At 38.6% G+C, this 144,179-nt stretch overlaps 2 protein-coding genes across 3 annotated transcripts in view; both read left to right on the top strand.

Moving 5' to 3' along the window:
• Nucleotides 1-39,162: 39,162 nt before the first annotated feature.
• On the top strand, nucleotides 39,163-112,052 carry ubxn2a (UBX domain protein 2A). Of its 2 annotated transcripts, XM_039748369.1 has the most exons (8): nucleotides 39,163-39,253; nucleotides 43,012-43,086; nucleotides 56,893-56,946; nucleotides 59,731-59,845; nucleotides 77,187-77,296; nucleotides 77,945-78,082; nucleotides 109,251-109,412; nucleotides 110,487-112,052. In XM_039748369.1, exons 3-8 carry the CDS (start codon nucleotides 56,912-56,914, stop codon nucleotides 110,674-110,676), a joined length of 750 nt encoding a protein of 249 aa, XP_039604303.1. In that variant the 5' UTR covers nucleotides 39,163-39,253; nucleotides 43,012-43,086; nucleotides 56,893-56,911; the 3' UTR covers nucleotides 110,677-112,052. The 2 variants fall into 2 exon arrangements, with proteins under 2 accessions (XP_039604303.1, XP_039604302.1); XM_039748368.1 differs by lacking the exon at nucleotides 43,012-43,086.
• A 24,991-nt stretch (nucleotides 112,053-137,043) lies between these two features.
• Nucleotides 137,044-144,179, top strand: part of mfsd2b (major facilitator superfamily domain containing 2B) — a 105,355-nt gene continuing 98,219 nt past the window's right edge. The window contains exon 1 of the mRNA XM_039748367.1: nucleotides 137,044-137,173. Coding sequence (XP_039604301.1) covers nucleotides 137,087-137,173 — 87 coding nt within the window. The 5' untranslated portion in view covers nucleotides 137,044-137,086. The remainder of the gene's footprint in view (nucleotides 137,174-144,179) is intronic.

The raw sequence follows: 144,179 nt of genomic DNA, 5'->3' as shown, positions 1-144,179 counted from the left end.
AGAGAAACTCGAAAGCTCAAGTTCACAAAGTCACAGAGTGCTCGAAATAAAAAAGAAGTTGTCACATATCAAAGTCGCTGTGAAAAAGCGAGTCGTAGCCCACTGTCTGAGTGTCATATGAAAGCCTATTAGGGTACAGAGGAAAAAAAAGGCATTAAGTGTGAAAAAAGCACGAAATGTCAACTTTAATGTTGAACTTTCCACTTTAATCATGTAGTTTATTTTGTCATTAAATTAGAACATCATAAACTTCATTTTAAAATCATTTAATTTACTAGTTTCTCAAATCCCATCGTAACTAAAGTAGCATGTTAAATGCTTTGTTTTGTGTTTGATCTTCTGTGTGTGTGAATCACTATGTGATTCTTAAACGGGTTTTCTCTTCGTCCGTCAGGACACAGAATCCATTACATTCATGAAATTATAACTCTCTGAATAATTAAAATACTGAGAAGTATACGCGATATCATTTTCATGATGATAGGAGTTAAAGCATGTTATTAAACATGGGAACATGGTGGTGCAGTGATTGTTCATGTCTCGATGGAAGATGCTTGCTGCGCCGTGCGTGACCTGCAATGAAATGCTTTATTACAGAAGTACTGTATATTTCAAACATACTAACCTCCAATTTCTGTCCTGCCTTTTCTTCCTCCAAATACCCAATCGCCACGCAATCAGCTCTGTAATGGATGTTAAGCCATCTGTAAGCTTAGTTCCTTTTAAGGAACATTGAAATATCTTCATAGTACATGTTTAATTATTCTATCCATCTATCCTTCCAGTGTTGCGCCAGTCCCAGTAAGAATACAGCGCGAGGCAGGAACAAACTGTGAACGGAGTACCAGCGGCTTGCTATAGTGCTGCAACACCATGTCCTCACATGTTTATTTATTAACAATATAGATTATTTAAATGAAGTCAAAGTTTTATCTGTATAATATAATAAACATATTTTGCTGCATTTCATCTTAAAAATGATATTGTCATTATATGTAAATAGGCACTTTATAAAGTGGCTCAGGTTGTGCAATATTATAACTGTATCGCACGTTTACAGTGAGGTAATTGTACTTATAAGTAGAAACATTTCTACAATGAGCACTTGATGAACTGATTGAGTGTGTTTATAGTTCTTGGAATGAAACTGTGAACCGTGAGGTCGAAACAGGAAAGGCTCTGAAGTGTTGGTCGGATGAGAACAGTTCAAATAGTGAATGGCTGAGGCAGCGTGTGCTTGATGCTGTATACCGATAATTCTCTTTCCGATCAACTGCTGCTGTGATTCCCCACTCAGATACAGTGATATAAATACTCCAAGTGGTGCAGTGAGAGTAATATGGAAAAAGATGATCCGCTGTGGCAATCCCTAACTGGAGCAGCTGAAAGAAGAAGAAGGTGCAGTGAGAGTAACAACGCTAAAGCAGCTATTGTATTTAGTATAGTTTGACCTTTCTGTGAGCAATTATATTGCTACAGGTTAATTACAATCAGATGCATTAAACTAATAAACAATATGCGGTTAATTTCAGTGTATTTATAAAGCCACATCAGGGATGTGAATCTGAAAAAGACAGGAACAGTGGCACTGCTTTGATGCTGGGTGCCGCCAATCTGCAAAACCGAGCACAGAACTTGCGCACGACAGGGTATGAGCTACCGTGGAAATGTGCATGGCTTTATGCCAAGTTTAGGTTTTATACATCACAATTTGAATTTGGAAATGTTCTTACGCAACATTTCTGTGCGTACGCACTGTTTATAAATAAGGCCCCTGGTCTGCACTCTGCTCACGAGGTTCAGCAGCTTGGATCGAGGAGGAGCGACAAAATACAGCCAGCTTGGTGCCAAGGCATTTCTCACAACCCACCTGAACAGATTTCATAGGAATAATGAGGAGAACACAAAGCTGTAAGGCTCTGGCGTGGATGGGGGTTACAAGTTCTGGTTTAAGAAGTTCACCATTTGCATAGAAATGGATGGACAGTACACACAGCCCATAAGACACACCGGGTTTAGTCTTCTTAGCATTATTTTTATCCCAGAAAAAAAATAAAAGAGTCAACAGCTTTGAAGTTTGCAAAAAACAACATTTATTACTATCACCCAATTTCATACAAATGCATTCAAATTACTCTACAAGATGTTACAAGAATTAAAGAAAAACATTAAAATTCGATAAGCATAACAATGCATAAATAGTAAAGAACAAATAAATAATGCACACTTACAAAGACATTTAACAGAAAATGAGTCCTTAAATTTAGAATTGTTTAAAATTCTAAATGATGGCTCGATGACAAGTTCAAATAGCCAGAGTGGACAGAAAAAAAGTTCATAATAAGAATAAAGTTAAGGTGGAAGGAAGAAAGAAAATGTGCAGGGGTTCAAGTAGGCACAAATGGCCACCTAGCTCTAACTAGCAATTCTATCGAATAGCAATCTTCTCAAGTTGCTCCTTATTGGTTTTTAGGTTTCATCTTCAAGGATTCAATGCAGGGGGACTTTTGGCAGGTTGGGGTATCTGCTTTCATTCAGTCATTAGAGGTGGCTGCACAGGACTTTCATCAAGTGGCACAAACCACCACGACAGAAGAACTGGAAAAGAAAACAGAAAACATCAATATAATAATGATCTAGTGTTATCCTGGCATTTCTTGATTTGTAAAGTGTTCCAGATTGTTGATGTAAAACAGCAAAAGGTGTCCTCACCACTTTTTATACTTGGCTCTTGGAATAAATCAGCAGACAACTATTGGAAGATCTAAGGGTACAAGTGAGAATGCAGGGGGGCAGGCACGCCAAAGTATGAGGAGGATCAAACATTTTTTAAGACTTTATATATTGTAAAAGAAAGAGACATTGAACATAAAGGTTTGGGGTTTCTGGCCCCATATACTGTAAAACAGTAGAAAATATGAAAAAATTGTCATCAATGGTCAGTACATAAATGCAGTACACAGTCGACAGTTCAAACATGGCGGAGGAGGAACATTTATGGAGGAGGAGCTGGAAGTAGAGAGGTATGCTGGGTAGGAGCCGAGATGGATAGTGGGATTGCTGACATCATAAGGAGTAGACAGAGGAAGGGCGGAAGTAGCGAAGTGCGGGTACTGATGCAGGCAGATTTATGGCGGCGGTGCGTCTTTCTTTCTGCAGGAAACAAACAGAGAAAGGTTAGTACCCCACCATTCCCTTCCGGCATATGATTTTACGATATCATTTAGGTCCGTCCGCAGCCCCCCACTCGCACGTACGTGACAATATCATTAGTTGTATTTTAAAGTCAGTTATAAAAGACATGGATAACCAATGAAATGATGCTAACTCTGGTAAGTGGTGCACAGATTTTTCTTCTCTGGCTAAGATTCTTGCTGCTACCTTCTGAATTTACTGCATTGTCAATTTCTGTCTATTAGGTAGAATAGTTAGGAGTACATTACTGTAATCTAGCCGACTAAGAAAAAAGCTTAAATTAATTTAAGTATCTTACAAGGTTCTTAGAGGTCTAACTTTTGCAATGTTCCTTAACTAGATAATTTATAATAATAGATGTTAATCTGGTTAATATGCGATTTAAAGTTTAGGTCAAAGTCCATGATTACACCTAAATATTTCGCTTGCACCTTGACTTTTCACTCTATGGGATCAAGTTTATTTCTAACACCCTCATTATTACCATTTTTAAAAGCTACTAAGATTTCTGTATATTTAGTTTGAGGAAATACTCATCCATTCAGAAACACCAGACTGACATTAAGCGAGCTAGCATCAGGGTTATGTGCTACAGAGAAGTAAACCTGTGGGTCATCTGTATAGCTGTGGCAACTCACCTCATGTTTTGAGAATATTTGCACTAAAGGAAGCATTAAGATTAGAAGCTCATCCTTTGACTAAGATGATTTAGAAGAATTTTGGGGTCTGTGGTGACAAATACTTTGCTCAGGTAGAAGAACAGATCCATGGTCTCCATCCTCAATAACCTGCAGGTCATTTATGATTTTAAGCAATGCAGTTTCTCTACTATGACTTGCTCTAAAAATCTGACTGAAACTTGTTTTGTGTTTCAAACTTATTATGTTTGTTCAAATAGTCTTTTAATTGTAAAGTCTATCATAATTAGTTCTTATGGATAACCAGTTCAAGGACAGATCAATGAAAGATGCATTATAGACCTCTGAAATGTTAACAGTAAATACAAGAGACTATGTCACTCCTTGAAAAACTAAGCCAAGATCCTCGAAGGACACAAAACAAGAGTGGGCATCTTTAGCTTAAATGGCTTGAGAAAGCACTCACTACAGCACTGCTTTTATCTTGGCAAACAGAACGAACAACATTTGTAGGGACTTCTTCACTTAACATTGCTTCACAGTCACTACTCGGCTACATTTCACTCAATGTAAGAGAGTTTTCCTGACACTTAAGATTATTAATGTAACAAGTCTAAGTGGTTAACGCTTTAATATTTAGTAAAGCCATATTTAAAGGGCTCAGAAGAGCACAGCATATATAGGAGTGTTAATTGCTCAAAGTCATTCACGCTTATCCTGCTTTTCCACAGACCTTTTAGACAGACTGTGGTGCGTTACTATAGCACTGACAGAGGGTGCATCCATAGGTCAAATCCTAACGGAGGTTTATACTCTAGCTATGTAGACTATTTAAATCAGCATCACTGTCATCATCACTCTTAACACAGAATGAATGACTAGTTAGAACATTAGTATAGTCTGGACAAGAACAGACCATTCAGCCACCAAAGCTCATCAGTCCTATACACATAATCCTTCCAAAAAGTTAAAGCACTGAAGCAATGCAAAGACGGTTGAGAAGCCATGGGCTGGCATTAGTATACCAGACAACGACAAGAATATCAATTAGACAGTGGACATGAATCCCTCACCATATACAGTTTTTAATGTGTATATTGGTTACATGTAAATTAATATAAAAATGTTTGTTTAGACAATTCAAATTTAGCCAAACTGGTAGCTGAACTAACATATACTACTTCTATGGGTTTTAAAGAGACAAAACTGACTATTTACCTTAGCTTTATTGTCTGAGAGTACCTGGGTGCTTGGCCTGTGCAAATGTAGTCCATCTCTTCGGGAAAAAAACAGTGTTGCTCCAGGAACAAAGTGAAAATTGTCAATGTAGGAAAGGCTAAACTCAACAAAGAAACTCTCCAACCAGACATTGAAGGAAAATCAGCAACTAAAAGCCTCAACTGAGCATCAACAATTTATGATGCTTGGATAACACATTTAATAGAAATAAGGTAATATCTAACCTAAGGGTCTGGAGAGGCCAATCCCAGGTACCCTCATGAGTGATGTGAAGCAACGATCCGAAGTTCTCTTTCTGCACCTCTGACCTGAAACTGTGAATGTTTGTTCCCACATGGAACCCACAGAACCAACATCTTTTTTTTTTTTTTTTTAAAGAGCTTTCTGTCCTTGTGCAGCATAAATCACCAGAACATGTGCCCCAGAAAAGTAGTATACAAGTGTTCTGGGAAGAACTGCACAATCCAGGTTTCATATATGGAGTACCCCAAAATAATAGCACTTTGGCAGGCAGATGGCCCACATTTGAAAGCAACACTGTTCTTGTGCTGATGTTGCAATTCTTCTCTGGGCACTTGAGGTGGAAGTCCCCTTTTTTATTTGATGGTCACACACTCCACCCCGAGCGGGAACACAAGTATAACAGATACTTGCTTGCTTCAAGAGCTGCTAGGGTATGGACAAAGCTGGCAGTCAATTGCTGGAAGGAGAAGCCAGCTCAGGATGCCCCACTACATCAAAATTCCTATAGCCAATGTGAAGCTTTAGTGTATGTTTCTCCAAAACCTTTACTTCATCAATGTTTAGATGCTCACAACTGCTGTTCTCCATTAAATCTGTGGGATCTTGGGGGTAGGGGGGGTTGGGGACGACACAATAAGCCAACACACATGAAAAAGAAACATTTAAATCCCGAAACATCGTCATAAACACTGTACGAAAAGCATGTCAAAAGTCCAATGGTGTACTGAAGCAGATTACATTTAGTATTGGTGCTTCGGGTGATGTTTTGAAATAGTCTCCAATGCACAGACACTGATGGAGTAGATGTCAAAAGATATTTTTATAATATTTGGTCTCTTGCTTGCACATGAGGGTAGAATATCAGAGGCTGATCCACTTGATCAGCACACTCCTAGTATAGTTTCCTCACTTCCTCAGACACCAACATGGACAGTTGCCGCATGTGAACAGCACTTAGGAGACAGAGGTCTTTCTTGGCCACCCCCCATCCCACCCCGATTGTCATGCACCATGCCATAGCTTTACACATTCACAGGACTAGACTCCAGCATCTCACTGCAGTTTGGTGGTATACTACCAAATGCTCAGTTTCCTTTGAAGTGAAACCTCAAGCAGATTAAAAGAGGTAGAGAAAGAGCTCATTATACAGTAACCTTACTCAAACAACCCAACCTCACCAGAAACAGCACAGACAAGTTAGCAAAGCAGTCTTGACTGTACTGATTGTTCCAATATTGGAAGCAATATTTTACCCACTAGATGGCAGCAAAATAGTCCAGAGAGAGTTATTCAGGCCTACCACAGTAAAGCAAATCATTACACATCTCCCCGTGCTTGACTTTGGCTTAACCATATTCACACAGAATTACAAGTGTGATCCACACTCTGCGTTACCACCAGTGAGGTTGATAAATGATATCATACACATTGTGGTAAATAGGGGGCGCTCTCACTCCCTTGAACCCCTGTCCACGACTCCAGACACCAGATAAAAGTCCAAATGTTGACTTTATTCTTCAGCCACAGTGTACAAAACATCCTCTCCTCCACAATACTCATACAAATCACAATACTAACTCACAAATACACTAAACCAATCCTCCAGCTCCCAGACGCGTTGCCACCCTTCCACCCAGCTCAGCTCGCCGTCTGGGAACTCCCACAGTCCTTTTATATCTCTTGACCTGGAAGTGTTCCCAATCCCCAGTCCATGTGATTCTCAATCACTTCCACCACAGACAACAAAAACAGACCTATCAGCTGTCTGCCTATATAATACAAAATACTTAATATATGCACAAGAAAGTAAATCAAAACACACAAACATAATGATAAACAAAATGGACCACAAAAAAAAAGCATTTGTCAGCGTCCGGCATGTGGCTAACACAAATATTACTGTAAAAGCCAATGTTAGGAATGAGAATGTTCAAATTCACCCAAGTGTTTGTGCAATTTAAATTGAATTCAACTGCACATATACATTATGATAGTGATATAATTGCCTACTCCATATGCAAACACATAATAGAATAACATTCTTTTAGTATGGAAATGTAGAAGAACAATTAGCCAGTAAGAACCGCACCCCTCTGCTAGAACCAAGAACTGTGAGCTTAGCAGATTACAACTCCAGCAAAAGCATGCAGATTTGTGACCATACGGACAGACGTCTGGACCTACTGCATGTCCAGCAAGTGTAGGATAGGAGTTTAAAGAAATCTAACAATACCACAGGGATTAAAAAGAAATGGAAATGTATACAAGATCTTCTTTGTAATATTAATTATTGTTTATTGTTTACTCTTTACTTTAGTGTGAACAGTTTTTACTTTGAATTGTACTAATACTTTTAAAAATGAAGATACTCTGACTGTGCAATTGCTTGTACACACATCACACTTATTGCTTGAATCGCTCTGTGCTGTAAGTTGAAGCTGCAGATTTCTAGAAACCTTGGACAAATGAGGGTACAATTAGACTTTATTATGGGGTCTCTTATGTACAAACATGAACAGGATGCTTCATACCACCACTCCATGGGATATACCAAATACATGACACACATACAGACTCAATGACGATAAGACGAGGTGTCATCCAGAAAGACTCCCTTATGACTTATGTGGTTCTGTCACCAGACCTAGTTAAGTGTAACATTACACAAAAGCATCAAATACCAAAAAAACACCAACATGCAGCCTGCACAATCCCAGCCATCAACACACACAGCATACCAGTCCTTGTTTACTCTTTCAGAGTCCTACATTGGTCACAAACAGACATACAACAGCACCAGGAAAATACCAACAGCGGCCCACCAAAGCAGCCACAGAACTGAGGTGGGGAGGTGGTCTCAGATATCACTAATTTACACAAAATAGATTAATAATTTAAGAGACTTCTTTCCCCACAAAACAGTAGGCAAATACTACACACAGCACAAGTTTCAACAGACACAAGCTCCACACCACAGTCAACATCGGAGGACAGACAGAACTACATCACTTGCCAGACATCCTCAAATATTCAGACCGATGTGGATATGCTATGGCATCCAACGGCTAGCTAATATGCAGCAGGATGTTTGGAGAGACAGAAGGGTTTATGCTGGCCTTACAAGATCATGTGATAATGATGAGAAACTAGAGGAAATTTCTTCTTAAGTATGCTCACAAACCAAAAGAAATCAACTACAATATACCTTTAAAATAAGTACTGTAATTAAGAGAAGCTGGGTTGTCTCATAGTAAAAGGATCCTCTTAAATACAAAAAAAAAACTACTTATTTAAAATAAAATATCTCCGATATTTCTCATTAATAAACCCTGACAATTACAACCAAATCACCACTTCCACAATGGAACAAAAGAAACATCAGCTGTGAATTTAATGCACACAGAACAGCCATTCCAATGGACACTCTAGAAGTCCTAAAAGCCACATTAAGGAGGTTTGAGGGCTCTTGGGCTACATTCGTTTTTGGGGAGCCACCTACCCAAAACACTGAGTGCTCCACACATCAATGTCTTAGAATCACACCAAGTAAAGTCAATGATGACGACCATATACAGTAGACTTAGCGTTACATTTAATGACAGAAATCTAATAATAAATAAAGTACTTTGTCTCCAAAATGAGAAGATCTCTGCTCCATCAAAGTGGAGATCTTCATTAGCCATTGCAGCAAAGATGGCTGTTACAAACCAAGGTTTGATGAGCCCACTACAGACCCAACTGTAAATGCCTACAAAAACACGGGAATGGCAAACACTGTATAGGAACACAAGGCTTGCTTTACTCAATTGCAGCATTGTACCAGCTGGGATAAACTCCAACATTACCTCTAACCCAAACACCCCAACCGCCCCAAAAACCTGGTCTGGATTAAGCAGGTGAGAGAAATGACAAAGTCCTCGACCAGTTCACGGTTTTGAAAGCTTGTCACTCTTAGTGGACATCAGAGTCAAGTAATTCAGTCTGTCATGGAGGTCGGAGAGCATAATTCACCAGCTTGAGCTTGGAGGACAATTACTCAGCACTGCATTTGTGACAGACAACACTATGAAAAGCCTGAAAATATCGTCTATGTTTGGGAAGATGTCCTGAACGTTTGTTTTTTTCTCTCTAATGTTAAGAGGTTATTACTGAATTAACTTTCCCGCCCAGAGCAAGACCATTGTCAAAAAATTAAAAACAGAAAGAACTCCAAAAGATAAAATACAATTACTGCCTGTTCTAAACCCGTATCACAAGGAGTGCTATGGGGGAAATAAGCAAAAAGCCGTGTTAATAAAGTGAAATACACAGCACTCAACTTAGATACTAGGGAGACTACTGAACAGTGACATTAAAATATGGATCTTTTATATATAAATTATATTAAAAACACACACACACAACCCCAATAGCACAGCAGTACACTATGAACCAGGGGTCCCCAAATCCGGTTCTGGAGGGCCCCAGGGGCTGCAGGTTTTAATTCTAACACTACCTGTTTTTGCTGCTAAATAACTTGTTTTGAATAAATTTTAATTGACTTTTTTGGGTTTTTTTTTAAGATTTGTTCCCTGAATTTCTTCATCATTCCTCTGAATTGCTTAATTTCTTTCCTTAAATGGCACCCAAACAGAAATGAAATGTAAAGTCAATGAGCCAGCAGAAGACCAACTAATTCAGGGTCTGAAACTCCAACCAGTTGCTTAATTAGGAGCCAATTTTTGTTGTTAACTGAACCTGTTCTTTAAGTTCGTGGCTTGTTGCTGCTTCCATTGTGCAATGGCATACACTTCAGAAATTGTTGATTTTCTCTTTTCTAAAAGCACCGTTAAAATATTTTGGGGACCACACCAGCTGAGACCCTCATCTTTCTTTATTTCCTGATATTGTATGAACAACAATATTGGTCATGTTTTGTTTCATTTTGTATCTCATTATTGTTTGGCTAAAAATTAAGGGAAAACAAACAATTAAGGGGGCTGAGTCTTCAACTGCAAGTCAAATTAAAATCAAAAAGGTAAAATTAGGAACAAAAACAGGTCACTAATTAAGAAAAGGATTAGAATGAAGACCTGCAGGCACTGGGGCCCTTCAGGACCGGAGTTGGGGACCCCAGCTAGTATGAACCTTTCATCTCTCTGGCTTCTATCACTATGGCCAGACTACAGGGACCGATCACCGTTATTGTTACAATTAGTATTCTTTATTCCCCTCCCCAATACGTTTGAACTTAAAGGAATCTACAAATAACCCACCTGGAGCAACAGGGGAGCTACGCCAGACTTCTCTTTGTGGACTTCAGCTTGGCATTTAACACCATCTTTCCACAACGACTGGTGTCCAAACTGGCAGATCTGGGACTTCCATCACTCACCTGCACTTGGATACTGGACTTCCTGTCTGGTCACTCCCAGAGGGTCAGGCTGGGTCCCCACACCTCCACTGCTCTCAGCCTCAACACCGGGATGCCGCAGGGTTGTGTGCTCAGCCCATTTCTCTACACCCTCTACACATATGACTGTGTTGCCACTCACCATTGCAACAACATCATAAAGTTTGCGGATGATACGACGGTGGTCAGACTCATCTCGGGCAAGGAGGGTGAGCAGGCATACAGAGACAAGGTGGAGTGGCTGTCAGAGTGGTGCAGAGTCAATAACCTGCTCCTCAACACCACAGAAACGAAGGAGCTTGTTATTGACTTTAGAAAAAACAAAACTGACATCCAGCCACTCATCATTGGCGGGGCCTGTGTGGAGAGGGTACGGGTGTTCAGGTTTCTGGGTATTGAGCTGGAGGATGACCTAAAATGGAGCGCCAACACCAAGGGGCTGCTGAAGAAGGCGCAGCAGAGACCGTATTTTCTGAGAATCCTCAGAAAGAACCATCTCCCCAAAAATCTGCTCCTTGCCTTTGATCACTGTTCCATCGAGATTTTGCTTATATATGGACTCTACAGGGTCACCAGGACAGTGGAGAGAACAATTGTAATTGTAATTGTAATTGTAATTGTTGTACCCTCCCCACTCTGGAACAAATCTACAACTCCCGATGCCGCAAAAAAGCAATAGACATTTCACAAGATTCTTCACATCCCGGCCATTGCCTCTTCCAGCTTTTGCCATCGGGCAAGAGATACAGAGCAATGAAAACCAGGACAAACTGCCTTAAAAACTGCTTTTATCCAAAAGCAATCATGGCCCTGAACTCAGAATAAAACTGCTCCATATCATTCTCCCAATGGGCAATACAGACCTTAAGTTAACCAGTGCAATTTGTACATTTTGTAAAGTAGTTTTATTACTATTCGGTTTGTTATTATTTTCTCTCTTGTTGTCTTTTTAACTCTTATGCCTCACACTGAGTTGACTGCACCTTCAATTTTGTTGTTTCTTTGTAAAAGTGACAATGACAATGAAGATCTATCTAAAATAACCATTATAAGGAAACATGAAAAAAGTTGAAATTTACCACCTTGGCACAATGACATATTTGTTTGTGGTTTTGGGGAGGTTGTTGGCCATTGCTTTAAACAATCTATCCCAGAATACTACCCAGAAATAATCCACACGTATCACACTAGCATCACAACCCATCAGGAGCAAAGGAGTAAAAAAAGAATGTGTGCCTATGTTGACTGAATGCTGAATTTTCAGGAAATAAAATTTTGCCACAAAACCCACCAGGATTGCTTCAGGGCCAGCTTAACAGTATTATAGGCCCAAGGGGCAAAACAGTGCACTGGGGCCCATAACTACACAACAACAACATTTATTTATATAGTACATTTTCATACAAATGATATAGCTCAAAGTGCAACAACCACTCAGCAAGTCACAACAGAGTAGTATGGTGCCCTTATGCTTGTGGGCCACCCCCCAGGCAACTGCCCAGCATTCCTATGCATTAAGATGACCCTGGTTTGCTGCACAAACTGCTTTTGGGGGCTCCCTACTGACCAGGTTCCCATGCTACTACCCCAGTAAGCCCATGTTAAACGACAAGCGTAAGGCTACCCCACGTTTTAGTCAACCCACTCCACCCCCAAATAAAACCAAACATGCCCTGTTTAGTGAAAGTGTGGACTCCCTCCGTGGAATCTTGCGGTCTGTCCTTACAAGTTCTCCTTCATTACTGACACGCTGGCTACGAATTTGTCGCTTTACAACGCCAGTACCAATTATCTATAAATCCATCCTGTCAGCATATCCAACAATTTTGAATCCATAAGAGAGCGATTTCAAGCCTGTCCGTTCCCTGTGCTCCACAGTTCTATGAAGTCCGCTCCCAAAAGAGAAGCTGAGGCTGTCATTTGTCAGACTTTTGATGCCAGAGTTCGCCTTTCATCTCACTTGCCTCCCTCATTTGTGTCTTCTGATGTTGAATTCTGCTGTAAAAGTCAGATTTAAAAGCTCAACTCGTCATTATTTGTAAGGCTAAAATAATAGATTATGAGAAGGAGAAGCAGAGCCGGGTAACGCGGCCGTCCTAAAACACAGAAAAGACACAACCACATTCAAGGGTCTCATTTCCGCCATTAATTAGAGATCAAAGAGCGCAGATAACGGAGCCCGCTGGTCAATTCGGCCGCGTCACGTCACATCGCTCTTTGTCTCGGGGATGTTTTCTTTCCGCATGATTAGCACTTCTGATCCCCTGCTTTCACCTTTATATTTATGCTTTTCTGTTTCTTTCCAAATGCTTCACTAACAGAAGTTACGACTACTCACTGGCGTCAAAGAGCCCTGTTAGACGGTGACCTGCCCATGTCATGGATAATTAAGAGCGCATCAAGTCAAACAAACTGTAGAATATTGTAACTCTGAACTTTTGTGGATTCCGTAGTAATAAGGAATTATGGGTATTGGGGAGCTATTAGGATTCAGTAGGTAATAATAATAAGGTGTACTCTGAAACGTTCTTCGTAAAATGACCTCTTAAAGTGTATCACTTTTAACCTGTTTCCGTTTTTTTCCTTTTACTGATACAATATTATTGCCTATAGATATAACACAAACTGCAACTGAAAACATGAAGTGCGGCACTTTAAAACTAAAAGATGCAGTTAGGGCCTGAGGCTTCATGTATAAACGGTGCGTACGCACAGAAATGTTGCGTAAGAACGTTTCCACGTTCAAATCGCGATGTATAAAACCTACACTTGGCGTAAAGCCATGCACATTTCACATGGTACCTCATACCTTGTCATACGCAAGTTCACTGCTCCGTTTTGCAGTAGCAGTGCTACTGTTCCTCTGTGGTTATCCTTTCCTTTCCTGATGCGGTTTTATAAATAAACTGAAATTAATAGCCTATTGTTTATTAGTGTAATGCATCTGATTGTAATTAACCTGTAACAATATAATGGTCCAGGGAATAGCCATAGTATTCCAAATGCTAATGTTACTCTCATTGCAGCTTCTTTTTCTTCTTCTTCTTCATCTTTCAGCTGCTCCCATTAGGAGTTGCCACAGCGGATCATCTTTTTCCATATTACTCTCACTGCACCACTCGGAGTATTTATATCACTGTATCTGAGTGTGAATCACAGCAGCAGCTGATCGGAAAGAGAATTATCGGTATACAGCTTCAAGTACACGCTACCTCAGCCACGGCAAAACGTTTCAAAGCCTTTCCTGTACGGACCTCACGGTTCAGAAACAGTTTCATCCCAAGAACTATAAACACACTCAATCAGTTCATCAAGTGCTCATTGTAGAAATGTTTCTACTTATAAGTATAATCACCCCACTGTAAACTTGCACTACAGTTATTATATTACACAACCTGCTCCACTTTATAAAGCGCGTATTTACATATGATGACAATATCATTTTTAAGATTGAATGCAGCAAAATATGTTGATTATATTATACAGATAAAACTTTACCTTCATTTAAATAATGTATATTCTTCACTGGGACTGGCGTGAAGGATAGAATAATTAAACATGAACTACGAAGATATTTCAATGTTTTGAAGAATCGGCGCTCTAAGCTTACAGATGGCTTAATGTATATTAAAGAGCTGATTGTGTGGCGATCAGTTACTTGGAGAAAGAAAAGCAAGGACTGCAGGGGCGGCCACGCCAATATATATTGAATATAAAACAGAAAGACAAAATAACGACATTTAAATAACATTTTGGAATCAAAAATAATGCCTAGATTGTGAGCTGATTCAGTAAAACTAATGGTGATTCCAACCAAGTTAAATAATGACAAAATATTGTTGCAATCAGCATTATCAGCATCTCTGTTTTATTTTTGTTCTGTTTAAAGACAAGTAGTTCACTTCCATCCACTCTTTTAATTCACTAACACATCTAATTAAAGACAGCATCAGAGAAAATTTATTTGGTCTAAATGAAAGGTATAATTGGGTGTCATCTGCATATGATTGAAAACTAACATTATGTTTTCTAATGATAGATCCCAGTGGAGGCAATGAAAAGTGAAAACAGTAAAAAGCCCAGTACTGAGCTTTGTGGAGCACCATATTGAACTTCTATGTATAATGATGGACTACTGTCAGTGCATTTCTCTACTGGAATCAGTTTGATAAATAAGAACTAAACCAGACAAGGACATTAATTGTAAGCCCAATTTCATTTTCCAGCCTGTGCAATAAAATAGAATGGTCAGTTGTGTCAAATGCGCGCTTAAGTCTAACAACATAATTACAGAGGAATTTCCTACATCAGAGGATAGCAGAATGTCGTTTACAACATGTGTTAGTGCCATTTCTGTAATATGACTGGTGCAGAACCCATACTGGAATTTCTCAAATAAATTGTAATGCGTAAGTGTGGGACTAAAGCTGACTGTCAGCTACTGCAGGCACGGGAAGAACAGGCAAATTCCTTAGTGTGAAGCAGCTGCGCAACCACTGCGCCAGTGTGGTGTCTTGTCAGCCCGGTTGACACATTTTAAAAAGATGATATCAGAATTAGGAAACTTAATATCAATTTTTAAAATATCTTGTCATTATCAAATTTAAAAAAACATACAATATCAGAAACTTGAATTTTGCTATCAATAAAGACGATTCAATTATGAAAAGGCTTCCCATATGCGAATCCCGTTGTCCAAACCAGCGGCAGATGACAGGCAGCTTTCTAAACCCTATGAGGTAGTCTTAACAGCCTATCAGGTTCTAGTACTGGAGGCGTAGTCCTGCCCTCTCTTCGCCCATTGGTTACAGTCACACTATGTGAGAAGCATCCACTTGCAGAGCCACAGCACCATACATTACCGCAGTTGTAGCCCCGCAATTACAGACCCAGAAGTGACATCTCTGTCATTTCTGGACTGACTTCATAAACTTACTTTTGAAAGGTTTCGGCAGGTCTCAGCAAAGCCCGGAAAGTAAAGTCGGGTCAAGGACCCGTTCAGAAATTAAGCGATAAAAATGAGAAGAAAAAAAGTACATCAGACCAAATAATATCATTGTGAAGTTCAGAGGGTTTCTGCCATCACGTCGTGTCATAAATCAAACTAAACAATATGGATTGTATCTGTGAAATATTAATTTTAACATTTACGTTGTGTTCGGGTCTGTGGGAATCATTTAACATGTCAGCAAAACTAAAATCATCAAGATCTGTGTTAACTAAAAATAGTTTTTCGTTTACATTCATGAAACGAAATATACAGCATAATTACAATGTTTACACCACGTTAGAGTTTAGTAGAATGTTAATAATAAAAGTGATTACTTTTTTTAAAATGTACTAGGTATGTGTGCAGTATTGTACTAAACCAATTTAGAATAAACATTTAAGCCAATCTAATATTTTTAAACATGTATGTGAAGAAAACGGCAATACATATTCTACATTGAATTATGCTATATATTTATTGCATTATATAGAACTGCTCTAGTTTTGGTCACTTATTATTATAAATGATGGGTCATCAAAAAAAAAAAATATAACATTGGCTACAAATAATATCTCACTAAATAAAGATAAATACAGGGAATACAAAACATTCAAATAGAATAAAAGACAATAATTTAGACTAAAATACAACATAAAAATCTTGAACAAATAGCATAAATTGTGATAAAAATGCAAACCCAGAGTAACTGGACAGATAAAGGGGGTAAACTGAAAGAAGGGGCAGAATGTCAGGTCTGTTTAATGTCTTCTTAAACAAATGAGTTAAAAACAAATTGAGTCAGCTGATGTCATTAATTTAGGGAGTTCAGTCCACAGTCAGGGCGCTATATAGAGCTGAAGGCCCTGCTGTCACTGACAGAGTGCAGGTTAGTGAGGGGCACAGAATAAGAGGACCTTAGTGGGCAGGTGAAGAACAGAATTTGATATTCAATCCTGTAAGACACAGGGAGCAGTGAAGGTGCAGCAGGATGGCCGTGATGTGCTCGCTGTTGCCAGTCTGTGTCAGGACTCTTACAGTTGAGTTTTGAATCAGCTGGAGCTGTGATATAAGATTATATTATTATAAAATTAAGATAACGTAATTATTATATTATAAATTAAGGCATGAGGGTTGCCTGGACATGACATAAGCTACATAGGGTCTGACAGTGGGTCCAAGGATTTCATCCTGATACTTAATGGCAGTCAAGGTGCAGTTGTCTGGCCTGTAGAGGTCTGTGCGTCCATCCATGGATATGCCTCCCCAGTCTGACCATCACTGACCCACCACCAAACCGGTCATGCTGAACGATGTTACAGGTAACATAATGTTCTCCGCAGCTTCTCCAGACCCTTTCACATCTGTCACATGTGCTCAGGATGAACCTGCTCTCATTTGTGAAAAGCACAGGGCACCAGTGGTGGACCTTCCAATCCTGGTATTCTATGGCAAATGCCAGTTGAGCTCCATGGTGCCCACTAGAGGATGTCGGGCTCTTGGGCCACCCTCATGAAGTCTGTTTCTGATTGTTTGCTCAGAGACATTCATATAAGTGGCCTGCCTGCTGGAGATCATTTTGTATGCTCTGGCAGTGTCCATCCTGTTCCTTCGGTCCTGCTGATGAGTTAAGGACCTTCTACTAGGGGCCCTGTTCAGTTTTTCTAGAGTAACTGCCTGTCTCCTGGAATCTCCTCAGTGTCCTTGAGACTGTGCTGGGAGACACAGCAAACCTTCTGGCATGGCACATATTGATGTGTCTGCCATCCTGGAGAAGTTGGACTACCTGTGCCAGCTCTGTAGGGTCCAGGTATGGCCTCATGCTACTAGTAGTGACACTGACCATAGCCAAATGCAAAACGAGTGACAAAACAGATGAGGAGGGAAAAATGTCCGTGGCCTTCCTCCACCTGTTAAACCATTCATTCCTGTTTTGGGGGTCATCTCACTGTTGTGCCTCTAGTGCACCAAAGCAGCTGAAACTGATGAACAAGCCTCTCTGCTACTTAACTGACCAGATCAATAGTTCACAAGTTTCACTGACTTGATGCTGTACTTGGATTAAAAAGGGTTCCTTTAATTTTTTTCAGCAGTATATTTTAATGTAATATTGTGGTTTTATAAGTCACTACATAAATTACTGAAATACACTCAGTGATAGTTTTAGATAGCCCCACACTTCAGTCCTTCACAAATGCAGTAGTTTACAAACATCGCATTTTAATTTTTCTTAGAGATGCATGAAAAATCATTGTTTTAAATCTCAACTTATGATTACATTTTTGCTATGTATGTATTACTAGCAGAATACCCGCGCTTCGCAGCGGAGAAGTAGTGTGTTAAAGAAGGTACGAAAAAGAAAAGGAAAAATTTTAAAAATAACGTAACATGGTTGTTAATGTAACTGTTTTGTCATTGATATGAGTGTTGTTCTCATATCTATCTATCTATCTATCTATCTATCTATCTATCTATTATTATATATAATATATATATATATATCTATTGTTCTCATATCTATCTATCTATATCTATATATATATATATATATATATATATATATATATATATATATATATATATATATATATATATATATATATATATATATATATATATATATATATATATATATATCTATCTATATATATATATACCCGCGCTTGGCAGCGGAGAAGTAGTGTGTTAAAGAAGGAAAGAGAAAAAAGGAAACATTTTGAAAATAACGTAACATGATTGTCAATGTAATTGTTTTGTCACTGTTATGAGTGTCGCTGTGATATATATATATAGCAAAATACCCAGCGCTCGCAGCGATGTCATGTGTTAAAGAAGTTATGAAAAGAAAAGGAAACATTTTAATAATAATGTAACATGATTGTCAAAGTAATTGTTTTGTGTATTTGGCGGCAGCGTCACAAAGTTGTTTTCGGTAGCTGCATCAGAAAATGTACCACGATGTCTGACACGCCTCCTTTTTACTGTTTTCTCACAGCTTGGATTGCTGCTGTCATATATATACACACACACACACACATACATACATACTGTACATATATATACACATACATATCTTCATATCTACATATACACACATATATATATATATATATATATATATATATATATATATATATATATATACACATACCTATCTACATCATATATACACACACATACATACATACACACACACAAATTATATATATGTGTGTATATATGTATGTGTGTGTGTGTGTGTATATATATATACACATACATATACTTGTGTGTATGTTTGTATGTGTCTATATGTGTGTGTATAGGTTTGGTCACTGAGTGCAAGGGAAAAATAATAAATTATAGTCTATAAGTTATTAAACAGTAAAATATTAACGTTTTAAGAAGTACAGGTACATTGAAATTACATTTTCTATGTGAACGCTCAAATTTGTGCCTCTGGTAATGTGCCTTACCGGCATTTAAAGAAAATTAGTTTTGTGTCCTCTGCAGTGTTAAGAGAGAAAGGCTTTGGTTTGGGATAAAAGGAAAAAGGTGTAAAGAAAGGAAAGTTGCCTTTTTCTTTTATATAGTATAGAGAGATGTGTTCGCTGACGTTATGATCGCCTTTTGGGGACAGTCGCGGTGGGGCTTGTGTAGACTGGTGAGACGTCCCGCCATTAATCGGCTGTGATGGCACTGTCAGTCCTCCACTCCTGTGCGTGTCTTCATAATCCGAGCTGAGGACCTCATAATCGATATCGTGCAAAAGAAAGTGTGAATCGCCTTAATATTATTTTGCCGTGGTGTAGAAAAGGGGTCCGTGTTTGCACTTGTCTGGGCTATAGCGCAGGGGGAGGATGAAAAAAATTAAAAGTGCTCACTTTGACTTAAGGCAGAAGCGCAGTCAGCGTCTCAAAGGCCGGCACAGCTATGCACGCGCGCTGGCTGCTCGACTTTTGCTGGGCAGGAGACCCCAGTTTTGCAGACACGTTCATGATATCAAAAGTCTCAGCTCTTTGGAGGTCATTCATATATATATATAGCAAAATACCCGCTACCAGAGGAGAGTAGTGTGTTAAAGAAGTAATGAAAAAGAAATGTAAACATTTTAATAATAATGTAACATGATTGACATTGTCATGAGTGTTGCTGTCATATATATGCCTGCCTAAATAAGTCACCCTCGCTTTGCTCTTACTTTTTACCGTTCATTTAATCATGGCTAGTGGCGGAAAAATTATAAAATGGAAGGAGGATGGCTTTACCAAAACAATTATTGATGGCGAATCGATTATTCATAAAGCTTGAATTGGTGATCTGTTTTTCTGTGTTAACCTCATATTTTTCATACTTCTTCTCAAACTAAGGTGGTGCGAGGGTAAAATGAATCGGGATGCGCTGATCAATGTAATCGTGTACCAGGAAATCATGCATTGACAAAAGCTCCCTTTGCTTGTAATGCAAAGTGTGATTAAATGCATTATTTTTTAACACGTTATGGAGCACATGCATTGAAGCTTCTCAGCTGTGCTTGTGCTAAGAAAAGGAAAGATTTTAAAAATAACGTAACACGATTGTCAATGTGACCTTTTGTAAGTAGTGCCTGGAGGATTCAGTGTGGAGAAACTCAAGAGACAGCGTGTGTATTAACTTGTGGATTTTTCTGTGAGTATTTGGTGGCAGTCTGACGAAGTTGCTTCGGAAGACGGCGTTAGCTGAGCTCAGCTCAGAGCAAATTAGATGAATGGGAGGGGAGATGATGACGTGACTCCCCCACCCGCCTTAACTGTCAATCCCCCACAAACACAGTCTCTCGGAATTTGCATAAGCACACCCCTTCACCTACAATTTTAACTTAGTTACAAAGTGATCAAAACTCGTTTATATCCTCGTCCTCTCATTAAACTTGTATCCCGCATTACCTGTGGGCATGTGAAACGCCAGCAGTAGCCTGTCTATGAACTTAATTTAAAGTTTAGGTTTACACCTTGCTTTCTTTCCGAGGTAGCAGCACTCATGAATATGGTAGTATATGTCACTCGCTTGCTTCTTATTGTTTCGCTGCCTTCTCAATTATATAATGCATGTTTTCTTAAGCGCTTTTTGGAGGTCTTCCTGGTTTTCTACGCACTGCGTTGACAGTCAGTTCACGTGATTACGTGGGAGGCATGATGATGTCACACGAAACTCCGCCCCCCCACGTCTTTCCAGCTCAACTCTATTACAGTTAATGGAGAAAAATACCTTCCAGTTATGACCATTAGGCGTAGAATTTTGAAATGAAACCTGCCCAACTTTTGTAAGTAAGCTGTAAGGAATGAGCCTGCCAAATTTCAGCCTTCTACCTACACGGGAAGTTGGAGAATTAGTGATGAGTCAGTGAGTGAGTGAGTGAGTGAGTGAGTGAGTGAGTGAGTGAGGGCTTTGCCTTTTATTAGTATAGATTGAGGGACTTTTTTTTTTTTTAATCCGATGGTCACTTAATTTTAACAAGCAATGTAAATAACCTGTTTACTCTTCACCCTCAGATCACATTCTATTTGTTTATCAAGCAGAACTGAATATTTTAATTTTCTACACAATACTGTAATAACTGTACCATTCAACAGGCTAAAATGACACAGTGAGACACACAAACACGCTCATTATGCATACACACGACGGGTGCCGCCATTGGTTCCCCTGTGGCTTGGACTGTTCAATCTACACAATGGCTGGACATGCTGGGGTCTTTGGCACTTGTCGTCCCAGTAGCACGTGAGGTGTCACCAATGGTTTACCTGCTCCTCTCCTTCTCCCTGTTCCAGTCTCAGTTCAAGGTTGTCGAGATGACAAAAGTATTTTTTTCTGAGATGTTCAGTATGTTGAAAAAATTGCCTGTGGCTAGCATCCAGCGTAATGTTTTGTCTAAATTCTCCACTCTTCTTTTTGTAGCATTATAATCCATTATCATTTCTAGCCATGGAATCTCCTATCCCTGTGCATGTCACATTGTGCACCAAGGATGTGTCATTTGTTTAGACAAACTTTAAGGTCTTCACTGACCTATTCTGTGTGGCCAAGAGTTGAGATCGGAGCTCTGGCTTATTTTTCCTTATTGTGCTAAGCATTGTTACCTTCCTCTTGAGAAGCTACTGTCCCAGTTTGTGTAAAAGTAAGTTATTACATATGGCATTGTGGCCATGCAGCTTATGTCATGTCCAGGGCAACCCTCATGCCTTAATTTCTCACAGGACTTCCTCCATCTGACTTCCCTTTGTTAATGAAATTACATCCTCTGCTCTTCTGTATCTCTGTGCTTCCCCTTGAGCAAGTTATTCATAGCTTTGTACTGGTTTATCATTTTTATGCAGATGATGCTTAGATCTATTTCAGTGTTAAAAGTGACACTTCATTACAGCTTTCTCTACTCGCAACTTGCCTCAGTGAAATTAAATTAAAATTAAAACTTCAACAGAGAAAAACTCTTTAAAATTTAATTGCAACATAACTGAACTCCTGCAAAGTGGCACTAAAGTGTAACTTAAGAAAACAAGCTCCTCTTCAACCATTCTGGGTGATGATCTCAGATGAACTGCAAAGAATCTCAGTGTCACTTTGATTCCTCCTTTTCTTATTTCACCCATGTAAGCCACATTAAGAAACATTCTTACTTCTGTAACTGCAGGTCTACAACTGCGGATCTAGAACTGCGGTGACGTATGGTGATGTGGCTCTGCAAGTGGATGATATTGGACTATGTGGAAAATTAGTGAAAAATTGGCTCACCTGTGCGGGGGGCGTCGCCTTTGGCCTTTCACGCTGACAGGTCAGACAAAATGCTAGGAATTCTTCATTGTTTTTGCTATGAACTTTAGTGGTTTTACAAAATTATTAAAGTTTAGTTGAGGAGAGGTGGCTGGGACCTTCTTACATTCCTAATTTTTAAAACTAAGCCAGAAGCAAGAAGAATTCGGGTCACGTCAGCAACGCGAAACAGGTAATTGTTGTTGTTATTATTATTATTTGGATTATTTTGTATTATTACAGAAAGTGAGTCAGATGGAATTCTGCATTATCTCTTGTGCTACTGTGGGTGTTGAAGCTAAGAGAAGACGCTTATCCGAATGAGCCATCAGCACGATAGATCAGGTGACAGGTGACAGCCCACGCAGAGCTGCAACTGAGTATAAAAATGTAAAACTGGGACAAGTGGACAAATGTCGAGACTTCTGACTGGCACGCATTGTTTCATTTACTTGGAAGTGTATGATGTGCAAGACAGGCATGCCATTTAGTTTTGAAGTGAGGCATCTGCCTACCATTGTGTTAGTAAGGAAGGCTTCTTTTTGGTAATGAAGCCAAAGTCTTAAATTCTGATTTATAATCGTGATGACGCTGTCCAGAAGAGAGGTGTGTGTCAGTGGATAGGTCGAGCTGGTAGATCTTGAATTGTTTTTTTGAAGTGATCTTTCCAGATTCCAGTAACCAGTATGAGACACTTAAGGTGGGCTTCTACCCATAATTCCCAATTTGGCATACGAGGGCAGAGGCCAAGGTCACTTACTGACTTAAAACTGCAGTACATTTATTGTTATAAGGTAGTAATCCAATCGACATGCGACATATCTTACCTGTACCTGTAAACCTCTTACCTGTAAACGACAAATTTCTTACAGAATCCTTAAAAATATCTGTCCCTCTATCCTTTCTGGATATCCTTTCTTATCCATTTCTGATCTTTTACTGTCTGCACCTATTCCTTCAACACTAAATAGTCTTGTTGACCACTATAACTCAGCCCTTCATTCAGCATTAGATAAAACAGCTCCTTTAAAACATAAGGAGGTTTCCTTTAAGTGTTCAGCTCCTTGGTATAATTCAGAATTGTGATCTATGAAAGCAGCTGGCCGACGCCTTGAGAGAATGTCATGTAAGACTGGCCTCACCGTGCACATCCAGGCTTTCTCTGACCACCAAAGAGCTTACAGAGAAACACTAACTGCTGCTTAGAACACCCATTATGGCAGAATAATAGAAAGTGGCAACGATAACCCAAGGATTTTGTTTTCTGTAGTTAATAAACTAAATGAACTCGCATCTGGACCAACTACCTCTTCTACTGAAGTATGTGAGGAATTTGTCCACTTTTTCTGTAACAAAATTAAACACCTAAATAATTCAACTAACATAAATACATCATCTGTTTATATCTCTCCCTGTCTTTCCACTCCATCCAGCTTCTTCTCTAAGTTCTCACCAGTCATATCTGCATTTGTTAATAACGTGCTTTGTAAGAAGAGGCCGACTACTTGTGTACTGGACCCCATCCCCAGCACAGTACTTAAATCCTGCCTTCATGCCATAATCCTGCAACAACAATAATAAACTCATCCCTTGACACTGGCTCAGCAAAGTAGCTGAGCGTGTTATCCGACAGTCGACATTAGGACAATCTGTCAGTGTATCTTTGATCAATCAGTTTGTTCGGGCTGAGATTGGTTCAGATGTGTTTTTTCTCAAGGAGCACATTGAAGAAACACAGTTTGAAACTGACAACCATCCTTTCATGCTTATGTTTTTAGTTGTGTCTGTCTTACACAAACTAAGGCTGAACCATATTGCCAGACTGAATACTCTCAAATTACAGGATCTGAGTGAGTGAGAGGGAGTGTAAGTCTGGATGAGATCAGCAAGGTAGGGGGGAGCAAGACTGTGGAGAGCTTTAAATGTTAAGAGCAGTATTTTGGATTGTATTCAGTAGTGAACAGGGAGCCAGTGAAGTTGAGATAGAATAGGTGTAATATGTTCAGTAGATTTAGAACAGCAGATTATTATCCTGGCAGCAGAATTTTGAAGAAGTTGTAAGTGATGGATACGTTTTTGTGGGATGCCAGATAGATAGCATTACAATAATCTATACGTGAGGTGACTAGGGCATTAACATTACTTCAGTACTGTGTTGCATAAGAACAGGACAAGTCTAGAAATGTTTCGGAAATGGAAGAAGGCAGTACGAGAAATGTTACTTATATGGGAGGAATTATCCTCTTTAATAAAACCCCTGTGTGTGTCCAGGTGTCCGTGTGTGTGTGTCTTCTGGTGAAGTGTGCATGCGCGGGGCCATACGGCACATGTTCAGTCTCTCCCTGTGCAGAGAGAGAAACAAACACACACACACAGGTGCGCACGAGACAGACACACACACACAGTTGCACGAGACAGACGCACACACACAGGCGCGCGTGAGACACACACACACACACACAGGCACGCGCGAGACAGACACACACACAGGAAACCCCCTGTGTGCGTTCAGGTGTCAGTGTGTCTTCTGGTGAAGTGCGCATGCGTGGGGCCACACGGCACATGTTCAGTCTCTTCCTGTGCATTCCCTGTGCAGAGAGAGTGAGAGTGTCAGACACACACACAGGCGCGTGCAAGACAGACACACACACAGACTGACACACAGGCGCACGCGAGACAGACACACACACACACACAGGCATGCGCGAGAGAGACACACACACACAGGCGCGTGCGAGAGAGACAGACAGACACACACACACAGGCGAAAGACACACACACACACAGACACAAAGGCGCGTGCTTAAGAGAGGCACACACACACGCAGGCCAGAGAGACACACACACACACGGGCGTGCGCGTGCATTGTAGCAATGTTACTTTTCTTGGTTGTTTATTAAAATAAGGAAATTTTTAAAATGTTCATTTTTTCCCTGTGCTTAAAACTCATTAAAATAAAGTGCTTTTAGCGAGTGGGTCGTAAGGCTATAGCGCAAACTCTTGCAGTGTTAGTTTTCTCTGTTGTTCAAGGTTTTCTTAGTGTTATTCAATGCTTGTACATTTAGTTTACTATTACGCTGTGCATTCAATGGTATTATTAACTATATTTGTGCTTAAAAACTTACAAAAATAAAAAAATATATATTTACATACAGTTCATACACTGTAAAAAATGTCCATAAATTTAACGGTAAAACACCGTAAATGGTGAAAGTAAAATACCGTTTCTGAAAAAAATGAAAATTGCCTTATATTCAACTGAATATCTGTATATCTTAAACAGTACATTTCGTTATTTTTTGCAGGAAAATTCTGTACAATCGACATGTTTCTACCTTCAAAATATGCAGCATACCGTATACTGATATATTACGGTTATTTACCTTCAGTTGGAAATGATTGGTCACAGCGCATGCTTGTACATGACATGCACAGTTTAGAAGTCGAATGTTCTAGATTTTTTTTTTCAAATCTTTCGGTGAGTGTGCTTTGTTTGGATGGTAACGTTTGATACGATTAGTTATTTTATTAAGTAGAAAACGTGGTTATTTATTAAGTTAGACATCAGGGCATGTTTTATTTTTATGCTTTGCCTTTTCTAATTCACTTGTGTTCAGTCCAGTCCTTATGTCCAATTAAAGATTGTAAAGGTGTTTTTACTGTTAAATCATCATTTAGTGCACACATGTCTAGAAAGCACAGACGTTGCTCAGTTGGTCATGTCAGTGATGCATATAAACCTTTGCAGTCTCAAGTGCCATGCAGTAGCATAACTGAAGCTGACTCAACAGGATTTTTTGCAAGTGCAAGCGAGCTACATTTAGAAGACACAGTAATGGAGGTATCAGAAAATTTTACAGATTTGTATCTTAGAAACTTATGTCTATTTTACAGGAAACTTCAAGGGCAGTTTATTTTACCAGTATCAACAATGCAGAATATTGTGGAAGAGATGCAGAACATACACGAGTTAGGAGAGACCTATAGACTATGTAAATTAAATTCATTGCTTAATGCTGACCTTTCATTATCAGGTGAAGTTGTTACAAAAATTTTAGATACAGTAAAACAAAGTGACTTATTCATATTCTGCCATTCAGGGTCTATGAGAACATCACATTCGAGAACACAGTCATTTAAGAAACTGTTTAACTACATAGAACCTAAGAAAGTGTATCTACGAAGAGACGAGAACAGAAACGAGAGATTTGCATATTATGTTCCAGTGAAAGAAACACTGAAATCTTTGCTAGATTCAGAGCTCTGGAATGAAACAGTATCTCAGAAAGACCCTTCCACAGATGTCCTTTGTGATATCAGTGATGGTAAGATATTTAAATCCAACAGGTTTTTCCAGGATTATCCTTCATGTGTAAAATTAATCTTGTATCAAGACGCATTTGAAGTGGTGAATACATTGGGGTCTGCAAGAAAGAAGCATAAAGTTCTAGCCATGTATCTCTCTCTTGTTAATTTACCTCCTCATTTTCGATCCAGTGTAGATAACATAAAGCTTTTGTTGCTATGTAGAGAGAAGGACTTTAAAGATTTTGGCCATGGTAAGGTTTTTTCTGACTTGGTGTTCGATTTGAGAGACTTAGAAGAAAATGGCATTGCTGTTTCTGAAGATGCAGTTATTAATGGGACTGTGTATTGTATTGTTGGGGATAATCTGGGCTCTCATTGTTTAGGGGGTTTACTGAGAATTTCAGTCAGTCAGAGTACTTTTGTAGATACTGTTTAATTACCCGAACTGAATTTCATGATGACCCCAATGTAACTGGGCCACAGAGAACCATCGAGAGTCATAATTCTGCCACTGATTTATTGCAAGATGAGAAATCTGAAGTTCAAGGGGTAAAATTCAAATCAGTCTTCAATTCTTTAAAGTGTCAGCCTGGTCTGACACCCTGTCTTGGTCATGACTTTTTTGAAGGCATCCTCTCTTATGATATCTGTTTGTACTTGAGGTACTTTATAAAGAAGAAAAAATGGTTTACATACTTAGTTTTGAACAGACGCATTTCTCAGTTTGAATATAGCGGTTCTGATGCCCTCACAAAGCCATGTGAAGTTAGTTCACAAGGTTACAGGCTTACGGGTCAAGCCATTCAGAACTGGGTTTTTCTAAGGCTCTTGCCAGTTTTAATTGGTGATTTATTTGCTGAGCCTCAAGACAATGTCTGGCAGGTGACACTTCAGCTTAAGGATATAGTCGATCTCATTTCTGCTCCTAAAATCTCAGTATCTCAGATTGCATACTTAGATGTTTTGATTCAGGAGTATGTGGAATCCAGAAAAATGTTGTTTCCAGATATTAAATTGAAGCCAAAACATCATTATCTGAGACACTACCCTGGATTGATTTTGAAATTTGGGCCTCTTATTAGATTGTGGACAATGCGATTTGAAAGTAAGCACAGTTATTTTAAAAGAAGCGCTCGACATTTGAAAAACTTTAAAAATCTGTGTCTTACACTCTCTGAGAGGCATGAAATATTTCAGGCCTATCTTTCTGTTGGATCCTTGTTTCCCCCAGTTTTGGAAGTAAAAGATTCCTCTCCATTTTACTCTGAGGTTTATGCTGAATCTGTAAAAAGTGCAGTTAGACCATTTGGATTTACAAAGTCAAATACAAAGGTTTCAGTAAATATGCAGTTTAAAGGAATGGTTTACAAGAAGGGTCAGTTTATAATCATTAGGAATGATGATGTTTTGGAGTTTGGTGAACTTGTGGTCATTTTTGTCAAAAATGACTCTGATGTTTATCTTTTGACAAAGGTATTTGTGGCTGAATTCCTGCCAAAGCTCCATTTGTATACTGTGAGAAGTCTGGGTCAAATGAGGCGTTGCTTGAATATTGATGATTTGATTGACTACTATCCATTACAATGTTACATGATGAGTGGCTGCAAGGTGATCCCATTGAATCACGGCATACTGTCATAAACCAAATTTTTGAGGCATTTGTGGTGTATTGCTACATTACGGAACACCACTTTACTGTTAAGTTTATTAGCCAGGTGAGAAGCCTTAAAGGGATTATTCAGCCCAAAATGAATGTATGCCATTATGTTCTTACAGCTGTAACATCTGCTTTTCTTTCTTAGAAAAAGTAAAGGGCAAGTTTATTTATTTATTTGTTTTTTCAGTCTTAAAGAAAAGAACCAGTCACAGCAGAAGGGGATGAAAATAATGGCAAATGTTTCATTTTGGGTTGAACTATACTTTAAATTATTAGCTGAATGACAGTTAAACCCAGAAGTTAATAAGGTTCCATACCAGCTTATACGTGTTACTTGCTTGATTTAAATGTTGCTCATTAAAGACAGTTTTAGCTTTTAATGGTTGGATTTTGGGTAGCTTCCTCTTTCTACCCCTTCAGGAATGCACCCAGGGGCAGTCAAAAGCAAAAATCCTCGAATAAAAAAAAACAGTTGTGTTCATAAAAGTAGAGTGATAGTCTAAGAAATGTATTTACAAATATAATCATCAAGAGTAGGCAGAAATTCTGGGTGGCAGTTTGTGTATATGTGTTTGCACCAGTGACCAGCAAAGATCCCGCTTTTTACTGAAGTGCGGTGAATCATGCATTTCATAAATTCTTTGTGACTGTCTCATCTTTTGTCATGAAAGATATGACAAAATACTGCACTATCAAATCTTTCTTTACCTCTCTTCAGTAGCTACTATGGAGCCAGTTCCAAACAGCTTACAATGTGCTATAACTGAAGTGTTACCAGACCTACCAGTTTCCCTTAGGAATTCACTTGAGGACACCTTGAATTCCCTTGGGGGTCAAAGGTCCTAGTGACCTCTATTATGTCCAGGAAACTGACCTTCTGACTTTACTGAAGCCTGTCCAAGCAAGGAAATTAGTGAACTCTTGGGCACAGAAAAGTAAGTATGTGTAACTCTACTAATGTAAATAATTACCTTGAAATTAGCCTATTCCGAAAGAGTCAATACTAGGTTTTAGTAACCATTTAGTTGGTTATAGTAAGTGGTGTGAACGGAGGGCTAAGACTGATAATAATGTGTTATATGTTATAAAATGCAGGTGGTCGATGTTTATGTCATTTAATGACCTCTACTTTTGTTTTATTTGTTTGCCAATAGAGCAAAGCAGTGAAGCATCTGCAGGTCAGACAGTCTTTTCCTCGCCAGGTACATCCACCAGTTCCTCTCCTTGTCCTAGGCCTGGCTTTTCTGTTGGTAACCCAAATTGGACCGACAGTTTGAAAATACCATGGCTAAAGCTACCTGAAGCTTTGGTCCAGGATTTAGAAAGAGGAAAAAGACCAACTCCAAGATTACGACGGGAAATTATAAGGATTGTAGTTAAGGAGATGATGAAGGTGTGTCCATCTCCAAGCAAAAACAGCACAACTGATATTGCAAAGGCAATGGTTGCAAAATATCCAAATTCCCTGCAGGACATAATTGAGGGTGATATTATCGGCACTGGATACCATTCCTTGGTAAAACAACTTCAGGTTCGAATTGAGAATGTGAAGAGACCAACTGTTCCAATAATGAAGAGGCGGGATCCTCCCTCTGATGAATGTGATACAGATGAAGTTCCTCCTGAAGCCAGAGCTAAAGTTCAAGACACATATGGGTGTATCCAGTGGGAACTGCAATACATGCCACTAACTGAAACAGCAGAAAGTCAAACAGTGACACAGCAAAAAATGAAGAGAATGCATGAGGAACTAAATTTGAATGCAAAAGAAATACAAACAGATATACGTTCAACATACTATTCACAGAGAAAGGACATTAACAGGGGCACTGCTGTGGTTAAACTCTTTGAGGACTGGCCATTGTTGTTTTAGGAAGTTGGCATGGCTGTTCACTTTGAGAAACTTACGGGTATTCCATTGAAGGATACCTTTCTCAGCTGTGTTGATAAAAAAGGAAGAAGACTCCTAGACTTCCTGAAAGACGTTAGTATGAAGAACCAACAAGTTCAACAGGCTTTCATACAGGTGCAGATTTCCAGAGGACAGAATGGTGGTGTCTCAGAAGACATCAAAGACATGTTGCTGCTTCTGCTTGCATATTTTGGTGAACCTGAGGATAAAATGTTTCATTTAACAGAAGAAACATGCCTTGCTAAAGTCACAGCGGAGCAGCTTCCTGTTACACCATGCATTATTGTTGGTGGTGCGTTACAATTTTATTTTTTGCAGTTGAGGCTGTGTCTCTTTTGTGGGATGGAATTTACTATTTTACACTTAGTAAAAAGCAACTACAAAAAGACAGTATTGTAGTTTAGCTGGACAATTTAACCAAATGTATCACGTTTGTCCAATAATAATGTCTTATCTCTTCTCTTATTGGATAAAGAGACCTTTTTAATTGTTATCCATTTTATTTTTCTATTACATGGGTAAACTGTATTTGAAGATTTGTATCAACATATATATTATTTTTGTGTATTTTTTTTTTTTTACATAGGAACTTCCTGTTATGCCGCCAAGATATTTATGCTGAACATAGATCAACACATTGTAAACGACTGCATTACCACCTTCGTCGCTGCCCTTTGTATGATGTTTGGAAGCTTCTACTGTTTTAACATTCATTATCCAGTGGATTTGGCATCAACACTTGAGTTCCTGCAAAGGTAAATTTTAAACATCTTTGCTAAAAACATAAAATACTAAAAGATTGAAAAGATGTGATCTGTGAAATTTTATAACCCCAGTTCTAAGCTGAAGTAAGGTTGTTTGAATTGGATTTTGTGCCACACCTAACCTAGTTTTTTATTGTCTTACAAGGTGCTTCTTTGGTATTAATCCTGAGAAAGGGACCAAAGTGGAGTCAAAAAAGAAAAAACGTCATTCTGTGAACCCCAGAGCACATTAATTTCTGACCTTGCAATTTTGGAAGGAAATAGGTGTAAGTACAATGTATTACTGCCCCCTTTTAAAGACTGTTGGGTGAAAACTGGGGCTTATTCACAAATGTGTGAATGTGTACAAATTATTTTGTACATACACAAAAGCAAATACTAGGAAAATCTGGATATTTATAATTAACCTGGATAACAGAATTAAAATCATACACATAGCATCTCAATAGATGGGGCATACTGTAGGAAACATTTCAGACATACACACTCACACCCCATTGTATCAAATTGAGTTTAGTTGTTACCAGGATTATTTATGAGATCTAAATATTTACTTGAACTTTTCTGTTAAGTGCTGCATATACTGTACCTTAAAAGCAAGTTATTTCCGTCATATTAACACAAATAGATATTTATAACTGTGTTACATTCAAGCTTTTTTTGTGTGTGAGGTCCTATATGTGTATAAGAGTGTAAAATAGAGATTTGGGTGAATTCAAACAAAAGGAGCTCTTAAGATTATTAGTGAACACGTATTGTTATTAAAAATGTGTTGGCTTCAAATGAATATCATTAATTAATATAATCTAGGTGCAGTTGTCTTCTGGAAAACTATCTTAAATTATCTGTATACTGTTAAATTATAACACTTTTTTTTGTTTGTTTGTTTACATTAGGTGCCTTATCATCTTGGTCAATGACATCACTGCCCAGTTCCAGTTGCGAGAGACTGCCACACATTGAAAGTGCCTTAAAGACCAGACATGGTGTAACTGACTGAAACTGACATGTTGACATATTTGTTATTTTTTCACATTTTTTGTCAGAGAAGCACTTCAAACTCTTTGTGTAATTTCACATTTAAAGAACATTGTAATTGTCATTTAAATTAATGTTTCAGTTCAGAAAATGTAAACATTGTTTTTTTTTAAATAGTTATTGTTTTTTTTTATTATTCAGTAAACCACAAAGCCTGTTAAGTGATATGAGAGTGAAAAAAGTTAGATGGGAGAAAAAAATTTGAGGGGACAAAATCAAAATGACCACACTTTTGTGTTTTCATACAAAAGTACTTCCAGTGTAATATGGTTAGCACGAAGATTAAAGATATTACAAGAATATATGCGTTGAACCCATATGACTGAAACACATCACATGAACACAGCCGCAGCATCTACTGTAAGAAGGACTGAGAATGTGCCAATAACACAGGTATACCTTATACCAGTCTTAAGCTGGGCTGGGTTTGGTGACTTACAATTACAGATATTTTGTAAACCATCTTTTGCTGTAAAATGTGCAAATCAATAAAATATTACTGTAATTCATAAAGCATTGTACTGTTTTTGTTAATAAAAGAATTATGTAGCTGTTCTTTTTTAAAAGAACATACAGCTCAATTGAGATTATATTGTAATTTGCAAGACCTAACTCAGAACTTTATTAGACAAACTAATAATTTTGCAAATTGATCATTTATTACTATATTATATTACAATATAATGTAACACAATCTAATATATATTATTACTATATTATATTTATATTACTAAAATTCATAAAGAATTACTGTTATCTTTACAAGAAAGTGATGTTAATATTGCATGCTTTTGCAATACAATATATAGCTCAGAACAGATTATACCGTAATTTGTAATGCAAGACTGATTATTTTAACATGAACATTTTGTTAAAATTTCATTTTTTCATCATAAAATTTACGGTCCACATGAATCTGTACCGTTATGCAAAAAACATTTCAAATGTAATTTTTATGGTAAATTCCTGGTGACTGCAGCTGCCAGTTTTTTACCGTAAAATTTACAGTTTTTTTTTTACAGTGTACGGTCTGGAACGGATTAATTGTATTTACATACAATCCTATGGGGGAAATTACTTCGGTTCACAACCAAATCGGGTTACAACCAGAGTTTTGGAACGAATTATGGTCGTGAACCGAGGTTCCATTGTATTACTGTCAGACAAAATTACAGGCATTTTACGGAAATACAAACCGGTATTACTGAGAGAGAAAATTAAAGGCACACAATACAGTGACGCATATTACAGCCACATACAAGGTCCCTTGCCATTTAATATAGACTGTTCCTACTAATGTTTATGCACTACTGTTCTAGCGCTCGTTATTGTAACGGGCTTAATGTCTAGTTTAATAATAATAATTATTGTTATTATTTAATAATTGCCATTATTAGTGTATAAATGGATATAAATAATTAAATTTAAACTGTTCGCCAAAATCTGTTGTATGTGAACGATACTGGTTTAAATGTTATTGTTTTTTCATCAGAAAACCGTTCTTTCCGTCTGCTTCTAAATTCTATTGGATATTGGACTAATGGGCGTTTCTGCTCCGCTTCTTTTTGCTGTGAGTAAAACGCAGACTGCGCCACCTCCCACATGCTCTTAAGCAAGGGAATAAAACAACAATTTGATTTGAACAAATGTTTGAATCGGGCTTGATATTCGTTTTACAAAAACATATTATAATGAGAAAGTAAAAAAGAAGGAGCTGACTGAAAAGTAGTGAGCTGGATGTTCTGTTTTGATAATTAATCATTTTGAAGAGAGCAATAAATTTGACAAACGAGAGAACACTCAGTCCATCAAGCGCGTTTGTTTAGCTAATAGCTTGTTTTCCAGTATTTATCTTTATTTAGTGTTTTATGTTGATATAATTTTATATCTAATATTGTGTATTCCCTTGTTTTTTCTAAATTCGCGTGAACGCTATTTCAACATGGGAAAGACGCTATATAATTAAAATGTATTATTATAATTATTATAGTTTTTATTTATCTCACTTTAAAAATGCATAATGCTCAGTTTTCTTATTATGACTGACTATTAAAAGTAACTTTTGGTTTCTGTTTTTTGCAGGTCATATTTTCTTCTGATGATGCTAAGAGGGGGATTCGAACCCACTGCTTGTATTATCTTGGTTGGTGGGTCTGAAGTTGTTTATCCTAAAGAGCACTTTTAACATCATCTAACTCATCTCTCCGTCCACACGTCAAATCAATGAGATAGTATTTCTGTTCGTCATTTTTCTCCTCGATTCGGGGCGCCCCTTCGGTCTCGATCGCAGGGCCGACTTGGTCTTGGACCGTTTGCTTGTTTCGCTATGCCACCACTGGGTCCCTTAGACTGGGCTTGAGCTCAGGCCCATCTTCGGTCTGTTTGAACCGCGTGACCGGTTCAGGTCGCTCTCTTACCTCGATGTCGCACTGTAGCGGCGTACAGCGTAATCGCGTAGCCAACCCCTTCTAAAGAGACCATTTTCTATGTTATCTATATTAATACCCCTTTACTCGGGTTGGGATTCGAACTCGCACAACTCGTGCACGGGGGGTTATATCAGTGGTCTACCCGGTATAAATAAAGGGGTCCTTTCCTACATACACCTGGACTGACCCGTCTTGTAGCGGATGAGTTAAATTAGCACGTTTATCGGGGGGAGCTAATGTAAACTGTCAGTTAAGAAATAATTTGAAGTAAATCCTATAAGGCGGGTATGGGAGCTTGAACCCGTGGCTTTCTTTTCGGAAAGAGCGCATATCCTCCTGAGCTACTCGCCCACCCATTAGTAACCTCGACGTCTCCCAAGTGATGTGCGACACCGGACGACTAAAAAGGCGCTCAGCAGGCGACGCGGGGACGAAATCCGCTCGTTACTATCTGTTCATGTAAACCGAATAGCAACAGCAGACCGAGGTAAACATTTTTCAAATCCTAGCAGTTTGTTTTTTAAATGGGTCTGTACAAGTCACCTTGGATAAAGGGGTCAGTCAAATAATAACTAATAATACGCCCATTGTGGTGTTGTGCTTACAGAATCCCACTTTGATAATCCATCCATCCCAATGGTTGTATGAGCGCACTAATACGGTGGGACCCCCAGCGAGTGAATTCAACTGCCTGTGCTGCAACTAAGGAGCCAATTGTGTCTCTCCTTGTGTGGAGAGTTCAGCAAATATTAATAATTTAGCTCATGCACTTTAACGGTGAAGTCAATAAGAATGAGCTGATTGAAGAACAGTAGCCTGGCGCCAGGTTAATCCATTGTTCATCTTTGTTTCTTACATTTATGTTTATTTAGTGTTTCATGTAGATGTTGTTTTGTATCCCATTTTATATATTTCCTGTTGTTTATTTTGTAAAGAACTCAGAGCATAGGAAAGACACTATGTAAATAAAATGTATTATTATTACATTTGTGTAATTATTAGCATTTGCTTCCCTTTTGAAATGCAAAATAGTCCATCCATCCGTTATCCAGCCTGCTATATCCTAACTACAGGGTAAAGGGGGGTCTGCTGGAAACAATCCCAGCCAACACAGAGCGCAAGGCAGGAAACAAACCCCAGGCAGGGCGCCAGCCCACTGCAGTGCGAACTAGTCAGTTTTCTTTATTATTATTGTTATTATTATTAAAAGTAAGCAAATGGTGACTGTTCTTTCTTCCAATAAAGGACGCAAAGCAGCTTTTCTTTTGATGAGGGTAAGAGGAGAAATTTGAGCCCACCGCTTCCTGGAGTTGTAACACTTTTAAGAACCAATCTGTCTGTTGACGCTGCAAATAAAAGAGAGAGTAATGCTTACCATCATTGTTCTGGACCCCCTTCGACTTGAGCTCCATTGCAGGTCCAGCTCATTGTTGGGAGTCGTTCTGTCAAAGCCTTAACCCCTACGCCAGCATACCCGAGCTAAACCCACTTAAAGACTTCGCGCGGCTGATAGTCAGCTGAATTCGGATCCTCTTTTAGATTATGCTGTCTGGACTGTCCGTCTTCTTTTAACAGGCCCACGGACCCCCCAGGACCATCTTCTAACAGGCCCGTTCAGTGTTCCGACAAAAACGTTCTCACTCCTTGTGACATGTTATTGTTGATTTATTATTTTTTATGAGATCTTGGATGTGTGATTTATTTTCTATTTAATGATGAGGGTCGAGTATATCACGTGCTGTAAAGCGGATCCTACATTCTAATGGGGTACTTTCGCAGACTTTTAAATTTTTCCTTTAAGGTCCCCCATCCTGCCCTGTGATGGTTCTGTTCCCAATACTTGCTGCAATCGGCACCAGCTCCTCAGGCCAGTATAAAGCAGGTGTAAATGATGGATGGATGGTCCCCGTTCGTCTCTTAGGTTCCCACATTTTCGCTGAGTCTTTTATCGCAGTACTTTGAATTGGCAAAGATGTTATGGCTGGAGACACCAGCAAGAATGTAGCCAGTCAGACTTTTTTTTTTTTTTTTTGAGCTATCCTTTGGAAGCAGTAAGATCACCGCACACATAAACTCTTCTTTTACATTTATTTTTGATATCTCCCAATGTAGACTGTACTTAATATCCATTGTGAAGCTTTACAAGTGTACTTTTTCAGGGACGTCATGTTTTGCTTATTTTTATCAGATACCTTTGAAGTCCCTACTTGAACTGTGTTAATAACAATAATAGCAGAAATAAAGATTATATATTTTTTTTATACATTGCATTTATATAACCATTCCATGTACATAAAATACTGAACATCTCTTACAGGTACGCCAAGTCAATGAGAGGGACATACAGTAGGCTTTGACCACAGGCGCATCTTCAAAAAACAAACACAATGAAAACAGTATTTATGTACTGAGATGTTGTATATCAGCCACAAGAGGGCAGCAAGATGGCAATTTTGCCTTTTGTCGTTTATAATCATCATTTATCATTACTCTCGTTTCTTTCTTAGTTTCTGTCTTTTTATTTCATATAACACCTTTCATAGATGACAATATTGTATACTACTTAATGAAGGTCTAGTCGTTCTTTTTTCTTTTTCTTTCATATAGCGTCTTTTATATTGGACACTTTTATGATGCTCAAAAAACCTTCAATATTTCATTTGTTCATATAGCTCCTTTCACACTGGGTACTTTTATATAGCGCTTAATCACTGTTCCAACATTCTTCATTAGTTTCTTCTTTTCAGTATATTTCCTGTTAGTGTGGACACTAATGTATGGCATTTGTATCACATGCAGTTATTCTATATATATATATATATATATAACTGAGGGAGATTGTAATAGGCCCACTGCACATCACCCTTAAGGTAAGGAGTAAGTATGTGGGCCCACTCCGTCCCTGGCCTGTGGTTTCGTCAGGCCGTTCTCTCAAATTTGAGAAGATACGAATCAATGTCTTCTGACTCAATCAGGGGTACTAACGGGATGGGGGGAGGCTGGACAGCCTCCGACTGTACCACCTCTTTTACCGCAAGCCGTTCTGTGACGTCGGCGAGCTTGCTTCGGTTTTCCGCCACCTCAAGCTTCAGGGGCTGGAGCTCCGTCATCATGGTACTCAGTACCGTATTCAGGTCCTGTTCTTCACTTATTTTCTGAACAGTAATTCCTGCTGGCTACACCAATCTGTGAAAAAGAGACTAGAGAGACAGATTAAGGGTTGGGGAACCGTCCCCATATACTGTAGATAAACCAACTTATTTGATTTTTTGTACAGCACAGCAAGAGTGAGCATATACATTCGCTATTGATACTGGAAAGGTGTCTGGTTTTATGGCGGATGCACCAGAAATTGGTGCAGAGATGAGATAACATGAATGGGATGCGACGGAGGTGATGTCATCAGAGGACGACCGGGTTGAAGTCATCATGTGGGGACGGCTGGAATGTGGAAGTTCGTCCTAGTATGTGATCGTGTTTTAGCGGTGTTTCATGTATCGGGATTCATCTAGTCTTCGGTCTTTCTGATGGAAAAAAAGAGAGAAGCATCAGTACACCGTCTTATATCCCCATCCTGTAAATTTTCACTTTCTGGCTGCCTCCTAATCGGGCGTGTGTGACAATAAATATATGTGTATGTACCATAGATATATGTGTGTGTATATAATAAATGCACTCACTGAATAACTTATTAGGAACACTATACTAATACTGGGTAGGGCCTGCTTTTGTTCTCAAAACAGCCTTGATTCTTTGTGGCATGTATTTCAAAAAATGTCAAAAACATTCATTTGAGATTTTGGTCCATTTTGACATGATTGCATCATACAGTTTCAGTAGTTTTGTCAGCTGCACATTCATGCTGCTGATTTTCTATTCTACCACATCCTAAAGGTATTCTAGTGGATTTAGATCTGAGGACTGGGCAGGCTGAATAACTACACAGGAGGCATCTTGAAGCTGTTATTACCAACAAAGGCTTTTCTACTGAGTATTAAATACATTTCAGTAAGCACATTCAATACTTGTTCCCTATGTCATTTCACATTACTACCCCTAACTTAATTTATGGACTTACTTTTTTTTTTTTTTACATGTGTGGATTACTTGGGTTGTTACAGACATCTGCTGAAAATTTCATGTCAATAACCCCATTAGATATATACCAAGAAAAACGTTGAAGCGTTCTATAATTTTCCCCGCTCTAATATATATAATGTATGTGGCGCCTTTCCCACACTCCTATACTCAAATATTCGATGGGACTTTGAGCAAGGATTTTCAGGACATAAAAATTAAGCTTCCTTAGAAAAACGTTATCTGTTAAGAAGTTGGACAGCAACAAGCTACATTTACCCGCTAGACAGAGTACTTGATGACTTTGTGTTAAAGAAATGTCCATCTGATAGATCAAACTCATCTTCCCGAGAACGTTGGATAAGTTGTAAAATACATAACCATTATCGAGAGAGTGGAAGGTGCAGTGGAGAACACGCGCTGCCAGAGTGACACAAAGCCCTCGCGGTCCCCACTTGTCTGTGTTTGTCTGACGCCGCGAGCCCGGCTGCTGACGTCATCAGTGCGGCACCGGGATGCTTACAAAGGGGAGGCTGCTCGGCTGGTTGAGCGAGTCCTACTGGAAACTTCCTTCGGATTCGGTTTTGTATTGAAGTGATAAAAAGGTGCAAATGTGAAGCCGGACTCGGGGCACGTTGTGGTTTTGTGTTATGGTGTTTTGTGACTGCGTTTCTTAGACCGTCACGTTTTGCTGCTTTCTGTTATGCTTGCATGGGGCATGTTTGGGAGGGGGAGGAGAGGACAAGGGCAACCCGGCTTTTTGCTTTGGTTGTTAAAGAAAAAATAACATTGGAAAAGCTTCGTATTACAACTCTGCTCCGGAAATAGCATGTCATGAGTTGCGCTTAATTGTGCAAGTTTTGTCTTAGTGTATTATGTTCATATTTGAAACGGCATGATTGCTTTTTAGTGTGTTTCTATTGTGTTTGCTTATCCTGCATTATTCAGTATGTCCTGATTTGTATGGTGTGCATTACGGATTCTTTTCTTAATTATACTGGTATAAGTATGACGCAGTGCCGCTCAAATAACACACCATTGGCATTTTAAATAACAATGCATATTGTCTGAATATGTTGATTTTATATATGCGCTTGCATTTTTTAAAGACTTGGCTCCCTCTTTCTCTTTTTATATCCATCCAAAGTGTAGCAGAGAAACACAAAGAGACTGTCAATATCAGAATTCCCCAAACAGCATGGCTTCATGTTACTTCTATATTTAGGGTGCAGTTTTCTTGTGGTATGAGAAGCGAGACGAAGCAGAGCGTAACTGAAGTAGCATTGGGTGGCTGGCTGGCAACGGTCTTTTATTTAAAGGAATAGCGCGATAATGCAGTTAGTCTGGTTTTTATGCTCATTTTGTCATTGTGTCGGATCTGTGCAAGCGTTCAGACTCTAAAGAATCAAAAAGCCTCCTATTTTACACACTATTTTATTCTACTTATGCAAAAGCCTGATGTCAATCAAGGCTTAGACAGACGTATCAATTTCAAACCAGTTTAATGTCGTATTTGTTTGCTGTCCACGCATTATAATTTCCATCCATCCATTATCCAACCCACTATATCCTAACTACAGGGTCATGGGGGTCTGACATGGGAGACATTTCTTATATGGTTTAATTTCTTTTTGAAGAACTTCATTTCAATATTTTTTTGACCCAGTACAGCTTAGTACTTATTGTCAGCAAGTTATTGGTTAAGGAAAAAATATAAAATGATATAGGCTTCTAAATCATAAAAAGTGAAACAAATAAAATCAAGGCAAGAATGTGTTTTCCATCAACAGCAGTAAATGGCAGCTAATTAAGAAAGTAACTGTACTGAAAATCTGCAATCATTTAAGAATTTTGGACTTCCTGATGTATAAGCTGATATTAAAATCAAAACTTAAGTCAGACAAGAACATAGTTTGGGACACCAGATATGGATGGATGTGAAATGTGAGTGAGAGAAGCATTTTTGTCAGTGCTGCTACCTCCATCCATCCATCCATTCATTATCCAACCTGCTATACCCTAACTACAGGGTCACGGGGGTCTGCTGGAGCCAATCCCAGCCAACACAGGGTGCAAGGCAGGAAACAAACCCCAGGCAGGGCGCCAACCCACTGCTGACTGCACACACACACACACACCAAGCACACATTAGGGACAATTTAGAATTGCCATTGCACCTAACCAGCATGCCTTTGGACTGTGGGAGGAAACCGGAGCACCCTGAGGAAACCCACGCAGACACAGGGAGAACATCCAAACTCCACGCAGGGAGGACCCGGGAAGTTAACCCGGGTCTTCTAACTGCAAGGCAGCAGCACTACCCACTGCTCCAATGTGCCGCCATATTGTACATGTACGGCTTATTCATTTTGCAGGTTCTGAATTGTTTGGTACATTTTTTCATTGGTTATTCTGTATACCTGCTCTAAATCTGTTCTTGCTGCATGATCACTGGAGTAAATCTTAGGATACTGAGACTTAACTAGGTTAATTGAACAAAAAATTTTGTCCTGGACTATAAAATATTGTGTTGGACACAAGTAAACATGGGTTTCAGACTGGAAGCATTCAGGTTTTTGCTGCATTCACTTTCATAACTTTAAAAAAATTACTGCTGTTAGGGGTATGTATTAGTTTACAAGTGGGCTGGGGCACGGTACAGTTGGCCTGGCATGGAGCAATCATACTAGTCAGAATAAATGAGATTTTAGGGGTTTATTTGCAGACAAATGTGCTCAGGCATGGAACAAATTGCTAGTGTGAGAACACCCTTTATTATATGCCCCGCCAGTACACTAACTCTGACATGGGAGACATATTTAATATGGTTTCATTTTTTTTTTGAAGAACTTCATTTCAATATTTTTTTGACCCAGTACAGCTTAGTACTTATTGTCAGCAAGTTATTGGTTAAGGAAAAATATAAAACGATATAGGCTTCTAAATCATAAAAAGTGAAACAAATGAAATCAAGGCAAGAATGTGTTTTCCATCAACAGCATTAAATGGCAGCTAATTAAGAAAGTAACTGTACTGAAAATCTGCAATCATTTAAGAATTAAGAACTTAAGACTTAAGTCAGACAAGAACATAGTTTGGGACACCAGATATGGATGGATGTGAAATGTGAGTGAGAGAAGCATTTTTGTCAGTGCTGCTACCTCCATCCATCCATCCATTCATTATCCAACCTGCTATATCCTAACTACAGGGTCACGGGGGTCTGCTGGAGCTCATCCCAGCCAACACAGGGCGCAAGGCAGGAAACAAACCATGGACAGGGCGCCAGCCCACCGCAGGCTGCTACCTCCTAGCCATTGAATTCAGGGTTTGATTCATAACCTGGTCACTGCTTGTGTTGAGTTAGCACCTTTTCCCTGTGTCTATGACCTAGGTACAGTCTTCCCTAGGTTTTTGTTTTCCTTCCACATTGCAAATCTAGATCAATCATTTGTGTTTTTGTGTATGAGTGTACCCTGCGATGGGCTACAGCCACCGCCAGGGTTTGTTCCTCCTGATAACTGAAAGCAAAAGAAAAACATTTATTAATATTTCACCTTTATGATTGTTCATAATGAGTTAAACTTTCAAAAAAATCTTTCATTTTGTCTGTTAGTTGTTTTTTCAATATTTTATAATGTGATATAGATATGAAGCAGTAGCATGGTATGTTTCTGTGCTAATAAAAGCCATTCAAGTTAGCTGAATTATGACATTAAACTTTTATCTCATTCAGTAACATTTTTTTAATAGAAACAAAACAGGCCAGCCACAAATGGTATACTGTAACTGACCCACTGTACCCCCTGACCCAGAGTTACTTCTAGCCAGGCCTCAAACTGCTTTTGATTTAAGGGGTTATGTGTATGTAGGTTTGAGGCCATAATTCCTAAATGCCATATGGGAACCCTGGAGATACACAGTTAAGCCTTCTACAGTCCTTAATTAAAAGGACAATGAAGTCCCCACTCCTTACGTTCTTGAGTCATGTACTATCCACAAATGGATCAGAGGGAAGCAACTAGGGATGTTAAAATCCCAAATGATTGATGAATATTTTGTGTAAAGGATCAAAAATAGATATTTACATGGAATGCTGAATTTAATGTCAAATTATAGCGCTCAAAATTGGCAGCATTCATGTTCAGTATATTTTTGCTTATTCTGATGAGAACTGGAAGATTATGTGTGCCTTTGGAATGCCTGCTAGCATGACAGGAAGGCTTTATGCTTTATGCCTACATCAGTGGTTGATATTTAAATGTTGGAAGGTGGAGTTTCAAACATGTAGCATTGTTCGGTATTAGGATGACTTTCTCTTTGTCATTGTTGCCCTCTCACTGTGCACTTTCTCTTTTGGCAGAAGCAAAGTGGACTACAATGTGGCTTGTGACTTTTCAGCTGATTGTTTCTGTTTGTTTTTCAGTTTATGGAAAAGGTAATAAAGTAATCAAGAATTTGAATATTAGTCTTGGTGAAATTTGTTGAACTAGATAAAGCTTATTTGTGCAGGGCATAGTACACTAGTTTTTAGTTTAAACGTGTACCCATCTCCCATTACAGCAGGAATCAAGTGACCAGTGTAAGGAAGTAATGTGTACTTCATTTACAAATATTTATCATTAGAAATGCTAATCAACCCGGGAAAGATAAGATTTGCTTATCTGATATAGGGACACAAACACACGATGTCATAAGCAATAAATGCACAAAATTAGGGAAAAACATTCACTAAAACATGAGATGCTAAGCCAAATTTGTTAAACAAAAGGGCCAAGCCTTTTTCTTTAGTATGGTGTGATTTGGAAAAAGAAAGGAGTAACTCCTTCAGCAAAAGCTCTTGACATTCATCTCTGCTGAAAGATTCCACATACTGTGAAAGAGACACCCAGCTACTTTCTAAAATGCACTTGAAACAGTAGTGACATCAGGTGATGGAAAAAAATGCAGATGTTTTAACTGTGGTAACATTGTGTTACTAGAATATGAAAGTGTGGATTCAAATTACTGTGTAAAAGCAAAAAAAAACATAACCATGCACTTTCTCCTCAACACTTATAATTGGAAAGCCATGACACCTGTTGTCTTTCCAGTAGGAACAAAGCTAAAGCTGTAAGAATGTCTACACTTTTGTTTTAGCGTGATGTTCTGGGTTGGCTCCACTTTCCCTGGTTGCTTCTTGAAGTCCCTTGAACCCAGAACTGTTGACAGTCATAACTCAAGATGAGCCAGGCAAAAGAGGGCACACAGTCAGCAAGGGGTTGGTACAGAAGTGCCAAGTGCTTTTATTAAAATCAATCAAAAGTGCCGAAACAAAAACAAACTGTTCACAAGTGCAGTGCGAGATCTTCCATAAATAAGTAAATAGATAATCTACAAAAACAAAGGTGTCAGACGGAGGTTGGAAATTTCAAAAAATTATCCTCTAAAAACAAAGTAAAAAAACCCAAGCCCCAATACTTTTCTGTAAAATCTGGGTTCTCCTCAGCTTATCCCATCAGGACCCTGCGGCATGATGAGACGCACGCCAACAGGGGTAGTTATCTAATAAATCATAGGTTTTGGTGTCCTTCTGACAGCACGTTGGCAGAACTCCTCACCGAACCACACACATATCTCTCTCAGCCAGTCTGTTTGTGTCAGAAGGGAGACACTGTACAACAGGGCTGGTCCTACTCCTCTGCACTGTTCTGAGGGGCGCCCCTTCTCCAACAATGCACTTGAGCACTGGCCTGCTGCTTGCTTCTCCGGGGCATACTTCCAACTGTCTGCCTCCTTTCCGCATGAGACAGGGTCCTTACTGTCCTGCCTCTTTCTCCAGCCATAACCTCTGTTATCTGTCTCTTGTTTTTGATTCTGATTTAATCCTTTTCATTTTTGATCTCAATCTTTTCTGTGTTCTTTTCCCCTGTCTGCTGCACAGGATGCCTGTATACTGCCTGATTGGGTGCAGGTGTTGTCTTTCACCTACTGCTTGCATTTGCACGTGAATGCATAAGTACCCAAGTACACAATCAACCCAATAGTGGTGCACCAGCATGCACACTCCCGCACCTGTTCAGAGCCTGCATATTTCTGGACCCAATTATTTATTTAATAATTGTGGTTAACCATGGACCACTTATCACATTTAGGTGCAATATTTTAAATACTCACATAATTTTCTTTTACAAAAACTAAAAAGGCAAACACTGCACCTCTCTGCCCACTACCAATCCATCAGCATACCTATCAGTATTGTCTGTAAGCAGTAAAAAAATCTGTTAGTGGCACCATCTTTGCTTACAATGGTTAAAACAGCAAGAGCCCACATACATCAAAAAGTGTTATATGTGATGACAAACATTGCTTATTGTATTCACTATATTGTATATTGCATCCAAGAAAGTACTGACATTACTTCTTTTCTTAGTGTGCCCACAGTACATGGTACAGTGTCAATCTCACTAAAATAGATTTTCTCTAGATTTTTTTCTCTTTGCTCACTGCTTGATTATAACCTCGCTGCTGCGTTCATGCCTTTATTATAAAAAACACCAGTATGGGAAAACTTACTTATAAATTCTTGTTGCGTGCTTCACTGGATCTTGCAAAATTGAGGAGCTTCAGGGAGGGAGGTCTTCACAATCCATTTTACTGGGGTCTGTCAGAGATCTTGTTATGATACTTGATTTTATATAAGTTGATTTGTAAAATTCAACGTGTAATCTGAGAAGGAAGCTAAATCTTGTACTCTATGTAAAGTGTATTGTGATTGGGCGAGGGGATAAGTCTTTGGTAGGGAGGTAACTGTAACAGAATTTTTGTATTCAATATCAAATCCAGTGAAATTTTTCAATACCTGATAATGTTTCGATAACATGACAAAAAACAAACCCCACTAAGCAGCTTTTATTAAAGTACCTCCATTATTGAACAATATTGTGCCTTTTTCTATAATGTAATATTAAATATTGGCCAACACCTGCCATAGCGTACGGCAGTGTAAGAATAGGGACGGTAATTGGTGAGAAGGGAATTCGGAAATCAAGAAGAAAGAAATACTTCTTGAAAGACGCAGTTATAAATAGGTGTTTTGCTGCAGACGACAGATAATGAGTCGAAAGATCTAACCCTTGAAAAAGCCACGTACAACTGACCATGGCTGAAGACTGGTTGTTGTAGATTAATGCAAATCTTTGCAAACGTTTGTCCGTGGGACTTATTGATAGTCATGGAGAAGGTGAGTCTGTTTGTGTCAAGAAATAACCCACTGATAGGAACAGGCAGTTGCATAGAGATGACGTTTTACAAAAACCAGTTGACAGAGAAGATACTGTTGTTCGTTTTATAACAAAGGCTTAGGAAACAACCATCGCAGTATAACGAAAATAGCAAGGAGCGAAACCAATGCCAGTGGTCGAGAGAGTACCTTCCTGTAGCAGGCTACAGAAAAGACTCCCAGGCACACACATGGCCGAAGTGAAAGGTCACACGGTCAGGCTAGATATAGGGCGGTGACGAGACACCATAAGACACATCATAAGAGAGGAGCGGGGAACGCGGTAGTCCAAAGGAGGAATAGGAATTGAGAAATGAGAATTGAGAAATGCTGTGTGGGCTGCATGTGGGGGGGACGACCGGTTTTGAAGAGGAAGCAGGACTAACCAATAGAAATTGAGAAATGCCGTGTGGGCTGCATGTGGGGGGTGGGGGCGGTTTTGAAGAGGAAGCAGGACGAACCAGAACAGAAATATATATAAGAGATATAAATATTAACAACAAAATACTTGTATGTCCATCTAATAGTTATCTTATTATTGTTAAAATAAACTAGTATTGGCATTCATAAATATCAAAATACAATACAAGCCTTGAATTTTAGTATGTAACAGAGATGAGGATACCCCCAATATAACAACAAATAAGAGGTTCATAATCTTTGGGGGATTTCAGCATTAGGGATGTCATAATACTAACTTTTCTGTATTCAGTACCAATACCATTAACATTTCACAATACTTGATGCCTAATTGATATTACAGCAAAAATAGAAATCACATTCATTTCATAAAACGTGTTTTCACACCTAGTTAATTTTTGTGTGTTTTTTTTCAAACTGCAATTTCCTGGAAAATCTGATTTGTTAAGGTAGATGTGAACATGCCAATCTCACTCTGCACAATTACCAATAGTTGATCAGAGTTAGACTAGCAGGTTCACTCAACCTTGTACACATGATCGGACAAAAGTTGGGAAAGGAAAAAAAAATCAACTGCTAAAACAACCATCAAAATACATACATACCGGTAGACAGCGAAAAACTAATAGCAGTGCCTTGTGATGGTGACAGTCAAACCTAATCTTTAACCACAGAAGTGATGTGCACAGATGGAGTGTGATTGCTTTTTGGGTGCAATGCAGAGCTGTAGGTACATTAACTTTGACAAATGTAATATACAGTACCTGTATGCAGTGCTTGATTTGAAATCGAATGATTAGTGGTACTTTGTGGTGATATACTATCATTCAATCAGTTTGGTCAAAGTTTTGGGTCACATGAGACCCCTCATGAAACATCAGTGCACTGCCATGCAAAAAGTTTAGTTTAAAGAGAATGGCCCAATGAAACTTAAAGCTCCACAATAGTATACCATTCGCTCAAAGAGCGGTGGGGTTTCTCTTGTGAAACTTAGAATGCCACAGGAATAGCATACTGGTACTCACCAGTACGCAAATTGGAAATTGTTCTATTTCAAGCACTGAGTAAATGTTACTGGAACACTCCAAAATGAACATTAATAGCAAATATTTGCAAGAGTTACGACAGTAGGCATTTGATTGTGGATTAACTAAACTGACTATGTTCATAATTTGCATACTGGTGAGTACATTTACAACTTCATACAGTTAAAATTTAGCTCACTTGGTATGTCTTCTGTCATAAAACTGAAGCATATCATTTGAATGCCCAGAGCAGAACTTGCCTTCCTTTGTACACTTGCCTAATGGAAATGTTTTGTTTTCATACCATTTGTAATCTTACATATTTTTCATCCATTCTTCTAGTTGTACAATAATAAATGTTTTGTTCATAGAGGTTTGGTAAATAAACAAAATAATTATGGAAAATGAAGCAGTATGCAAACACAGCTAGTGTTAACCTGCAAAGGTATTTTTTCCTGGGGAAAAATGTTTCTGGCCAACGAAAGAAGTCCATGATACACCTACAGAATGTTTATTGATATATTTAGTTTGCTTGAAAGTCTGTAGTGTGAAATGTAACTAAACTAACTGGAAACTGAAATAAAGGAACAAATTATCCCTAGATTGGGAACAATGCAAACAGACTAGGAGAGTGAAAATGCCTTAAAAGTACCTTTTAAGTGAACAATGCTGTGCCTTTTTTTGTAATACAGTACAGAATATATACATACTAACAGTAACATCAGCTTTAAAATTGTTATATATTCTTTAAGTAGTTACCCTGCTATCATTTAAGTAAACTATTATTGGCATTCATAAATATCAAAATACAATACTAAGCTTTAATGTAGCTTATGATTCATCTAGATAAACAATGTGACAAACAAGTATGATTAATTTAGCAAATTGTAAAATGGTTCAGGATATTTTCATTTCAATAAATTCTTTTAAGCATTCTTTTAAAATCTGCTTTGTCATAGAACCATTTTTTTTAGATTTGTAACATTTGCTATTGTAAGATTTATATTTGCAACATTAACTGGTTAAAAACTTACTAACGATTTTTATTTAACAAATGAGTCAAATTAATTGAATTTTCAAATATCACAAACTCCTGATACTTTAATTTTCCAAATCTCTCCCACTTTTTTATTTTTGTCCCAACTTTAAGGATTCCTATTTGAAATCAGACTTGCCAGTTTTACATTAATCCATTATTTCAGAATTTCTGTAAAACACCTTTGTTCTGCTCTAATTTGTATAAGATACCTAGAAAATATTTTGTTATTGTTTATGTCCATGTATAAGTCCACAATTGAAACATCAACTACATCAACTACATTGTTTTATCTGTTGCATGATTGCACTTTCAAAGCACGTACAAATTTATTTCTGAACTAACTGTATAATAGGATAAAAGTGGCAATAACGTGTGTGTATGTCTCTTGAACACAGAGCATTTCCAGACATGACTTCTGCTGCTTTTTTTTTCAGCATGGTTTAATATGGTGGAGTAGCATCACCACTGTGAGCAGTTTTCATTTGTACTTTTTACTCAAGGTTTTCTTAGGTACAATTTTTACTTTGGAAGTAATTCATCTGCTTGCATTCACACCAAATGCAGCACCAACTCAACAGTAACAATACTGTAAAAAAGCTAATACCGTTAAGTGTTTGGGATTATAGTATCGAATTGGTACTTAAGTTATGGTTCATTTGACGTTCCTATTGGATTCTGTGATGGTGAACTGTCCAGGCCCTGGTGCAGCAAAGCAACTCCAAAACATTACATTTTACTATGTGCTTCACAGTTAATATCCAGTTTTTTTGGTCAAATGTTGTGTTTGGTTTTCTCCAAACATGTCTTCAGGTACTATGGCCAAATCAGATTGTTGGCCAAATCAGATCAGATTGTTCCAGAAGTTGTATCGTTTGTCCAGGTGTTAATGGGCAAACTTTAATTTTTTGCTCTGTTATTTTTCCTGGACAGCAAAGGTTTCCTTCTGGCACACCTCTTATATAGGTCTAACTCAAGCAACCATTTGACATTAACAGTGGCAAGAGCTACTTGTGGGTCCCATGATAAAGTTTTGCAGTTCTTAGAAACTTCTTTCAGTATCTTGCATTGATTTGGATCCAACATGACATAACTGAATGTAAACTATTGCCACTCTCATACATAATTTTTGTTTCTTCCTAGGCTAGTTCCCTTCTAGCCTAATTTTGATACATTTTCTGACATAAATCTTGAAGAATTTAATCTGTCTGCATATGTTGCTATTTATGGTCTACCATTTGACAATCTAAACCTATCAAACCTATAAAAGCTCATTCAGACAGTCTGGGATTTTCATCTTCTCTTCTTAATCTATTATTCTTAACTAGTGAAACATGTGGACCCACAGTTCTAATATATAATGCAAATAAAATCAATTAAAGATAAAGAAATATTAACACCTCCTGTGTTACTACTTTTAGTTCATCTAGAAATTATAATGAATTTTATCATTTCTGGTGGCTGATCTCGAGCAATGAAAATTTTACTATTTTGACAACACATTTTTTTGTTTTCAATGTGCACTAATTTGCCTTCATCTTATTTCTTGCCTTTCATCAATCACCTGCGATTTGCTTGATGCTCAGCAGATATTACTGCACTTCTTTTTCTTTCTGCTATTATGGTGGTTATCACTTGTTGTTTCATACAATTTGCTATCATCTATACTAATAAAAGGCAAAGCCCTCACTCACTCACTCACTCACTCACTCACTGACTCATCACTAATTCTCAAACTTCCCGTGTAGGTAGAAGGCTGAAATTTGGCAGGTTCATTCCTTACAGCTTCCTTACAAAAGTTGGGCAGGTTTTATATCGAAATTCTACGCGTAATGGTCATAGCTGGAAGTAGTTTTTCTCCATTTACTGTAATGGAGATGATCTTGAACGCCGTGGGGGCGGAGTTTCGTGTGACATCATCACGCCTCCCACGTAATCACGCAGTACATAGAAAACCAGGAAGACATGCATTATATAATTGAGAAGGCAGCGAAACAATAAGAAGCGAGCGAGTGACATATACAACCATATTCATGAGTTCTGCTACTTGAAACAAAGCACGATGTAAACCTACACTTTAAATTAAGTTCATAGACAGGCTTCCGCTGGCGTTTGTAATTTAGTGCCTGCCCATATAAGGCCGTCCGTCAGCGGCAATCCAATAGCAAACTCCCACTAAATATTCACGGGTGAAGGACTGTGCTTATGGAGAGGAAGATGAGATGGTCAGGGGGGTGTTTGACACAAACTCAGCGAAACTGCGAGAGAAAGGACTAAGGTAACATTAAATACAGCCATGGACATAGCACGAGATGGCACCAGCACAGCTGGGAACCTTCGATGCATGTACACCGAGTGGCTCACGTGAACTGACGCAGTGCACAGATAAAAAGCAACAGTTCCAAAGAGGCTGAACAAAAACCGAATTACACAATTGAAAAGGCAGCAAAAAATATGAAGCGTCTGATACAAGCATATTCATAAATCCAGCTACTGCGGAAACAAAGCACACGGTGGAAAAAGTCAATGTCCCGCTAAAGGAAGACAGTGTAAAAACCCGTGCATGCAGTGTGTCAGGTCTCAGATAAAGAAGAAGACGAGCTGTTTATTGATGCAGTAAGAAACGAATCGATGAATGAAACCTGTCATCTTTACAACGATTGACAAACACGGAATGTAACTTGAACACAACACATCCTACAAATACGAACCTGATTGAAAGAAATAATGATAATCAAATCCTTGATGACAGCAACACTCAGTAACACTCACAAAACAAATACTGTATATTGACAGTCATGTTACGTTATTTTTAAAATGTTCCCTTTTCTTTTCTAGCTTTTTAACACACTACTTCTCGCTATGACGCGGTATATATATATGTATATATATATCCCGATCTACATACTCGAATAATGGATACTTTATTCGCCATCAATGATTGTTTTGGTAAAGCCATACTCAGTGTATTCATTAGATGAACGGTAAAAAAGTAAGAGCGAGGGAGGATGACTTATTGAGGCATGCAGGCTGTAGTGCGTCAACTCTATCTGAATTGCTCGATCACATTTGAAAAATATATCTTTTCAAGTTCTATTTAGTCCATATGTGTCAAACTCAAGGGCAGGGCCACATCCGCCCGCGTGTAATTATATCCGCCGCGAGATCATTTTATATACTGTATTATTGTTATTAATGGCCCGGATATATGAAGCGCTGGTAACACAATAAACTACAGATCCCATAATGCAGCGCTTCAGCTGCCTTGCCGAACACTTACCACGTTAATCAAGTCTAGCTTATGATGCTGCAAGTTCACACGATGCTGAAGAGAAAAGTTGATTCTGAAAATAGAGCCTTTAAAAACCGATGGGAGGCTGAGTATATGTTTACTGAACCCGTGTGTCTCATTTGTGGAGCTAATGTGGCTGTAATTACAGAATTTAATCTAAGACGGCACTATGAGACAAAACATCAGGGTAACCTGAATGCAATGCAGAAGATACAGAAAGCAGAAGAATTAAATAAGAATCTGACACTTCAGCGGACGTTTTACCCGTGCACAATCACAAAGTGATTTCAAGTGAAGCTGCTTTTATGGGAGACACAAATGCACCAGTGCAACCCTGTTGCCAAGTAATGTTAAACCAAGTCGTCACTACGGTGTTCCCAAATCGCACTTTGCTGATAAACTGAGCGCACTGCTGAGTTTGCACGGCGCTTTGGTGACTTTGAAGAACAAAAAGTCCGTCTACATGCGGCTCGAACCTTGTGCATGTTTGGTAGCACATATCTGTGTGAGAAGCTCTTCTCAGTGATAAAGACTAACAAAACAGCACACAGGAGTCGCCTCACTGATGAGCACCTGCAATCCATCCTGAGAATCTCCACAACACAGAACCTCACACCAAACATAAACGAACCTGTTGCCAAAAAAAGATGCCAGGCGTCCAGCTCTAAAATGACATATGAGCAAAGACAACTGAATGATTTGATTTGTTATTGCTGAAAGGAACACATTTTATTTATATTTCCAGGTTTTGTTATGCAGCATGTTCATATTTGAATTTGTATAATTTTGACAGGATATATTTTTATGGAGAGCAAAATCTTTTGGGATATTTAAAATCTAAGTTTATTTTTATATTAAATTACATAAGAGTAAAGAAATTTGAATGTTTGTTCTTTTAACGTTTACTTTATTTCTAACTTGTATAATTTAGAAAGGATATATTTTTATGGAGAGCAAAATATTATAAGTTTTTTGAGTTGATTTATTCAGGAATAATATTCCTGTCTGTTTTTACCATTCCTACCAAAGATATTTCTGTCGACTAAATAAAAATTCCTTCTATTTAAAATTTAAATAGAACTTGAACAAATACGATAGTTCATAATATCCACGCAGACTTGCATGTAAGAGCGGAGTCATCCGTTTTAACAAGCAGCGTATTGCACTGATACTGAAATAGCTGTGTGTGTATATATGTAGATATGTATGTATATGTATATATATGTATTTGTGTGTATATATGTGTGTGTATGTATGTATGTGTGTATGCATATGTATGTGTATATATGTAGATATGTGTATATGTGTATATATGTGTATATGTATAGATATGTATATATATATATGTATGTGTGTGTGTGTAAGTAAATAAATATATATACATGTATATATATATATATGTGTGTATATATATATATATATATATATATGTATATATATATATATATATATATATATATGACAACAACACTCATCACTCACAACAGTGACAAAACAATTACATTGACAATCAGGTTACGTTATTTTCAAAATGTTTCCTTTTCTTTTTCATTGCTTCTTTAACACACTACTTCTCCGCTGCGAAGCACGGGTATTTTGCTAGTTTATTTATATTTATTAAAGTTTGATGTTCAATGATCAGTAACACAATACTTAGCTTGATTATGAATTCTGACCACGTACCATGTCTTGAGCGATTATCAATAGAAGGGCTTGTAGGGACGATGCTAATACTACAATTAACTTTTTTGGCCACTAGGTTGCCACAACCTAAATTTTTTTAATTTCCAGAATATATCAGCTTATATTTAGGATTACTTCTTCCTTGTTTATGTACTTCCATGTCTTTTTTAAGACTAAGATCTAGGTTCAGCCCCAGTAGTTTGCAAGTAATCATATGACAGACAGACAGATCTTAATATTTTAGATTTTTAGATTGGAAGAAAGTTACCGTATGCAGTGGAACCTCGCGTCACGAACGTCTCGGACCACGTACAAATCATATAGCGGGTCCACAGCTCACTTCAAGAGGCCAGTTTTAAATAAATAATCGCCGCGCTTGCATCTTAGTGAGGGGGCATGGTGGTTGATTGCTACAGCACGAGGCGGCTAAAGGGAGGAAAAAGAAAAGAAAGACAGAGACGGACTCATTTCCTTAGCCCTAGTGCTAAATATTTGGCAATCTCCATCCAATTATCCATCCAGCCATTTTCTTATACACTTATTGAGTTATCTTTATATCGACTCCCATGTGTGCTTTTGCTTCAATAAACCATGTTTTAATACCTTTTATTTTTTTGTGGCACATCTTATATCCAGGCCTGGGCAGCTAACTTCCTCTTCAGTCCTGACTACACTCTGTCCTTTTGATAATTAAAAAGCAATGGATTAAGTAAAGTAAGAAGCCTGTAAGAAACAGTCACCTAAGAGCAACCATAATTAATTGGAATACTGTATTAGTATGTGCCTTCATTTTCATGTGTTTTTTTTAATGTTAGCAAAATGGGAGTTTAGTTAGTGTATTAACAAATAATGGTATCAAATAGACATATTTAATGCATGTGCTTGTCAATAGCTGATATCTAGGTGTCAGTAGAGCTGTAGTATTAGATTAGTAGTTACATTTCCCAAGTGACTTATACCTGCTTTGGTAGTATCTATTTTCCAGGTTCTTTAGCTTGGTATCTAAGCTTGGAACCTAGGTGACAATAATTATGTTCTGATACCCTAGGTGTTTGCAACACTTTGGTGCAGTGCCAGGCCTGCTTTTTCACAGCTCCAGAACACTGGGTTCAAAACACTAAATATCTAAATATCTATGTAAGTTTTTACTCCATGCTGTCTTTCTATTGAACAAGTAGGACTACATTATTATACGTACTTTAGGTACAGATGAATGTGTTTGAAATGGATTAAAATGATACACAAACTAAACTAACAGGAAGATTCACACTGACAAATGAAGAAGTAGGAACATGTAAAATAAAATGCAGCCAGAGGTTGAATTGTCGGCTTCAGTAAGACATCTGATAGTTAATGTTGCTGTTTCTTTGTTTCCATTAATAATAGCCAAGACAGTTTTACATTGTTAATTGCTGTGCTTTTTGCAATTTGGCAGATGTATTATGCAGCTGGCACTAGCCTAGCTGCTCTTGTGTGAGACATGGGGAACTTAGCTAAGTTTAATAACAAATCTTTTGCATGTTACAGTCTTTTAACAATTATTTTCAGTATGGTGTAGGTATTTTGCCAAGGCAATGCCAGTAATTGTTTTTTTTTTGCACTGTGCCACAGAGGAGTGGATGAGCAGTATCAAATGAAGTACTAGCTTAGAAAGAAATAACTACAGTAATTTGCTTAAGATTGTTTACTTTTTAATTCTGTGTTACAATTGGTTAATTGTCTAAGGGGAATGGTTAAAGTAAGTAGCAATCCAAAACTAAAATGAAAGGTGAAAGAGTTTGGTATAGAAAGGGGTTATTGTGACATCTGGAGCCCAGTGTTTGTCTGTATTTTTGCAAGCAAGTGAAGAATATCTTTCGTGTGGGCCAGTTCCAAAATGTTCTTAGTTGGTTAATGGGATAGAAGCTTCAGCTTAACGCTGTGCATTTGAAGTTTATATAGGACTATGAGAGGGTCATTTTGACTGAATCCATTTATTCAGTTTTTTGTGTATTTGAACTGATGGTTGCTCATAAATGTACCAGGTAACATGGAACCTGGTGCCAAACATCAGTGATTAACTCTGTATACATCTCACCTTATTTAAGGCCTATTTGTTGGTGACTGTCATGTTAATCAAGGTGATTACCACTTGGCATTGATATGGCCCAAAGTGTCAGGGCCTTTTTAAAAATCTCAGTAGTGCTTTGAGCTTGTTCAAAGTCTCCATATAAATAAGTGTATTATTATTACAATTAAAAGAATGCTACCAGAATTCTGTTACTTTTAATCGTACATGGGTCAGTGGTATTTGTAATTGCTGAACAGCAAAGTCTGTTATCCCACTTTTTTATTAAGTGAAAATCTTGTTCAATATAGTTTTAAGACTGCAGCTAGCTGTGACAAACATTGTAGCCTAATATGTAAAACCACGTTCACATTACTACATTTTTGTTTAAAAACACAGACATTTGTCTCCATTTTTGCCTCTCATCCACACTATACTAGCGTTTTCAACTCACAAAAATGAATACAGTACTGTACTTCTAAAAGTGCTCTCCAAAGCTGCATAGTTTTAAAAATGACAATGTGGAAGGGCAAAAACTTAGCAGACTCCATCACACTCTGATTAGTTCATGTTTATTACGTGGCTCTTTCTTGACTGGATCCTGCTCATTACAATGTCTTATTTCCTGATTAGTTACCCATCACGGAAGAAAAACATATTTCGACATGTCAGGCATTGAAGAGTTGCTTTCTATGACGCTTGTTGTGTTGTTTACCTGTATGCATCTATATTGCATTTTGTATGAATTTGAGAAATCATGGTTAAACAACTAGTCACACCACATGATAGTCACCAGTCATATACAGTATGTGCTCAGACTACACTAGCACTTTGAACCTGATTAACAATACATGATGTGGGTGCTCAGATTATACTTTGTGTAAAATTCACATTGCACAATGAATTTTGGGAAATTTGATGACATCATCAGAAAATTGGCTTAAGAGCATCTCACTACAAGAAAACCGACTGAAATTTCTGACATGACAGAAATTCTTTGAATTGTGTAACAACTAAAAAATAAGATGCAGTTTGGCATTGCAACCACTCTCGTACTTAATGTGAAATGAATGCTGATGAAGCTTATATTTGGGCTGATTAAGAAAATCATGCAAAAATGCTTAAAATCATGCCAAAGTAATACAGTATATGCCAGATTACAGACATCTGTGCTGCATACTTGCCCAGTGTAGGCAGACAATCACATCTTTAGATAATTTTAGTATGGATGAAAATACTTTTGTAAACAAAGTGAAAATGCTAAGGCAGACAGAGATTGTTTTTGTTTAGAAATGCAGTTAACATAGCAGTCAATTTAGTAGCCTAAGGTATTGAATAAGAAAACAATAACCTGAACACTCCATCTATACTTGACCTGCTAAAGTAACTGTTTACTTTTTGTTAATATGCTATATTAAATATTATCTTTGTTTAAATTGCAAAATGTTCTAATAAATGTAATTTTGGTATTCTCTTTCAGATGTGAATATTAATACAAGATGAAAGATCTTGGCAACACCCAAAAAGATGGAGAGTAAGTCCTTGCAGTGAATTTGACTGCATACTCAAGAGATTTCTATAACAAGCCATAAATGTCACTCAAAAACAGAAAAATTATCAAAAGCTCAAGGTCACAACAATCAGAAGAGCAACTCGTCTGATGCTATTACAAAGGTTGGGAACACCAAGCTTGAACAAAGTTTCCAGCTGAATGTTCCTTCTTACTGAATACTGAATTTCATCTGCTCTTCCAAAAGAAAATATGTGTATAGGAAGGGCTAGAGCAAACTATAGGCAAAAGGAAAAGGTGGTCATAAATTCCAAGCCTAATCCTATCAGACATCAGACTGTAGCCAGTCATGGAAGTGTTACCAGGATGATGCAAGGTTTCAAACTCTGAGCAGGACCCAGCTGTGCTGGTAAATTTTCAGTAGGTTCCCGGGAACTACAGGAAAGGTGTAATAGAAAAAAACAACATATAGGTTTAGCCTGAATTGATTCGACTCCTGAGTGTTAGTGAACAAATCGGATACTGTAATTGTTTTCTTAGAAAGTCATAGTTTACAGTTTCAAAAAGAAAACTTGATATTTTGTCTCATTGTGTAACAAATAAAATGTTTATGAAGTAACACATTAGTCTAAATAAAGATGTTTCATTTGTAGCTTTTACCTAAGCACTCTGGTAACCAGAGAAAGGAGGATCATAAACATATTTATGACCAATTTTTTCTTTATTCTCTTTAAGTAACAGCACTGTAGTACACTTTGCAAAACCTAATTTATATGGTTTTATTTTTTTAATAAATTAACTTAAAATACAAAGGTCTCACTTTCCAATATGTTTTCAAAATGTCAATGTAAAACACAGTCTTAAGCCAGACATTACTTACTATTTACTTCTTTGTCCTGTACATATATTTATGTTCAAATTGTTGTACCCTATCAGATCAGTCAGATATTGAAGTAGACTGGCTAGCAGCCTTGTAATTCAGTAATTGATTTATAGATATTGCCACTTGAGGGTAACATTCATAGACTGCTGCCTACTGATGAAAAAAATTATAATTTGAAGACATGAATTTCCAATTATGCTATAGTTAGGAAAAAAAATGTATAATTTGAAGACGTGAATTTCCAAATATACTATAGATAGGGATTCCATTTTAACAAGATGCCAGTGTAATGAAGGTTATCTAGATATAGTTTTCATTAAGCAATGATTTTTCCATGAAGTGTTACCCCAAATGTAGCTATTTAAGGATTACAATTTATGGTGATCCTGAGGATAAGGGCGAAATTTGATTGGAGTCCGAAAAAATTTAAGCAGAACATTTCCAAAACATGGCACCATGGGTTGTCTGGTTTTAAGAGCATGTCATGCAAGTCTGGTCTGATTCAGGGTTATGTTATTGGCAACTCAAGTTGAATGAGATTTATGCAATGTACAATGAATTTCAGTACATAAAGAAATGCACAGGTGAAAAAAGAATGTATTCTCTCCAGAGCTAATTTTGATATGTTTTCTGAAAATCTAAATACAAAATGCACAGTTATGGAAGTACTGGAATAGACATGAAGTATTTCCATTGTCAGTATTAGATGCATATTAGGAAAGTTTTCAAAACCGCTTTTAGTGAAATTATGAGTTTGTGTATAATGGTAAAAATGTTTTGAAAATTTTGATTCAAAGTTTAAAAGATTTAGATGTACATGCATGGCATAAAGTTTTATATGGACTTTCTTCAGTTTTGCTTTAGGGAGTATCATTTATACAGAATGCTTGAAGTTTAGGTGTGTCTAAGCAATTAAACTTTATTGAGCACTACTTTTGTAACATTTTGAAAACAAAAACCTCTTATACTGTTCTCTAAATGTACAGTAAATACAGTACAGAGAATTTAGCTTTCTTAATGAGCAGTTTGTGAAAACATGGGTATGCTGATTTATTTGATAAAATTCCAAACTTCAACATGGCTCAGCCTGCTTTGTGTTCAAGTTGAGTCCCAGTTGAGTTCTCCTGGCAGCCTCTTGACAGACAGGCACCTACATTAGGAATATGGCACTATTTGCCATCTTATTGCTTTAAGAATGTTGTGAGTATAAAAAGAAACTAATTCATTAAGCATATGCATATATTTATTTAAGCATATTTTCATGTTCATATTAGATTTCATTTTTTTGCCCAGCAAAGGCAATATTGTAATTTTGTTTTATTTTAATTGTGCTAAATTTATTGTTTATTTTTTCCTAATTTTATTGAATTTATTAAAATCAAATAACACTCCATACACATAACTAGAGTTTTACAAAAAGAAAAAAAAAGAAAAAGGTTTGAAGCAAATCAACCAATCCCAATAACTGCGCTAAATTTCTAATAGCATATATTGTGTTGGTGTTAAAAGTGGAAATATGTTTTATGGTGATGAATTTAATTGATTATGTCTTCTGGCTCTCGGGACTATAGTGCAAATTTCTTTTCACCTTCCAGATTCATTCATTTATCTTTGTTCAGTTCTTGTAGTTAATGTATATAGACTGGTGGCTCACATGATTAATTGAGTACTTAGACAACTTTTCAGGATGGCAGTATTCGAATATTGAAATCACTATTTTGGATGTTAGATTTTTTTACGGACTTTTGGCAATGCAGGTTTTTTTCAGGTTTTTAAAATCTTCTTCTGGCTGCTTCCGTTAGGCATTGCCACAGTGGATCATCTGCCTGCATATTGCGTCATGCAATGCATTCAAAGCAATAAGACTGAGTAAACAGTCAGTAGTAGTTTCTTTCTCACTTTGACTAATGCTTTCTGTTTTGTAGGGTAGATGGGGAAGAAAACTGTGACAAACAAATACACATGGAAAGAAGCTTTTCTGTTGAAGATTTGCTGGATGAAGTTGAAAAGATTGGCACTGTGTCCAGCAGTGAGGAAAAGGTAATTGATCAAAAATTACTTAATTTCCTGCCGACTATACCTCTGTAGAATAATTATTTTCATAAAATATTAGTTTATTGCAATATAAGGCTCAGTGTGAGAAAGATTGAATTGAGACATTTAATGTAAAACCTCATACATAAAATGCACCTGTATCATACCTGTGTAAAATTGAGATTTTCAAATTCAGGTAAGGGATGGAAAATTAGACATTTTAAACCAGAGGCAATGTGTTAACCTTTGTTTATGTAAAACAAAAAGACACTTGTATTAATTATTTTAGTAACAACATATATTAACATGTAATTTTGAGTGAAATTGAAAATTATTCACAATATGGGAGTCTATAATAATATTTGTGCAAGACCAAACATCTAAATTTAGGATTTTCACCTTGCTTTTAAGCATGATTTATAGAGTACTAGCAAAATACCCGCGCTTCGCAACGGAGAAGTAGTGTGTTAAAGAAGTAATGAAAAAGAAAAGGAAACATTTTGAAAATGACGTAACATGATTGTCAATGTAATTGTTTTGTCACTGTTGTGAGTGATGAGTGTTACTGTCATATATATATATATATATATATATATATATATATATATATATATATATAAACTGCTCAAAAAATTAAAGGAACACTTTGAAAACACATCAGATCTCAATGGGAAAAAGAAATCCTCCTGGATATCTATACTGATATAGACTGGGTAATGTGTTAGGAACGAAAGGATGCCACATCGTTTGATGGAAATGAAAATGATCAACCTACAGAGCCCTGAATTCAAAGACGCCCCAAAAATCAGAGTGAAAAATTATGTGGCAGGCTAGTCCATTTTGCCAAAATTTAATTGCAGCAACTCAAAATTATGCAGCACTTTGTATGGCCCCTGTGTTCTTGTATACATGCCTGACAACATCAGTGCATGCTTCTAATGAGATGACAGATGGTGTTGTGGGGGATCTCCTCCCAGATCTGGACCAGGGCATCACTGAGCTCCTGGACAGTCTGAGGTACAACCTGGTGGCATTGGATGGACCAAAACATAATGTCCCAGAGGTGTTCTGTTGGATTTAGGTCAGGAAAGTGAGGTGGCCAGTCAATGGTATCAATTCCTTCATCCTCCAGGAACTGCCTGCATACTCTCACCACATGAGGTCAGGAATTGTCGTGCACCAGGAGCCACTGTACCAGCATAGGGTCTGACAATGGGTTCAAGGATTTCATCCTGATACCTAATGGCAGCCAAGGTGCCTTTGTCAAGCCTGTAGCGGTCTGTGTGACCCTCCATGGATATGCTTCCCCAGACAATCATTAACCCACCACCAAACTGCTCATGCTGAATGATGTTACAGGCAGCATAATGTTCTCCATGGCTTCTCCAGACCTTTTCACTTCTGTCACGTGCTCAGGGTGAACCTGCTCTCATCTGTAAAAAGCACAGGGCACCAGTGGTGCATCTGCCAATTCTGGTATTCTATGGCGAATGCCAATCGAGCTGCATGCTGCTGGGCAGTGAGCTCAGGGCCCATTAGAGGACATGGGGCCCTTGGTCACCCTCATGAAGTCTTTCTGGTTGTTTGGTCAGAGACATTCACACCAGTGGCCTGCTGGAGGTCATTTTGTAGGGCTCTGGCAGTGCTCATCCTGTTCCTCCTTGCCCAAAGGAGCAGATACTGGTCCTGCTGATGGGTTATGGACCTTCTATGGCCCTCTCCAGCTCTCCTAGAGTAACTGCTTGTCTCCTAGAATCTCCTCCATGCCCTTGAGACTGTGCAGGGAGACACAGCAAACCTTCTGGCAATGACACGTATTGATGTGCCATCCTGGAGAAGTTGGACTACCTGTGCAACCTCTGTAGGGTCCAGGTATCGCCTCATGCTACCAGTAGTGACACTGACTGTAGCCAAATGCAAAACTAGTGAAGAAACCATCAGAAAAGATGAGGAAGGAAAAATGTCAGTGGCCTCCACCTGTTAAACCATTCCTGTTTTGGGGGTCATCTCATTGTTGCCCCTCTAGTGCATCTGTTGTTAATTTCATTAACACCACAGCAGCTGAAACTGATTAACAACCCCCTCTGCTACTTAACTGACCAGATTAATATCCCAGAAGTTTCATTGACTTTATGCTATACTCTGATTAAAAAGTGCTCCTTTAATTCTTTTGAGCAGTATATATATATATATATATATATATATATATATATATATATATATATATATATATATATATATATATATATATATATATATATAGTGGACTTGAACCCGGACACAGGCAGACGGACATCTTAAGTTCACTACACACCCTTTATTTACAACTATTTACAAGTCAATTTATGTGCACCACAAACCCCAGTGCCTCTTGCACCATTCCCCCAATGTCCAGGCCTCACAATGCCTCTCTCTCCTGGCCACCTCCAGTCCTCTCTCCAGCTCCGTCTCTCTTCCACCCGACTTCTGCCATCAACTGAAGGGAGGCGGCCCCTTAAATAGGAAACTGGATGGGCTCCAGCTGCTTCCCGGCAATCCTCCGCAGACACGCCCCAGTGTGGCCGAAGTGCCGGCTGCCCACCCGGAAGCCGTCCGGGTGTCCCCTGTCGTCTCCCCCCCAGCACTTCCTGGTGTGGCGGAAGTGCTGGGCTCCAGGGATATCCAGGCACCGGGGCACCGCCTGGCAGGGGCCACGGGTCTCTACAGGGCTGGGCCAAGCCCTTTACCTGAGACCCCCAACATAACCAGGACGGACGCCCTCCTCCGGTCCTCCTGGGTGTCCCGGCCGGGATCCAGCCCCAGCCAGATGCCACAATGTATATATATATACATATATATATATATATATATATATATATATATATATATATATATATATATACACACACACATATAAACATATATATATACATATCCATACATATACACATATACACATATATATATATATATATACACACACACATATACACACAAATACATATATATACTGCTCAAAAGAATTAAAGGAACACTTTTTAATCAGAGTATAGCATAAAGTCAATGAAACTTATGGGATATTAATCTGGTCAGTTAAGTAGCAGAGGGGGTTGTTAATCAGTTTCAGCTGCTGTGATGTTAATGAAATTAACAACAGATGCACTAGAGGGGCAACAATGAGATGACCCCCAAAACAGGAATGGTTTAACAGGTGGAGGCCACTGACATTTTTCCCTCCTCATCTTTTCTGACTGTTTCTTTACTAGTTTTGCATTTGGCTACAGTCAGTGTCACTACTGGTAGCATGAGGCGATACCTGGACTCTACAGAGGTTGCACAGGTAGTCCAACTTCTCCAGGATGGCACATCAATATGTGTCATTGCCAGAAGGTTTGCTGTGTCTCCCTGCACAGTCTCAAGGGCATGGAGGAGATTCTAGGAGACAAGCAGTTACTCTAGGAGAGCTGGAGAGGGCCATAGAATGTCCATAACCCATCAGCAGGACCAGTATCTGCTCCTTTGGGCAAGGAGGAACAGGATGAGCACTGCCAGAGCCATACAAAATGACCTCCAGCAGGCCACTGATGTGAATGTCTCTGACCAAACGACCAGAAAGACTTCATGAGGGTGACCCAAGGGCCCCATGTCCTCTAATGGGCCCTGAGCTCACTGCCCAGCAGCATGCAGCTCGATTGGCATTCGCCATAGAATACCAGAATTGGCAGATGCACCACTGGTGCCCTGTGCTTTTTACAGATGAGAGCAGGTTCACCCTGAGCATGTGACAGAAGTGAAAGGGTCTGGAGAAGGCTTGGAGAACATTATGCTGCCTGTAACATCATTCAGCATGAGCAGTTTGGTGGTGGGTTAATGATTGTCTGGGGAGGCATATCCATATATACACTCTTTGGGGTGCGAGCAACTGTTGCAGTGGCAGAATCCATCAAGGAAGAAAAATGAAAAACATTATTTGTACAAAATCTTAATTTATTTATTCATTCCTAAATAATTAAATGGGCAGGCTATTTCATATCAGTGCAATACGCTGTTTGTTAAAACGTATGACTCCCGTTCTTACGTACAAGTCTGCGTGAATATTATGAACTATCGTATCTGTTCAAGTTCTATTTAAATTTTAAATAGAAGGAATTTTTATTTAGTCGACAGAAATATCTTTGGTAGGAATGTAAGTTAAATGTAGGCATCATTGCATAAATTTTTCTTCACCATACAAATGTAAAGAGTAAATTCGCCTTACATTCCAACCAAAGATATTTGTGTCGACTAAATCAGGGGTGTCAAACTCAATTGCACAGAGGACCAAAATCCAAAACACACTTTAGGTCGCGGGCCGAACAGGATAAACATTTATTGAACACACTAAAACTAAACTTTTAAAACTTTTAAAACTTTACTTTTTGGAACATAAATATGAATTAAAACGACAGGAATATTATTCCGGAATAAATCAACTCAAACCTTAAATAACTTATAATATTTTGCTCTCCATAAAAATATATCCTGTCTAAATTATACAAGTTAGAAATAAAGTAAATGTTAAAAGAACAAACATTCAAATTTCTTTACTCTTATGTAATTTTATATAAAAAATAAACTTAAATTTTAAATATCCCAAAAGATTTTGCTCTCCATAAAAATATATCCTGTCAAAATTATACAAATTCAAATATGAACATGCTGCATAACAAAACCTGGAAATATAAATAAAATTTGTTCTTTTCAGCAATAACAAATCAAATCATTCAGTTGTCTTTGCTCTTATGTCATTTTATCAGAGCTGGACGCCTGACATCTTTTTTTGGCAACAAGTTCGTTTATGTTTGGTGTGAGGTTCTGTGTTGTGGAGATTCTCAGGATGGACTGCAGGTGCTCATCAGTGGATGGAGTGAATAAACTGTGTGGGCCGTGCAGTATCGTACTTTGCCTTCAGTGTGCCATTACACTGCAGCTCAATCACCTCCATCTGAATCTGCACAGGTGCAGCTTCCACATCGACGGCAAATGGGTTGCAAAACAACTCAAAATTCTTTTTTTGTTCTTCAAAGTCACCAAAGCGCCGTGCGAACTCAGTGCGCAGTGCGCTCAGTTTATCAGCAAAGTGCGTATTTGGGAACACCGTTGTGCCGACTTGGTTCAACATTACTTGGTAACAGAGAAAGTGGGGCAAGTTGCACTGGTGCATTTGTGTCTCCCATAAAAGCAGCTTCACTTGAAATCACTTTGTGATTTTGCACGGGTAAAAACGTCTGCTGAAGTGTCAGATTCTTCTTTAACTCTTCTGCTTTCTGTATCTTCTGCATTGCATTCAGGTCTTGAAATTGACACATATGGACTAAATAGAACTTGAAAAGATATATTTTTTCGAATGTGATCGCGCAATTCAGATCGAGTTGACGTGCACTACAGTACATCAAGCCCGCGTGCTATTGTGGTTTGGCCTGCCTCAATAAGTCACCCTCCCCTCGGTCTTACTTTTTTACCGTTCATCTAATGAATACACTGAGTATGGCTTTACCAAAACAATCATTGATGGCGAATAAAGTATCCATTATTCATAAAGCTTCAATTGGTGATCTGTTTTTCTGTGTTAACCGCATATTTTTTCATACATCTCAAACCAAGGGGATGCGAAGGTAAAATGAATCGGGAAGCGCGCGTACATACTCAGTGCACCCCCTCTCGGGAATCGAACCTCGGCGCTAGAGGCGAAGCCTCTACCATTGCGCCACGGAATGTGGTTTATCTGTTTGAGCGTATGTAGATCGTGGTATATATATACATATATATATATACCCGTGCTTCGCAGTGGAGAAGTAGTGTGTTAAAGAAGTTATGAAAAAGAAAAGGGAACATTTTTAAAATAACGTAACATGAGTTTCAATATACAGTAATTGTGAGTGTTAGGAGTGTTGCTGTCATCAAGGATTTGATTATCATTATTTCTTTCAATCAGGTTCGTATTTGTAGGATGTGTTCAAGTTACATTCCGTGTTTGTCAATCATTGTAGAGATAACAGGTTTCATTTATCGATTCGTTTCTTACTGCATCAATAAACAGCTCGTCTTACTCTTTATCTGAGACGTGACAGACTGCATGCACGGGTTTTTTTTTACACTGTGTTCCTTTAGCGGGACATTGACTTTTTCCACCGTGTCTTTGTTTCCGCAGTAGCTGCACTTATGAATATGATTGTATGTATCACACGCTTCATATTTTTTTGTTGCCTTCTCAATTGTGTAATTCGTTTTTTGTTCAGCACTCTTTGGAACTGTTGCTTTTTGTCTATGCACTGCGTCATTTCACGTGAGCCGCTCTGTGTACATGCATCGAAGGTTTCCAGCTGTGCTGGTGCCATCTCGTGCAATGTCCACGGCTGTATTTAATGTTAGCTAAGACCTGGTACTTAAAAGTTTCTCTCGCAGTTTCGCCGAGTTTGTTCCAAACACCATCCTGACCATCTCATCTTCCTCTGCATAAGCACAGTCCTTCACCCGTGAATATTTAGCGGCAGTGTTTCTATTGGATTGCCACTGACGGACGGCCTTATATGGGCAGGCACTAAATTATGTGGGAGGCGTAACTCTGCCTCCCAAGGGCATCGAGCAGAAGTCTATTATAGTATATGGACGAAAAAATAGGTTCCAGTTATGACCATTACGTGTAGAATTTCGAAATGAAACCTGCCCAACTTTTGTAAGTAAGCTGTAAGGAATGAGCCTGCCAAATTTCAGCCTTCTACCTACACGGGAAGTTGGAGAATTAGTGATGAGTCAGTGAGTGAGTGAGTGAGTGAGTGAGTGAGTGAGTGAGTGAGTGAGTGAGTGAGTGAGTGAGTGCGTGAGTGAGTCAGTGAGGGATTTGCCTTTTATTAGTATAGGTTCATATATGTATGCATGCAGATCCTGTTATATTTATATGTGAACATAACATGCACGAGTCATGTACAGATGCTTCTAGTCAGTTTTCCCACATTCCATTGTCTCCAGTTCTGCTGGAACCAGACCCATCACAGTTAACACCAGAAAAACCATGGCCAATGCCAATTGGTATTGTGTTTTTAAATCCTTTCATCAGTGTCACTCTCCTGTCCTTACTCAACTTTCTATTTTGCTACATTTCAAAAGCTTATGTTGTCACAATTCTGAAAGTTTATTCATAAAACATGATTTATATATATATATATATATATATATATATATAATTTTTAACTTCATTGAATGTTTGCTTCTGTACAAACAAGACAGACTAGTACCTATTTATTTATCACAATTGTATGCTTTTCCACATGTCTGTCGTAAAACTGTCTTCTCTCTTTTATCAGCTTTTCTTTTCTTGGACATTGCAGCTGGTTATGAAGTATACCAAGATCAGCATTGAGTGAAAAAAATGATGTCAGCTTTAGGGCCGGCTCTAGTGTTTTTGCCGTAGGCAAAGCTATTAATTGCTCCCTGTTCCATCCCCTCCCCCCATTTTTAATAAATGATGCCAGAGAAAACTAGCAGTTCAGTACTAATAAAAAATGAATATAAATTTGACTTAGCATTTTAGCAACGGAGTATAAATAATATATAACGATAAAATATAATGAATAAATTAATTGATTGATGGTAGTTCTAGTTTTCAAACAGAATTTCAGCTTTAAAAAGTAAATATGTTTAATTAAAAAGCTCACACATGATGGCTCAGTTGTATGGTCAGGGTTTTTGTATTAATTTTCACTAATTTCACTAATTGATCACATTAATATTAGGACAGAATAATCATAATGATGATAACAATAATGTTATACAGGCACAATATGCATATATTAAATATTCAGGTTGTAAATTGTCTGCTGACCAGTTCGGCGATTATGCAGAACTCTAGCATTGGAGTATTTTGATTACACTTACTGTATTTTGAGGATTTATAACATGATTCCTCAAACATATGTAAGCAAGTCTAAAACCAGTCCTAATGTGAGTGCACTGTGCTTTAAAAATAAAGGAAGAAAACAAAACAAAAAGAAAAAAGGGTGGAAGAGAAGATAAAGGACACACTTGCTAAAAAGAACACAGTAGTAATACAAATTAAGTTATGAACTTGCACCTAGGGAAAATAAACAATTAAGGACATTTACCTAAAGACCACCTATGCTTTGTCTAATACATTGCACTTTGGGTTTTGAAAGACCATTTGCAAAGGGTTCCCTGGTTAGCACATAAAGTTCAAAGAAATGGTTGCAGTCTGGACACAGGTGAGAATTTGTTGGTAAAGTAATGTACATCCATTTACATCAGCATTATTCTATCCAGCACAACTGATGGCATCTGACCTCATTAAAAAATGGATGTACTGTAAATTCTACTCATGATCTTGTCAGGTGTATGTTGCTTGTCTTGCATCCAGCAGCACCGGAGGAAGTGCGGTAAGAAGCACTGGGGTAAACAGAGTAGTGTTTTGGTGAGGATTAAGCTGAAACTGTCTTTGTTTCATCAATCATTTGATGCTCGGATCTGGGAATGCTGTGACAAGCGGAATCTTTTTCTTATCTGCCGGACCCTTCAACTTAAATAAACTGGTCTTCCACCTGTGGCCATGGATAAGCCTGTTGGATCTCTCCGATGTCTCCCTGGAGTTAATTATGGTAACCTGAACCTACTGGGAGCTCCACAACATTTAATGAGCAAATGCTTCTTTATTAAAATCGCATTGTTCAATGCTAGAAGTTTATTGGAAAAAAAATTAGTTTAAAGTAAGCTTTTATCTCTCGTGAATTGGACTTCTTATTTCTGACAGATACTTGGCTGAGCAAGAGTGACCTAAGCCTTTTTCTGAACTTTCTCCTCCGGCTTGCAGTTTGGTTTTTTTTAGCACTTTAAATGTTGGTTATTACCTACTGTGACTTTTTCTAGCTTTGAGGTTCAATTGATTAATGTGGTGTATAGACCTTCCCACTCATGTAAGGATTTAATCCAAGAATTGTCTGATTTTTTGGAATCAATCATGTGTGAACGCTGACCCGGACACACACAGGCGGACATCGTAAGTTCACCCAACACACTTTATTCACAATATTTACAGGGTTTTTGCTTTAGTGCACTTCCCAGTGCCTTCTACACCGTTCCCCCAAATGTCCAGGCCTCACAGTCCTTGTGCCTTTCTCCTGTCTGCCTCCAATCCTCTCTCCAGCTCTGTCTACTTCCACCCAACATCCACCAATGACTGGAGGGAGGCGGCCCCTTAAATAGGAACCCGGATGGGCTCCAGCTGCTTCCCGGCATTCCTCCGTAGCCACGCCCCAGTGTGGCGGAAGTGCCGGCTGCGCACCCGGAAGCCGTCCGGGTGTCCCCTGTCATCTTCCCCAGCACTTCCTGGTGTGGCGGAAGTGCTGGGCTCCAGGGATATCCAGGCACCGGGGCGCCGCCTGGAGGAGGTGATGGGTAGGTATGGTGTCAAGGAGAGGAATGAAGAAGGTCAGAGGATAGTGGATTTTGCCAAAAGGATGGACATGGCTGTGGTGACTATGTATTTTAAGAAGAGGGAGGAACATAGGGTGACGTAAAAGAGTGGAGGAAAATGCACACAGGTAGATTACATACTATGCAGAAGACTCAATCTGAAGGTGATTGAAGACTGCAAAGTAGTGGCAGGGGAAAGTGTACTTAAGCAACAGAGGATAGTGGTCTGTAGGATGACGTTGGAGATCAAGAAGAGGAAGAGGTGGAGGGCAGAGCCAAAGATCAAATGGTGGAAGTTGAAAAAGGAAGACTGTAAGGATGAGTTTAGGGAGAAGATGAGACAGGCACTGGGTGGCAGTAAAGAATTACCAGACAGCTGGAAAACTATAGCAGATATAGTAAGGGTGACAGCAAGAAGGGTGCTTGGTGTGACATCTGGACAGAGGAAGGAGGAAAAGGAAACCTGGTGGTGGAATGGGGAAGTGCAGGAGAGTATACAGAGGATGAGGATGGCAAAGAAGAAGTGGGATAGTCAGAGAGATGCAGAAAGTAAACAAGAGTACAAGGAGATAAGGCGCAAAGTGAAGAGAGAGGTGACGAAGGCTAAAGAAAAAGCTTATGATGAGTTGTATAAGAGGTTGGACACTAAAGAGGGAGAAAAGGACCTGTACCGATTGGCTAGACAGAGGAACCGAGCTGGGAAAGATATGCAGCGGGTTAGGGTAATAAAGATGGGAACATACTCACAAGCGAGGAGAGTGTGTTGATCAGATGGAAAGAGTACTTTGAAAGGCTTATGAATGAAGAGAATGAGGGAGAGAAGAAGGTGGATGATGTGGAGGTAGTGAATCAGGAAGTGCAACGGATTAGCAAGGAGGAAGTAAAGACAGCTATGAAGAGGATGAAGAATGGAAAAGCCGTTGGTCCAGATGACATACCTATGGAAGCATGGAGGTGTTTAGGAGAGATGGTAGTGGAGTTTTTAACCAGATTGTTTAATGGAATTTTGCAAAGTGAGAGGATGCCTGAGGAGTGGAGAAGAAGTGTAGTGGTGCCAATATTTAAGAATAAGTGGGATGTGCGGGACTGTAGTAACAGGGGATAAAATTGATGAGCCACAGCATGAAGTTAAGGGGAAGAGTAGTGGAAGCTAGGTTAAGAAGAGAGGTGATGGTTAGTGAGCAGCAGTATGGTTTCATGCCAAGAAAGAGCACCACAGATGCGATGTTTACTCTGAGGGTGTTGATGGAGAAGTATAGAGAAGGCTAGAAGGAGTTGCATTGTGTCTTTGTGGACCTGGAAAAAGCATTTCACAGGGTGCCAGGAGAGGAGCTGTGCTATTGTGTGAGGAAGTCGGGAGTGGCAGTGAAGTATGTAAGAGTTGTACAGGATATGTACGTGGGAAGTATGACTGTGGTGAGGTCTGTGGTAGGAGCGATGGATGCATTCAAGGTGGAAGTGGGATTGCATCAGGGATCGGCCCTGATGCCTTTGTTATTTGCAATGGTGATGGACAGGTTGACAGACGAGATTAGACAGGTGTCCCCGTGGACTATGATGTTTGCTGATGACATTGTGATCTGTAGCTATAGTAGTGAGCAGGTTGAGGAGACCCTGGAGAGGTGGAGATATGCTCTAGAGAGGAGAGGAATGAAGGTCAGTAGGAACAATACAGAATACATGTGTGTAAATGAGAGGCAAGGTCAGTGGAATGGTGAGGATGCAAGGAGTAAAGTTGGCGAAGGTGGATGTGTTTAAATACTTTGGATCAACAGTACAGAGTAATGGGGATTGTGGAAGAGAGGTGAAAAAGAGAGTGCAGGCAGGGTGGAATGGGTGGAGAAGAGTGTCAGGAGTGATTTGTGACAGACGGATATCAGCAAGAGTGAAAGGGAAGGTCTACAGGACGGTAGTGAGACCGGCTATGTTATATGGGTTGAGGACGGTGGCACTGACCAGAAAGCAGGAGACAGAGCTGGAGGTGGCAGAGTTAAAGATGCTAAGATCTGCATTGGGGGTGACAAGGATAGACAGGATTAGAAATAAGTACATTAGAGGGTCAGGTCAAGTTGGACAGTTGGGAGACAAAGTCAGAGAGGCGAGATTGCAATGGTTTGGAAATGTGCAAAAGGAGTGATGCTGGATATATTGGGAGAAGGATGCTAAGGATAGAGCTGCCAGGCAAGAGAAAAAGAGGAAGGCCCAAGAGAAGGTTTATGGATGTGGTGTGAGAGGACATGCAGGTGATGGGTGTAACAGAACAAGATGCAGAGGACAGGAAGATATGGAAGAAGATGATCCGCTGTGGCAACCCCTAACAAGAACAGCCGAAAGAAGAAGAAGACGGAGTTACAGGACCAATTCATAAACATGGTCATACCTTGGACTTTGTATTTTTCATCAGGATTCTCTGTTTATAACATTGAAATGGATGATGAATATCTTTCAGATCACAGCTTTATTACGTTTGATGCCAATCAGTGCCTGATCCTCCTAGTAATTGGTTGTGCAACTTTATTTATTTTATTTATACCTTTTCTGTAATTCTTATGAAACTTTCTTTATCATCTAGGGGTGAAGCATCCTCTCTGGATCTCAGCATTGATGAGCTTGTGAATCAGTTCACATCTACTTGTGTGGGTGTTTTGAATGTTGTAGCTCCAATGAAAGAAAAGAAACGTAAAACCAGAAGACAGCTGTATTTTAATGATGCTACGCATTCTATGAGAAGGACATGTAGAAAGACTGAGAGAATGTGGGGGAAGGATTGCATACTTGTCTCCTATGACATTTTCAATGACTCTTTTTGAAGCTGTGAAGGCTGCAAGAACATTTTTTTTTCAAATGTTATTGCGAGCAACTGTAATAATCCTCGAGTATTATTTAATGTTGTTGATGCTGTGCTTAAACCTTCTTGGAGTTCTGCAAATGCTGGGTCGTTACTCTCTTGTGATGAGTTTTTGCAATACTTCATCAGTAAAATTACTGATATCAGAGCTAATATTGTACCTGTTGCTCAGGATCTGTCGGTGGGCATGTTTCACTTATCTTAACTTCATCAGTTTCAGCCAGTCTCATTTTCGGACCTGACGAAAATTGTAAGTTGTATGAAGCCGTCTATTTGTCCTCTTGATTTTATGCCTGCTCAATTCTTTAAAGGAGTGTTTGATGTAATTGGTCGTAATGTGCTGTCAGTTGTTAATAGATTATTGCAGATGGAGACTATTCCTATGTGCTTTAAGCATGCAGTGTTTCAACACCTGTTAAAAAAGGCAAACCTTAATCCCTTGGTTCCTAGTACCTTTTGTCCCATTTCCAAATGACTTTCTCGCCAAAGTTTTGGAGAAAGTTGTAGGTTCCCAGCTACAGGCTTTTTTGGAGCATAACAATATTCTTGTTAAGTTTCAGTCAGGATACAGAACATTTCACAGCACAGAATCAGAATTGCTAAGAGTGACAAATTATCTACTGCTGGAAGCTGATTTGGGAAGTGCTTAGTGCTAATTTTATTGGATTTGAGCACTGTGTTTGACAGATTTGATATGACATTCTGATTAACAGGCTTGAATGTTGGGTTGGTATTCGGGGTACTGCCCTTAAGTGGTTTGCGGATTACCTCAGATGCAGGACGTCTTCTGTATATGTTGGTAGTTCAGCGTCTCCTACTGCTTCTCTAACCTGTGGGGCACCCCAGGGGTCTGTTTTAAGTTCGGTGCTCTTCTCTTTATATGTTACCATTCTGCTCTATACTAAACAATTATAACATCCCGTATCATTGTTATGCTGATGATACCCAAATTTACTTCCCATTGCAATCAGGGGAATTGGAGTCGGTGACAAAGCTTTTTAACTGCTTAGCTGATATAAAACATTGGATGGCACTTAACTTCCTGCAGTCAAATTAGTTGCAAACTGAAGAAATTTTATGTGGTCAATCCACTGTTATCTGAAATATTGCAAGCACATTGGGTCCACTTGCTCAGTACTTAAAGCCCTGTGCTCAGGGTGATCTTGGATTCAGGTTTTAAATTTGACATACAGATCAGTGCTGTGGTAAAGGTAAGTTTTTTTCTACCTCAGGGCGATCAATGAAGTCAAGCCATTTTTGTCATTTAATGACCCACAAAAGCTCATTCATGCTTTTGTCATGTGTTGTTTGGGTTATTGTAATGCCTTGTATGTTGAGGTATCTAGTACAACTCTGTCTTACCTGCAAATGGTGCAGAATGGAGCTGCTAGAGTTTTGACCAGCAAGCAAAAAAATGGATCACATCGCTTTGTTTTTGGCCTCTCTTTGCTGGCTCCCTGCTAGTTACAAGGTGAATTTTAAGATTTTATTGTTTGTTTTTAAAGCCACATGGGTCAGCTCCGCTGTACTTAGCTGATCTTTTTGTTTCATATTCGTCAGCCTGGCAGCTGAGGTCTTCAGATCAGCTATTGCTTACTGTCTCACGCACACGGTTGAAGCTGAAGGGTGATCGCGCCTTTGCAGTGGCTGGCCCTAAATTATGGAACGCTTTGCCCCTCGTAATTAGGTTTGATCTCACACTTAGTTTTAAGTTTCTGCTAAAAAAGCACTTTTATTCACTTGCTTTTTAGTTTATGAGTTTGAGTGTTTAAATCTTTCTATTTGTATTTTTTATACTGTGTTCATCTTATGTATGTATTTTATTTTGCAAAATTTTATGTAAGCTATTTATGTTTGTGTGTTGATGTATGTACAATGTTTACCTTTTGTTTTTCTTGATAATTCCTTATCTGGCTTTTATTTCATAGTGATTCCTTTTATTCAATGCAAAGCAAGCACTTTGGTCAACTTCTAGTTTTTTTAAGTGTGCTATATAAATAAATAAAAAAGTTTAAAAGTTGAATGCATATGTGAGATTGAACTAGTGTTTTCTTCATAAGATGGTCATATCTTTTGCAAATTGTTAAAACACTAAAGATTTTAATGGCAGTGTAGCATCCCACCTTATTTGTACCTTTTCCTGTTAGGTCATTATGAGCAGCTTGTTTTCATTCTAACTCCAGGTTAGTGGCTGTAGTGTGCCATGCATAAACACGATAACTACTAGAGAGGCATTTAAAGTCCTAGTGTACATTTCAATAACTGATAGAATCAATATCTAAAATCCTACAAAGGTTGTTTTTTGTGAAAACTAGTAGACACTAGTGCTCTTGAGGCACCAGTGCAGTTATATGTTCTACTCCTTTTGAATCTGCTTATACTAGCGCAGAATCGTGGACCATACCAATAAAGTATTTATTTTTTTAAATGTATTTGCCCTTCTTTCTTATGTTTAATTATTTATATGTGATAGCAGCATAATAGCTAGATAATATTTTAACCCAGTACAGCAGTTTGAGATGAAAGGTAATGTAATCTATCTAATATCTGGTAGACGTTTATTAGTTAGTAATTTAAATGTACAGTATGTATTGTTAATAAATCTTTTATGAACTTTTTTTTGCTTGAGCAGGTGGTGAAGCAGTATTGCATTAACTCATTTTTAAATTAGTCCTGAAATTTGAATTTTGAGCAGGATATATTGAGTATAAAGTCATAGGTTGTTAAAAAAGACTGCCCATATACTATGAAGTTTCTTTTAGGATGAGGGTTACTGTTTGAATGTTATTTTAATACTGTTTGCAAGTAGAATATTTCTGTGGTGTTTTCTACCGGTAGCTTTCTGCAAATATATTTTTAATTTGTGACTAAAGAGAAGACTTTGAAAAAAATCACTACACATTATTTTAATATTAGGTGACATTAGAAAGTTGCCAGTACTTGACATGAATCCATGCTGACATCATCACTATCTCACAGATGTTATGAGCCATTTTGAAGTAGCTTCTCCGACCTCTTAGTTCAAGTTCAATTCAAGCACTTTATTGTCATTGTGTAACACAACAAAATTACTTTTTGTGTTTTTTTATATTGCCGTTTTGTCAATGTACCTTATGTCCGCTGTTATTCTAATTTTGTGGAGCACTTTTAAAAATATTCTGAATGGATTATTATAAACTATATTTACACAGCCCCAATAACCAAGAGCAGTTTCTTAAACTATGGGTCACAGGTTGCCGTTGTTGGACTGTGTAGGGTTGTGAGTCACCATTGCATTGTTTAAGCAATCAACATTGCTCCCCTCCTAGGGGAATTCCCTCCCCGATCTAAAGATAGGCATGGATAGGCATGGGTCTTGAAGACAACTAAGAAAGGCAAGATCTGGTTGAAAGAAAAAAACAGTTTAAGAAACTCTGACCTAGAGGAAAATATAATGGCTAACATGCTTGCGAATTATGCACAAGCACTAAAACATATTAAAGATCACTTACATATAAAACGCATATTAAAAGGTTTTTATGCTTGAGAAAATTATATCCACATATATGGAATTTTGGGGTGGGACCAATGTTTTTTGTTCAAATCTTGCATCCTGCTGCTGCTTGTCAGGAATTTTTCAGATTCTTCCAATGTTTACATGTATTTTTCTCTAGGTCCTCTGTTCTTCCTTCCATACCCCCTGTGCTTATGCATAGCCTTGTGATGGATTGATCCCATGTCTAGGTCTTGCACTCTGCCAGGAACTTTTAAAGTGTCCAGTACTCAGCTTAGTTGAAGTTGAGACTGCTTTTAGATTGCTTCAGTAAACATGCCTGAACTGTCAGAAGCAAAAACTGAAAGCCTGTTGCAGAACATATCTTTCCCATAAATCATACCTGCACTGATTTTTCTGTCTGTGTCTTTTCACATAGTTTTAAAGATACCATTCAAAGGAGAAAATAAGAAATTAAGCTTATTCGCAAGCTTGGATCACACATTTCTCATGCACTGAACTACCAACTAACTTTTTCAGTCTTTGTCTTCATCTTTTCTAATGGCTGCCTTTTTGTCTGAACTCTAGTCTTTCACTTTTCTTCCTCCTGCATACATACCTAACGTGTTTCCTTTTAAGCTATATGCCTACTTAATGGTTTATAGATGAATTTCTCTGATTTGTTTCAGAATCAAAGAACCTTTTGCTTACTGAAATATTATTTTCATATATAAAAAATTTCACTCCAGTCCTCAATCCTCAGAGAAAACATAGCTTCACATTTTAACTACCAAATTTACTGTCTGCTTCTGGTTGAGATGTCTCTAGGTGTGCTGCTCTTCTGTATATTAAAATATTTACACTTCATGGGAAATATATTAAAATAAACCTCATCAAATCTTAATGCTTTAACTTGGGTTACATTTTAATACGAAGTATTAAATTTTAAATGTGTGGAAAATAGTCCCATTTATTTTTTCCTTGGTGCTGAAAATCTGCTTTATTATGTAAAGTGCATTTTGTAAAATAAATCAAGATCACATTATCATTTTTTTAAGCTTTCTAGGAATATGACATTTCTGTTACTTTTACAGAATGATACAGAGGTTTTGGATGTTTCCTAATTATACTTCTGTTCACCTCTCATATTTACATTTTTGTATAATTTTTTGATGTACATTAATGGAGCTGCCTTGAAAGTGGTTCAGAAATGGATAGATTGATTTATTTATTTTCATTCAGAGGATAGATGCCTAAATTAAATCCAGTGTTCTACTGTAACAGATTAGGAGTTTAAGTTAAAGTGCTGATATTGAAGATGCATTTAGTTAGGGAAATATTTATTAGACTAAAATAATATATATTATTTTGAAAAGTCAATTTCCAGAAATGTTTACCATTTGAATTTTATATAGAGTTTTTGTCTGATTGTGCCCAAAATTAAAATAAAATTATTACTAGTATATAATGCTATATTATTGCTTTTATTACAGGAAAAGTGATTATATTAAAATTAATGCTTTAAAGTCAATTAATTGTCAATTATTTTCTTTCTAAGTAATTCCTTTTTTACCATTGATTTGAAGGCAGAGATTGTTGTGAAACTGTGGAAGAATGGATTTACTGTAAATGATGGAAGTCTTAGGAGTTATACTGATACTGAAGACCAACAGTTCCTGGAATCTATAAAGAGAGGGCAAGTAAAAACGATTGCTTTTGATTTTTTTTCCTATCACCTGACAAAATAATTTAGAGTATTTTATCTATTCATCATTTATTTGCATCCACAATGTCTAATTCAATATCTTGTGAAAATCTATGTACTGAATAATTGTCATTGTTTTGTAATCTGTGGGTTTCCTTAATCACAATGAAAAATACATTGTAAAAGCAGCAAATTGTTCCCTTTCAAAGGTGTAAGAGTAGAATAGTTTTTTTTCCAGATATCAGTAGTCTAGTTGTAATTAACCAGGCATAATAAATACACTGTAGCACATTGGGGGTTATTATTTTATATTGTATTTGTGTTTGCTCGTCCCTCATGTATGCTTTATTTACAAATAACCGTCCAAGTATTTTTAGTCTTTAGATTCTTGTGTCTACGAATGGTAATGCCACAATGATTCCTTTTTGTTATACTGGTCTATAAGGAAAAACTAAAAAAGTTTACTTTTTTCTTCTTCTTGCTGAAAATTTCTTACATTGGGTAAAAATTATATATCTGATGGCTTAAACACAGTCATGTAGTTTAGAAAAAAGGGAAATAAAATCTACTAGTAACAAATGCTTAAGTAAGAGTAATATCTTTCCTCTGTTAAGTTTCTTTTCATTTTACATTTTTAAGGGAACTGCCCCATGAGCTGGAAAGAAGTTTTCCTGAAGAAGAGCTGGAAGTGAAAGTGAAAGACTACAAGGAGGAGCAATATATCCCAAGAAAGAAAGAGTTTCATCCTTTTACAGGCCAGGGATACAGGCTAGGGAGGTGAGGATATAATGCCTACTTAGATTATGAATTTGGCTAATGCAACAGACATGTTCTTTTAGTGTTTAAGGCAGTATTGCAAAGCCTGAAAAAATTAATTTGATCTTACAGGTAAAGCAAACATGTATGTATATTCATCAATTGATACTTTTAACTATTCTTTATTTATTATGAGTTTAGCAGTAACTTTTTAATACCAAGAAGACTGCAATTTTAATTATTTTGACCAAAAAGAAAACATAAAAACCAAACCACTTAACATTTTTCTTCATTTGTTTCTATATATTGCTACAACCCACAAAATGATCAGATGAAATTAAATACAAGAGTAGACGCAGACACTATTCTAGTACTATATAGGGATGACTTTAAGATGTTATGCTTTGAAATGTGCTGAATATTTGGTAACCAGTTTAGGAACTGCAAAAATACATTTACTCTTATGTAACAAGACCTTAACAAAGGTTTCTTTTGCTCTTCATAACACAAAATATCAGTGTTGTGATGGTAGAATCACTTCTAAATACGAAGTATTCACAAGTCTTGTACTAAATATGTTACATCAAGTAAAATACATCTCAGTTGAGCCACCTCTGACCACCCCAAAGTGAAGTTTTGTTAGTAGGTCACATTGCAGAGATGAACAAACACTTTACTGATGATTTGTAAGTGTTATGAAGCCCCAAAGAAGTGTTTATTAAGATCTTGTTACATAATAGTAAATGAGTAACAGATGCATTTTTCAGTATCTAAACTAAAGCATTACCTCATTTTCAGTTAAAGCCTGGCAGTTAGAATGTTTTGAAAGGCAACCTACCTCATTCTTGTTTATGCTATAAAACAATGATCCTTCAGTGGCAGTATGCCTGATCAAACAAAACCTACACAGCTGCATACCGTACTAAATTCATCACTTTACTGTCTGTGTGTGCTGTTATTGAAAACTCATTACTTTTCCATTCACCATCAGACTGTTAAAAGAGAAACCTGTCTGTGTTGATCCTTACATAATATTCAGAATACAGAGACTATTGAACTGTTAGGGTCTAATTTCATTATATAATAAATTTCATGAACTAAAAACTTTGAAAACAGTATAAAATGTAAAATAACTCAATAGTGGAGAAAATAAAAACAGTAAAAAAAAAAGGCAGTGATACATGAGAATGCCTATTAGACTAAGGATTTTAAAATTAGCTGTTCAATGAGTATTTCAGTGTAAAAGATAAAAAACTCTGAGCATGTTTGGGTCCAGCCAATACTTGGATGGGGAGATCATCAAGGAAAAGTATTGCTGGAAGAGGTGTTGGTGAGGTCTGCAGGGGACACATACCCTGTGGTCTGAATGTCAATCCCAATGTTTCGGTGCAGTGATGGGAGCAGTGTGCTGTAAAACTGGCGTCCTTCTTATGAGATGTAAAGCCGAGGTCCTGACTCTTCATGGTCATACTGTAAAAGATCTCGGGGCATCCTTCGTAAAGAGCAGAGTGTACCCCGATATCCAGGCTGAATTTCCCTCTATGGCCTAGTCATTTTGGCCCCATAATCATCTCCTGTCTCTAATTCTCCTACTCTCTGTCTCTCTCTCTCTCCACTTAACAGCTAGTGTATGGTGAGCATACCGGCACAAAAATGGCTGCTGTTGCATCACATTAGATAGACAGATAGATAGATAGATAGATAGATAGATAGATAGATAGATAGATAGATAGATAGATAGATAGATAGATAGATAGATAGATAGATACTTTATTAATACTTTATTAATCCCAAGGGGAAATTCACACATTAGTGGTGGATGAAGTAGTTCCCCAGTCACTATGAAAAGGACTTTGAGTAGTGAGAAAAACATTATATAAATATAAAGAATTATTATTATTACATTTTTCACCTCCCAGTAGCTATATATTACAAGTGAATCTACTGTATGTTTTGGCGAATTAATAAGTTAAATTAAATTGTAGTAGCATTAAACTTTCCCTTTGATTACAGATATTTACAGATATTTTATATCCAATGAACACCATTGAGACTGTAATACACTGGCATCCATCAGTCTTTTGTTCTTCTGAGATGCTTTTCTTTTCTTTCCCTTTGCTCCGGCCCTTTCAGCTACTGTTTCTTTCGAAAAATCTGAAAAGTGAAATGCATGCTCAATTATATTTAGATGTACAGATTGATTTGAAACTTTTTTTCCACTAATCGGCTATGTATTTGACTTGGCAAAGTACTTTCAGTATTGAACTGGTCTTTCACTGTGTAGCGAGATACCTCTTTTTTTTTTTTCTTACATACATGGACAATTCCAGAAGTCATTCTTCAGGTTTAATCATCCACTGAGTAATTAAATTCTAGAGGCAACCATGCATTCCAAATTCATGTGACTTCTTCACCATTGTGTAATAGGTAAAGTAATATGCTTTGGTTTATGTGTAAATCATTCCTTTTTCATGCATTTATGTTGCCATTAGTTTGCTTATTTTATGGGCAACTCTCAGTTGGTCCACTAAGACTTTGCGCTAATGTGTGCATGAATGATGTGGCTATGAATGTATAGTGCTGTGTATTGGACAGTAATCCAGTGCTAGGTTGGTCACTATCTCATACTTGAGATTGCCAGGATAGTATATTGCCTTTTGTAATTTTCTCAAATTTGATTAAGGAGGATCAGTAAAATGAGTGAATAAATTGATGTGTTACTGTCATTTTGTTCCAATGTTATATAATCTTCTGGGGAAGACTGATTAATTACAGTCTGAATACTATAGTTATTTCTTTTGTTTTCAAGATATTCTAAAATTGTGTACATTGTATATAATGACTGTGAGGACAGTTGCTTTAAACCAGTGGCACATCATATAGTTATTAGTCAAAGAGCAAACTACACCAGTTCCTGGATTTTATTGCCTTAAGGATGTTAAATTACACTAGGAATCATAGGAAATGAAAAATTACATGATTGTGTAATAACTTTACAGCACAGTTTTAAATTTCTATCACCAACACTGGTTGTCTATAAGAAAGTTTTCCAGGTATGGCAAATTCAGCTGCAGTCTCAGTCCTTTGTCTTTACTTTTTTCATTCTTTTATAGTTGTACAAACATGAGACATCAGACATACTAGCCCCTTTTCTGTTTGCACAGTCCAAATACTAGTTTTCCCTTTTTTACGCATACAGTGTATGCATTGTAATTGTTGGTCAGTGTCTATAGGTTGTCATCTCTCAAGCATACACAACAGCCTGGCCCTACAACTTGACAAAATTAAGCCTGTATCACTTTGTTGCAGACTATTGTGACCGAGTCTGAGTAGATGACCTGTGGCCAAGGGCAAGCGCTGTGACTGCACCCACCTTACTAAAAGTATGCAAATGTAGGCTACAAGTTTTAGGTGTTAATGGGAAAGCAAACACTAAATCCAATACTATATGTTAAGTACACTTTTACGTGAGTGAACTCATTTAAATAAGAAGTACTTGACAGCCATTTGTTGCAAATTTCACCTAAATTAAGGCCTAGAACCCATAAAGTGATAAAGTGATATCTCTTTGTTAGCTGGGATTGGCTCCAGCAGACCCCCGTGACCCTGTAGTTAGGATATAGCAGGTTGGATAATGGATGGATGGATATACAGTATATATATAGTGTCCTTTTTTCAGATTGATTTTAAGGAAGTCAAGCACTAACACTGAAAGTCCCCAATCATATTTGCCATAATTTCTTCTTTTTTTATTTTCTTTCTTTCACTGCTTCCAATCACAACCACATAAAAATCAAAGAACACTGAAATTGAAAAGTACAGAAGAATTTACATTGCATATTTTTTTCTTAAACTGTTCATTGATACCTGTTGTTTTAATTTGCATTATACTTTCCTAATTTGCAATTCTAATGCATTTTGGTTTTTATTAAACATTTGTAAAGAGAATAGAAAGCGTTTATTTATTTGACATGTTACTTGTACAAAGATAATAGGTGACTTTATGTAAATCTGGCATAAGTTTGTGGTGTGTTTAAGTGGATATTATTTTACCTGTACAGTTTTGGTCTTGGCTCCATCTGTATTCCAGATTATGTTTTCCAATATTTTATAACTTACATCATTGGCCACTGAAACCTAAATGTTTCTTGGCCACAGAAATCAATGGCTGTCACTGCAAGTCCAGATGTCAAAGAGATATATGCTACTCAGCTGTATGTAATTCACAAGCCTTTAGTTAAATATGTGGAGGTTACAAAATACCGTTTCACTTTCTACTGGTTAACCCAGTCTCTTGGCAAAGGTAATGTTTTTACTTCTGTGTATTTACTAGGTGGACATTTGCTTTATGTTAAAATTGCAATTAGAAAAAGAAATACAGGCATATTATACTTTATTTAACTGATAGTTCAATTTAAAACTTTGTAGTGTTTTAGATCCAAATCACTTATTTACAGTGTTTGCAAGAAAATGGAGTGCCAAACTTCTCTTAGCAAATGATAAATTTATAATTCTATCATACGTTAACGTACTACCACCACTTAACAATTTCATTATTTTAATTTGTTTACTGAATTCTATTGCATTATGCATTTTGGAATTTTAACAAAGGATTGTTGATAGTTTTTGTGTGGGTCTGTGTTTGATATTACATGTATATTCCAAATGCCTTTTTAATTAACTGTTTTTATATGGAATAAGAAATGAAGTGCCTTTTAATGCTTTACATTTACAAAACTTGTACAATTACATTTGTATCCGGATCAATAGCAGGAGAAAAGTAATTCACAAGTTACATACAACTTATGGTAAAAAAAGGAAAAATAACTCACAGATGGTTCCAAGTCAATGTAAAGGCTGAGCCTGCTTCATGTCTGCCCAGTTTTGCTTTTCATTCAGCCTGTTCCTGTATTTTTAAAGGAAGAATGAAGGTTACTGAACATTATTGACTGTAAAAGCTTTCCAATGTTGATAAATATTGTATGAATGAATGACAACTAAAATTAAATATTAGAGGTTTGTCTTTTAATATCAATTTGCTTTTCTTCCATATTGTATATTTTTTTAACTAGTCTGACAAATTCTAAAACTTTTCTGCAGTTGACTACACAGCAAAAAAGTTTACCAAAACTAAAAATATTGTAACATTGGTGCACAAGACCTCAGATACAGGCAGGGTTAGAGAGGAAGGTGCCTTGCAGACTGCTTGTATCTGGTTGGTGAAGACAACACTCACCTGTTGTTAAGCTCTCTTTTATAAAAAAAAATCCTTTGGTTGTGGTGGGTTTCTGTCCTGATGTGGATGGCTCAAAGAGATTGGAAAAGCGAGACAGAGATGTGAGCTCAGCCTCCATGATCACGAATTGGTGCGATTGGTTGGCACTGAATAGAGGAGCGAGGTAAGGGAGACAGGCATTGAGTGGAGAATCGATGTACCCTACAGATGAGAACTGCAGCACTAGTCTAAAGTACATTAATACAAGACTACTTTCATGCAACAATTACAGAAAATTCCAGTTATATTTATTTTAAAACTATGTAAAGCAATTTAAAAACAATCTTTGAAATCGGAATGGATTTTTTTTTATATTTTAACAACATCAACCTCGCCTGGAGTGCTGTGGCCCCCCAAGTACAGTCTGGCGAGAAGTTACAGTAAGTTAGTCAACTCTTTCAATCAGGCCTGCTATTTTCATTTTTCTTTCTCTAGTTGTAAAGGTATGACATCTTGTTTCAGCTGTTGATGGTTGTGCATTTTGCTGATAGAAATAATTGGCATATTTCAGACATAATATATCACAACATTATGTACATTTTTATATAGAAATATATACAGTATATATACATATGTGTGTAGAGAAATTTTCTGTTCAATCCTTTCTCTGATAATCCCCTTTATCTAATAAACATTTTGACAGTGAACTGCCAGTGGCTCAATGGTGATTGCAAAAAGCAGTGGAGACAAGGGGCATCCTTGTCCAGTACCACCTTCTAGTTTGAAGTAGTCTGAGTTAATGTTGTTAATGCAAACTGAAGCTTTTGGACTGGTATACAGTAGTTTGATCCATACACAAATGTTCGGGCCAAACCCAAATTTCTTCAATGTAGTAACAAGGTTGTTCCATTAAACCATATCAAATGCTTTTTCTGCATCAAATGATAATATCATCTCCGGGTGTTAGACTTTGTAGGTGAATATATTATATTAAACAAGCGTCAAAGATTGAAAGCTAAGTGTCTGCCTTTAATAAATATGATTTGGTCTTGTAATGTTACTGAAGGAAGCAAATTGTTAGTCCTTCTAGCTAGGACTTTGGAGAGTATCTTAACATCATTATTCAGAAGTGAAATTGGTCTGTATGATGCATATTGTATTAAGTCCTTATTTTGCTTAGGAAAGATGGTAATTAATTCTTGGTGAAAAGTTTGAAGTAGAATTTTATTGTCTCTAGCTTCTGTAAATGTTGCTAATAAAAGGGGAGCTAGCTTAATTGGGAAATTTTTATAAAATTCATCAGGGTAGCCATCCGAGCCTGCTGCTTTCCCACTCTGAAGTGAGTATATAGCTTATAGTAATTCTGATAGCGCCAGAGACTTATCCAATTCCTTTGCACTGAGAGTGTCTAGTTGTGGTATTTGTAATGCATCCAGAAATGCATTAGGTTGTGTCTTGTCTTCTTTAAACTCAGTAGAATATAAAGACTTATGGCAGTCTCTAAATGTTTGCATTATATTTTTATGGTCAGTGATTTTTGTCTCCATCTGTGTTGGTGATTGCTGGGATTGCATTTTGAACTTCCTGCTTGTGGATTTGTTGAGCTAAGATCTTATTAGCTTTTTCTCCATGTTCATAGTAATGATGTCTTGATTTAAAAATGAGTTGTTCCATTTCTTTAGTTGTCAAGAGGTTGTTTTCTGAATGCAGAGTCTTTCCCTATTAAATGCCTCATTTGGACACCTGGCATGTTCTTGATCTATTTTGGTAATTTTACTGATTAGCTGTGATACTTTCTTGGTTTCCAATTTACTTCTATGGGAAAGATGTGGGAAGGATATGAGATAATCTGTCCTCTTAAGAAAGCCTCCTGGGTTTCCTAGAGTATTCCTGCAGAAACCTCTGAGGATGTATTTGTCTCTAAAAAATATCTATTTGCTTGTATATAAATTCTGTACAGTTCTCGTCTGCTAATAAAAGTGGGTTAAGACGCCAGCTGCGAGATGAGTATTTGGGGCATAATGATTTTAGCTCCATGATCAAAGGGGCGTGGTCCAAGATAACAAAATCATCATAGAAATATAAATATTTCTAATTTGAATTGCAGTATTTTGGTAGGTGACTGGTTACCTAATCATTAATGTTTTTATACTAAAAAAAGGAATAACAACTGAGAAGAGTAAAAGCAATCTAGGCGTCTGACTTTATCATAGCCTTATCCCCACCCCCCTTTTTCTGTTTTGGATGTGATGGTATGATAGAGGCCAGCAGTAGTGCCTTTGAGATATAGTACTGGCCAAGTTGTTCATGGATTATTGCATAGATTCTCCAGTTCTTTGTCTAAAAAATTGAAGACATGAGTGTTACATTGTTAATTAGAGTCCTTTAATTCACACAGTTTGAGTATGTGTGTTGTCAGGGATGCCAGGGGCCATGACCCGGCCGGGACGCCAGGAGGGACCGGAAGAGGGTCAGAGCCCTGCCTGGATCACGGGGTTTGCCTTCCGGTTGCTTTGGGGCCACGGGTCAAGGGCATGGAAGCCCTTCCCTGTAGGGGCCCGTGGTCCCGCCAGGAGCGCCCCAATGCCTTGGGACTTGTTTCCCCAGCACTCCCGCCACACCAGGAAGTGCTGGGGGGAAGATTTATGACGGCGCCCGGAGAGCAGCCGGGAGGACAGCCGGCACTTCCGCCACACTTGGGCGTGGTCAGAGAAGGAATGCCGAGAACACCAGGTGCTCATCCGGGTCATCTATAAAAGGGGCCGTCTCCATTCATTCGGGGCTGGAGTCGGGTGGAAGTAGGACGAAGCAAGAGGAGTGTGGAGGCGGCCCAAGAAAGGCATTGTGGCCAGGATTTTGAGGACTATTTGGGGTTTGTGCACGTGACTGGGTCTTTGTGACCATTATTTGGGGGTCTTGGTGACCTAAGTACTGTAAATATTGTGTTTAATAAACGTGTGGTGGTTTGATAACAACATGTCCGCCTGTCTGTGCCCGGGTGCCGTTCACATCTGGCGTAGTCGGCAGGATGCTCCGCCTGTTTCAAGGCGGAGACCTGATCAAAAAAATATTGTTGTGGACGGCCCGGTGCAGCAGGGGACCCCACCACGCACCGCTGGTGCTGCGGCACACAGCCCCGCTGGGTAAGGAACCCCACGGACCGCCAGGGGTCCGCAGGAAGGCCATGTTTCCCTGATGCGGGCAGGTGGCGTGCCTACAACGAGTGCAGCGGTCTCCTACAAGCAGGCCGCTGCTGAAGGAGCCCGGACCGCATGGCGCCAAGAAAGGCCACGCCGAGGAAGTCTCCTCGGTTTGACGAGTCCGGGAAGGTGAGTTCCCTGCCTAGCGCAGCCGCCCATGGGGACCGGGCGTGTTTTCTCTTTGCAGGCAGGGACCTCCCGGATCCACGCCGGTGGCAGGCGATGCTGGTCTGCGGGCTCCGCAGCGGGCGGCAGCCGCGAGGGCTGTGGAGGAGGAGACGCTGCAGCTCGAAGGCGCTGGCAACAGCAGGGCTGCCGGCAGGCACGCCGCCACCGCAGAAGGGGAGGCAAGATGGCGCGACCAGAAGTCCCTCCCCCTGACAGGCACGCGATTGGACGGTGTGTCTTGCGGGCCCGCCGATGACTGCAGAGAGGCGGGACCAAGGAATGTCCATCACGGGCAGGGGGGAGACCCGATTGGGCCGGAGGAGAAGGCCCACAGGAAGTGGCCGGCGCTGGAGGCTGACAGAAAGGTAGGCTCGGCCGCTTCACTTCCCGTCTTTGCCGGCTGCTTTGGCGGAGCTGGGGGTGTCCCTTCAGCCCGCCGGGCAGCGTGTGTTGCAGGTGCTACTGTATGTGCCCTCCGGGCTGAGGTGCTGGAACTGGAGAGGAAGGCGCTCGCGGTGCTGAGAACGTTTCAATCAACAACGGGACAGCGCGACGCTGGAATCTCCAGCCGGAGAGGTACAGCGGAGACGGTGAGTACAGCCGACCGTAAAGCATACGGGAGGGTCTGCTGAAAAAGGCTGTGATGACAACGATCAGTTCCGAGTAAGCAGCCCTCCGACAGGAGGGCGCCGCTGGCTGTATGCGCTGGCGAGGGGAGTCCGTGAGGACGCTGAATGGACACGGGCTGCTAAGTGCCCCGGTCCTAGCGCCCGCCTCGAAGTCGGCTGCGGTCTTGCGCCGCACTATAGGGACGCAGACGGGACAGAGGCGCTTTTATTCCATAAGGAGTCTCAAACCGCCATGGCGCCCCAGAGTGAACGGAGGAATAAAGGGCGGGGTGCCGATTCCTCCGATATGAAGGGGATGCAGACGGGACAGGGGCTCGTGTTGGTTAATACGGAGTCGCACACCGTCAAGGCGTCCAAGAGTGAAGGGAGGATTAAGCGGCTGGGTGCCGCTTCAATATGGTGAGACGCTGCTGGGTGCACGCAGATGGCTGGCTGCCCTCTGGGGAGCAGAGGGAATCCCTGAGGCAGGCAGAGAGAGCAGGCGGTGCCGACGACTCCATCATCGAGGGACACGGAAGCCGCGGAGAGGGTGCCGATCAGGCAAGTGCCGGGTGATTGAGGGGGAACGCTGCCCGCATGGCACGAGCTGGGTGCTTTGGCAGCGGTTCTGCCCCTGTGTTCTCTTTGTAGGGACGGACCCCGGCGGCTGAAGGAACCCTTCGTGGCGGAACAGCCCTCTGATGTCGGGCCGCCAGCGGAATGTTCTCTGCGCGCGCAGCTGCGCCACAGCTGGAGGAGCCTACGGGGAACGAGTGGCTCGGACCAAAGGCGCGGAGGTCTCGGAGTGGGTGCCGATCGAGGAGGCCCCGGGGTGTCGGTAACAGGGGGGAGCACAACCTGTGCGAGGCACAGGGATGCACCAAGGGCTGGTGCTCGGATTGTGTCTCCGCCCTGTCCCTGCTAGGAGTGCGGGGCCGGACCCCGGCTATCCTCGAGTGGGGCCCGCTGGGCTCTGCTGCCCTCGGGACAGGTCGCCTTGCCCACGAAAGTGGTCTTCGCTGGCTGTGGGCACTGTCAGGGATGCCAGGGGCCATGACCCGCCGGACGCCAGGAGGGACCGGAAGAGGGTCAGAGCCCTGCCTGGATCACGGGGTTTGCCTTCCGGTTGCTTTGGGGCCACGGGTCAAGGGCATGGAAGCCCTTCCCTGTAGGGGCCCGTGGTCCCGCCAGGAGCCCCAATGCCTTGGGGACTTGTTTCCCCAGCACTCCCGCCACACCAGGAAGTGCTGGGGGGAAGATTTATGACGGCGCCCGGAGAGCAGCCGGGAGGACAGCCGGCACTTCCGCCACACTTGGGCGTGGTCAGAGAAGGAATGCCGGGAACACCAGGTGCTCATCCGGGTCATCTATAAAAGGGGCCGTCTCCATTCATTCGGGCTGGAGTCGGGTGGAAGTAGGACGAAGCAAGAGGAGTGTGGAGGCGGCCCGAAGAAAGGCATTGTGGCCAGGATTTTGAGGACTATTTGGGGTTTGTGCACGTGACTGGGTCTTTGTGACCATTATTTGGGGGTCTTGGTGACCTAAGTACTGTAAATATTGTGATTAATAAACGTGTGGTGGTTTGATAACAACATGTCCGCCTGTCTGTGCCCGGGTGCCGTTCACAGTGTGTAAATGTTCTCTGCTGTAAACTGGTGATACATATAGATTTAGTTGCTCCCTGAGTATTGAGTGTGACATGTGTAGAGTAGTAACCATCTACATCGCAAAGCATCCAGAATGAAACAGAAAGACAACAAAGCTAAAAGGGGTTATTTTACTGAAAATGTCTCAAAGTGAAACAACTTTAAGAAATTCCATTTAATATGATTTATTTTCAAAAGAGATGTTCATCTTTGCATTCAGTAGCAAATGTTATTACTCTTATCATTCACATTCTTGTTCTTCTTTTGGCTGATCCTGTTAGGGGTTGCTACAGTGGATTAACTGTCCACATATTGATTTGGCAAAATTTCACACTGAATGCCCTTCCTGACGTAACCCTCCCTATTTATCTGAGCTTGAGACCGGCATGAAAAAAACATAATTCAGATGGAAAAAAATTATTACATCATGGAAACCTAGTGCGGCAGATGAAAGATACATTATGATTACTTCCCTTCAAAATCAGAAGATGTCCAGCAGAGCCCTCAGCTCAGAACTAGTAGAAACCTCTGGGACCCATCTACTATCTGGCAAGCAGAGGTTTTAATGGAAGAATTGCGACCAAAAAGCCATACCTCCGATGTGGAAACAAGGCCAGGTGACTCAACAATGAACGAAAACACAAGAACTGCAGTGTAGAAAAATGGTATCGGGTGCTCAGGACTGATGATGAGTCAAAATCTGAAATGTTGTCACAGAAGGCAGTTTGTTCGCTGAAGGGCTACAGAGAGATGCCATGATAAGTGTCTTCAGGCAACAGTGAAACATGCTGGAAGTTCATTGCAACAAATGGAGTTGGGAATTTGGTCAGGATTAATGCTGTCCACAGTGCTGAGAAATATAAGCACATACTTACCCTTCATGAAATCATCAGGGAGGTGTCTGATTGGCTCCAAAATTATTCTACAGCAGGACATGACCCCACACATACAGCCAATGTCATTGAATACTATCTTCAGCGTAAAGAAGAACCAGTAGTCCTGGAAGTGATGGTGTTGCCCGCATATTGCCCTGATCTCAACATTATCAAGTGTATCTGGGATTACATGAACAGACAGAAGGATTTGAAGCAGGCTACATCCACCGAAGATCTGAGGCTAGTTCTCCAAGATGGGGGGGGGGGGTTGTGGTGGGGATGTCCATCAGTTCAGGAGGAAGACACAGATTGGGCATAACTTACTTATTACTTCGCACAGGTTGTTGACGAGTTCAGCCCAGTTGAGAAGGCAATTCTTAAACAGCCAGAGCTTGTTCAACCACTGCTTAGGAGGCACTTGATGTGGACGGGCAAACTGGATCAGACTAAGGTGGTCCCTGAACGGTGCAAAGCATATAGAGTGTCACCTCTGAAAAGAGGTATAGTCAAGGAGTGGGTCGACCAGATGTTTACGGATGGGGTTATTGAGCCTACCACCTCACCATGGGTTAGTCCTGCGGTGCTCGTTCAAAAGCCTGACGGGACCTACCATTTCTGTGTGGACTATTGGGAGCTGAACAAGAATACCTTACATGACGCCTGTCCCATGCTCTTTGTACATGACATCCTGGAATCTTTGCATGGGGCGGCAGTATTCAGCTCCCTGGATTTGAGCTCCGGGTATTGGAAGATGGGGAAGGATAGCATTGAGAAGACAGCTGTCATCACCCCTGAGGGTTTGTTCCAGTTTTGGGTGATGCCGTTTAGATTAAAAAATAAGGGGTCCTCAGGGGACTCATGGGGAAGATCTGCTTTGTATACATTGATAACATAATTGTGTTCTCCCCATCTGTCCAATAACATCTCAAGGACCTCAAGGTAATCTTCCAGCGACTACACAAGGCTCATCTTTCGCTCAATACCAAGAAATGTAGATTTCTATAAGACCAGGTTACCTTCCTTGGCCATGTGGTGTAGGCGGATGGAGTCAGGGTGGAGTCTAATTTTCCATCTACCCAGTACACCAGGAGGTAAAAAGTCTCCAGTGCTTCCTGGGGATGGTTGGGTGGTTCTTCAAATTTGTTCAAGGTTTTCCCAACATCGCCAACCCATTGTTCAGGGAGAGGACGCCAGTGTTCCAGGAGAAACTCAAGAAGGCATTGACATCACCTGACCCTACCTTAACCTTTCAGGTCCACACTAATGCTAGTGACCTCAGGCTCGGCGCCGTAATCTCCCAGCTAAATCAAGGAATGGAAAAAGTGGTAGCCTATGCCTCACGGTCTCTGAAGAGCGGCAAGTACAAGTATTACACCACTGAGAAGGATTGCTTCACTGTTGTGGGGGCCATTGGGAAATGGTGCCGTTTCCTGAAGGGGACAAGTTTGAAATCCAGATGCATCGGGCTCTGACCTGAGTATTCAATTACCCAAAGACTACATCTAGGTTAACCAGATGAGTTTTGCGTGTCAAGTAGTTTATGTTTAAGGTGTGCTGTCATAAGGGCTGTGCTAACATTGTACCTGATGCGCTGTCCTGGGTGCGTAAGCCAGCACCCATAGTATGTGCGGTATCAGTATCAAACCCTTGGCCTGATTTTCCCCTGAACATGCAGGACATTGTACAATCTCAAGATGCTAGTCCTGTATGTCAGGGACAGAGAGAGAACTTGGAGATTAGACAGAATAGGCCTAACCGTATACAGTATTCAAGAGGCACTTTATCACTGTGTTCTATCCAAGGATTGCAGTTACCATTATCAGTTGGTAGTGCCCGAGGCCTATTTGCCCCAGTTCTCACAATATTACCATGACAGACCAATCAGTGGTCACCTTAGATGCATGAAAAAGCTGTTTAAGATCCTGGAGGTGGCATGGTGGCCGACGATACGTAAAGACGTCTGGTCCCATGTCCAGACCTGTACCACCTGTAACCAATATAAAATCCCAACTGGCCTCCCCGTGGACAGCTTCAACCAGTGACAATCACCATTCCAGGGGAGTGCCTAGTTGTGAACCTAACGGGATCATTTCCTGCCAGCAGGGACCGGAAGACTCACCTTATGGTGGTTGTGGACTGTTTTGCCCGATTGGTAGAGCTATTCCCTATGGCTAACGCTACAGCAAAGAAGATCTGTTCCACCCTGAAGGATAAGATATTTACTTGATGGGCGTTGTTGAAAAATATCATCATAGACAGGGGTCCTCAGTTTACTGGCTCAGTGGCTGAAGAGTTTTGGAAATAGTGGGGGGGTGGGTGGTTCATCAGAAAACTACAGTTTACCACCCCCAAGCCAATTACACCAAGCAGGAGTTAACCAGACCGTGAAGATCATGATAGCATCCTTCGTCAGAGACCACCATCAGGATTGGACTAAGTGGCTGCCTGAGCTCTGTTTTGAATTGAACTTGGTGTGTGCACAAGGTTACAGGTGAGACCCCTGTATTGTTAACTTTAGGCAGACAGGTTACTGGTCCTCTGGAAAGAATGTTTGGTCAAGATCCACTCAAATCCAATATATCCAGCCAAGATCAACTCCAGACCATCCACCACATTTTTCAACAAGTGAAGGAGAGGATGATGGAAGCCCAGTCCAGACAATCTCATTCATACAACCTGAGACATAAGCCTCTCACATCTTGGTTAGGGAGAAAGACTGGATCAGGACTCATCACCTCTCCAAAGTCTCTGACAAATTCATGGCAAAACTGGCTCCGAAGGGTTTTGGCCCTGCAACAGTCATCCAGCAGAAGGGTCCGGTGACCTATTCAGTAGAGTGGAGATTGCTAGGGACTAAGAAAATAGACACTGTAATCATTGCCATCCTCTAGCCTTGGTTCGGCTATACACAACAGCTTGGGGGTGGGGAATGTGGCGGTGTTACCGACTAGGATATTGCATATCCCAGCTGCCCCTTGGGTGTTGCACTGTTGGACAGTTTCGTAAAGAGCAGGGATGTCAGGGAAGAAGGAAAGCCCTTTTAATTTATGTACTGGCAAGATGCAGGAGGCATGTCAGAGCCGTCGCCGTTTCACCTGTTTGGATTATATGTGGTTGTCCTGGATTACTGTCTTGACTGGATACAAGTTCTTTCTTGTGCTTGTCTGCATTGTACTTCGTTGGAGGGAGTACTCCTATGCACCTCATCCTTAACCGCTTCAGAAATGGTAGGACAAACCTCTACGAACAGTTCACAGGATCTGCTACTCTCCAAGCTTCACTTGCATCCGATACATGGGACTGGTTTATGGACAGTGTCATGAGTGTTTATTGTTAGGTGTTTATTGTTGTGTGATGTATTTGTTATTGCCTTATGGGAGGGTAGGGTTTTCTGCCTATTTGTTGTTTATATTTCCTTTTCTTTTAATGTACCACACAGTTATTTATTTGATTTGTTGTATTTTGTGTCTCTGTGTGTGAGTGGTGCAAGTCGGGCCAAGGCTGGGTGTGTTCCTAGGATCCCCACCAAAAAAATAAACAAATCACCGTCTGTACAACAGTATGAATCTTAGTAGCACCAGGACGCTACAAACTGATAACTATTGAACCATAATAGTACATCAGTGGATATTCGCTGTAAATTTTTTTCAGATGTGATTATAGCAGCTTCAATCCAGAAAGACTCATTGTTGCAGTTGTTCATGTATCCATGCAGACAGTCACCAGCAAGGTTATTATAGTTTTGCCTTTTTGTATTGGTTTTTATTTCTATATTTTTTCTGAACTTACTTGGAAATTCAGTTTAGTTTTAGTTTTGCTTCATTGTTTATTTTTAGTTCTAACATAGTTTTTATTTCATAAAGACATTTCTTTTTTATTTTTATATCTATTAGTTTCAGTTTTAGTAATTATGGTATGGATAAATAGCTAGTATGAAGTTTAGTTTTGTGTCACAATCAGACAGAACTGTAGACTTAATTGATTTGGATATGTTAGTGGAAGCTTACTACAGTATATAGTTTACTATCTGGTTTTGTTTTTTTCAGATAAAAACAAGCAGAATCAAAACCAGATACAGAATATGAACAATCTGATACAATTTCATATTTTAAATATTTTCATTTATGCTGAACAAATGTGAGCTGATTGTTGGCACTTTTTAACTTTTCTTTTATTGCCCAGAACAGGCCAATTTGTAATGGAATTTAGGTGAATTTTAAGGTTTGAGGGGGTTTTTTTTTCTAAGTGTCTATACCACACAACGTATATCTCTCCAAGACAATGTGCTTATAATGAATGCCTTCAATATTGCATTCAAAAATCTCCCATAGTGAGCTTTTTATTTTCTACCAGCCATATTGATCTTTGATTCCATCTCAGGCACATACAATTTATAGACAGAATTTTGTCACCTACAGCAGGGCCGTCCTAACAGCATTATAGGCCCCTGGGAAAAGCAGTGCACTGGGGTCCCTACCTACTCAACCATTCACAAGAATAAAAATGTAAATGGTCGATAATATTAAACATATATTTATTGTATTGGTACTTCCAGCAAAATCAGTGTTTAAACATTAAAATGGCTGTACAGCAAAGATTAATCAATACAAATGTTTGAACAACATGAGCCTTGAAAAACACAAAAATTTCAACATATAAATGATATTCAATTGATAAGCCATACAGACGGAGATGGCACAGTATGAAATTACTATGAATTAGGGATGCACGATAATATCGGATTTATATTTGTATCGGTAGATAATGGGTTAAAATAACTATTGGCATCGGACCGATAACTAAATTGAACTGATAATTCAAACCGATATTGATGACGCATTCACTGTGTTCCGGATTTGCCAGATGTTTAGGTGACGCTGGGCTACTGTGTGAAAATGTCTGCGGTGTGGAATTTTTTCAAAGTGAGTGAGAGCGACATAAAATATGCCATTTGCAACACTTGTTCGACTAATGTTTTGTGCGGAGGGACCAAAGTGTGAAATTTCAATACCACCAACTTAATTACACACTTGAAGACATGCCATTCTGATAAATATACAGAATTCCTCAGAGCAAAAGAGGAGAATCCTACGCCACTGCGCACAAAATCAAAAACTGCAGTTGCTCAACACGTTGATCAGTTACTTGAAAAATCAAAGAAATTTGATAAAGATAACCCTAAAGCTCAAACAATTACTGCAAACGTGAAGGAGTTTATTGCTCTGGACGATCAGCCATTTTCTGTTGTAGAAGATACTGGATTTTGAAGGCTGCTTCAGCATCTTGAGCCTCGTTACCAGATACCCAGTCGCCGTTATTTTTCTGACATAGCGCTTCCAGAGTTACATAAGACTGAGGAAATTCATGTGCACAAAGTCCTTGCTGAAGATGTAACAACCATAAGCTTTACCACTGATATATGGACATCTGATATGAGTGCTATTAGCATGCTTAGTTTAACTGCCCAGTGGATCGACCGCAAGTTTGAATTGCAGAAAGCAATCTTGCACGCCCAAGAATGCTCTGGATCACACACGGGAGCTGCAATCTCTGTGGCATTTAAAAGAATGTTTGAAACATGGAAAATACCCAAAGAGAATGTTCATGTAGTATTACGAGACAATGCACGCAACTTTGCAAAGGCTATGGAGGAATGCTGGATCCCAAGTTTGTCATGTATGGCTCATACTTTACAGCTTGCCGTGAACGATGGCGTACTATCCCAGCGCAGCATCTCAGATACAATAGCAAAAAATAGTCGGTCACTTTAAGCATTCACAATTAGCCAACTTGCGTCTCAAAACTATACAAACTGAACTTGGTATGCAGCTGAAAATACTTCAACAAGACGTTTCGACTAGATGGAACAGCACATTCTATATGCTGCAAAGCTTGCTGGAGCAGAAAAGAGCCCTTGGGGCTTATGCCTCCGAATTTGAGTTACCTGCAACTGTAGCGCCTAATCAGTGGGGTTTGATTGAGAACATAATCACACTCCTTGCTCCATTTGAACAACTGACAAAAGAAATTTGCCAGTCTGAACTTGGCTTCTAATGTTATTCCCTCAGTTAATGCTTTAAAATGACTGTTGACTAAAAGCGCTCATACTGACTTCGGAGTCAAAACCAGTAAAAGTGCTCCCTTGGACCCTTGGATGCTGTAAACAATCGTTTCATTGACATTTACACAGAATCCATGTACTGTGTTGCCACTATTGTAGACCCGAGGTACAAAGACCGCTATTTTGATGCAGATGTAAAATCACTGGCACTCAAAATGTTGCAAGCTCAGATGGAAGTTGCATCGAATGAAATGCAAACGAATGAATCACAAATAGATGGTCCACAACAGAAAAGGGTCAAGATAAATGACGAGGTGGCATGCACGCTCTTCAAAATGTACAATGAAATTCTTGAAGAGAACACATTGATGCCTTGGGAAAACAGCCAGATGACAACAGAGGTGAGTTTAAAAAAAAAAAAAAGCTCTGTGGAGATCTTTACAACATTGTTTTAAGTAAATAACTAGGGCTGTCAGATTGAATATCACTATTCTAACATAATTTGAATGGGTAAAAAATCTTGGAAGGCAAGAAAGAAAAACGGCAATCGAATATAAAAGAGTGGTTGTTGGTTTTACCTCACACTAACTTTGGCTTCATGTTACTTAAGACGTGCTGAACACTATTGTGGGATTTGTGCTAATAATTGATTATAATACACAAAATACTTAAAAGACCTCAACAAAGTAACATTTAATACACTTGTTTCATTTGTAAAACACTTAAAGGGTCACAATGCTTCAGTTTATTTACTGTAAAAATAGACACAGTGATAAATGGCCTCTAGGAAAAAAAGAAAAAAATGACTGCATTTACTTTGTTTGAGCAATCACTGACAATTTTGTTTCTTTTTCTTTTAAAGATTGTCGTTAGAAAGTGTCAGTGCAGTGCGTGTCTTATTTCTCTTTGCTAATTGTGGGAGAGCCAATCACATTCATGGAAGCCACTGTTTTCACCAGAGTCTCTTAAGCAATAATGAGCAACTTGTACGCAGATCATGATCTACAGTGAAAAGCAAAAATATTAATAATAAAATGCTTCAAAAACAGCAAATACAATACAGTCATGCATTCCATTCAAATGCCATATATTTATTTTTATTGTAAGGATTCTAATCTTAATTTGACAGCCCTGGTAAAAGACAAAATGCAGATCTATCTTTTAGATATGAAAGATGATGCAGAATATAATACTGTATATGTATGCATGCTACTCGGCTGGTGCAGGGATTTCTTTCTGAAGCACCAATCCCGAGGAATGAAAATCCACTGAAATACTAAAATAACAACTGCATTCAGTTTCCTACCATTGCACAAGTTCCTGTCAGCCCCATGTACTAGCATGGACAGCGAGAGATTATTCTGTTTGGCTTCTAATGTGATCAATGAAAAGAGAAACAGAATTTCCTGTGACAAGGCAGAGATGCTGTTTTTCGTTAAGAAAAACCTCCCCATCATGCTTAAAAAATAGAAAAGAATAAGCCTTTCAGAAAAAAAAAGTTATCTATTTCTTTACTGTTGTACGCTTTTCTGATTTTTAAAACTATAGATTGGTTTGATTTATTCCATCAAAAAGAAAGAAAAAAAGTTATGTGGTATTGAATACTGCAGACTGTAAAACAAAGGATCAGATAGCCAGCCAAATCTGGTTGAGCAGAAGCCATTTTAATGATTGTAAATAATCTGCAAAAGTTGTTATTCTTAAGTGGTATTGCTTATTTAATTGTCATTGTACATTTTACCATTTTTTTCAATTTTCATTTTTTTGATTATTGTTGAATTTGTTGTATTTGTTCCATCAAAAGAAAGAGAAAAGTGTTATTTAAAGCAACAATCTGCAAAACTGTTTCCCATATAACCAACAGGTAGCCAGCCAAATGTGGCAGATATTATTTGTTTTTAATGATTGAATGTGGTGTGCAAAATTGTTATACAAATAAATGTTCACTTTCTCTGTAATTCTTGTCCAGACAGATCAAGTCTCATTCTCCTTTGTATCTTATAAATATGTATATCGGCATCGGCAGATAAGTACATAGACATTATCGGATATTGGCATCGGCCCAAAATTCCCATATCGGTGCATCTCAACTATGAATTATGTATTATTAATCAAGTGTTCAACACAAACATTTGCAAAATTTTTTTGTAGAGAATTGAATTGAAGTGACGTTAACATATACGATTTTATGTTATATACTGTAGTGCGATATCTGTACACATACATGTAAGTGAGGTTGCAGAGGTGACCGTGATACAAAATCAGAGGCGAATACCAATTCCCACTTGTAACACAATAACAAATATCTGTAGCATAGTATAGTATTTATTTATTGACAGCAAGTCACAACATACATAAATTAACATGGGGCCCCTAAGCTTGTGGGGATCCCGGGCAACTGCCCCTTTTGCCCATGCATTAAGATGTGCCCTAACCTGCAATCCTGTAAAGATATAAAAAATCAGAAAATATGTTCTACTGTGTTCTGTTAAATGTGATCATGAAAATCTTGTGGGCTTTGTAAGAACATGGCTCTTAGAATTGAATCAGTTTGCAGACTCCACTGGCTCTACTGAGGGAAACCAAGAAAAACAAGCATTTAGTGTCAAGTTTAGGGGCAGTGAGACTTGAATAGCCTATGCATAAGAACAGTAAACCCTTAATAAGCAGAGCAAGAGCAGGTAATCGTTGTATGGGTGGGCACAGAATGACAGAGACAGCTTCTGAGATTATTAATAATATATACATTATCTAAACCTGTTTATTAAGAGCAGGATTGCAAGAACCTGGAGCTTACCCCAGCAGGTTTGGATGTAAGGCAGGAAAAATCCCTGGTATGCAATATGTATGATATGGCTGATGTTAACATCAAAAAGAATATGATATTTCTACTATCATTTTGAGAGAGAGAAAAATTGGAAAAATTCGGCTACTGGATTATTTTCACAATATCAGATACAATACACCCTCGAAATTCAAGGGGGTTACATTCCTAGAGCACCTGCAAATTGTGAAAAAATGCAAATTATGGATGTGGTTAAAAAATGCCAATTTTTATAGTTTAAACCCTAAACATGCCCACAAAACACTTTAATTTCATTTCAACCTCAGTTTAATACATTACCTAAAAAAAGAATGTAAAGGTAAACCTGTCTACTGTACAGTACTGTACTGACATGTCACCCACAGTGCTAGAATGTAAAATACCGATGTTACCGCTATGCGTACTGTAATTCATGCAAGCGTGTTTTCATTGCCAGAAGCATTAGAAGGTGCAGGGCGTTTCAACAGCATCTTGGGGCTTTAACCCTTAAACTACTACATACTTGGGGGTTAATGCATCCCTGGACACCAAATACTTTTTGCTGCACTTTAAGTAAACATCACAATTCACAAACAAAAAATGAAATTTTAATGGAACACATTTTCTTTTCCATGCAAAGAGCATCACAATTACTGCAACACTGATCATTTTACAAATTGCCAATGAACTATAAAAACTATTTTAAAAACTACTGGAACAATATGTACAAAGTTCAACTGACGCCGTTGATGAAATTCAGTAAATCACCGAGCCAACTGTGCTTGAACCGGCAACATGCCAGCACATAGAGGTAAACGCTGACGCTGGCAGGCTAGTCTAATGCAGCGGCTCAATCACAGAGACAGTGAGGCTGCAGTACTGAAGGGGCCGACAGTGGTCATGAGCTTGGGGCTCAATGGATGTATGGCACTGACTGATCAGCTCCGGCGTGCTGGTAAATTGCACTGGGAACAATAGCCGGTTGCGGCGTTCAATGAATGTACGTCACCGAATATACTTGGTTCCTACGTGCTGGCAAATGGCACTGGAAAACGACTATAGCTGGTTTCGCCCGTTTAAGGATGAAGAAGAACAAAACGGAAAATACGAGAACACTCAGCTGGAGATGCTTCAGAGGGCAGCAGTCAGTCAGCAGCAAGATTCACACCATCGAGAAGATGGTGATTTATTTATATTTATGGTGGAGATTCCAGGGTTCTACTGTATTTTGAGCTGTGAATATAACCAAAAATAAATTTTGACCATCAGTCTCTCAATCAGTGCTGTTTTATTTTCAGAAAGAATTTCTCCTGTGCAAAGTGGCAGGTGAATTGTCAACAAAAAGCAGGCACCGAGAAATAAACTGAAATGTTACTCAGCCATGATTTTTCTGTCCTTATGGTAAAGGTTTTGTTGATCAGTACATTCTGGTTTCAGGTGTTTGATTTGCATCAAGTGCAAAGAATGGCAGCACAGGAAATCACTTTTTTATTTCATACATTTTATGCACCCATATTCAGCTTGCTCTGTCACAAATGCTTCGTGAACACCAGCCCTCTGTCACCAGATGCCATTCGCTGGATGAATATATGCGGGTGGCTCATGGTGGATAACTTTGTTTTAGAGTTAAAAGCTACAAGGGTTAAAGACTAATGACAAGAACATTAATTCAAAAATGAAAACTAAAACTATTTTTAGTATATTATTAGTTTATTTCAGTTAGTCTTTTCAGCTACTTTAATAGTCTTGTTTAGTTTTAGTTTTTCATTTCAGCTTTGCTAATTATTTTATTTCAGTTTCAAAAAATGTTTTTTTTTAATAATAGTTTCAGTTTTGATTTTAGTTTTCATTAACTATAATAACCTTGGTCACCAGAGCCTGTTTTGTCATTCAGCAGACAAGGTACAGCTATGTCTGAATTGGTGCTAGTTCTCACATGCTACTGTTGATCATCTCTATCTGCAAGGTATTTTTTTATAGATGAATATTCATGTAGCAATGAGAGCAAAGAGTTATTTTGATAAAAAAAAAAGAAAAATAAGTCTGAGAATACAGAGAATTATTCTACTTGTTAAAATAGGTGAAAATATGGATCTCTCCAAAGGACAGCAACCAAGTAATTTTTTAATTCTAAATTTTAAATGTTTCATTAAATACAATGTAAACATCTCTTACCCTGAGAATGAAAAAATATTATTAATTTATTATACACTCAATTGCCGTATTGAGCCACTAGGGGGCTCTAATATTCTGGTTTATTTTAACAGTTTTTGAAAACACATTTAATTAGAAGGGACAACAGCTGTTTCTAGAGGACTGTGAAATAAGTGGCATCTGCAAAGAAAAAAATCAGATTAGATTTTAGCTGTCTTTCTATAGATAAAGTAACTGGACTTTAAGATACATAATATTGCACTACAGTTATAAGTAGCATATTATTGTCTTTTACAGTCCCAAATGTAAATTGTAATTTTGATTGCCAGTTGACTAATGAAATAGATTAATTTCATGTATAAAACAAGAACCAACTTTGGGTGAGGTACAAGTCCATCTCATACTTATGGGGTCAATCTACAGTCCTCACACAATCCAACCAACCTGCATATTGTTTTTTGCATGTGGACAGTATACCAGATAAAAAGTCCACACAGACACATAAACATTCAGATTCCATGCAGACAGTGGCAGGACCCAGATTTGGTTCTTGTAAGCTGCAAGCTGTGAAACTACATTTCTAATTACTGCACCATATTGCTTTCTCTCTTTTTTGTTTTTTAGAAGAAATAACCTTTAAAGGATCTTTCTCAATAAGTCTAGATGCTTTTTCTCTTTTGTTATGGAAAATTTAGGTAGTGTTGAAAATAAAAAATCAACATGTATGATAAGTTAAATATTGATTAAAATATATGATTAAAATAACAACCTGTTGAAATTATTCAGGAAGAAAATATTGTAAAGTCTACAGTATCTTTATCTCCAATCTTTCTTTATTAGTAGTTTAAATCTTGTCTAAAATGCTCTTTGGATTGTTGATTGATTGATTGTCAATATGGAATTTGTGATGCTGGACTGCTAATCACAAAGTTTTATTTATGTGATCTTGTTCTTCTTTACATTAAAAGCAGAATATATTAACATACTTTCCTAGAAGAATTTTGAAAATTTCAGGTCAAGCCCCATTACATACTTGGTAATCATTTAATGTGATATCCTATAGTTCTTATAATACTGTTTTTCACTAAGGCTCATTCATTGAATTTAAGAAGGCAATTATTGAAGCAAAGGTTTATTTTTCAACTATCTATTAAAATGGTTGTGCTGTTATGAAAATCAACACTTTTCAAAACAGCAACAGGAATTTGCTAGTTGCATTGAAAGCTAATTTCAGGCTGTAATATTAAGCTCCTGTGCTTAATGCCCAGGGGCCTCATGCATAACGGCGTGCATAGAATTCACACTAAAACATGGTGTATATGGACAAAAGCGAAAATATGCGTACGCAAAAAAAAATCCAGATGCATAAATCCATGCGTTTGCCAACTTCCACTTTCTTCCACTCCATAAATCCTGGTCACCGTGAAAACTAATGCATGCACCTGCTGACACTCCCCAAACTCCCCCCAGAATTACACCTCTTTGAATATGCTAATCAATATAAATAGCCCTTAAGCTCAGCATTCTGTGAAAAGGCAATGGCAAAAGCACGGGGAAAATAGAAGAATGTCAGCGAATTCCACGTAGAAGCAAGGAAAAATGTACTATTTGTTGGTTTAAACAGTGGTATAAACAACAAAAGGAAGTTGATCGAGTGACATAGAGTGTCAGAGAACTCGAAAGCTCAAGTTCACAAAGTCGCACAGTGCCCACTGTCACTGTGAAAAGGCGAGTCGTACTCCACCGTCTGAGTGTCATATGAAAGCTTATTAGGGTACAGAGAAGAAAAAAAAATAGGGACATAGTGGAGAAAAAAGCTTAAAAATGTCAATTTTAATCTCGAAATTTCCACTTTAATCACGTAGTTTATTTTGTCAATAAAGTAGAATTTCATAAACTTTATCTTAAAATTGTTTAATTTCCTAGTTTCTCAAAGCCTATCATAACTAAAGTAGGACGTTAAATACTTTGTTTGTTCTTTTATGTGCTCTATATGTGTGAATCACTATGTGCTTCTTAAACTGGCTTTCTCTTTCTCCAACAGGACACAGAATCCATTACATTCATGATATTACAGCTGTCTGAATAATTTAAATACTGAGATGTATACTTGATATTTTCAGGATGATAGGAATTAAAGCATGTATTAAACATGGGAACACGGTGGCGCAGTGATAGTTCATGCCACATGCAAGATGCTTGCTGCGTTGTGCGTGACCTTCGATGAAATAATTTATTACAGCAGTACTAACCCCCAATTCCTGTCCTTCCTTTTCTTTCTCCAAATACCTAATCGCAACACAATCAGCTCTGTAATATATGTTAAACCACCTGTAAGCTGAGAACGGTGATTCTTCAAAACCTTTAAGGAACATTGAAATATTTTTGTATAATTATTCTATCCATCTATCCTTCTAGTGTTGCACCAGCCCCAGCAAGAATACAGCGTGAGGCAGGAACAATTCGTGAACGGGGCACCAGCTACCGTGAAAATGTGTGGCTTTACACCAAATTTAGGTTTTATACATCACGATATGAGCGTGGAAACGGGAATATGCAACATTTTTGTGCGTATGCACCGTTTATACATGAGGCCCTAGGACCCTGCTATGCTTAGCCAGGAAAGTCATTTAAATTAGTCAAATAGTGGGATCACAGCTTTTACATTAATACAGTACATGGGTAAGACAGAAAAGCTCAACCCAAACCAAAGGATAGTACTTAAAAGTACTGCCACAGTGAGTCAATAAAGCTTATAATTTTATAGTGTACAGTGGGCTGAAAAATTATATCAACACTGATAAAATAAAAATTCAGAAATGTTCATAGAGCAATGATGAATGTAGATAACCAGAATTACATCCCAGATTTAATTTTATTTTTATTAGAAAATTCTAGAAAGTCTTCTGTCATTGAATAAATCAGTAGAGGTTTTTGTGAAGAAATATACTCATTAAAATATATATATATATGATATTAAAAATTAAGTTAAGAGTAAAGCCTGCAGCTTTCCTATTGTTGTGCTTAAAAAATATAATTTGCATTCTTTTTTTATTTTAAACAGTTTTTGTGGCTTATCTTAGAGTGACAATTATTCCAAAGCCTGTTGTACTTTGTTTGGCTACTGTAAATGTTTATAGTGGTTTTTATGACAAGAAGTTCATCTGTATTTTTAGAATGGTTCAAAATCTAAAAATAAATGAAATATAATTCATCTCTTCAAATGGTCAAATTACTGATTTATGTGTCGCATATTGTATCTTTCCCTTACCTTAAATATTTTATCAAATAGAATATTATTCGGAGCTAATTCTGGCAACATAAGGCAGAAGAAGGTCTGAATAAGATACCACAGTAATCCATCGCTAGTTACATCCAGATAAACCACAAACTTACAAAACTGAGCAATTTACCATCTCCATTTGATCTGACTGAATGTGTTTAGACAGTAGGTGGAAGTTAGAGCCACAAAGAGAAACCCATACCAAAACAGGGGGAACATGCAGTCCACATTGTGTATTCCCTTAACTGAACCAGCTCCTCAGTACTTTGATGCAGCAGAGCTTCCTATTTTGCTTCCATCAGATTTAAATACCTGTATATATTTTAATCGGTTCAGTTTACCAATTAATTAGGAATGAAAAGCTTTTGTTAAAGTTGGTTATTGAGCCCTGGTGCAGAGTTTGCATTGCTCTAGGACATGTGTTGTTTCTGCACTTTTCTTAGTTTCTATGGATATATGCTGATAATTTACTTTCTTTCCTTGCAGATCATCTTATAGACTCACCAGAATTCACAAAGATAGTCAGATTGTCTTACTTTCAAAATACAATAAAGCTATAACTTAGAATGGCTAAAAACAAAAAAACAATAAAGAATAAAAATATGCACAATAATCTCCGTGCATCCAAAACAAAACGTAATTTTATATAATGCCTAGATGATGATATGAAAAAAAATGCTTTTTTTTAATACAGTTTTTTTAAACCTTTTTTATTGTCATGTGTACTGAGTACAGTGAAATTCTTACTTACACGTGCTAATCGACGACATATGAATAACATGTCACTAATATCAAGCACCATATATTAATAAATTTCAATATTCATTGGGTGCATACTGAGAGAACTATATACAGTATTTAAGGAGTTAACATTCCACCTCTGTTTACTCAAAATGCAGATTATAATTTTAGTAATTAATAACTGATAATTTAATGGAAAAAGTCAGGCATAACACACTGTAGAGGACTCCCCAACTCCAGCGCACAGGCCTTCAGCAGTCATGGCGATACTCCATCTGGGCCCACTGCTTTGCTGGCACAAAGTCTCCTCAGCTCTCTGCTTACCTGGGCTGCTGTAATTGTGGGTGGGAGGAAACTCTCTCCTATGCTGGTATCAGCAGAAGGATGGGTGGAGGGTGCGGTACTCCGAGGTGAGAGTGGGTTAGGGTGGTCAAACCTATTAAAGAAGTTGTTCATCTGGTTTGCTCTCTCTACGTCTCTCTCGATGGTGGCACCCCGCTTCAAGCTGCAGCCAGTGATGATCTTCATCCCATCCTACACTACCTTCATGCTGTTATTCTGCAACTTCTGCTCCAGCTTTCTCCTGTACTGCTCCTTCACCGCCCTGAGCTGGACTCAGAGTTTCTTCTGCACACGCTTGAGCTCATGCTGATCACCGCCTTTAAAAGCCCTTTTCTTCTGGTTCAAAAGACCCTTGATGTCACTTGTAATCCATGTCATGTTGTTAGCATAGCAGTGTACTGTTCTTGTAATCCATGGCTTGTTGTTAGTATGGTAGCGTACTATTCTTACTGGAACTACAATGTCCATACAGAAGTTGATGTAGTCAGTAGTGCAGTCAACAACCTCCTCAATGTTCTCACAATATGATCCCTGCAGGATATCCCAGTCCGTAGTTCCAAAGCAGTCTCACAGAGCCTGTTCTGCCTCAGGGGGCCACTTCCTGAATGAGCGGGTGGTTGTAGGTAGCTCCCTCACTCTTGGTTTGTAGTGAGGCTGAAGCAGAACCAGGTTATGATCTACTTTCCCAAGCGCAGGCAGTGGGGTGACGCTGTATGTGTCTTTAACGTTTGCATACAGTAGGTCAATAGTCCTGTTTCCCCGGGTGTTACAATCCACATGCTGGGAGAAGGCAGGTAATGTTTTGCTCAGCGTCACATGGTTAAAATCTCTAGCGATCAGCACAAGCGCCTCAGGGTGCTGTGTTTGTAATTTAGCAACAGCGGAATGGATGATGTCACCCGCTATCTCCATGACCGCCCGAGGAGGGATGTAAACAGTAACAACAATGACGTGTCCAATCTCTCTGGGCAAGTAATAGAGACACAGACTTACAGCCAGCAGTTCGATGTCCCTGCAGCAAGTGGAGATTTTGACGTTTACATGTCCAGAGTTGCACTACCTTGTATTCACATAGAGAGCGAGTCTTCCTCCTTTCCGCTTCCCACAAGTATTTTCGCCTCTGTCTGGTCTAACTGTGCTAAACCCGGGTAGGTCCACATTAGCATCTGGGATGGTAGTTGTTAGCCACGTTTCACAAAAATACAACAAACTGCATTCTCTGTAGGTCCTGATGTTTTTCACCAGCACAGCCAGTTCATCGATCTTATTTGGTAGTGAGTTCACATTTCCCAGGATCACAGAAGGCACCGAAGTCTTGTAACACCACTTTCTCACAAGCCGCTTCGTCTTTAGCTTAGCTCCGGCTCTGCTGCCACGATACCGCCTTCTTACCTCATCTTGTAAATAGAGAACCACACCGGCGCGGGCATTTGTTCTCAGCGCTTGAAGTTGGCTACCTGAATAGATGAGTCTTGGCATGTAAAAATCCATGTCCAAGCAGTAAAAAGTGTCCAGGGAGTAAGTCCACATAAAATAAAGTGGTAGGAGTGATCAATGAAACAGAGAAAAAGTAGAAAGATAAAATCGTACACGGAGCTACTGGAAAGGCTGTCACTCATGGCAGCGCCTGAGACAACATAACAACTGCTGTTGATGATAAAGAAATAATATAAAAAAATGTTAGTTGTTGCTGAAATCACTAACAACCTTCAGAGTGCAGGAATAACAGTTTACATTATGCAGCTCGCAAAAAGAAAACCTTATTAGAAAGTATGACAATGAGCTATTAAAAATTTTGTGTCCAAAGTGTTAATAGATAGGTATAACAAAAATAATTCTACCAAATTTATAGCTAGATCAGAATATGGAGAAATGTTCAAACTGCATAAAATCTGAAACATATAGTATTTACCATATCTCCTTACAGACAAGTTGGAGGGGATGTCATGAGTTGGGTATGGTTGCACCTGGAACACATTTAGTTATCATTATTGGTAATGTTACTAGTGATATTAGTTGCAGAAATACTTAAACAGTGTAGTGAAATTCCTTGTCACTGCATTTACAAAGTAATGCATCTACATTAATGGATTGGAAGACAGGGTGACCTGATTTTGAATCTTATTGTGCTTAATTCAGATCTTACAGTCATATAAAAAAGTTTGGGAACCCCTCATAATTCTTTGGATTTTTGTTTACCATTGGCTGAGCTTTCAAAGTAACAACTTCCTTTTAATATAGGACATGCCTTATGGAAACAGTAGTATTTCAGCAGTGACATTAAGTTTATTGGACTATCAGAAAATATGCAATATGCATCATAACAAAATTAGACAGGTGCATAGATTTGGGCACCCCAACAGAGATATTACATCAATACTTAGTTGAGCCTACTTTTGCAAATATAACAGCCTCTAGATGCCTCCTATAGTCTTTGATGAGTGTCTGGATTCTCGATGGAGGTATTTTTGACCATTCTTCCATACAAAAAATCTCTCCTGTTCAGTTAAATTTGATGGCTGCCAAGCATGGACAGCTTGCTTCAAATCATCCCATAGATTTTTGATGATATGCAAGTCAGGAGACTGGGACGGCCGTTTCAGAACATTGTACTTCTCCCTCTGCATGAATGCCTTTGCAGATTTTGAACTGTGTTTTGGGTCATTGTTTTGTTGGAATATCCAACCCCTGTGTAACTTCAACTTTGTGACTGATGCTTGAACATTATCCTAAATAATTTGTTGATATTAGGTTGAATTCATCTGACCTTCGACTTTAACAAGGACCCCAGTCCCTGAACTAGCCACACAGCCCCACAGCATGATGGAACCTCTACCAAATTTGACAGTAGGCAGCAGGTGTTTTTCTTGGAATGTGGTGTTCTTCCACCGTGCAAAGTGCTTTTTGTTATGACCAAATAACTCAATTTTTGTCTCATCAGTCCAAAGCACTTTGTTCCAAAATGAATCTGGCTTGTCTAAATGAGCGTTTGCATACAATAAGTGACGCTGTTTGTGGCGTGAGTGCGGAATGGGCTTCTTTCTCATCACCCTGCCATACAGATGTTCTTTGTGCAAATTGCACTGAATTGTTGAACGATGTAGAGATACACCATTTGCAGCAAGATGTTCTTGCAGGTCTTTGGAGGTGATCTGTGGGTTGTCTGTAACCATTCTCACAATCCTATGCATATACCGCTCCTGTATTTTTCTTGCCCTGCCAGACCTGGGTTTAACAGCAACTGTGCCTGTGACCTTCCATTTCCCGATTACTTTATTTACAATTGAAACTGACAGTTTAAACCTCTGAGACAGCTTTTTGTAGCCTTCCCCTAAACCATGATACTGAACAATCTTTGTTTTCAGATCTTTTGAGAGTTGCTTTGAGAGGAGAGTCAAAGGGAAGCACAACTTGCAACTGACTACCTTAAATACCTTTTCTCATGAATGGACACACAAGGCTAATCCAACCAATTTGGTGTTGTAAGTAATCTGTATTGAGCAGTTTACATGCATTCAAATCAGCAAAATTACAACGGGACCTAAATTTTTGCACAGCCAGTTTTTCACATTTGATTTCATTTCATACAGCTAAATACTGCTGCACTAAAAATCTTTGTTCGGAAAACACCCCAGTACTCAGATGTTCCTAGGAAATGAAAGACATACCACTGTTATCTTTTTTGTTGAAAGTAGAGTAGATTATTATGCAGGCTGAGAGGGGTTTCCAATCTTTTTCATATGACTATAATTAATTTGAACTTATGCTCACCAGAAATGTTAAGATTGAACCCAAAATATGTATTATTCTGTAAGGTTAAAAACACCTGAGTTCATAAATACTTGAAAAGAGGAATATGATTCAAGTATACAAAATGTTGCTTTTTGTTTTTATGTTCATTTAGAATTGCTTGCAACTATAGTAAAATGTCATTTTTGATTTTTACTGTTGCAGATATCTGCAGTGGACACTGTTGCTGAATGTGGCCTATGCTCCTGGTGGTCCCATACCATAGCAGCCACAATTTGTGCTCAAATAAATTTCAAAGCCAATTGTAGTCTTTTTTAACTCTTTAACTTGCTGTTGTTTTTAGTGCCACTCCGAAGGTTATAACTAAATCTCAACCATCATGTGAGGTGACTGAAGAGTCTATGGATCCGGTTGTTAAGATTAGTGATTTGCAGCCAGTTACCAATATTCAGATATGGATGGCAGATGGGAGAAGACTGGTGCAAAAATTTAATTTAACTCACAGGTAATGTAGAGGAAGTAAGCAAATTTCCTATATGTTTCCTTAGTATTTTATTTATTAAGCCGAAAAGATTGTGTGAAAGTTTAGTCTTAAAATATTTTTTCTGTAAAGTGTGTTTCTGGTTCGTGCTTTCTGTGCATTTTGTTCAGTTTCTTTGTGAAGTTAATCTGAAGCTAGTCAGGTTTAGAAATGGGGACATTACTAGTAATAGGCATAAATAAAATTTAGTATAGGTGAGAGCATTGAGACCTCAGATTATAGATGGATTCTTAGATGATTCTTATTCCATCTTTATCACTGTTTCAGCCAAATTCAATCTATTTTGTGAATCATTTAAACCTACTAAATTAACTTTCAGGCCATAGCTATTTATAGACAAAAAGACACACAAAGCCTACTTTATCTACTCCCTTTTTAATAGTTTTCCCTGAAAGCTTTTTTTTATGTAAAGCACATTAAATAATCAAAATTTTATTTTTATTTTTTAAACTTTTGTCTCATTTGGCAACACATTTTCTATGCCCTCAATTTTACTACTGCGTTATTTTCACTGGCTGTTATAATAAGTTAAATTAATCACATAGGAGACACAATAGTATAGTGTAAATTGTATCAATGTTGAGGAACACCTTTTGGAGAAATTTTATATGATTGCCTCAGTAAAGCTTGTTTTCACATAGTCCAAAAATGACAATTTACATTGTGTTTTGTTTAAAATTTTTAAAACTCTGAAGGGAGCTATATGACTCCATAAGTAATTTTCAATGTTAAACCCAAATATACAATATACAGTTTGAGATTAAAAACTTGGTTTATTTGAAACAATTGTTTGTTTCAAAATTAGTTTAGTATCTATCTATCTATCTATCTATCTATCTATCTATCTATCTATCTATCTATCTATCTATCTATCTATCTATCTAAACAAAAAAGAAATCTAACTGAAGTTTGGTTTCAATATTAACAGTTAAGTGCTAAAAATGCAAGAAGATCCTGAAGTTAACATGAACATGTTTTAAGTTATTGTTGAACTGCAATTGCTAAAAACAGTTAATTTTCTGTCATGATTTTCTTTAGGATCAGTGATGTGCAGAGTTTCATAGAAAAATCTCAGGGACCCAGTCTTAATGGACCTTTCATCCTGACAACCTCCTTACCCTTTCGTGAGTTAAATGAAGAGGATCTCAGTCTTCAGGAGGCTGGGCTTCAAAATGCAGTCATTGTTCAGAGACTCTTGAAAGATGAGTCTCCTTTTGGGCATTCCTAAGGAATTATAAAGTATAGAATTCACCTCATGTATCTTTTGAATATGTGAGCCTTTAGGTTGGTTTGGGTTATGTAAAGTCTTCCTCTCAAAAAGCAGCGTTTGTGTGTATGTGTGTGTTTTTGTTTTTGTTTTTTTTAAATTATCACTTTGTTGGAATTCTCCAATATAAAAGCCTCAGGTTAACTGAAACAGAAGCCTGTGATAACAATAACTTTTTTGTTAATGTTGATCTTTGAAACTGCAATAAAGAATTTATATTCTTACAGCTTGTAGAACTTACACACATGCAATTCTTTACTCATGTCAAGAAAGTTTAGTTCTCTCTGGTACAGAACTTCATGCTTTGTGGGAGCTTTCACCAAAGAATTCAACTATTGCTAATATGTTTACTGCCTTATTAATCTCAGATTTAAGACAGATAAAAGTATTGGGTATAACGCTGTATTATTTATTTTAGAAGTATGAGTAATTTAGTAATAACTATGCTACATGCTAATTCACCTTTCTTTATAATAATTAATTACTTAATACAGTTTCAATTACAATGTATTTTTCACTTAGATTTTTTTTGTACATTATGTAGTCATTTTTTGGGTCATATAAATTGCACTTAATTTCATGTATAAACTTATACATGCACTTTTCATCCACATTATTGCAAATTAATACATAATATTTTTCTCAAATGGTACAAAAATAATAATCCTTTATTGAATTTCAGCAGGTTATATCATAAAATATGATATACAGTATTTTGCCAATTTTTACAGTAGTTTATAAATCTTATATGTGTAGTCTTTTTCTTCTCCAAAAAAAGTAATTTTGTGCTTGTCTTCTTAGCTAACCAAGTGACATAAATTACAAACCTGCAAAATGTCAGCAAAGGTGCTAAAATTTAATATTAACATTCTTTTTATTGCACACAATTTTAAATTATTAGGCCCATAAAACTAGAAGGAGTGTTAAGGAACAACCTTAAAATTGCATTTGCCTAAATGTGAAGGAGGTAGGATTGGCAGTTGTTTGCTGTGAAACCTAAAGTACATCGTAAATGAAACTGATTTACTGTTACATTTGATGTTCTATGAAAGCAAAGACATGAAAGTAATTTGCTTGGAGAAATGCCTGTTTATTCATTCATCCATCCACTTGTGTCTATGGATATACATATATGTACAGAGAGTTTTAAATATGTATACTGTGGATATATATATATACATATGGTATATTCTGGTCAATGTAAGTTGAAAACTAAGTTAAATTTCATATATGAACATAAGAAAAATTATAATCTTTTGTACATATTAAACCATACAAGTTGTAAGTAATGAGAAGTAGCCTATTCAAACCAAGAAGGTATTACTTTTTTTTTTTTTCAGTACAAAAATTGATCCTGTCGACTTTCATCTACTGCATAATAATTAAAAACATTTTTAGAATTGATTCCACATACATTTTTTTTTCTGTCACATTTATTAGGTAAACATTTATGGTTTATAGGACATTGAAGCACAATACAAAAGTAGTCATTTCAAATTAATTTTGTACTTGTTTAGAAAGTGCCATGTACTGTACTTGGACGATAAAAATAAGAACAATGACAATGCATTAAGTTGTTATTCTCTGTTTAACAATTTTTTTTCCCCTCGTAAGATTTAACACTGTAACAGAGTCTTGTTTTTTTAAATGAGTATATTACAATGCAAAAGCAAAAATTATCAAAGTTAAAAATAACTAGAAGCAGTGTTTATCTATTACTTATTACTATTATTAAGCTGTTTGTTGTTAAAAGAAGTATGTTACACAATGCCCGTGAAATGTATTTGTGACATGCATAGGCAATACAGTGTCTATAGCTATGTTTAAATTGCTGTCTTTTTCTGTTTTGCTTCTTTAGCACACATACTGTGACTATATACAATATTTACCATCCTTTGTGTGAGGCTATGGCCTTATGCTCACATGTGCTCTTGAGCAGGGGTCTCCAACCTTTTTTCCCCTCTGAGCTACTTTTACAAAATGAAAATGGCCGAGAGCTACTCATGTTTTCTAACATTTATTCTCATAGCTTATTTCAACCCAAAAAAACTGAATAAGCTTGTTTTGCCTGAACATTTACAAAATGCTAGTGTCCACAACTCACATTTTGCATTAAAACTTTACAAAAAAATATTTAGTTCACCAGCAAGTGCATTTTGTATGTCTGTATGCACTTTCTAGTGTATCTCACACTATTGAATTAAAACATGAATGCCATCAAAAGAAAACAATGCAATTACAAATACACAGATATTACTTATTCATTTGTCATTTTGTTACATGTCACTGTTTCACTTCACAAGAGTATTCACATGTCCATTTGCATGTGTGGTGTTTTTTAGTTAGTCAGATGACTGGCACTTCATGGAGTCAACAAGAGAGGTGTATGGTGGAGTGTAGCCACTTAGGTTCAGTCTTATGGAGTCATTTAAATGTTCATCTGCCAGTCTTGTTCTGATCTTTGATTTCATGACATTCATGTCAGAAAAGGCAGACTGACAGTGATATGTAGACCCAAAAAATTTGTAGACATTTTCAGTGCTGGTTGGTGAAGATTCTTATACTTATCTGGCTGTGCTAAGCTCCAGAAATGCTGAGAATGCTGTTGAGACTTTAACTGCACATTATTTTGAAGGTTTACTAATATATCTACATACAGTGCATCCAGAAAGTATTCACAGCGCATCACTTTTTCCACATTTTGTTATGATACAGCCTTACTCCAAAATGGATTAAATTCATTTTTTTCCTCAGAATTCTACACACAACACCCCATGATGACAACGTGAAAAAAGTTTACTTGAGGTTTTTGCAAATTTATTAAAAATAAAAAAGAACTGAGAAATCACATGTACATAAGTATTCACAGCCTTTGCTCAATACTTTGTCGATGCACCTTTGGCAGCAATTACAGCCTCAAGTCTTTTTGAATATGATGCCACAAGCTTGGCACACCTATCCTTGGCCAGTTTCGCCCATTCCTCTTTGCAGCACCTCTCAAGCTCCATCAGGTTGGATGGGAAGCGTCGGTGCACAGCCATTTTCAGATCTCTCCAGAGATGTTCAATCGGATTCAATTATGGGCTCTGGCTGGGCCACTCAAGGACATTCACAGAGTTGTCCTGAAGCCACTCCTTTGATATCTTGGCTGTGTGCTTAGGGTCGTTGTCCTGCTGAAAGATGAACCGTCGCCCCAGTCTGAGGTCAAGAGTGATCTGGAGCAGGTTTTCATCCAGGATGTCTCTGTACATTGCTACAGCCATCTTTCCCTTTATCCTGACTAGTCTCCCAGTTCCTGCTGCTGAAAAACATCCCCACAGCATGATGCAGCCACCACCATGCTTCACTGTAGGGATGGTATTGGCCTGGTGATGAGCGGTGCCTGGTTTCCTCCAAATGTGACGCCTGGCATTCACACCAAAGAGTTCAATCTTTGTCTCATCAGACCAGAGAATTTTGTTTCTCATGGTCTGATGGTCTGAGAGTCCTTCAGGTGCCTTTTGGCAAACTTCAGGCGGGCTGCCATGTGCCTTTTACTAAGGAGTGGCTTCTGTCTGGCCACTCTACCATACAGGCCTGATTGGTGGATTGCTGCTGAGGTGGTTTTCCTTCTGGAAGGTTCTCCTCTCTCCACAGAGGACCTCTGGAGCTCTGACAGAGTGACCATCGGGTTCTTGGTCACTTCCCTGACTAAGGCCCTTCTCCCCCGATCGCTCGGTTTAGATGGCCAGCCAGCTCTAGGAAGAGTCCTGGTGGTTTTGAACTTCTTCCACTTACGGATAATGGAGGCCACTGTGCTCATTGGGACCTTCAAAGCAGCAGAAATTTTTCTGTAACCTTCCCCAGATTTGTGCCTTGAGACAATCCTGTCTCGGAGGTCTACAGACAATTCCTTTGACTTCATGCTTGGTTTGTGTTCTGACATGAACTGTCAACTGTGGGACCTTATATAGACAGGTGTGTGCCTTTCCAAATCAGGTCCAGTCAACTGAATTTACCACAGGTGGACTCCAATTAAGCTGCAGAAACATCTCAAGGATGATCAGGGGAAACAGGATGCACCTGAGCTCAATTTTTAACTTCATGGCAAAGGCTGTGAATACTTATGTACATATGCTTTCTCAATTTTTTTATTTTTAATAAATTTGCAAAAACCTCAAGTAAACTTTTTTCATGTTGTCATTATGGGGCGTTGTGTGTAGAATTCTGAGGAAAAAAATGACTCTAATCCATTTTGGAATAAGGCTGTAACATAACACAATGTGGAAAAAGTGATGCGCTGTGAATACTTTCCGGATGCACTGTATATAAAAATCAATGTGTGTATGTATGTTCCAGCATCATGTCCGAACGGCTGGAGCGATTTTCATGAAATTTGGTACAAATGTTCTTCATTGGTCGACTAAAAATACTGTTGGTTGAAATCAGCCATAACCCACCCCCTTCTGGGTAAGGTGGGGGGTGATCTTGCGGTCTTGTATGCATGTTATCATCCAGTTGTCACTCGGAACGACCACAAGAGGGCAAACTGGAGGTGACTGCCAGCATTCTTTATGTTTGAGCGCCACCGTGCTCCTGTTGCTTTTGAAATTAAATAGAGTTCTACGCGTGGATATGTGTGTGTCTGTCCGGCCCGGAAGTGAGACGTAGAGTCGGGGTGAGGGCTCCAGCTCCAAGGATACGCCAGCCAGGCCAGTACACCAGCAAAAGGAAACCTCCTAAGAAAGACAGTCGCTTAGCCGCTAATGCACAAATGATGCAAGCACTTCAGTAACATGAATCCTTCTAGCAGAGAGATGCCCAGAGTAGTTCTTACGAATAAAATACATTCTAGGATCCTATGCTTTTAGCAGCACAGGCTTGCACAGGATATACCAGGTGACTGCCAGCATTCTTTATTTTTGAGCAGCACCGCACCCCTGTTGCTTTTGAAATTAAATAGAGTTGGCCGGTTCCAAGCGTCAACTAGATGATAACATGCATACAAGACCGCAAGACAAGGACATTAGTGAGTGTTTGTTTCTTAATTTATTTTATTTTTAACATTGCGTTTTTTTTTTAATTATGTTTTTCTCAAACAATTAAAAAAAACACGAGGGCGAACTGGAGGTGACTGCCAGCATTCTTTATGTTTGAGCACCACCGTGCCCCTGTTGCTTTTCAAATTAAATACAGTTGGCCGGTTCCAAGCATCAACTGGATGATAACATACATACAACACCGCTAGAGAAGCACATTAGTGAGTCTTTATCCATCCATCCATTATCCAACCCACTATATCCTAACTGCAGGGTCACGGGGGTCTGCTGGAGCCAATCCCAGCCAACACAGGGCGAAAGGCAGGAAACAAACCCAGGGCAGGGCGCCAGCCCACCACAGAAAACCCATGCAGACACAGGGAGAACATGCAACTCCACGCAGGGAGGACCCGGGAAGCGAACCCAGGTTTATTGTTTGTTAATTTATTTTTATTTTTAAAGTTGTGTTTTTTTTATTTATGTTTTTCTCAAACAATTTAAAAAAATCTTTATTTTCCTCCCGGTCAATGCTGGGTATTTCAGCTAGTAATATATAAAATTCAATGTCTGGCTGTCGGTATGTCTGCCCACTTTTCACAAGAGAACTACTTAACAGATTTAGATTGTGTTTTATTCTATAATTTGCTTGAACATTCCTGTTGATTTTGCATCTTTTCTCATTTCACTATGTATCATAGTTCACTTGCAGTACCGATTTATTCCCGAATCCGGGAAACACGCAGTGGGCCGAGGGGAGGGGCCTTCCTCACTCACTCACCAGCTTCAGGGTGTATACCTTAATTTCAGCTAGTGAACAAGAGAACAATTGAATTCAACTTTGTTTGATATTTAAAAAAAAATGTTACTTAGGTCTTGATGAGTTTGAGTCCGGATATTCTCTTAAGTGTATGCCACATTGAAAAGATAGACTGCAATTCAGATTGTGGATCGTGATGTGATTTTTTGGAAAGATCGCCCACCCCTAATTTGACTAATCAAGTTTTCAAATTTATGTAGGGTTCGTTAACCCTTTGGCGAGCTACTTGGAAAGGGGTTGTGAGCTACCAGTAGCTCACGAGCGACGTGTTGGAGACCCCTGTGTTAGAGAAATTATCAACTGCTCTTAACAAAAAAGGTTTTGATTGGCTAACTAAAATATAACAAGTATTAAAGTCTATGAAAGCTGATTTTATTTTTGTTGGGCCATATATGTACTATTGTATTGCTATGTTTTGACTACAATTTTACATATTTTCTTTGATGTCTTCCTTTTAAATTTTGGAGATGAAACGGCCTAAAACATTTTTATTAATTCAGATGAATGGTTTGTTCCAAAAGTACTGATCTCCAATATAATTCATACATGTGATAGTTGGTGTGCCATAGTTATTTAAATGTTTTTTTAACATTTTTTTCTATATTTCTAATCACTTCGCTCCTTCATTATAAATGCATCCTTCCACTTCTTCCTTATTCTAGTATTCCAGTTTTTTTTTTTTTTTTGACTTAGAGCTCTCTAATTGTTTTGAACAAAATTCTCTGGCATGCTGTATGTACTGTAACTGCTTCTAATCATTTTTGTGATGTGTGTGTCATTTATGCTGTCATACATGTAGCAAGTCATCTATATGAGTGAACAATTAAATTGCTATGACTTTGCTTTGGCTGTGAATCAGTTTGTATGCATTTCTAGGCTAAAAAGAGTTCAAATACAAGTACTATGGTCATTATTCCATTATTTGACTCGTCATAGTTATTCATGTAACTTTCTTAGTTTAACCCTTTGAAACAGTAAATAATAAAGCTTACAAGTATCTGACATTGTTAAACATTAAGTATATTGGACAAGACATGCATTTGCAATGCTGAAGTTCATGCCTGGAATTGGTTCATGTAATTGTATTTAACAACCACTGGAAGCTGTAGTTAACACAATGGCATACAAATTATCATGTAAAAGTGTATTGCTGGGTTTTAAAGTCACATTACTCAGTGGTTAAATTATTTAGGACATATTTCTTGAAATGAGCACTATACTTAAATATTCACATAAACAACTTTATTTTCGGGTTATGCAGTGTATATCTCCCGTTTAGGTGTTTTCCAGCAGGATTATGCTATTATTCAGTCCTCTGGTAATGCCAACCATGAGCTTTAGTGCTAGAAAGCTTGTTGCATTTCTTATTGTTGTTCAGGATCAAACATCAAGGAAGTTAAACAGAATTAATTGCCAAGTTGTTAAGTATTACTGCATCTGGATTCAGAAACTGCAGATAGAAAAGTACATTTAGAGTTTTGTCTTATATGGCAGGTATATAGCGAATGTTTGATATTGTTGTTTTGAGATATAAATTAAATAAAAATCAAACATCTCTTGTTATGTGGAATTGAAAAAAGATATAGACTATATTAGTTATGAAACATGATCTATGAAATGCTTTGAAAGGATTTTTGTAGAAAATTTTATTCAATGTCAAGTAAAAGTAGACATTTCAAAATTTCTTTAATTTTACTTTTTATACAGCACTGGTTTCATTTATAAGCTTAAGTACAGTAAAATGTGGGGGCTTCCTTTAAACTTATTATTTTTTGTAATTGATTTGAGGTTTTCAGAATATCAAACATTTTAAGTACTGTTCAAGGGCAGGGCAGTTGCAAATCAAAAGTAATTTAAAAGTGATGTGAAATAGTTTTATTAATGTTAGAGATACTTAGATTTTACATTATAAAACTGTCAATGATAATCAAATTATTGTACGATAGTGAATCCATATGATAGTGAAAACACACAGCTTTGTAGCTGTGGTACATGTGTTTATTACAAGATGTACTACATTATAAATTTAACCAAATCCAAAATACAAAAAGACAGCATTTTTACACCTAAATCATGCAGTACATACTGCAGTACACTGTAAGTACGGACTATTAAATCCATGCTTAGGTCAAGAATGTACTACTGCAGTAAATAATTATGCAGAATTGAAAATTATAGATAAAATGCCTGTAGTATTGAAAATTCAATCAACATTGATCACAATGAGAAATTACAATATTAAATTTAATGATTATTGAAAAATCTATTTTATTTCTGTTTGTTAAAAAAAATTATGCGATGAATTAAATATAACATATTGAAATTGAAAACTTTATAAACAATTTTTAGATTCAAGTCCAAATAATAGTTTGAATTAAGTAATTGCTTATAATTTCAAGGCATGTTAAACAAACAAAATAATTTAAAATAACTGGCAGATAGATTTTGATGTGGAGCTACCAGTTAGCCAACCCTGCACTTTGGCCTGTGTGAGAAAACTGGAGTACATTCGAAAAGAGCAACATGATTCTGTGCAAACCTCATATCAGCTGTGGCTGGAATCAGATGTGAAATCTGGACTCTGGATCTGCAAGGCAGCAGCACTAACCACTACAGGAGTAAGGAGTGTGTCAGGTAAGTTGATCTATGTTTGTTATTAAATAAAATAAGCTATATGTATTAATACATTGTTGTTCATCACAGTGTCCGAGAACGTTGACGTGTTGTTCAGACGTTCAAGTAAGAAGTTCACTGAATTCTGCACATGACACTACCACTACATCAACCAGATCCTTATTCACTTATTTTCATATTGCACATCACCAAATTAATAGGTCAGATTATGTTTGCAAAGTCTACCATTCTTAAGTTCTGATGTGGAAGACATTGCACAGCTCTTACTTATTTTTTGTGATTTATTATTGAAATAAGCCTTTCTTACAGTACATTATTGGTTTTGACTGGCTGTGTACTGTAGCATGCTATCTGGCCCACTGTGGTAGGCTGTCAGAGCTTCCTACATAATAAAGGCTCAGATTCCCTGGTTTGAATGAGAGAGAGACAGCATGTCAAAGTGCCAGTGCCTGCTCTAGCATGAACAATACAAAGTATTTTATTTGCCAGAAGAATATATTTTATGCAAAATAAAATGAGGAAATTTGATCTGGTACTTCCTCAAAGCTGTTGGAGAGAAGTGCTAAAAGTAAGAAATTCCAAGTCCAGACATTAAAAAAATTATAGCTTTTGAGTTCACAAAAAGTGGACAGATTTAATGGTGCCTTTGGGATAGCTTAAAGCATTTGGTAATGAACTGCCTGCCATAACCTGTTAAGTGTTAAAATGAAGTATTAAAAAGTTTTTCAGTTATGTTGTTTATCTGACGTGTCTTGTGGCGCCAGAGAGTGGAGACATGTGGCATGTTTCTCCTTGCAGACGTAGATTTTTTTGTATATCATTTTTTATTTCTGATGTCTGTACAATCAATTATATTACTTATGACTGGCATGCCCTTGTAAACCTCGGAGCATGTCTTCAGAATTCAACTCTGAAGCTATTGAGTATGCAGCTACCTTACATTAGTTATACTCCATCAATGTAACTGACATGACTCAACTAAGAGTAACTGTGCAGAGTGCTTGGAATTGGAATGAAGGAGAGACATCCAGGTGAAAGCAAAAACTGCGGAAACCAGCCTGCTCTGCCTAACATTTCTGTGGTGAACGTGTAGTCGCTGAATAATAACAAAAAGATATTTAGGCAGTGCTGGCTACACAAAGATCAAATCCTGCTGTGTTTGTTTCTCTTAAACATGGCTAACTGCTCAGATGCCAAACCCTGCAATACAGTCAGATGGCTTTTTTGTCTGGAGCACAGCACCACCACATGTAGTGTAAAATTATTAATACATTTCCCTCAGTAATTTAACTTCTCTTTAAAATGTTTACAACAATCTTTAAATTTGTTCTTATAAGTATTTTTTTCCATTTTTCCATCAAATGCTAAAAGTAATTTCTTATCTACAAAAATATTTTCTTACTTTATTATGTTTCTAGCTAAAGGGGCTAGCTCTTACTGACCCTGCAGTGTTCTAGGTGTATGTACCCTTGAGTGTGTATGCATGTCCAGCCAGAACTTTCCAGTTTAGCAATTTACCAATTTTTTTAAATTAGGAAAACTTTAAATTTTTTTTTTTTTCTTAATTCTGCTTTAGGAATTTTGGTTTGAACTTGTTCCAGTCAAGGCTATGCAGCACATGATAATGAACACACATTAAAAGTCCAGTACTGTTTGCACACTTAAAGGTGTGTGTATATATATCTCCAGTTGCAGCTGGAGAGAGGACAGCATTTAGTGTTTTGTATAAGACACGTTGATTGCCACAGTTTTTTGAGATGATGTCAGCAAAAAAACGGTTCCTTGCACCTCTGACTGCTCTCTGGTATTGGGACCACGCGTCTCTCATGCAGTCGAAGGTAACAGTGAGACCATCTTTCCTCCATTTACGTTCTAGCCGCCTACAGTTTTGCCTGATGGAGCAAGTTTGTTCGTTTAGCCATGGGTCATGCTTGACTTTGGATTGTCTCCGTTTGAGTGGGGCTACAACATCCATCACAGAACAGCAGGAAGTGTAGAAGGTTTGCAATAAAACATCAGCATCTGTGGATTCACATGATGTGGAAATTGGTGTAAAAGCAACTGCAAAATCTTCAGCAGCAGAGGGGGGAATGACACGGGAGGGACGGGTGTTGTTGGATTTACCATGCTCAACAGAGACCAAATCCAGATTAAACAGAACAGGCGAGTGATCAGAAAAGCTGGGAGGCAGAATGTCCAAGTCACTGATTCTGAGACCGCGAGAAAGAACCAGGTCCAGTGTGTGAACCTGTCCATGTGTTGGTCCGTTCACTAGTTGAGACAGACCAAAGGAGTCAATAATGTCCAGAAAGTCTTTTGCTAAAGGTTTAACGGGACGGCAAACATGGATATTAAAATCACCCAAACAAAGGAAGCGATCATATCTGTAGGTAATATCAGCTAGGAAAGCTGCAAACTCATCTAAAAATTCCTTATTATATTTTGGGGGGTGATAGATGAGTGTGCACAGCAAGCATGTTAGATAATGTATTAAAATGTAATTATTCACTTAACCTGTCAGTTAGACTTGTTCACAGTGGTTAGCATTGTTATTTAGGTATTATGTCACTGTGTCGTATTTGTTTGTGGAATTTCTCACTGTGTTTTCCGTGAATTTTCTCCTGACACTCCAGTTGCATTAATATCTGAAAAAAGTGTATGTTAGGTGAATTGGCAGATTCACCTAACATGCAGGATTAAATGGGTTTGGAAAAGCAAGGAATTTATTGTTGTTTTGTGACTGATTCTCTTAATTTTTCCAGCTCTAAAATCCAAATGTTGAGGGAGCTTTCCATTTTCAGTTAGGAATTTGTCATTTTTCACATACCCCAACTTACTCTCCAGAGACACATGGAGAGTTTTGGGGTCAGAGCGCAGGGCCAGCTATTTGTACAGCACCTCTGGTTCAACTGCAGGATAAGGGCCTTGCTCAAGGGCCCAACAGAGTAGCATTCCTTCACTGCTGGGATTCAAACTGACAAGCTTCATGTTACCAGCACAAATCCTTACGTTGGAGAGCCGCCACAAATGAGAATATGTAAAAATAAAATAAAAACTCCTCTTCTTCCCGCCACCTTGTTCCTTCAATGTAGTGGATCAAGATTCCCAGTCTGACTGTGTAGGTGAGAAAAGATGCCAGGAGACCCCACATTGTATGGTTCACCAGTTTAGTTATCAACACCGATGACTGGATGCTTGTTGTTGTTGTACTTTATGCACTCAATTATACCTTTAGGTAATATTGTCCCAAATGCCCCATGATTCCTAGTTGCTGAATGCTGTAAACAGGTGATAATGAAAAAGTATGCCTTCCAAGCATCAAGAGAAAGAGAGTCTAGTGATTTTTAACAGGAGGCCAGAGATGATTTGACATCAATTTTCCCAAATGAAAATGGGACTTTCTGCATATAACTGGTGAGGGGGTGAGGTCTGGTAATGAAAATATCTGCTGAAGTAGAGGTATGACCATGGGGAAGATAGAAGGCATAAAGGTACAGTAGCAAATTTAGACCAAATGACTGCAACAGTAAAGTAGTCCCATAATACATGTAGGAAGGTCTACAGTGCCCTAGTTTGGCACAGAAAGCAGAAGGTAACTAAGGTCAGCAGTATAGCAAATCATCTTCTAGTGGTCAGATACAGCTTATGTCCTTGGGGGTTGGTGAAAGTCTTCATGTAACTTTGCATAGAGTGCTGCTACTGTTCATGGGTGTATGGGCTGTGGGTTATCAATTTTAACAGAGATGTGAGGATAGTGGTATATTACAGGCTTTAGTGGTTGATCTTAGCTGAAGGTTAAACAAGTATGAAGACTAGGAATAGCACCTGTATAGCTGAGCCTCAGGAACTGAAATGTGCAGAGGCCAGTGTTGTCATAAATATCTCCAGGGATAGAGAGGTCTTGATCCGATCATATTAGAAAAACTATTGGCTTGCCTCCTAAACATAGGGCTAGGTTTCAGGAAATCAGGTTATTCTGGTGCCATAGTGGACACAGACCCAATTGCTTGTTCAAATTATGCTCCCCTTTCAGTTCATTCCCTAATTAAGGCAGAATGTGTGAGGCTAGGTTTTTTTTTTTTATTTTAAGAATGCAAAAAATTATGACTTAATGTTAGACCAGAATTTGACGGGAGGAGGAAGGGGCAAGAGAGCACTAATGTAGCTAAGGCATGGAGCAATATTCATGTTAAGAATAGCCAAACTGAAGCAAGCGATAACAGGAAGGAAGGACTACTGTGTGATGAATCCTTTATACTTTTAAATACGTGAGAATTGTTGGGCGATATCACTGATTGCAATGATGGAAAGACGTCTAGTTCAAAGTATGTAAGCGAGTCAGATGCTTGAGCATGGGCAGATGCAATTTGTGCATTGTTTGCCATGGGTTTTAAATGACAACAGAGCAGATTACGCCAGTTAATTTTATAGCTTAAGAGAGACTCAAAGGACTGAAAACGATTTAGGATATAAATGGTCATGCAGTGCATGACCCAGATATTGTGAGACATCATCAGCATTAATTGATGCATTTTTAGGAGAAACCATGAGTGAAAACTTATTATTAATTTAAAGGTATTAGGGCTATGACAAGAGGGCCAAGAGTAAAAGTGGAAGAATACCTTAAGTGAAAACTGTCCCCTGGGTTTGTGTTTTCATTACAAACAATATCCATTTTGAAAAGAAAACAAAAGCAGTTGGGGATGTTTGGGTATAATGCTAACCCCACACAGACAGCAAGAAAGGCCACAATTGGAATCCAAAGGTGTCGACCACTGTGGCACACTGCTGCTTGAGCAAGCAGCCATTATTAAAGTAATTTTTGATTAATTGAAGTATGTTGTGATCTTCTTCTTCTAGGGAGTCATGTGCATTAGGTAGCATCATTGTCTCTCTGTACAATAGAGTCCTCAGCATTACACCAGGAATGTAACCCATTAGGTATCCATCTCCACTTCAAACAAGAATTGAGCTTACTCTATTGATGGGAATATAAAAATATAAGTAGTTTGGGTAAATGTTGGAAGAACTCAATGGAGTTGCTGCTCCAAACTTAGGCCATGTTTCTTTTCATTGAATTTTGATTTGGCACTCTAGATTAAACATTCCTGTTTCATCTCCTTACCAAAGAGTTTTGTGCATATGAGCCCCATCTGCATGTTTATCTTGAACTTCAAATTAGGTACAGCTATTTAAAGCAGCAGCCTGCTCTCATCCTGTTTATTTGAAGATTCTACCTCAAAACACAGGTGGATATGACTTTTCTCAGATGTTCAGTTCTTTAAAGATTGCCCTTTATGGAATATAAATATTTGCACTAACTTCCAGTAGAAAGGTTTACCACAAAATTGGCTTCTGCAAATAATGACTTTATAAATACCAAAATATTACTCTCTAAACTCTTTACTGAACTCACCCTTAAATATTATAAGAGATGTCCGTGCGTGTCACCCAAACCTGAAATAATGTGTGCCATAGCCCACATATCAAAACTAGAATGACCACAAGTGTACTTCAGTACTTACCAATGTCTTAGAATGAGGCTCTGTATTGTTACTAGCAGAAATGGTAATGCTAGAAATTCTTAGAATTCCTGTGTGAAAAGAACATAAAAACATGTTTGATGAAAACCGTGTTCCACATCTCTTGCGAGTTCCTAGTCTCCTAATGTAACTGAGTTATTGAAATCAGGATGGCACTGGATAATGGAGTATTGGAGCATCCTTTAACCATGGCCATTTAATATGCACTCTTTGCTTATTCTTGTTTCCTTTATATTCATTTTTTATAATGGTTATTTTTTGTATTTTCCCTTGTATTGATTTCTATTCACTGCTTCTGCTATTCTGTTGAAATATTAATTACATGTATGGAAAAGTGCAAGTAGGAGTTCCATTTCATTTGTAACAGAGCAAGTCAACATGAACCTGCCATATCTATCTATATATATAATTCACTAAGGCAAGACGTCCATGGACAGCACGCCGGAAGGGGCGTGGATTCACTAAGCCGCCGACAAGTTAGACACCTATGGCGCACGCTGGAAGGAGCCACGCCCACCAGCTCCAAGACCATTGGATACGACGACAACTCGCAGAGCCACGCCCACCAACTCAGACGCGACTACACAGAAAAAATGGTGTCATTTATATTTGTCTGTCGTAGAGGCAACATGCAGCTCCGACCCACGCTGACTGTTAATAGAGGCATGTTTCTCACGGAGGTGAATCGCCATATGCGGCGTGTAAAACGGTTTGTGAGGGGTATCCCATGGGATCCTTAAAACATTCCTTTACAACTGAGGTTAAAACACAATAAAGTAAGCAGTCCTTAAAAAACGAGTTTTCGGTTACGACGCACGACCGCGTGCAGCCTGGCAAACTGTTTTACACGCTACATACAGCAATTCGCATCCGCAACAAACATGCGTCTTCTTAGATGCTCCTGCACTTTGTACTCACCCCCCTCCCACCTCGCTGCTACCATGGTCGGGTGTCTTGGTGGATTATATATAGAAAGGTAGCCAAAACCGCACAGAGCAATGAAAAGTCTATGTGAGTCACAGGTGCATCTGGACTGTACAAAGACTCGAGTGACGAGTTGGAGGTGGGCACATGAGCAGGCAGTGTATACTGAACGAGAAACCAGCAGACTAGCATGACGGAGGGAGCGGAGTGGATGTCCTTCTCCTCTCCTCTCGTTCCACCCTGAGCGCCGCACGGACGATTGTGTGTTGGTTCGTTCTGTGCATTGGTTAAAACCCAATGAAGGAAGCAGTCTTTAAAAACCAATAAGCCCTGTGCCTCTGTTTCATTACCGTCTCACCTGCTTCACCAATGCAGGCCCCGCAACAGGCGATCCGGCGGGTCATTCCCATGACCCGCCAGGCAGCCAACCAGGTAACCAAAGTCTTTGGGTTCAGGGGGGAGTATGGTTACAAAGCTGAAACTTAAAGGAATTGATGGAGCCTTTCGCTTCATTTGACTCAACACAGGAAACCTCACCCGGCCCGGACATGGATAGGATTGACAGATTGATAGCTCTTTCTCGATTCTGTTGGTGGTGGTGCATGGCAGTTCTTAGTTGGTGGAGTGATTTGGCTGGTTATTTCTGAAAACGAATGAGACTCCCGCCTGCTAAATAGTTACACGACCCAACAGCGGTCGGCGTCCAAATTCTTAGACGGACAAGTGGCTTTCAGCCACGTGAGATTGAGCATTAACAGGTCTGTGATGCACTTGTATGTCGGGTACTGCACGCGCGCTACACTGAATGGATCAACGTGTGTCTACTCGCCGTGGGTAAGCCGTTGAACCCCATTCGTGATGGAGACCGTGGCTTCCAATTGTTCCCCACGATGAGAAATTCCCAGTACGTGCGGGTCATACGCTCGCACTGATTACGTCCCTACCCTTTGTAAAGCCCCCCATCGTCGGGTGACTTGGTGGATTATATATAAAAAAAGCAGCCGGAACCGCAAAGAACAATGAAAAATCAACATGGAAACCGACTGAGGCGGTGTTTGGAAAATTAACAGTCAACGTGACTCACAGGTGCGTGTGGACTGTACACAGACGAAAGCGACTCAGGTAGGGAGTTGGGGCGGGCACATAAGCGGGCAGTGCGTACTGAACGAGCACCGTTCAACTCCCTCAATTGCTTTGGAAGGAGAAAGCGCGACGGCGCTCCTCCGGTTTTCAGTCACGGACAATTGTATGTTGGTTCGTAGCGTGCATTGTTGCAATGTTACTTTTCTTGGTGGTTTATTAAATTACGGATTTTTCAAATGTTTATTTTTTGTCTGTGCTTAAAAATCATTTAAAAAGCGGCATGATCCACCGCGGGTTGGCTAGTACATTATAGTTTGCAAGTTTTAGTTGCCCTTAATGATCACCCTTTAGGATATATCTACTGTATTTGACTTTTTTTTTTTTTTTTGATTTCCTTGAAGCTGTTATATGACTTAGGGTACTGTATTTGGAATTGTTCCATATAAACTCTAGAGGTCCCACATAGGGAAATAAATGTCAAACTAGTAGAACGAGTCACATTGTACAGATACTTGGGGGTGCAAATTGATAAACAGTTATGATTCCATAAACGTGTATTGTACACAGCTACAATAACATAGCATGAACTGCCACATTCTTCATTTGTTTTACTTATCTATTCTGCAGAGTATTCTTTATTTTGGCTTAATCAGTGTCTTTGGCAACGTGTCAAAATCCAGTGCCTGATTAAAGCAGTGAGTAGGGTCATTGGGATTGTACAAAAATCAGCATCACAGAACCTGGTTCATATATCAAAATCCACAGTGATCCCACACACCTAATGCATTGTAAATGTAATTTCAGCTCTTTGGCACAATGTCGAATCAAAACTTCCAGATATAAGAGATCATTTGTACCCACAGAGATAGGGTAAGGCTGTCTAATGAGACCATCCATCCGTCCATCCATTATCCAACCTGATATACCCTAACTACAGGGTCACGGGGGTCTGCTGGAGCCAATTCCAGCCAACACAGGGTGCAAGGCAGAAAACAAACCCCGGGTAGGGTGCCAGCCCACCGCAGCTAATGAGACCAGGTAACTGGAATACACATTCATCATTGATATAACAGATTTATAAAAGCCATTATACAGATATGTGTAAAGTATTTCTCTTTCCCTACAGATTTTATTTTTTCTCCAGCCGTCTGGAGTTTTTTGTTTTTTCTGTCCCCCCTGGCCATTGAACCTTACTCTTATTCGATGTTAATGTTGATTTATTTTTTTATAATTATGTCTTTCATTTTTCTATTCTTTAATATGTAAAGCACTTTGAGCTACTGTTTGTATGAAAATGTGCTATATAAATAAATGTTGTTGTTGTTGTTGTCATTTTATGCTTAAAACCAATATTTATGCAAGCTTTTGTTATCCCTAAATGGAATAATAAATTTCAAATTGAAGCTGAACTTTCCTGTACCTATTTGGGGTTGGTTCTTTGTTTCCTACAGTATCCTGGGGATAACTGGAGACTCTAAACTGAGCCTGTATGCATGAGGAACTGGCGACCTATTTGAGGTTAATTCCTGTCTTGTGCCTAAAGCCACCTGAATAGGCTCTGTCAACCAGAGACCCTACAGGTAGATCCAATTGGGTTTAAAAATGGACAAAATAATGACTGTTAATTTGATCTAATTGTCCCCATGATATCTATAGTGCTTCCGGAAAGTATTCACAGCGCAACACTTTTTCCACATTTTGTTATGTTACAGCCTTATTCCAAAGTGGATTAAATTCTTTTTTTCCTCAGAATTCTACACACAACACCCAATAATGACAACATGAAAAAAGTTTACTTGAGGTTTTTGCAAATTTATTAAAAATAAAAAAACTGAGAAATCACATGTACGTAAATCAAACTGATAATTAAGCATGCTCAAATCAAATGTTCAGTGCTTTCTTGTAATAGGTATCCCACCGCTAAAGCACTGTATGAACCTCCCCAGAAGACACTTGGTGTATTGTCAGTCAAACTTAATAAAAGTGATCTTTTTATGAAAAGCTAATTTTTGTGCACCTTATATGACAACGTTGCTTGAAACATACACAGGGAAAACATGTAAAATCCACACAGAGTGACCCACTGGGATTTGAACCCAGTCTCCTAGAGCTGTGAGGCAGCAGTACCAAGTGCTCCACCAGCATACACAATTTAGTGACATACAATTAAAGAAGAAGAAATAATCTAAATAAATGAATGCTATTTAAGTGTAATAGTACTGCCAGTGTGGTGGGGTAAGAATGAAACATCAGATGTCAGTCATGGTTGGTATTATGTGTGTCATTCAGATTACAGCATGGAAAGTGAAAGTGTGACAGAGGTTTAATGTAATTCTAATGGCAGCCCCAGCCCATTTTTATTGTGCACTGATCTTAAAAACGTAGGGAAGTGAAGAGGTGCCTTAGATTGTTTTATTTTATCTGCTCCCCCAAGTACAAGAAAAACAATTCCTTATATACAGCAGACATCCCACGTTTCCTGAAAATTGGCATCTGAATTTCATTATTGCATGACCACTTCCATTTGTCAAGTTTCTTCCAGGAGGGATGATCCATTATCTCCAGGTATGGCAGATGGTTCCAGTGCTTTGCAAACCCCTTCAGTGTAATGCACTGCTCCCCATTCAAAATGGTTTATAGTCTCGGCTGCAGAGATATTTATTACGTTTTTAGTTTAGGATGCCCTTCCACCTATTTTTATTTTGGAGCTGATTGATAAAGCTGTCTTGGATTCAGTTTGGGCTCTTTTTACTTTGCTGCCGCAGACTGCATTTAGTTCTTTAATTGCTCTTGCAGGGTACTCCAACAAACCATGAGCATTTCTTGGGTAAATGTCTTCGCTGAGTAATAAATCCCAGCAGAATCTTCTGCTTTAGCTAATTCTAGACCTTGCTTATTTGAGTCAACAGAAGCAGGGCTTACAAAATAAAGCATGTCATTTTCATTTTTCCAGAAATGTATGCCCGTGCCAGAAAGAGCCTACAGTTTTTTGAGGTTTTCTTACTGTCAAAAGCTGAAAAGATTCATGGCCCCACAACTGATTTTTTTTCTCTCTCATTTTCCACACTAAAATTCCTGGTTTGAACAAATCCACAGTTTAGTGAAAACAAAACATAAAATGAGCCAGTCCACTATACTGCTCAATCTCCTCACAGCTCCATTTGTAATCGGCCCTGCTGTATTGCACTTGGCACAGAGTGACACCAGAGAAGAGGATGCAGACTGAAGTACAATAAAGTTCTTTATTTTAACCGGTGAAGAGAAAGTCCTCTTCTTGAAGGCTGAAAATTGTAATTCAGTGTCTGAAGTTGTCAAATAGATACAAAAAAAGTGGCAGGCGAGCAGCGAAGCTGCACTTTAAGAGTTCCAAATATAAAAATCTACAGCAGTTAGAGCAGGTGAACAGCCTTGGCCTTCCAAGACGACACCAGCTAGGTACAATCAGACACTGGTAAATGGCAAAGAACCCATCATGTGTCAAGACTGCCTGCCCATCCAAACAAGTGCAAATTTTCCAGGTGGCAGGTGGCAGCAAAGCATTCCTCTTAGGTTAAGAGACACTTTGGCTATCCAAAAATGATCGGCCATTAAAGAGCTCTTGGCTGAGGTGCAGGGACAGCACACACCTCCAGAGGCCATTGTAAGCTGGTAACTCTGTAGATTGTGACGGCTGGCAGTAATTTCATAGCTTGAAAAAGTAATGCTGTACAGATAATGAAGGCAGAAATTTTAAAATGAAGTTACTCATTGTGGTCCCCGGCCAGGACGCCCAGGAGGACGAGAGGAGGGCGTGTGCCTCCTCCAGACCGAGAGGGGGCGTCCGTCCTGGTTATGCAGGAGGCCTCGGGTAGGTGGCTTGGAAGCCCGGCCAGGCGGCGCCCCAGTGCCTTATCATCCCGGGAGCCCGGCACTTCTGCCACACCAGGAAGTGCCGGGGGGATGACGACAGGGGACACCCGGACGGCTTCCGGGTGCGAAGCCGGCACTTCTGCCACACAGGGGTGTGGCCAACTCTAATTGCCGGGAAGCAGCTGGAACCCATCCGGGTTCCCATAAGAGGGACCGCCTCCCTCCAGTCATTGGTGGATGTCGGGAGGTAGCGAGACAGAGCTGGGGAGAGGACTGGAGGCGGCCAGGAAGAGAAGGCACAGAGACTGTGAGCCCTGGACTTTGGGGGAATCGGTGCAAGAGGCACTGGGGTTCATGCACTACAAACTTGTAAATATTGTAAATAAACGGTGTGTTGGGTGAACTTAAGATGTCCGTCTGTGTGTGTCCGGGCCAGCTTTCACATCATGTGAGGTCAATCAGTTAGACTTCAAACAGCAAGAAGAACAAAACCAAACTGTCAGAAAGGGCACAGAACCTGAAATTCTTGAAGTGATTTAATGTTTTTGTTTTGGGAAATAGTGAGAATCTTTGTGTTCTCAAATAAAAGTTCAAAGGCAGAACACCTGTCTTTATATACTATAAGATGACAGTCATTAAATAGGAGTTCACCTATGTGCAGAGTCAACTGGTAACCATTAATGTGATATTACCCAGAGATTCATGATGAAACAGTTACTTGACAAGGAAAAAACATAATGCAAAGAAAAATAGAACCTAAATATTCAAAAAGAACAATAAAAAATACTGCAAGAAAGTCTTGTAAAAGATAAAATTGGTTAATGTGTTGTTGGTCCTGCATCACTGATTTGATTTGCTCAGTTGGTCATCTGACGATGGACACCAATTTGATGAGCGGTTGAGATTAAGCTGGTTGAGACCAGAAGAGACAGGCCTGGAGGTGGTCTCACCATTCCTGTTACTCTTATAACTTTTTCAAAATCTTGTAATTGTCTCCCACTCCCTTGCCTGTTCTTTGCTTACATTTATTGTATTGTTGGTAATTTGGCCTTGGTCCCTTTCCTTACTAATTTGAATGAGTACAATAGAACATTAGATTTAAAAGAACGCCCCATCTTAAAATGATATTTTGTTTATATGTTACCTCATGTACATTATAGTGCTGGCCCAAAAAAATTATTTCATGTTTTATGCAGAATGGAGAGCGAGAGAACTTTATTACATAACAGAAGCCAACAGTACCTAATATGGTATATTGGGAAGCGATGTGAAAGCGTCCATAGAAAAGAAAAAAAAAAAAAAAACATATCACATTACCTGTGTCACCTAATCATTGTGTCTGTTATCCAGTCACTTAATAAAAACATGCAAAATGCATGCTGTTTTCCTGAAATATTGTTAAATAGTTACTTCTGGAGTTATCATCTTGCACATATTGAGGAAACCTAAAGCCTCATGGGATTGACTTTTTGATTTGAAGACCCCAAGTCCTGCCTTCAAGTCAAAAAGTCTTAGGTTAGGTTCCTTTAAGGCCTTTGGGTGTGACTTGAAAAGCAACATTATGGAGAGGGTGGCTGACTTGTGGGGTCTTCATGTAGAGATCAGACATTGTAGTTTCCTCTGATTGTGTGACTGGCAAAGATAGAAAGGCACCTAAAGGGGGCTACTGTACTGCAGTCAGCATTAGCAAAGATAGCAAGGAGACCACCACTGGCAGACTACTTGAATGAGGACATCAAACAGCTGGCTGCTGTAGACGGACTGTCTGAGAGCAAAGAGTCCTCAGACCAGTGACTTGAGTGACAGGAAGGCCACTAACTGGTCAAGTTACAGACAATCTCACTAAGACCTAAATGGAAAAATTCACTCCTTAAATTCCCTGGAAAGATGGACTGTATTTTAATTCTTTGCTGGTTTGTTTTCTTTTTTCCTGCATGTTACTCTGTAGTTTTTAGTAATTATGAGACATTTATAGTCGCCATAATAGTGGTGCTTTGTGACAGTCAGTTTGTTATAATTGAATTACATGTTTGAGTACATTTATGTGCTGTTGACTGTCAAACCATCAATCCCATGGTCACTCACTGCTATCTCCACCCTGTGACAGTAGGATTGTTGTTTCTTGCTGACCATAATGGGAATGCCGTCCTCTGGTGGTGCTGCACTGTCAAGTCTATCTCTTCTAGTGGCTCTCCTGTCACTTGTAATTCACATATTCAGTTGTGATTGCTGCCAGGTTTTGCACTGGTAAATGCCAATCGAAGTGCCCCTTTTCCATTGAACACTTGTGGGCAGGCTGATTTCACCTCATCGATCCATTTTATTTACCCTGCTAATCCAGTTCTGAATTGGAGAGGCCTATCAAAGCAGGAATGAATCCTGGACCAGTCCAGAGCACATTTGGGTAACGTTCATACTACTATGTCTTTGTTTAAAAATCTTAATTTTTGCCTTTCATCCGCAACACTCATGAAAACAAAGACTTTTGAAAATACCCTCCAGAGCCGTATACTTCTGAAAATGCTGGCTCGGATTTGCAGTGTGGATGGGTGAAAATGTACAGTTTTGAAAACGTGCTCTAAGTGGTGTGTGCATATTATGTGGCTCCACTCTGATCGGTTCCTGCTCATTACAGCGTCTCATTCCATGACTAGTCATCCTTCCTAGAAGAAAACCATATTCCAGCATAGTTGGCACAGAAGAGTTGCTTTCCTCACTGCTTGTTGTGTTGCTTACCTGTAGGCATTTAAATTGGGTTTTGTAGAATTTTTAAATGCTACATATATGAACAAAAGGCAAAAATTATTTGTTGCTATAGTTGTGTGATAAATCTTGTGGTTGGCAGTGTTACCGTACCCTCTTAAGATGTTTCCACTGATGTAGCTTTCCCATTGTAAGATGAACATCTACGTCATATGTGTTTTCCATTTTTAGTGTGGATGGAGGAGCTTTTCTATATGTTGTGAAAATACAAGTGTGGACGGATATCATTTTCCTTTAAATTAAAACATTGTAGTGTAGACATTAGCATTTTACTCACACAGATCACTTTAGAAAAGCTAAACATGTCTGTCTTTGGAATGTCAGAAGAAATGCTTGAGTATCCCATGGAAAACCATTGGAGACACAGGGAGAACATGCAGATGTAGCAGTACCTGGGCTCAGATTTGAACGCAGGAGACAGCAGAACCAAACAATGCACCACCATGCTGTGCCTCTTCAATATGGATGGTCAACATGGAGCGAACAGTAAACCATCTCAATCTGGCCTGTGGTCAGTTCACAGAAATGTGTGAGTGGCTGGATACAGTCCAAGAGGCAGAATGACGACACAGGAATAAAATTGAAAAGGTCTGGAATGAGTTCTATATACACAAAATAACTTGCAAACACACGCTAGGACAGAAGAGCATAGAAATGAGTAATGTTTAAGGGGGGCAAGCTGCTCACCAAGAGAAATCTGCATCAGTGGAGGCCTTCTGCACCATCATGACATGATTTGGTGTGGGCTAAGTTGTCACTCCGATAGGAAAAAGCACTGACATTTTACAGTGAGACAGTCATTGATTTTTAGGATTGAAGTTTGAGAAGCGGCCTGTTAGATAATAAGACAACAACATTTATTTATATACAGTAGCACATTTTCATACAAAAAGTGGCTCAAAGTGCTTTACATAATGAAGAATAGAAAAATAAAAGACACAGTAAGAAAATAAAATAAGTCAACATTAATTAACATAGAATAAGAGTAAGGTCCAATGGCCAGGGTGGACAGAAAAAACAAAAAATAAACTCCAGACGGCTGGAGAAAAAAATAAAATCTGTATGAATTCCAGACCATGAGACCGCCCAGTCCCATCTGTGCATTCTACCTAACATAAATGAAACAGTCCTCTTTGGATTTAGGGTTCTCATGGAAGGACTTGACGATGATGGTCACGTAGACTTCTGGTTTTTAATCCATCGCATCATTGTTGGAGCATCATGATGCTTTGAGTAGGTGGTGGTGCCACCACCACAAAGAAACCGGAAAAAGAAACAAAAAAGAGGTTAGGGGTCAGTACGGATTTTAGAGCCACCATGAATAGTTATTATGATGAATTGAACATACAGAGTATCAGGATTAAGTTAAAGTGAAGTTATGAAAAGGGAAAAGAGACTCCCATCCAACACAAAGTGTTTACATATCTGAAAAACCAAGTTTTCCAAAGCAGTTTTTCACCACATACAGAAAAATAGATAAAATTGAATAAGGGACCAAACAGTGTGGTGGACAGGAGGATTATGGGGACTTCAAATCTCGAGAATAGAGAATGGCCTGAATTGCCTGTTCTTCTTATGATGCCCCTGCTGGTGACAGTGCATCACTCTGTTTGGGTGTTGTACATGGAGACCCTAAAGGAATTTTTACAGCATCAAGTGTTTTTATTTTTTGTACAGTATATACAAATCTATTTTATTGCATTTTATTTTTATAGGGCTATAATTAAGCTTATGGGTTAGGTTTAGAGCTAGACAAGCTTAAAGAATGAATACTATTAAACATGGTATAATTAAATGTTCCATTTACCGGTACTTTTGAAACATTCTATTTTACAGTTAAAAGGCATTTTCAAAATGTTGGTGCTCTCGATTGCAGTTTTTAACACACTGCTTCAATACAACCATGCAAGTCGAGAGACTGCTGTCTGCTGGACAGTCCACTTTTCACATTTTAGACGGTAACGTGAATAATGTGCAAACAGGAGAGATTCACGCTGTCCAGAGGCTGCTTCCCTGCTTCTTCTGTCTCTGCATTACTTTGGCCCTCCTCCTTTTTCAGAAGTACTAAGAGTGGTGTGTCAATAAAAATGACCCAAGACAAACTGGTAAATCTGATTTAAACAAAGTGACTATCCAGCTTTCTGGCCTGCTATTCACCAGCACTCTTTTCTGTGTTTATATATGTGGGGTGATACGGTGCAACAGTGGTTAGGGCTGTAGCCACATTGATCCAGCATACAAGTCTACACCTGATTGTTATTTGTGTGTGGGCTTTGCTTGTTCTGAGTGTGCACTTTTTCTTTCTTGGTACTCCAAACCCAACGCTGCCCCCCAACCCCAAAGTGATTCTGAGCAAATCCCAAGTATGTGTTTCTGGCAGTGGACTGGCGTCACACCCAGGGTTGGTTCCTGCCCTGCAGCCCTAAATTGCGTTAAGCAGGTTTGAGAGGGCTGTAGATGTTTATTTGTACTAGGCAATGCTGTACAGTTAGGCTAGCTCAACATTTGAGTGTGGTTGTCTTTTTGAATAAAAAGGTCAAAAGCAAAATGCTTATTGGACACTTGAGTGAAAAGGATGTTTTTAAAATTCATGAGCTAGAAATCAGAGTGGAGGCAGAGCCCTGAAACAAAGCAGAGCGACTCCTGACAGTCCTAGAAATTTCAAATGCTGTCAACAGGAGAACAAAAAGGATTGTTGTTGATGAAAAAGAAAACTTTCTCTGGAAAAGTCATTGCTATCTATCTATCTATCTATCTATCTATCTATCTATCTATCTATCTATCTATCTATCTATCTATCTATCTATCTATCTATCTATCTATCTATCTATCTATCTACTTAATTTAGTCTTATGTCTAATACAGCCTTATATCTCTCTCTCTGTCTGTTTAATATAATGCAGTAAATATCTCTCTGTTTAATAGAGTTACATATTTATGTATTTATCTGTCTGTCTGTCTGTCTGTCTAATATGGTGCCTTAAATTTCTATCTATCTGTCTAATATAGTTCTCTGTTTGTCTAGCATAGTGTCTTTGATTTTTGTCACTTTGTCTAATATTGTTATCTGTGCCTCACTGTATGTCATCATCTTCTGTTTGTCTTTCTGTCTATATATGTAATATATTGCCTTAAATATCTGTCTGTGTGCCTGTCCAATATATTGTCATATATATTTATCTGCCTGTCTAATGTAGTGCCTTACACGATCTATCTATCTATCTATCTATCTATCTATCTATCTATCTATCTATCTATCTATCTATCTATCTATCTATCTATCATTTAGTTTTCTAATATAGTACCTTACATGCCATATCTACTGTATCGATCAGTCTAATATAGACAGATTGCCTCTCTTAATGCCTGTCTGTATGTCTGTCTAAATAGTCCTCAATCTGTCTGTATGTTTTTATATCTGATATAGTGCCTTACATGTCTGTCTGTCTGTCTATGTAATATAACAACTTACATATCAATCCATCTATCTGTCCATCTATGTATTATACAGTGCCTTCCATATCTATCTATCTATCTATCTATCTATCTATCTATCTATCTATCTATCTATCTATCTAGAAGTTTGTCACTCAGTCTTCAGGCTGACTGGTGATTTGATGAGAGGCACATGTATGGCTTTTCATCCTCCTCCCTTTCTGGCAGACGGTCAAAACAGAATCAGAAGCCTCTGCCTGCCAGCAGTATAAACTACTGTAGTGGCTGCCGACGGTGTAAGAGAGATGGTTAAAGGAATGGGAGCCTCTGAATTTTCCCCCGATAAACTGATAAAAAATTTAGACTCCCAACAAGGCAAGAACTTATGCCAGGTAAGGGATTAATTCTGTCATTTTGTCTGTGAATTATTCTATTTCTGTGTATGATGAGTCAAGGTTGCTGATTTCTGGTTTGACTTTGGAATGTCTAGTTTAAAACCTAAACTGAAAATGTGCAATAATGTGTATCTGATTATTTCAAGAATACATATTATTTTTTTTTTGTACATTTTTGATGCAGTATGCTAGTTTTCTGGACTATTTTTATGATGTATGAACAGGCAACTGTTTTAAGTGAGGTTAAGTGTGGACATTGTGCTCATACTGGGTGGTCACTTGTTCAAGGTTGTTGAAGGTTGCTGGTTGTTTGAGCCTATTTCAGCAGTGCTGGATACAAGGCAGGAGAACCCCCTTAAAATTGCCAGTCTGTGGTAGGGCACAAGTGCACCAACCCTCAGACGCCAGACAGGGCTAATCTGGAGCAACCTCAAACCCCCAGGATGCAGCGTGACCTGTGGTGGACGTCCTAGAAGTAAAATGTGCTTACGGTGATTTATGTACGGAGAGCAGGACAGGACTGTAGAGTGGACCTGAACAGGACTACATCTCGTAGCTCATTGAGCATTCAGACAGCACAAATAAATAAATCAATGTTTGAACAGTATTTAATTAAAAAGAAGAGCAAGAACAAAAAACAAGTTAATCAGTGCATAAATCAATAATAAATAATGTTTGAAAAGGATATATTTAAAAAATCAGTAAATTAATCAATAAATATTCTTAAAGCAAATGAGTATTAATTAAATGCATAAATGATCTTTTAAATTACTAGAATTATAAGGAACACCGAGAGTGTACCTTATGAAGGACTAACTGGCCATTTAGTAAATCGCTGCCCCTTGGACTGCTAATATCTGCACAGATTCAGTTCAGCAGCGCGTCATCTCTTCCTTTATGCTCGCTGTTCATAATACAAACTTCAGCAATCATCAGTCCTTTTCAAATAAAATTTGCAGCATGTTCTTAGTAACGCAGGCTAATAATCTTATTAAAGGCAGAAAGAGCCAAAATGATTTATCAGAGTAAAGAGGGACCACTTGTGATTATAATGCACTTGTTGTGGCACTCTCATAAATCCAATAGATCTGTGTGGGACTCCCTGAGATGTGGCATACAGATGGCTTTCTTTTTATTACCAGACCACAAGTATTTTCAATGACCCCTTCCAATATGGACATTGCACCAAGTAGTCCATCACTAAGGAGTAACAAGATCTTAACAACACTAAGTTACTGTTACACCATAGTAAGTAGTGAAGCCTCCTTCAGATTTAAGTTTATTGTAATATATGTACAGAATACAATGCAGTGAAGTTCTTACTCACATGGCCAACTATTATGCAGCGCCTTCATTCCTTCACTGATGGTTTGCTTATCCTTGGACTTCAATATTATTCCAAGAATAACAGAAACCTAGCAATATCAGTCAACCAAACCAGAGTCACCATTTCTATTAAATCTTACAAGGACCAAGTATAGAGCTCATACATGTGCAGTCAACTGAGGTGCTAAATGGCAAGCAGAGCGCAAGAAGTGATGTGATGGTGGACCTGAGCTAAAGACTCTGACTAAACATCTCCATTAGATTCACATATTAATCCCTAGAGGTTAGAGGAGCATCATAAAACTGAACTACCAGAACATTAAATACAGGAGAAGAAGTGAAAAAATTGGATGAGACAGGAAAATAAGTGACATTATGTCAAGCGAGAAGACATTTTACATATCTGGAAAGAGGAGCTGACCTGTGCAGATGTGGTAGTTGCTTTTGGACTGGATTGAGAGTAGGCATTAGATGTGGATCAAAATGGAATTTGAACGCTGTTGTTCTTATTTTTTAGGCTATACAGTACAGTATCTGTCATGGTTGTAAAGGTTATGTGTATAATTCGTTTATATTTTAACTTAAAACATGGCAGTTTTAAGATGGCAGCAGAATGACCATAACTTGGATTTGGCTGTTTAGTCTCATGCTGGACCAAGGAGCATTATATATGGGGCCTAGCTTTTTTAAATATAGTCCAAGGCTGTGGTGTCTCTGTTGTTATGGTCTAGTAGTTAAGGCTTTGGACCTCAAACCCCGAGGTTGTGAGTTAATATCCCACTACTGACACTGTGTGACCCTGAGCAAGTCAGTTTACCTGCCTGTGCTCCAACTAGACAACCAACAGAGATCTAAGCAATTTTATCATAAATGTAAACCACCTTGATAAAGTTGTCAGCCAAATACTGTAGGTAAATGTAATGTAAATAACTCAAATAGGGCCCTTAACCCCATCTTCCAGCAGATGGCACTGTTGTGTAAAAATGAAATAAGCCATAAGCTTGCCCCATTGATTGAACATATTGTTAAAATGATCATAACAAACTCAGCTTCTGTTGCCATCAAATGTTTTCAGTTTCCCATGTGTTCTACCGAAGAATGAGACAGATTTATTTGTTATTCAGGACAGGGAGAAGAAGTATATGCTAAAAAACAAACCAATGTTGGTACCAAGAATCAATCCTACTTTAGGGTTAGGTTAGAGTAGAGGAGAATGGTCCATACCGGGACAGTGGCACTGGCACACTCATCCTGTAAGTAATTTTTATTTAAATTGCTAACACCCATACTTCTATTACCATTCAAAATTAATTTTTAAAAACTCTTCTTAAAATGATGCCCATAGATAAAACTGATGAATTATTTTTTATAAGAGATTATTAAAATAAATTCAAAAAGTCTGTAAAAAATAATTTATAGTTAAAATTCGAGATTACAATTTTGAAACAGAACCTCATATGTTAATAATAAAATTACTTTAAATAAAAATTAATTTCAGTTAAAATAACCAGGGCTTTATTAAAAGGAGCATTTAAAATACTAAAAACAAGAATATTAGTATGTCCCCGAGGGGTCTTATTTACTCCTGGGGGTACAAATATTTAACATTAGAGTTTACATTTAAAAATGAAAAAATATTTAAGAAAAGGGTTATGGTTAGGGTCTTGATCAGAGTCAGAAACCAGAAATTGTAGACTAGAGTCTTTTACCAGAAACACACACTAAATTTGTTTTCTGAAGCTAACTTCGCAATCTTAGATGACCATTTAGTGCATGGAACTGACCTTGACAAACTGCCGAGACATGTAGTTGAAGCAGAAGCCTTCACAACCTTTGAGAAGGATCTGGATTATATTTTGGGAGAGTGTAGCCATTTGTAAAACAAATGAGCCTGATGGACTGAATGGTTGCCTGTCGATTTTTATGTTGTTTTGTTCTTTATGCAACTGCTCTGAAAACGATAAACAAAAGACTCTCAAAATGGCTGCATACAAGTACAATGAAAATAAATATGGTGTCACGGTAAGACATTATTTACTTAATAACTATATAAAAATGTTTTTGAATCAAAAAATCAAAATGACATTCTACAGCTCTAAAAACAGAGTTCAGAATAATAGAAACAAATTTAAAACCAAAGCAAATCATAACATGTTGACATGTGCAATGTAATTTCGTACCTATAAAAATATTTATTTTTGAAGCATTGTATGTGAAGTTTTCTTTGGGCCTCTCGCAGGCCCTTTGACTCTGCCATGTTCTCATCATATCTTTGCTTTGTGTGCCTATGTGTAGCCTTATACCTTCAGTTTCACCTTGGGTGCCTTGAAGGCTGGAGCCATTTTAATTGAGCCTCCTGGTCAGCTTTTTGTCCATCCATCCATTATCCAACCCACTATATCCTAACTACAGGGTCACAGGGGTCTGCTGGAGCCAATCCTCAGCTTTTTGTGATTCAGTTTAAAGGATGTGTGAATTTGTACATCTCATTTTTTTTTATTGTAGTCGTCATCATTGACATGAATCACGTTGATGTTGCACTTTGAAGATAAGATAAAAATGGGACATTTATGAAAAATTTAATTTGCATTTGAGTTTTTGATAATGATGTTGAAATCTTTTGTACTGTACTTTGGTGGTTGGGCTGTATGACAAAATGAAATGTTGATAAATCTTCTTTTTGCATCATATTTTGTATCCCGTTATTTGGCTGACATTTTATCATCTCTTTTAGCCCAATACATTGTGAAGTGCAGTTTTGGGTTTGCTACTCTGTGGCTGTCTTTCCAGTACCTTTTTTGGCTTCCTGACTATGTCTCTTCCTCCAATCATGTCTTAAAACTTTTTTGTTAGTGTTACTAGCTTAACACCTGGCAAGACATTACATTGAGCATTGGACCCTGGGAAAGAAATAAAGCCAGGATGACATCAGTTAATCATTGTTGAAAATGAAAGGATGTTTTAAGTTTCATGAAAGTTGTGTAATGGCAAGCATCAAAGTGGGAGTAGCCATAAAATCAGTTGATCCAGTGTATAATTTTTTGCAGTATGCAAAAAAAGCAAACTTTTTTTGGGAAAATTTGCAAACACATTTAAGCATAAAACACAATCCTTTCCCAAAATGAGCAAATCTATAAAATGGGAAACTTGATTTTATATTGCTGTATTGGTGTTTTAAAGGTAATGTCTGTATGTGTGTAATAAGTGAGCTTACATTATAAGAATGTTACCCAGAGTGCTGTGGGCTTCAGCCTGATTGGTGGGATGCTGCTGGCTAAGGCCCCCTACAATATTCTGCATTGCATTCAGTGGGGTTGACAGTGTGTGTTTAAAGCTGGCAGTTTCAAATCGAGAGGATAGATAAAAAAAAAACAAATGTGGTGCTGAGGAAAGTGACCGACCAAGTGACTGAGCAAGAAAGAAGCTGCACGTTTAGCAATTCATCCAGAGAGGCGCTCTCAAATGTTCTGGAGCAGCAGAGCACTGACAAGCTTTTCAAGAAGTAAGAGTGGCACCTGTGTGCACAGCTGAGCAGGAATATGTTTGTTATTTGTAAAAAAACACATTTCCATCTGAAGTGGGTACATTATACAGTACCAATATCTACCACTAAGCATCAGAATCTTCAGTTATATTGTGCTATAGACTTTTGGCAGTACCACTCACCCGATATAAAAGGAGTATTGATGGGGTTTGGGTTTTAAATTATTTGAGTTATGTTTTAATCTTGACGTTTCTGGTACAGGGCCATGTGATGGTGCTTCCCATGTAGGCACTATATAAACTGTTGGGGGACAAACCCTGTAATTTAAACACAAGATCTGTAAAAATGAAACGTGCAATGTGTACATTTATTTTTCTGCATATGAAAAGTATTGACTCACTCAAGGATTTTGACATTTTATTTTTATGCAACATTAAATGGCAGTGGATTTAATTTGGTTTATATTGACACTAATCATCATCAAAAGAGTCTTTAATGTCAAAGTGAAAACAGATCTCTGCAAAGTGGGCTAAATTAATTACAAATGTAAAATGCAAAATATCGGATCACATAAGTACTTACCCATTTCAAGTCAGTATTAGGCAAATGCACCATTGTCAGACATTCCAGCCTGGAGTCTGTGCTTACAGGTCTCTATCAGCTTTGCACATCTGGACACTGCCATTTTCACCCCAATCTTCTTTGCAGAACTAATGAATCTCTGTCAGGTTGTATGAGGATTGGGAGTGATCAGCCACTTTCAAGTTTAGCCTCACATTCTCAAAATTCATTGAGATGTGGACCCTGGCATGGCCACTCCAGGACATTTACTGTACATTGTTGTTTCTAAACTATTCCTGTTAGCTTTGGCTTTATGCTTGGGTTTGTTGTCTTGCTGGAAAACAAATCATCTCCTAAGATGCAGGTTTCTTGCAGACTGCATAAAGTTTTCCTCCAGGATTTCCTTGTATTTTATAGCATGTATTTTACTGTCACAAGCCCTCCAGGGCCTGCTGCCAAGAAGTATCCTCACAGCAAGCAAGTCCATGTGTCACACCCAACTCTTCTCTCCAAGCACCCTTACTTCTGATTCTCCCATGTTTGAAGGTCTATTCACTTGATCTGGTTAATAAGTTCTGATTGGTGCAGTAGTTAGCAGTGCTGCCATACATCTCCAGCACACTGAGTTAGACTCCTGGGCTTGTTGAATGTTCCTGTGGAGTTTGCATGTTCTCCCTATGAAGGACTTAGCTCAGGGTATTTGCTGGCCATAAACTGGTCCTGTGTGAGTGTTGGTGTTGGACCTAGTGAAGGACTGGCACCAGGGTTGGCTCTTCTCTTGCATCCATAGCTATAGGAATAGGCTTTGTCACCACCCACCCTGAACTGGATTACACAGGTTCAAGAATGTTATGTCATGTTATGCTTTAATTAACACAATGGTTGGTTCTACACCAGACTGGGTAATCTCCATTAAGTTGCTGCCGATGTGGAATTTCTATGTTCTCTCTGAATCTATGTCTGGGATTTTCTGCACTCTGGTGTCCTCCTGTATCACAGCAATAGGTGTGTTTAGATTTAATGTTGTGGACATGTACAGATATGTGCCCTGTGATTGACTTAAGCCTCATCCAAGATTCATTGTTACCCAGCAAGTGATGTTTCCAGTACAGGCTTCAATCTTTATGATCCTGTATTAGGCGGACTTGCACAACTCATTTTCAAAACTGTGATGTGTGTCTTCTATTTTACAAAGCTTACCTGAAGGCTTCCTTGTGCTACTGAAGATATAGTAGACCCATTGTCCCTCAGAGAGCTTCACCAGGGTTCTATCCTATCTTTCATGGGACCAACCAAAGAATGGTGCCATTTATAAATGTCATGGTTCGTTTTACAAAGTTATACTGACCTCTTCCTCATTATTGTTTTCATTTAGTATGGTAAGTCTACATTTTTTTGTTGTTTAGCATGCATTGAAATGGACAAGTGAAGAAAGTGAAGGTTGAACCAATAGAACCCCATTGTTCCAATGCACTTAAATCTTACCATCATAGTGAAGTTTATTTTGATTGGTTTGGTGAAGCCCCATAGTTCTGTTTGATAGTTTGTTGGAGAACTCTGATGGAGCCAACTTGCTGCAGACAAAACACACCATCCAAGTTTGAAACTCCATTAGTCCTTTGAGCTGATGGA

Source organism: Polypterus senegalus, chromosome 3 (genome assembly GCF_016835505.1).
Source record: "Polypterus senegalus isolate Bchr_013 chromosome 3, ASM1683550v1, whole genome shotgun sequence".
NCBI classification, from domain to species: domain Eukaryota; kingdom Metazoa; phylum Chordata; class Cladistia; order Polypteriformes; family Polypteridae; genus Polypterus; species Polypterus senegalus.
The sequence above is the reverse complement of the archived record's forward strand: the minus strand, read 5'-3'. Positions and strand labels throughout refer to the sequence as shown.

Excerpts from the sequence above, each read along its gene's own strand:
- ubxn2a (XM_039748368.1), top strand. The coding sequence starts at position 56,912 with ATGAAAGATCTTGGCAACACCCAAAAAGATGGAGA. Across the intron at positions 77,297-77,944 it reads CTGGAATCTATAAAGAGAGG|GGAACTGCCCCATGAGCTGG; the intron begins GCAAGTAAAAAC and ends TACATTTTTAAG. Across the intron at positions 109,413-110,486 it reads AAATTTAATTTAACTCACAG|GATCAGTGATGTGCAGAGTT; the intron begins GTAATGTAGAGG and ends GATTTTCTTTAG.